We start from the raw sequence: 144179 nt of genomic DNA, 5'->3' as shown, positions 1-144179 counted from the left end.
TCTGCTTTTTATTGTAAGAATTTTAGGTTACAGATTCTCTTTAAATAGAACACTGGGAACAAAGGGAATATTTTTCTTTTTCAAAAAAGACCTTATAGTTTTTGAGATAATCGATTTTAAAGGTTCAATGGAAAATAGTATACATTTAAATGTGGTAAATGACAGTTAATGTACTTACTGCGTTTACATATATAGTTTTTTCCTTTGAAATTTCCTTTGAACCTTTAAAATCAAGTATCTCAAAAACTATAAGGTCTTATTGAAAAGAAAATGTTTCCTTTGTCCCACGCTGTTCTACTTAACATATCCTGCAAATTTGGTGTTTAGTAAGGGGGCTTTGCTACTAACTGCTAAAGTCGGCGGGTTTTGGCTATATTTCATCACCAATACTTTTTCATTGGAAACTTTAAATTCTATTTTCTCAAAAACTACTGTATAAGGTTTTTTTGAAATTTTTGTTTTAAGTTGTAACCACTGATCACCTTTATAATCCATGCAATTTTGATGATTGTAGCATATATGGGAACTTTGCTATTAATATTTAAGGCAAATCCGGATCATGAACCGGTGAGCATGGATTTTACAAGCAATCACAGATAATATCCGAGTCAAATTAGTCACTCAGTTTCACATCTGGATCAGAATCACAGCTTATCCGGATTTTGGGACTGCCGTGGCCGGATTTATTTGAATTCATGATCGGCATATCCGAGCAACAGTAGTTTTTAGTCTGGATGTAAACAGAAAACTGCCCCAGGTCTTTTTTATGCAGATGGTGACACCTCAAGACTAACAGAAAATGTCATCCTACTAACCTACTAATATAATAAATGGGAAAGTTTGGATGTTTGGATGTTTGTTACTCGATCACGCAAAAATGGCTGAACGGATTTGAATGAAATTTGGCGCACACATAGTACATTACCTGGAATAAAGTATAGGATACGTTTTATTCCCATAACCAAAAAGGGGGCCGAGACAAATACAAATTTCACTGAGAAAATGTAAACTGCAGCCATTCTTACACTGTTAATGGTAGGGTTCTCAAACTTTGCACAGTTGGTCACTGGGTGACTGGGATTAATATTCAGAAAAGTGGGTGGAGTCTACAAAAGCCAATCAAAATTCACCTATTGATTTTAAAAGGGAAAATGTAATTGCTGCCGTTCTTACACCATTAATGGCACACGCCTCAAACCTGGTACAGTTGGTCATTGGGTGACTGGGGTTAAAATTCAGAAAAGGGGGTGGAGCCACAAACAGCCAAACAGACTTGTTTCATTTCAATGCAAATTACTGATGCCAAAGACCACAAAGATCACAAACTTGGTCATTGAGTAGTTGTGTGTTAGAGTTAGAAAAAGTAGGTGGAGCCAACACCAGGCAAATACATAATCTGGCAATGCTGGGTCATCAGTGGGTGGAGACAAATACAAATTTCACTGGGAAAATGTAAACAGCAGCCATTCTTACACTGGTATTGGTAGGGTTCTCAAACTTTGCACCGTTGGTCACTGAGTGACTGAGATTAATATTCAGAAAAGTGGGTGGAGCCTACAAATTCCAATCAAAATTCACCTATTCATTTTCAAGGGGACTATTTCACTGATGCCATTCTTGCACTGTTAATGGCACAAAACTCAAGCCTGGTACAGTTGGTCACTGGGTGACTGGGGATCAAATTCAGAAAAGGCGATGGATCCAAAAACAGCCAATCAGATTTGTTTAATCTCAATGCAAATTATTGATGCCAAAGACTGCAAAGCTCACAAACTTGGTCATTGTGTAATTGAGTAATTGTGTGTTAGGGTTAGAAAATATGGGCAGAGCCGACACCAGCCAAATGCATACCTGAGCAATGCCGGGTCATCAACTAGGAATTTTATAAGGCATAAAGCTCTTTCTTTCCTCTCTCATTTTCTCACCTTTTTCTTTCTGGTTTCTTTACTTTCTTTTTATTATTATTATTATTATTATTATTATTATTATTATTATTATTATTATTATTATAACTGTACTGGAAACAATTTGAGACTATTCTTTGCTACTAATGCTCTTTTTCTTAGCTGTACTACACATACAATTCATGATATCATACATTTTATTTTCATTTCCGATTCCCTTTACAGCTTGTCTCACTCATGTATGAATTGTTTTACAATGGGCATTGGCTCTCTGTGGGCGTGTACCAGGCCAGGTCAGGCTGAATGTGGTTCTCAGGAACAATTCTAAATATGATTCTGGGAATTGTCTTGTTAAAGCGGAACTCTGGACTCATGTCAGTCATAACAAGAAGAACCCAGAATGTCTTCATGATTTCTAAGACCAGCATGTGTATATTTTGCAACGCCTGCCACACTACTGCTGCCTGCTGGAGGAATGTAGCTTTTGCCCAAAGGTGCACTTTCTCTAGGCATTAATCGGATAATTATAAATCAGAATTTCTTCTTAATTTAATTTTCTCTTGCTCTCCCTTGGCTTTTCAAAGGATGGATGATCATAACAAAACAGCAGTTACAGAATTTGTAATTACTGGTTTTAAAAATGTTCACAAGTTCAAAATTGCTTTGTTCATTTTTCTGTTCATAATATATGTAGCCATTTGTATTCAGAATATTTTGCTTGTCGGTTTGGTTTTAGCTGTTAGGAGCCTTCAGGTGCCCATGTACATCTTTCTAAGCAATCTCGCTGTCTGTGATGTGTTGATGTCTACTGATATTGTACCCAACATGCTACACATGCTATGGACAGGAAGAGGAGACATATCTATCTCTGGCTGTGTTCTTCAGCAATATATAAATGGTTCTCTGGGGACAGAGGAATGCATGCTGCTGACCGTAATGTCCTATGATCGCTATTTAGCCATTTGCAAACCCTTATCTTACTCATCTTATATGACTTCTAAACTTTGCCGTAATCTCATTGTTTTCGTTTGGACAGCTGGATTTACTCTGTCAATTCCAATTGCCATTTACTTATCCCGGATTCCGTTCTGTCACGTCAACACCATTGATCATGTCTTCTGTGATGTGGTTCCCTTCTTAGAACTGGCCTGCTCTGATGTATCCATTGCCAAACTCTTGTTTTTTAATATTTCAATCCTTTTTATATTCCTCCCATTTCTCTTGGTTATTGCATCTTACACTTGCATTATCCGTGCTATCCTCAGAATAAAGTCCAACAAAGGAAGACAGAAGGCCTTCTCAACATGCAGCTCCCACCTGACTGTGGTGTCCTTGTACTATGGAACTCTGTTCATTCTGTATGGTGTCCCTTCAAATAGACAGTCTCCAAATAGAAACAAATTATTATCTCTGTTATATATTGTTGTAAATCCATTCCTGAACCCCATCATATATTCCCTAAAAAACCAAGAGATAGCAAGAGCTGTGGCCAAACTTATGAAATGATTGGTTTTGAAACATAAATACCGTATGATCTATTGAAAGTAAAAATAAGGTAGATTAACTAGGCAGCTTTATGTACTGTAGAAAGGAATGAAGATCCACTTCACTGACATAATAAAAGTCGGATTTTTATTGAAATATAAATGTGCTGGACGTGCAGATTAACTTACGCATATCGGAGCCTCATAATCGCTCCTTAGTCATAGATATGACTAAGGAGCAATTGTGAGGCTCCAATACGGGTGAGCTCATCTGCATGTCCAGCACATTTATATTTCAATAAAAATCTGACATTCATTATGTCAGTGAAGTGGACCTTCGTTCCTTTCTCCAGTAATTGATGGGGCATGGCTGCTCGTGGTCCTGCTCCCGGCTATCGGTGGGGTGGTGTTCATTTTTTCTACAAACACAGCTTTATGGTTTTCTAAAAGACCTTCCATCACAAATGAATGAGAATACTTAAGTTCATTATATGTTACAGTCAGAACCTAAAGTTTTCATGGAGAAAAAAAAATCAGGAAAATTGCATCCAGCGATGGACTTGAAGAGACTAAATCAATATATATAGTTTCTAAAAGCTTCAAGGTAGAGTCTTTATAAACAATTATACAGACAGTAACACCAGGGTATTGGATGTTGTCTGTGGATTTGGAGCATGCATACTTGCACATTTCCATTCAACACAACATTCAAAAATACCTGAGGTTCGCAGTAGGTGAGATGCATCTGCAATTTGTAGGCCTGCCATTTGGGATATCAACCACGCCAAGGACTTAGAGGTGGTGGTGGCGATGTTTTGGTTACAAGGCCTTTGCCTGTCCCACTATCTGGACGTCTTTCTAGCAGACAATGTTGTCACCATCAAGAGTTTCTGCTCAACAACATAGAGAGGTTTGGTTGGCTAATGAATGCCAGGAAAAGTCAACTGCAGCCCACTCGGCATCTAGTTTTCTTAGGGCCTCAGATCAAGACACACCTGAGCACAGTTTTCATTCCAACTGAGAAAATTCCAATTATCCTGGACAGATATTATCCAGAGAGTTCTCCATCGGATATGCCTTTCCTCCGGTTCCTATGATCCAAGTAGTGTTGGCGAGATTAGACTAAATGGAACAATGAAACAATGACAGTGTATGACACTTCTGGCAGTGATACCAGTATGGCCATGGAGCCCATGGTTTCCTCTCCTGCTACATATTTCAATGGAGGAACCCCTGAGACTTCCAGTCGAGAAAAATATATTCATGCAGGGGCCAATTTCACATCCCAACCAGAATTTCTCAATTTAGTGGTCTCAAGGTTGAAAGGAGGAAATTACAACAGTTACGCCTGGTGCACACCATGCAATTTCCCATCAGAATGAGAGGTCAAAATGATCTTTTCGAGAGAGAGCACTTTTTTGATATTTTGCATCCTCAGCCTCAACAAATTCTTGCCTTTTTGCAAACCGGGGAAGAAAAGGGACAGAGCTACTACAACATAAAGGTCTACTTATGATGTACTTCCATCAAAAGTGGACAGTTTTTACCAGCTGTGTTTTCATCTTATCGCCTTAACCATGAGTGGTCTCTGACAGTTTTCCATGAGGAATATACAGCATTTCACTCCTTATATTTAGCTCTCTTCTTGAGAGCCTACGTCGCAGCAACAAGTCAATGCAGAAAATTGGATAGACTCCCTGTATTTCCAGTTAGCTACAGGAAGGGACAACTGTCATTGTCTTGTACGACAGCTACCTGGTTGATCAAGGAAAAACAAGCAGCATATTGAGCTAACAATATGCAACTTCCAGAGGAGATTCGAGCACACTCCATGAGCAGTACTCCAATGTCCAGAGCAGCTTTGCTAAGGTTCTGGCATTGAAGATATGTCATGCAGCGCATTGGAGCTCAATCCATGCCTTAATTGCTCATTATCTAGTTGATGTGTCTGCGTCCATCTGTTTCTGTTGAGTTTGGGAGAGCAGTTATCGCCTTTTCTCTGGCTAATACTGAATACATATCTGTTTGCACAAACAACCTTGTGAGGGGAGCCACCCCTTTAAATGTCAATAGGTGCAACTTGTGAAACAAGGAGCCCGTGGCCTAATACAATTCCAGCAACAATTTCATATAAAGGACCACCGTCTCAAAGCACATACAAAAACAATTTAATTTCAGCCTTGGCTACATGAAAATCGCACAACATGATTAAAATCACCCACAACTTTAAAAACAATAGTACCTGGCCAGGATATGCGCGCTTAATCTAAGAGGGACAAGATCCGGTTTTATGCAAGGTGAAATCGCCCAGCCGCAGCCTATGCAAAAATCACCCTGCTACCACGATCTATTTGTCCTCAGCCACCACCTGAACACCGCTCACACAGTGTGATGATCCTACTTCCGGCTTCCCATAGCTAATGAGGCTAGTAGCTGCAGTACTGTGTAGCCTTTCCGATTTAACTGATGGTATTTGGCATAAGACTGACAATCCATACGATGGCATATGCTGACAGGGGGTCACAGTAAACAAATGAGCTTCCACAACATGGCGATATCTTGAGGCTATCAGCCTATGATACTTGCGCACAGTAGTTGGTGAGCTCCAGCTCACAGGGCCCTCCGTTTTCCGCAATGCATTGGATATGTCCGACTGTCTCTGACGCTATATCACAGTCCACTTTCATCTGCTGAGGCCTCAGCGCAGCTTGTGTTTCCTTTCAACTCCTAAGCTAGGAGCCAGATCAGCGTGTGTCGGCGTTCACAGGTGGGGACACCGCGCGAGCACTCCTGCGGTAGCCACGCCCACCGACGCGTTTCGCCCCGCCCACGGGGCTTTCTCAAGGTGTTGAGTGGCAGCAGCTCGTTCACTTCCCTTATTATACCATTTCCTCCCAGCTCACGCCCACTCAGCATCAACACTGCAAAGACTTGTTGTATACACAATACACCAGACGGAGGGAGGCTGGACTTCAGTGGGAAACACATCCTTGCTTAAGTATTCACTCCACTATCCAACACATATCAGTAATTTCTGAGTGATCTATTTGTTGTTGTATCGGCCTATGTATATAGGTATTTTTGGACGATTCTTTTGCATTAAGCGTGCAAGGAAGTCACTGCTGGTGACAAGTTAATAGGGCACGCGTGCTTCCTAAGCAGCTGATAGCTTATAAGAAGTACACTAAGTTCAAGTCTGTATTTAAACCTTTTGGGACAAGGGTCCCCAATCGATAGATCCACATCTGCTCAATTTTATACAGTTCTTTTTCTATGTCACCCCCACAGAAGGGGATCTGTTGTTTTATAATTCCTTTGAACCTCAGGCCATCGGGTTTCCCCCCATGATACTCCATGAAATGTTTCCCCAATGGACTGTCAAGGTCCCCATTTCGGATATTTCCAATGTGATCTCCAATTCGTTTACTCAGACGTATTTTTGTCTTCCCTATATACAGAAGATTGCAGGGACATTTTATCGCATACACAACGCGTGTTGAGTTGCAATTGATGTTTGCTCTTATCTCAAACGTTTTTGAACCATCAAAGTTCGTGAATGTCCTGCTTCTGTCCACATACCCACAATTGACGCATGATCCACAGGGGAACATTCCATCTCTCCTGGGATAGCTGCCCAACCATGTTGATGGCCGTGTGGACTGAAATTCTGACCTCACTAGGTGGTCCTTCAAGTTCTTCGCCCTACGGGCCGTCATATATGGTCTTTCACCAATATTTTGTTTAATTTTGTCGTCAAGCATTAAAACATGCCAATGTTTTTGAAGGATTCTCTGTAGATCGTTCCAATGTGGACCATATCCAGTTACAAACCTTATTGGATCTTTCTTCTTACCGCCTGAGCTCTTTTTGCTGTGTTTTACAGACAATAGGGACCCCCTGTCCTTCTCACTCAGCTTCTCTATCGCTCCTTCCAGCACCCGTGAGGGATATCCTCGCATTTTAAATCTTTGTCTCAGCTCACAAACCTCCTGATTATAGTCGTCTTCCCTTGAGCAGTTGCGCTTTATTCGGGTAAACTGGCCTTTTGGAATTGCTTTCATTTGAGTTGGTAAATGGAAGCTAGAGTAGTGAAGCAAAGTGTTCCCTGCAGTGGGCTTACGATAAGTGCTCGTCACAAGCCTCCCATTATCCCTTTTAATCAGTAAATCCAAGAAGGATAACGCCTCTTTATCACATTGATAAGTTAATCTAATGTTCCTTGAGTTGCATTGCAACCCCTCTACAAACAGTGAGAGCTGTTTTTCGGTTCTCCGCCAGACCAGGAGCACGTCGTCAATGAACCTAAGCCAGAGCACCACCCCACTCCGGAAGAGGTCCAGGGGATACACATCCCGCCGCTCCCACAGGCCCAGGTGGAGACACGCATAGGCCGGAGCACAGGATGACCCCATTGACGTGCCCCTGATCTGGCGGTAGAACCGTCCATCAAACGCAAAGCAATTGCACGTGAGGACTAGTTCAAGAGCCTCACATATAAACTGGTTGTGTTCCTGAGCCTCAGGGAAGTGCTCCTTCAGAAAGAAAGCCACGGCTGCTATTCCAACTTCATTTGGGATTGAAGTATAAAGTGATTCCACATCAATACTTGCTATAATGTCATCTTCAGACATCCTAACCGTATCTAATACCTGCAGGGCATCGCCAGTGTCCCTCACATATGATGGTAATTTTTCAACCATGCCCTTGAGCTTTAGGTCCAGATATCTCCCTAGTCTTTCCAGGGGACCCTCATTGCCTGAGACAATGGGGCGGCCGGGGGGCAACGTGGCATGTTTGTGTATTTTAGGTATAGTATAGAACACCGGGATGCGGTATGTATTGACATGACAAAAATCGTGTTCCTGTCTTGACAAAACACCCTTCGCACGCCCTACATCTATCAATTGATTGACTTTCTCCTTAAGTGCAGGAAAGGGATCTGTCCTCAACCTTACATAAGTCTCCTCATCACTCAACAATCTCAGGCATTCCTGCCTATAGTACTCGGTGGACAGTATAACAACATTGCCTCCTTTGTCACTGGGTTTAATCGTAATCTCCGGCAACCCTTTTAAGAGTTCAAGGGCCTGCTCCTCATCTGTGGTTAAATTTTTCTCATGAGTGTAGGGACTCCAGTGTAGTTTGTCAAAATCCCTGCACACTAATTCCTTAAATGTGGACAAACGGTGCATCAATGGTGGCATATATCTGGATTTCACCTTTACATCAACGGGTAATGGGTTGGATGGACCATCCGTCATAGATGCGTCCGATTCAGTCCCCAATTGCTCCCCCGGGCCCCCCTCGTCCACCAAACTTTCCAAATTTCTCAAAGCTTCACGATCACTTAAACTATCTAATCTAGGAATCTCCAAATCTACTGGTTGCTCGGCATACTTATCACCACCATATGTGAGGGAAAGCTGAACTCTTCTTAGAAAAAAACACAGATCTTTATATACTTGAAAGGGGTCACCATTGCTGGCTGGAGCAAAAGTTAGACCACGGGACAGGAGCGAATAGACCCCCGGCCCAAATTCACGTGTGGAGAGGTTCATGACGTTGTTTGACTCTACCGATTCTGTTTCCTTACTGGTTGCACCCTCTTCTCTATTTAATCATGTTGTGCGATTTTCATGTAGCCAAGGCTGAAATTACATATCTGTTTGTTGAAGCACTTCTCTTCCACTGTTTTTCCCTTTAAAAGCTCTTCCCATTAATTCGGAAATAACTGTATCGCTAATTATCACACTAAAATGATCTATATATTGTTTTTTTGCGGAACAAACTAGGCTTTCTTTGGGCAGTACTTTATGCTAAGAATTATATTATTTTATATGCATTTGACAGGGAAGAAGAAGAAAAAAAATTAAAAAAAATCACTATTTCTCAGCTTTCAGCCATTGTAGTTTAAAAATAAAATGTACTATTGTAGATAAAACAGACATTTTATTTGCCCATTTGTCCTGGCTATTACAATGGCTATTACAATGTTTAAATTGTGTACCTAGTAGAATGTATGGCGATAATACAGTGGGTTGTAAAAGTATTCGGCCCCCTTGAAGTTTTCCACATTTTGTCACATTACTGTCACAAACATGAATCAATTTTATTGGAATTCCACGTGAAAGACCAATACAAAGTGGTGTACATGTGAGAAGTGGATCGAAAATCATACATCATTCCAAACATTTTTACAAATCAATAACTGCAAAGTGGGGTGTGCGTAATTATTCGGCCCCCTGACTCAATACTTTGTAGAACCACCTTTTGCTGCAATTACAGCTGCCAGTCTTTTAGGCTATGTCTCTACCAGCTTTGCACATCTAGAGACTGAAATCCTTGCCCATTCTACTTTGCAAAACAGCTCCAGCTCAGTCAGATTAGATGGACAGCGTTTGTGAACAGCAGTTTTCAGATCTTGCCACAGATTCTCGATTGGATTTAGATCTGGACTTTGACTGGGCCATTCTAACACATAGATATGTTTTGTTTTAAACCATTCCATTGTTTTCCTGGCTTTATGTTTAGGGTCGTTGTCCTGCTGGAAGGTGAACCTCCGCCCCAGTCTCAAGTCTTTTGCAGACTCCAAGAGGTTTTCTTCCAAGATTGCCCTGTATTTGGCTCCATCCATCTTCCCATCAACTCTGACCAGCTTCCCTGTCCCTGCTGAAGAGATGCACCCCCCCGAGCATGATGCTGCCACCACCATATTTGACAGTGGGGATGGTGTGTTCAGAGTGATGTGCAGTGTTAGTTTTCTGCCACACACAGCGTTTTGCATTTTGGCCAAAAAGTTCTATTTTGGTCTCATCTGACCAGAGCACCTTCTTCCACATGGTTGCTGTGTCCCCCACATGGCTTGTGGCAAACTGCAAACAGGACTTCTTATGCCTTCTGTTAACAATGTCTTTCTTCTTGCCACTGTTCCATGAAGGCCAACTTTGTACAGTGCATGACTAATAGTTGTCCTATGGACAGAGTCTCCCACCTAAGCTGTAGATCTCTGCAGCTCGTCCAGAGTCACCATGGGCCTCTTGACTGCATTTCTGATCAGTGCTCTCCTTGTTCGGCCTGTGAGTTTAGGTGGATGGCCTTGTCTTGGTAGGTTTAAAGTTGTGCCATAATCCTTCCATTTCTGAATGATCGCTTGAACAGTGCTCCATGGGATGTTCAAGGCTTTGGAAATCTTTTTGTAGCCTAAGCCTGCTTTAAATTTCTCAGTAACTTGATCACTGACCTGTCTTGTGTGTTCTTTGGACTTCACGGTGTTGTTGCTCCCAATATTCTCTTAGGGCTGGAACCCACAAGAGCGTTTTTTTGAGCATTTTGGCAGCGCTGCGATACGCTAGCGTTTTGCCAAAACGCTCAGCTGATGTTAATGGATGGGGCAACTTCCACAGGAGCGTTTGCGTTTCCCAGAAACGCAAACGCAGGACATGCAGCATTTTGGGAGCGTTAGCGCTTCAATGTAAAGTATTGAAACGCTAGCAGAAACGCTCAGCAAAACCTAAACTGAGCGGTTCTGCTAGCGTTTTGCGGTTCAGCACACTGTAACAAAATGAAAAATAATTCACAGGACCAATCAGGATAAAAACGCAAAACGCAAAACGCTAGGCACCCGCTGGGGAAAAAAATACAATGTTGCAAAACACAACCCAAAACGCGCATGAATCCGCTTGCAAACCGCTCAGACAAAACACTAGCGGTTGCGTTTTGCGTTTGCGGTTTTTAGTGGGTTCCAGGCCTTAGACAACCTCTGAAACCCTCACAGAGCAGCTGTATTTGTACTGGCATTAGATTACACACAGGTGCACTCTATTTAGTCATTAGCACTCATTAGGCAATGTCTATAGGCAACTGACGGCACTCAGATCAAAGGGGGCCGAATAATGATGCACACACCACTTTGCAGTTATTTATTTGTAAAAAAAAATGTTTGGAATCATGTATGATTTTCGCTCCACTTCTCATGTGTACAGCACTTTGTATTGGTCTTTCATGTGGAATTCCAATAAAATTGATGCATGTTTGTGGCAGTAATATGACAAAATGTGGAAAACTTCAAGGGGGCCGAATACTTTTGCAACCCACTGTATATTATTTTGGGTTGGGGTGTAGGAGCTACAAAATAATGAAAATGTATTTAATTTTTCTATGGTAAGTGTATAATGCTCGATTTGAAAGTAGTTTTACTTTTTGACCACAAGATGGTGCTATACTAACTCCGTTTTCTAAAAATAGAAAACAGAACCAAGTGTTTACACGTGTTTACAGGTGTTTGTAAATAAGGACGTAGCAAAGCGTGGCAGAAGTTGCTAAGTGGTTAAAGAGTAACTGTCAGGCTGCAGAAGCTAATTTAAACCTCTATTCTCCTGTGTTAAACAGTTTAGACAGAAGCCAAAAAGACATTACTAAAGATAAAGATCTCTCTTACATTTAATGTGTGCTTATCAGCACATCTAAGCTCCTAAGGAGGACGCAAGCCGCATTCCATACTGCAAAGCATTCTGGGGCCCTCCCCTCGGCTGCTAAGGAGAAGACGGGATCAAGTTTCAGCAGCTTCTAACGCAGTCCAGCCACAGCACAGATAAATCTCCGGGAAGATTACTCTGCAGGAGTCCGCTATTGTTCCTAGCCACATGGCTCATTAATATTCACTGCACACTGTGTTATTCTGTACTAGCTCCTCTGTGATCAGAAGCAGGCAGAACATGACGACACATTTGGCTTCACAAACATGGAGCCTGCCATGGGCTGTCAGGAGCATCATTCTCTGCATATACTATATAAAAATTCTGTGAAATCCAAACGTGGACAGTGAAATGCATATGTAATGTAAGTACAGCCAATCTTTAGCTACTGATATATGTGTTTATTTTCTCTGAGACCTTATACCTAACAGCTCCTCTTTAAAACTGCAATCATTTTGACTCCCTTCCTTGATTTCTTCTAATTAGATCCCACTGTGCTGCTGCCATGGAGGCATATGGAAAACAGAAAACTGTATGCTTACCAGTGGGTAATTTTCCTTTCCTTATGCATGGCAGCATAGGGGTCCCACCCATTTATTCGCTGAGTTTAATAGTCACTAAGACACTGGTTGTTATCCTGACTTTTAGAGTTTTTAAATAATTACTTGTCGTATGGGGTAGTTGGGGTGGGATTACTACCCACTGTTCTGCCACGGACACATAAGGGAAAGGAGGTTACCGGTAGGTAAGTATACAATTTTCTGCTATTTTTTCTGCTAACATTTCAAAAGTATTTTAAAGGATACCCGAAGTGACATGTGACATGATGAGATAAACATATGTATGTACAGTTCCTAGCACACAAATAACTATACTGTGTAACTTTTATTCTTTCTCTGCCTGAAAGAGTTACATATCAGGTATGCAAGTGGCTGACTCGGTCCTGACTCAGTGTGACCTTCACTGAAAAGAAATTCCCCTTTTTATCATTTCTTGCTCTCAGAAGCCATTTTCTGCTAGGAAAGTGTTTTATAGTTGGAATTTCTTATCAGTGAGGGTCACACTGTAGTCACTTCCTGTCTGAGGCAGGACTAAGTCAGCCACTTACATACCTGATTTTTAACTCTTTCAGGCAGAGAAAGAAAAAAAGGAACACAGCATAGTTATCTGTGTGCTAGGCACTGTACATACACATGTCTATCTCATCATTTCACATGTCACTTCGCGTATCCTTTAAAAATCTGTTTTATTATGAAGTCATTTCTTTTTAATGTGAACCCTGAAAGTCCTGAATGACGAGAGGAGAGAAACAGCAATACTTGATGGTTATTATAATTCTTCCATGCTCCACTAAAAATGGACTCACTTGTTGTAATCTCTGTGCCTGCTTCACTTCCTGTCCAGAGAGGAAGTGTGAAATATTTTCCCATGTATAGGTGCACACAAACATTAAGACCTAGAAAAGTCCCAGGTTTTTATTTCATTACACTTTTTTACTACAAATAAAAAAATAATGCATCAGAAAGAACATATACTGGTGTTTAAATGTACCTTCCACCTCACACCCATGCAATGAGTAGAAATATGTGTGATATAATATTTACAATATAATAAAATATATACTTTTTATTCAGAGCTTGTTATTTCATTATTTAGAATGGGGAGGGTTTGTATAATGTCATTAGAACAAAAGTCTGAAATGCTGTACATACAGTACATAAATAATTATATGGTTACAGGCATATCAGTTGACAAAATTGATCTATTGGTGCGTTGACACCCCTTATCAAAGGAGGATTCACAGTAAGATCAATAAACATAAGCACAATTACAATATTGTGTTAAAAACCCCAGGTTATTTCTTTTTTTTTAAGATCCTTTGTTTATACAATAGACAATTTTACAGTAATTGTACAGAAAATAGACAGGAATAATACAATTATAAGAGGTTATCCTTATTGAATATGCAATAATAACATATTAGTCAGCTAGCTAACCAGCACTACCTAGTGAAGCAAAATAAATATTCCAATGGGACAAAGGATGATAAGAGAACATGTCCAAGAGGTCTCCCAGCTGGACATCTAACCTGGCACCAACATCAGGAGGCTTTACTTAAATCAGGAATCACCAAGGTGTGTCAAATATCTGATCGATATCTGCTTAAAATGATTACTAACTACCTCAACGGGCCAGCCTTAAGGTTGTCATAACCAAGATTAGTAGTGGGTGCGTATTTCATTATAAACAGAATATTTATAGGTTAACAGGTTTACCTCTAAAAGAAATACGCAACACTCAGCTGTTGAATTTTATAAAATTATCTTGTTATTAAAAAATAGATAAAGCATATATATACAGGAATATACATCTCTCCAGTTGTTGTCCATCATCCAAAAAAACACATTTTCATCCAAAAATACATTTTCAAAGTTCCTTTAGTTAAACCAGTCCATTTCAATATAGCAAATATTCTGCTGTAGCTTTTATCCTTCATCGATAATTGTTGTCTCAAGATTGTACAGTGTATGGTACACACAATATAGCTTTATCCTTAAAGGGGTTCTGTGGGGGTTCCTGAGGAGAAAAACTGCCACTTACCTGGGGCTTCTATCAGCCCCCTGCAGTGGTAATGTCCCACGCCGTCCTGCTCCCATCTGCCGTTCCCCGCAGCCGGCACCGGGCTATTATTCGTCTGTCACACAGACGAAATAATGCGCGTTGCCGTGCCTCCGCTCGCGTCATCTGAGGCTTACTGCGCAGGCGCAGTACAACGGAGCCTTGTACTGCGCTTGCGCAGTAAGCTTCCGATGACGCAGGCGGAAGCGAGCGGGTGCGCGGCCACTGTAGCGCAGCGGCAGTTCGATCCCATGCCGCTTAGACCGGGGCCGGCGGCGGAGAACAGCAGATGGGAGGAGGACGGCGTGGGACATTACAGCTGCACGGGTCTGATAGAAGCCCAAGGTAAGGGTCTGTTTTTCTTCTCAGAAACCCCTAACAGAACCCCTTTAAAAAATGATATATATGAAGTTCTATTCTTGTATAAAGAACTTAAGTAGATATCTCTTAATCAATCAAAGCTTGGTAATTATCTCTAAGCTTGCAATTGCATTTGAATAGTAATGCTTACTGATGTACAGTATATGAAATATAGCATAGAAAAAAAATATCTAAAAAACTCAAAAAACTGCTGAAGTGTGAAAATGACAAGTCTTTAACTTTTATATAGCTATTGTCAATAATTCACCAAGAATAATTGCATATTACCTCTCTGATGTATCTTTCAGAATCACGTCTGTGAGAAAGGTAGGCTTCGGCCTAGGATGTTTCAATCAGCTGGGATATCAGGCAAATGATAAAATATACAGCCTGAAAACTCTCTTTTATAGAGATTTTCTCCCCAGAAATAATATAAGGGAATTTCCAAACTATTTTTAAATGAGCACATATGACTTAATTGTTGTTTATAACATTTCTATGAATACACCTGACTTCACTTTTATTTTTAGATAGGGATATCTAGATGCCCCTTGTGGTTATAAGTGGTAGTAGCAGGCACAAGGCTTTGGGCCTAATTTGTTTTAATTCAATCTGAAATCGAGTGTATATTATTGAGCAGCTTATTTGATAAGTGTGAACACTATGGCTTCAATTCATCAAGCATTACCGCATTCGGTAATGCTGAAAACAGCTGACTTAACGAAGCACTTTAGAAAATGTTAATTCATCAAAGCTGTTACCGAATGAGAAGCTGAAATGACACAGCAATGAGATAAATTACCGACATGTGCTCAACAAATGTTAATTCATCAAGGTTCCCACATTCGCTAACACATTCGGTGTTTATCTCAAGCTCTCCCCTGTCGTTACAGGCTTCGAAAGCCTTCTGTGTGAATGTTTTCATGATTAGCAGGAGCAGGCAGCCAATAGAAACAGCCCCTGTTCTCCTGCAAGTGCCGCTGATAGGTCACACAGGCTTCTCCACACAAGCTTTCAGACCCCCCAAGCAGTGAGCAGAGAGAACGGGTCAAAATATATCCCCAGATTCCCTTCGGTGGTGTAACCCTTTCAGGCCCTGTTTGATAATGCAAAGATGCTGGTGGTGAAATCACCAAGCATGGCATTTGTAATGTCTCCAGGAAGTTCATCTACGTTGTGGCAAATAAATAAAATGTTAAGAAAGACTGATCGACAGATTCAGAGCAGCAGAGGCAGTATAAATAACAGTAACTATAACACCTTTTCATCTAAAGGGATGTCTGGATGCCTTCTATTGTTATCAGCTTGTAACAACACAGGGACATTCCAAGCTGCTCTGCACCTCTCTGCTGTTATCGAACAGCCTTTGATGAATTGAAGCCTAGTAGTTCGGTAACTTAACGAACCTCTACCGCACATGGGAAAATATTGATGAATTAGCACAGTGAAGTGTAAAATACCGAATGCGGTATTTTAAGGACTGGGGTTTTGTTATCGAACACCCTTTGATGAATTGAAGCCTATGTGATTAACATTTTGCGTCTGAAGCAGGCTTTTAGTTTTAGCAGTGTATATATCTTGACCTTAGATGGTTAAACTTACTAACACAAGATACCAAATCTGGGCTCCCAGTTGCTACACACTTTCGGTCCAACGGACACAGCATGGGTGATCTTCGTGTCACTGCCCTGAAGGGTGGCTTCAAAACGTCAAATGATCGATTAATAGCAGAAACAAAATTTATAAATTGGTTCAAAGCTGTGCAGAAGGGTTTGAATAAGGACAACAACTTTCTATATTGGTATGAGACTAATGACATTTGAACTTTTCTCAGCCATTATAGCTGAACTTGTGAACTAAGAATTTACGATACCTCTGTGTCAGCCCAACTCCCAGGTATGTGTGCAGGGAGTAAACAAGGATTCTTATCTTGGCTTACAACCTCTAACCCCAGGTCGATGGTCTGTGTGAATTAAGGCATCTTAATGACATGTATTTATGCTTGAAAAAAATATCTGTTTTCCCTTTTGATGTTGCATGTATATAAGCTGTCTGTACCACCAGTTTGCAAACTAACAGGATATAAGCCAGACGAAGGCTGCAAGGCCGAAAGCTTGCTTATTTTTTTCAATTTTAGTTAGCCAATAAATGGTATCATCCTGATTTAAAACTTCTTGCTTTTACTAACACAACAATACTACATAACATGTGAATATTTCTTCAATACTATCTCATTCTTAACCTTGTAGGAATAAACAGCTCATCTCCAACAATAACACTGAAAATTACACAATCCAATTTTGATTTTGCTCGTACTCACGGATCTTGAAATTCACTCAATTAATCTGCAAACCATTTAACATAGCCACAGTCTGGGCTAGGGGGATGATCATTTCTCTGCATTAATATGAGATTCTGACAGGTGGGGTTGTCAGAGCAAAGTTGACCGCATTGAGGCTGGTTGAGCCAGTACCCAGGAAGGAATATACACCTGGATGCCCAAAATAAGAAGACCTATGACAGACCCCGTGCATCAATTGGGGCCTTGCTTGACCGGTAGAAAACAGACAAAAGAGTGGAAAGAAAGGAATTATTGAGAAGAGAGAGAATAGAATGGGGAGGCAGGTTGGAGAGCTCTTGCGGCGACTGAGTCAGGACCCATCTGAGTATAGCCTTCCACGCCAGGGGATAAACAGTACATAATGCTCCATCTCCCTACTACTCATCGTCAGGCACAACACTCTAAATACAAGTAAGAGCAGTGTATTGAGTGACTTTTTGAAACTCAAACCAGCTAAACCGAGCTTTCCAAAATGCTGGAGAGTAAGGGGGCAAGACGTCCGTCAACACCTGCATCTGGGAGCAAATGTCCACCAGAACTGTGAGAGTTTGCTACAAGACCAGGAAATGTGTACTAATGTACCAGATTCCAGGTCACATCTCCAACATAGTGAGGAAGAGCTTGGGAATGGGAACATCGCATGGAACCTAAAAGGGGGGGGGGGGGGGGTACCACAGTTTAAAGATTTTATAATAACCATCTTCTTGGCTTCTGAAAGATATAAAGGATATGTGGCAAAAATTGTATAATTTTCTGCATTGTCACTCACTGAAGGATAGACCCATATATTAATTTCTAAGGGCAGTGGATAGGACTTCTGTATCATTCAACAGCGAATGAAACACGTTATTTCTAATGTTTCATTTAGCAAAACCCCTTGTTCAGGGGTAAGAAGGGATTCTGCAGTGAATCACATAGATAAAAACAGATAATGACAAATTAATAATTTAAGTTAATCATAAATTATACAAAAACTGAATAAAAAAATATGAAATTCCATAAAGTATCAAAGTAGAAAAGCAGGTAGAGTCACGATGTATACATGGCATTAAAAATTTTAAAAATTAAACAGCATGTTGTGCTTTGCTAATGTGGAATTCATGTTATGGTTACATCTAGTAACAGTCCCGTGGCAAGACCTCTAGGGACATTGGTAGCAGTAGACACAGGGGAGCTAGGAAATTCATCTGCTTTTACAATAGGATAATTAATGATTGGAAGGTATAAAAGAGAGCTTATTATCTACTGGATGTTTTGATTACAAAACTGTATTTTGGTTTTAGGCTGAACAAATATTTAGACAAACGCCTGCTCAAATATCACCACTAATAGTCATAAAGAAAGGTAAGAGGAAACACAAACATGACGAAAAAGCAGATATTCTATTATCAGAAATTGGAAAATATTTGCAAAAATTAAATGAGTGGTGGTTAAAAAGGGATAAAATGTGTCCGGTTACCAAACAATGGATTGTTTTCTGTTGCCTACTTTCTTTTTTCTTCCCTTTAATAATATGTGATCAATATTGATCACCATAAGGAGTAAACAGATATAACAGACTAAAAAAGTAAAAATGTTTTTTTTCCAAAACAGCCTGAAGTAGAGGACTCAAAGTAGAAAATCTCAAACTGTGTGATTAACCACTTAAGGACTGCAGTCATAAAACCCCTTAAGGACCAGAGCCTTTTTTTCCATTCGGACCACTACAGCTTTCACGGTTTATTGCTCAGTCATACAACCTACCACCTAAATGAATTTTACCTCCTTTTCTTGTCACTAATACAGCTTTCTTTCGGTGCTATTTGATTGCTGCTGCGAGTTTTACTTTTTATTATATTCATCAAAAAAGACATGAATTTTGTCAAAAAAATTACTTTTTTAACTTTCTGTGCTGACATTTTTCAAATAAAGTAAAATTTCCTATACATTTGAGCGCGAAAGTTATTCTGCTACATGTCTTTGATAAAAAAAAAAACATTCAGTGTATATTTATTGGATTGGGTAAAAGTTATAGCGTTTACAAACTATGGTGCCAAAAGTGAATTTTCCCATTTTCAAGCATCTCTGACTTTTCTGCGCACCTGTCAGGTTTCATGAGGGGCTAAAATTCCAGGATAGTACAAATCCCCCCCAAATGACCCCATTTTGGAAAGAAGACATCCCAAAGTATTCAGTGAGAGGCATGGTGAGTTCATAGAAGATTTTATTTTTTGTCACAAGTTAGCGGAAAATGACACTTTGTAACAAAAAAAAAAAAAGTTTCCATTTCTTCTAACTTGCGACAAAAAAAAATGAAATCTGCCACGGACTCACTATGCTACTCTCTGAATACCTTGAAGTGTCTACTTTCCAAAATGGGGTCATTTGTGGGGTGTGTTCACTGTCCTGGCATTTTGGGGGGTGCCTAATTGTAAGCACCCCTGTAAAGCCTAAAGATGCTCATTGGACTTTGGGCCCCTTAGCGCAGTTAGGCTGCAAAAAAGTGCCACACATGTGGTATTGCCGTACTCAGGAGAAGTAGTATAATGTGTTTTGGGGTGTATTTTTACACATACCCATGCTGGGTGGGAGAAATATCTCCGTAAATGACAATTGTTTTATTTTTTTTACACACAATTGTCAATTTATAGAGATATTTCTCCCACTCAGCATGGGTATGTGGAAAAATACACCCCAAAGCACATTATACTACTTCTCCTGAGTACGGCGATACCACATGTGTGGCACTTTTTTGCACCCTAACTGCGCTAAGGGGCCCAAAGTCCAATGAGTACCTTTAGGATTTCACAGGTCATTTTGAGAAATTTCGTTTCAAGACTGCTCCTCACGGTTTAGGGCCCCTAAAATGCCAGGACAGTATAGGAATCCCACAAATTACCCCATTTTAGAAAGAAGACACCCCAAGGTATTCCATTAGGAGGATGGTGAGTTCATAGAAGATTTTTTTTTTTTGTCACAAGTTAGCGGAAATTGATTTGAATTGTTTTTTTTCACAAAGTGTCATTTTCTGCTAACTTGTGACAAAAATAAAATCTTCTATGAACTCACCATACTCCTAACGGAATACCTTGGGGTGTCTTCTTTCTAAAATGGGGTCATTTGTGGGGTTCCTATACTGCCCTGGCATTTTAGGGGCCCTAAACCGTGAGGAGTAGTCTTGAAACCAAATGTCGCAAAATGACCTGTGAAATCCTAAAGGTACTCATTGGACTTTGGGCCCCTTAGCGCACTTAGGGTGCAAAAAAGTGCCACATATGTGGTACCGCCGTACTCAGGAGAAGTAGTATAATGTGTTTTGGGGTGTATTTTTACACATACAGATGCTAGGTGGGAGAAATATCTCTGTAAATGACAATTATTTGATTTTTTTTTACACACAATTGTCCATTTACAGAGAGATTTCTCCCTCCCAGCATGGGTATGTATAAAAATACACCTCAAAACACATTATACTACTTCTTCTGAGTACGGCGATACCACATGTGTGACACTTTTTTGCAACCTAGGTGCGCTAAGGGGCCTAACGTCCTATTCACAGGTCATTTTGAGGCATTTGGATTCTAGACTACTCCTCACGGTTTAGGGCCCCTAAAATGCCAGGGCAGTATAGGAACCCCACAAGTGACCCCATTTTAGAAAGAAGACACCCCAAGGTGTTCTGTTAGGGGTATGGTGAGTTCATAGAAGATTTTTTTTTTGTCACAAGTTAGCGAACAATGACACTTTGTGAAAAAAAAAACAATACATATCAATTTCCGCTAACTTGTGACAAAAAATAAAATCTTCTATGAACTCACCATACTCCTAACGGAATACCTTGGGGTGTCTTCTTTCTAGAATGGGGTCATTTGTGGGGTTCCAATACTGCCCTGGCATTTTAGGGGCCCTAAACCGTGAGGAGTAGTCTTGAACCCAAATGTCTCAAAATGACCTGTGAAATCCTAAAGGTACTCATTGGACTTTGGGCCCCTTAGCACAGTTAGGCTGCAAAAAAGTGTCACACATGTGGTATCGCCGTACTCAGAAGAAGTAGTATAATGTGTTTTGTGGTGTATTTTTACATATAACCATGCTGGGTGGGAGAAATATCTCTGTAAATGACACATTTTTGATTTTTTTTACACACAATTGTCCATTTACAGAGAGATTTCTCCCACCCAGCATGGGTATGTGTAAAAATACACCACAAAACACATTATACTACTTCTCCTGAGTATGGCGATACTACATGTGTGACACTTTTTTGCAGCCTAGGTGCGCTAAGGGGCCCAACGTCCTATTCACAGGTCATTTTGAGGCATTTGTTTTCTAGACTACTCCCTACGGTTTAGGGCCCCTAAAATGCCAGGGCAGTATAGGAACCCCACAAGTGACCCCATTTTAGAAAGACGACACCCCAAGGTATTCCGTTAGGGGTATGGTGAGTTCATAGAAGATTTTATTTTTTGTCACAAGTTAGTGAAAAATGACACTTTGTGAAAAAAACAATAAAAATCCAATTTCCGCTAACTTTTGACAAAAAATAAAATCTTCTATGAACTCATCATACACCTAACAGAATACCTTGGGGTGTCTTCTTTCTAAAATGGGGTCACTTGTGGGGTTCCTATACTGCCCTGGCATTTTACGGGCCCAAAACTGTGAGTAGTCTGGAAACCAAATTTCTCAAAATGACTGTTCAGGGGTATAAGCATCTGCAAATTTTGATGACAGGTGGTCTATGAGGGGGCAAATTTTGTAGAAACGGTCATAAGCAGGGTGGCCTCTTAGATGACAGGATGAATTGGGCCTGATCTGATGGATAGGAGTGCTAGGGGGGTGACAGGAGGTGATTGATTGGTGTCTCAGGGGGCGGTTAGAGGGGAAAATAGATGCAATCAATGCACTGGGGAGGTGATCGGAAGGGGGTCTGAGGGGGATCTGAGGGTTTGGCCGAGTGATCAGGAGCCCACACGGGGCAAATTAGGGCCTGATCTGATGGGTAGGTGTGCTAGGGGGTGACAGGAGGTGATTTATGGGTGTCTCAAGGTGTGATTAGAGGGGGGAAATAGATGCAAGCAATGCACTAGCGAGGTGATCAGGGCTGGGGTCTGAGGGCGTTCTGAGGTGTGGGCGGGTGATTGGGTGCCCGCAAGGGGCAGATTAGGGTCTAATCTGATGGGTAACAGTGACAGGTGGTGATAGGGGGTGATTGATGGGTAATTAGTGGGTGTTTAGAGGAGAGAAGAGATGTAAACACTGCACTTGGGAGGTGATCTGATGTCGGATCTGCGGGCGATCTATTGGTGTGGGTGGGTGATCAGATTGCCCGCAAGGGGCAGGTTAGGGGCTGATTGATGGGTGGCAGTGACAGGGGGTGATTGATGGGTGGCAGTGACAGGGGGTGATTGACAGGTGATCAGTGGGTTATTACAGGGAAGAACGGATGTAAATAATGCACTGGCGAATCGATAAGGGGGGGTTTGAGGGCAATCTGAGCGTGTGGGCGGGCGATTGGGTGCCCGCAAGGGTCTAATCTGATGGGTAACAGTGACAGGTGGTGATAGGGGGTGATTGATGGGTGATTGATGGGTAATTAGTGGGTGTTTAGAGGAGAGAATAGATGTAAACGATGGATTTGGGAGGTGATCTGATGTCGGATCTGCGGGCGATCTATTGGTGTGGGTGGGTGATCAGATTGCCCGCAAGGGGCAGGTTAGGGGCTGATTGATGGGTGGCAGTGACAGGGGGTGATTGATGGGTGGCAGTGACAGGGGGTGATTGACAGGTGATCAGTGGGTTATTACAGGGAAGAACGGATGTAAATAATGCACTGGCGAATCGATAAGGGGGGGGGGGGTTGAGGGCAATCTGAGCGTGTGGGCGGGCGATTGGGTGCCCGCAAGGGTCTAATCTGATGGGTAACAGTGACAGGTGGTGATAGGGGGTGATTGATGGGTGATTGATGGGTAATTAGTGGGTGTTTAGAGGAGAGAATAGATGTAAACGATGGATTTGGGAGGTGATCTGATGTCGGATCTGCGGGCGATCTATTGGTGTGGGTGGGTGATCAGATTGCCCGCAAGGGGCAGGTTAGGGGCTGATTGATGGGTGGCAGTGACAGGGGGTGATTGATGGGTGGCAGTGACAGGGGGTGATTGACAGGTGATCAGTGGGTTATTACAGGGAAGAACGGATGTAAATAATGCACTGGCGAATCGATAAGGGGGGGGGTTGAGGGCAATCTGAGCGTGTGGGCGGGCGATTGGGTGCCCGCAAGGGTCTAATCTGATGGGTAACAGTGACAGGTGGTGATAGGGGGTGATTGATGGGTGATTGATGGGTAATTAGTGGGTGTTTAGAGGAGAGAATAGATGTAAACGATGGATTTGGGAGGTGATCTGATGTCGGATCTGCGGGCGATCTATTGGTGTGGGTGGGTGATCAGATTGCCCGCAAGGGGCAGGTTAGGGGCTGATTGATGGGTGGCAGTGACAGGGGGTGATTGACGGGTGATTGACGGGTGATTGACGGGTGATTGACGGGTGATTGACAGGTGATCAAGGGGGATAGATGCATACAGTACACAGGGGGGGGGGGGGGGTCTGGGGAGAATCTGAGGGGTGGGGGGGTGATCAGGAGGGAGCAGGGGGCAGTTTAGGGACTAAAAAAAAAAATAGCGTTGACAGATAGTGACAGGGAGTGATTGATGGGTGATTAGGGGGGTGATTGTGTGCAAATGGTGGTCTGGGGGGTGGGCAGGGGGGGGTCTGAGGGGTACTGTGGGCGATCAGGGGGCAGGGGGGGGCAGATCAGTGTGTTTGGGTGCAGACTAGGGTGGCTGCAGCCTGCCCTGGTAGTCCCTCGGACACTGGGACCACCAGGGCAGGAGGCAGCCTGTATAATACACTTTGTAAACATTACAAAGCGTATTATACGCTTCCTATCCGGGGATCGTCGGGTTAACAACCCGCCGGCGCTTCCGATTGGCCGGCGGGTTGACGTCGTGGGTGGGCGGAGCCTATTGCCGGTGGATGCGCGCGCATCCCAGCGCGCGATCCCCGGCCAGAGAGTGCCCCAGGACCTGACGCCAATCTGCGTTACGTGGTCCTGGGGCTGCCACTTTGCCGCCGCCAATATGAAGTAGGCGGTCGGCAAGTGGTTAAAGGAAAACTTAAGTAAACTATAAAAAATGAGATTTACTCACCTGGGGCTTCCCTCAGCCCCCAGCAGCTGTGCTGCTATTGCGGCCAGCTGGTCGCAATAGCAGCATAGGGGGCGATATAAAGGCTGGGAACGCGAAGAATCACTCGCATTCCCATGCCTGTCGGCCAGTGACGGCCAAACCGGAAGTGTTCGCCGGCGGGTCCTGGAGCGTCAGAGCGGGGCTGTGAGGGCACCGATCGGCTGCTGGGGGCTGAGGGAAGCCCCAGGTGAGTAAATCTAATTTTTTTATAGTTCACTTAAGTTTTCCTTTAAGTTATAATATTTATAATGTGCCATATACATATGCCGTCTGATATGGTTGGAACATTGAAAAAGTTAAACTTTTTTGTGCACTAAGTTGAGTGCAGATGTCAATGTTGTTTGTATTCAACTTACAGAATAATAAAAAAAAAAAAGCTAAATATTGCCAAAAAATGTGACACATTTTTTACCTTTCATCTAAAATAATAATGATAATAATAATAATAGGCTCCAGGTACTAGGTACAGAGCTGCAAGGGCGCAGGGAGGAGGGCCCAACTAGAGCAATGCAGAGGAGACAGAAGGGAGGTGGTCTCTAGTGGCTGTAACCCAGATGAGGTCAGCTGTAATCCCTGTCTGTACCTGCCTGCAGTGCTGCTGTGCAGATGGGAAAGGGGCAAGCACAGTGACGGGGGGCCGAGTAGAGGGAGGAAGGGCTCCCTACCCATGCCACTAGAACCAGGAAAATGTATAGTAGAGGGAGGAGTGACCACTGCCATTAGACGCAAAGAAAATGTATAGTAGAGGGAGGAGTGACCACTGCCATTAGACACAAGGAAAATGTATAGTAGAGGGAGGAGTGACCACTGCCACTGCCACTAGAACCAGAAAAATGTATAGTAGAGGGAGGAGTGACCACTGCCACTGCCACTAGAACCAGAAAAATGTATAGTAGAGGGAGGAGTGACCACTGCCACTGCCATTAGACACAAGGAAAATGTATAGTAGAGGGAGGAGTGACCACTGCCATTAGACACAAGGAAAATGTATGGTAGAGGGAGGAGTGACCACTGCCACTGCCATTAGACACAAGGAAAATGTATAGTAGAGGGAGGAGTGACCACTGCCACTGCCATTAGACACAAGGAAAATGTATAGTAGAGGGAGGAGTGACCACTGCCACTGCCATTAGACACAAGGAAAATGTATAGTAGAGGGAGGCGTGACCACTGCCACTGCCATTAGACACAAGGAAAATGTATAGTAGAGGGAGGAGTGACCACTGCCACTGCCACTAGAACCAGAAAAATGTATAGTAGAGGGAGGAGTGACCACTGCCACTGCCATTAGACCCAAGGAAAATGTATAGTAGAGGGAGGAGTGACCACTGCCATTAGACACAAGGAAAATGTATGGTAGAGGGAGGAGTGACCACTGCACTGCCATTAGACACAAGGAAAATGTATAGTAGAGGGAGGAGTGACCACTGCCACTGCCATTAGACACAAGGAAAATGTATGGTAGAGGGAGGAGTGACCACTGCCACTGCCATTAGACACAAGGAAAATGTATGGTAGAGGGAGGAGTGACCACTGCCATTAGACACAAGGAAAATGTATAGTAGAGGGAGGAGTGACCACTGCCACTGTCATTAGACACAAGGAAAATGTATAGTAGAGGGAGGAGTGACCACTGCCATTAGACGCAAGGAAAATGTATAGTAGAGGGAGGAGTGACCACTGCCACTGCCATTAGACACAAGGAAAATGTATAGGGGAGGGGAGAAGACTAGGGAAGCTGTAAAGGAAAGGGGGGCACCAGGGAATGCTTTATGGGGGGGGGGGTCCAATCTACCCCCCTGACCATACACACAACTTTGGGGGGGGGGTCAATTTGGAGCATCTGTTTCTGTTGCTGGAAAGCCTTTTCCTGGCCCTGCTAATGTGAATGAAGCCTAGTTTTGTAGCATACTATCAAGGTCACTGTAGTTCAAGGTACGTGTTTACTGACCTATGTCCTTTAAACAAAAAACATCATCGATGTAACATAAAGCAGAATTTCACATCACAACTCAGCCACAAGTATTGTTTTAAAAGGAACCAGACCTATTCTAACTGAAATAAAGTGGAATTCCGGTTTTCAGTTTAGCTTTACAAATAACAACTAATGGCCCAAGCCCCCTGCAGTCTATCAGGTCCGTCACTGTAGTTCCAATCCACTCTAGTGTGCCGCTGCCCTTTCGAAAGATCTGCAAATCATGCGTGCATCGCCCCGGCCGCCTGCCTCCTCTACCGCACCCCTGTGGCCGGGAGCATTCTGCACAGATGCAGTTTAAACAAGTCTTTGTGAAGTGCATAATGCTCTCATTTACTGCAGCATAATTAAGGAGGCGAGCAGCCGGAGTCATGCATTTGTGACTTAGCGTGACTTGCAGATGTTTCGGAGAAGGCAGCAGCACACTGGAGTGGATGGTAACGATGGTGAGGGACCTGATTCATTGCAGCAGGCCAGGTTAGTTACACTGCACTCCTGTCCCTCACCTCGGGTATACTTTAACCAGATTCATATGTCCTAGTTTTATGATCCATATTTCATAGTTTCATAACTTTATGTCAGCTGTGTGCGTGGTCAGTATTTTTGTAGTTTTGGATAAGACAGCTACCACTGGCCGCACCTAGAGGTTAATCTTACCATCCCCATCTTTGTGTGGGTTGGGGGGATGGGCAATCTCATTTCAATGCTTATATCAGGCAGAAAAAGCCACTTCTGCGACTCATGTAGGGCATACACTGTACAATGGTTGCAATAGATTAGATCCCAGGCTACCAACACAAGGCACAGGTACCTCAGGGGGTACTTAGAATGGGTTCAGGGGGGTACATGTACCATGAAGATATATATAGATAGCTCAGGGCTGGATTTACCATAAGGCATTGTAGGCATGTGTCTACAGGCTCCTTATTTAGGAGAGGCGGCTCCCCTACCCAACTGTCCCCCTACCCATTGGGGGGCTACTTAATACTGAGGTGGAGGCACATCTGGCTCCCTATACTTGGGGTGGGGGACACATCTACTACATAGATTAATGGGGTTACCAAATGGGGAGGGAGGATGCCTACCTAATATAGGGGTGTGGCCTGAGTTGAGGGGCGGAGTTTAGGGCACCAGAACGCCTGTGCCTACAGGCTCCTGAGCTGTAAATCCGGCTCTGAGATAGATAGATACTCTACATTTTTATTTATTTATTTATTACCCCGAGGCACAAATCCGATTGCTAGCTCCCCTCACATTAGAGTTGAGGAAATTACAGATTTCTTCAATGTTGGTCCTCCTCCTGAACACATGATCACTGCAACAAGCAATCACACGACTTGGAAAGTACTGACTAGTACTGGTGCTCATCCAATATTCGGGTATCCAAACTACCCAGATAACCCGAACTTTTTCCACTATCCGAACTTTGAATAGGAATTCAGATATTTTTTTAAAATCCGAATAGCACTATCCAAACAAACTCGGATTTCCCATCTGAAATCCAAAATCCGGTGCGGATAGTTAGTTCAGATATCCGAGCAGAATCCAAAATCCACTTCAATGGCAAAAATCAGAGAGAGAGAGAGAGAGACAGAGAGAGAGAGAGAGAGAGAGAGAGAGAGAGAGAGAGAGAGAGAGAGAGAGAGGGAGAGGGAGAGGGAGAGAGGGAGAGAGGGAGGGAGAGAGGGAGAGAGGGAGAGAGAGAGAGGGAGAGAGAGAGAGAGAGAGAGAGGGAGAGAGAAAGAGAGAGAGAGAGAGAGAGGGAGAGGGAGAGAGAGAGAGAGAGAGAGAGAGACCCCCGAAAGGGATTTTTGAAATTTGAACAGACTTTTAAAAGCATTTTAAGCCATTTTCAGGTCACTTCCGGCTTTCTATCCGGATATTCGAATCCGACCGGATATCCAGGATATTGGGTTTGGATATCCGAGTTTACTCGGATACCAAAAAGTTCGGATTCAATTATCCGATTCGGATCCGGATATCTGGGTATCCGGATCCGAATTCAATTTGGATTTTGAAAAGGGGTATCCGAGCAGCACTGCTGTGCTGACTAGCTGCCCCCCTGAAAGCTATGAAATAGGCCTACAGTGTGCTTCTGGGTTCCATAGCAATAAAGTGGAGAATAAGTGGTCAACTGCTCTAACCAGAATATGTAATGCAAATCCTAAATGTCTTTAAGCTCACAGTCCATCTTTTAATTGGTTATTCTTCAGAGAATGAACGATCTCAACCATACAGAGGTCACGGAATTCATCATTATCGGTTTTTGAAAACTTTTATAACCTCAGATTTTTTCTGTTTTCTTTTCTTCTCCTAATTTATGTTGCAATTTTCTCCGGGAATATTGTCATTGTCATCCTGGTGGCAGCAGTAAGCCATCTCCATGTACCTGTGTACCTCTTCCTCAGTAATCTCTCGTTATCAGACGTGTTATTGGTTTCAGACATCGTGCCAAACGGGCTACAAATCTTGTGGTCCAGGAGAGGAAACATCGGAATTTACAGCTGCATTCTTCAGTTTTACGTATTTGGCTCAAAAGCGGCGACAGAATGTTTGCTTCTGACTGTTATGTCTTACGATCGTTACATAGCCATTTGTAACCCGTTAGTTTATTCCTCTGTTATGAACTCAGGACTTTGTAGGAACCTCATCCTCTTTGCTTGGATGGTTGGATTCACTCCGACACTCCCAGTGGCCACTTGTTTATCCAAGATGCACTTCTGCCACCACAACACCATTGACCACTTCTTCTGTGACCTGGCTCCATTCCTTAACCTGGCCTGCTCAGATGTATCTATTGCCAAGTTCCTGGCCTTTATTTCTCCATCCTTGTTACGTTCTTCCTATTTCTCTTCATCATTGCATCTTACGCTTCCATAATCCATGCAATCCTCAGAATAAAATCCAACAAAGGAAGACAGAAGGCCTTCTCAACATGCAGCTCCCACCTGGCCGTGGTGTCCTTGTACTATGGAAGCCTGTTTATTCTGTATGGTGTCCCTTCAGATAAACAATCTCTGGATATTAACAAGGTTTTATCTCTGCTGTACACTGTTGTAACCCCGCTCCTGAACCCCATCATATATTCCCTCAAGAATCAAGAGATTACAAAAGCACTTAAAAAAATGATAAGGTGACTCGTAAAAACTCTAAATACTGCATAACTTCTCTGCAGTGAAAGGAAATCTTAAGGGTATGTTTCCAATACAAGCGATTCACATGTCATTTTTCGGATGTGAAATTTGCATGTGAATGTGAATGCTCGTACGCATGTATGCGGCTTTTAATGCGAATTCGAATGTGCGTTCACATATTATTTTATCTCTGTTTTCTTACAAGGAGATTCAGGAAGGATGTCGTATTGACATTATTGAACGGGAAAACACACTAAAAAAATGTGAGTGCAAAAACAGCATGCGGTGTCTGAAAATGAGTCACCCCGCTGTCCGTCTTTTTTTCTGAATGAGAATTTGGCATCTAATAGAAACAGGTATATAGGAATTAATTAATGTGTGCATTTGTGTGCTTAAAAAAATGCACAAATTCGCTCCTAGTAGAAACAGGCACTCAGTGACATAAATAAGCTCAGTTTATCTTACCTGGGGCTTCTTCCAGCCCGCTGTCATGCTTCAGGTCCCTTGCTGTTTTCCCGGGCAGATCTGTTCGGCTCCTATGAAGGCTGGTTGACTGAGCCTTGTCGTGGGATACTGCGCAGCGCATGCCTGGCCCCAACCATTCGTCTCCTTGATTTGCGGACTGCGTAAGCACAGTGCTCTCCCAGCCACAGACGCACAGTTGTAAAGTGCAAAGTGCCACATGCAAAGTGCCACGTGCAAAGTGCCACGTGCCAATTGCCACGTGCCACGGGCCTAGTGTTGGGCGAACAGTGTTCGCCACTGTTCGGGTTCTGCAGAACATCACCCTGTTCGGGTGATGTTCGAGTTCGGCCGAACACCTGACGGTGCTCGGCCAAACCGTTCGGCCATATGGCCGAACTAAGAGCGCATGGCCGAACGTTCCCCGAACGTTCGGCTAGCGCTGTGATTGGCCGAACGGGTCACGTGGTTCGGACCCGAACGCGCTCTGATTGGCCGAACGGTCACGTGGTTCGGGTAAATAAATACCCGAACCACGTCATATCTCCGCCATTTGTCTGTGGGTTTAGCTTTGGGTAGGCAGGCAGGGTAGTTCACGCTCCAGCCACGCTAGCCAGGGTCCCCCCTGTCATTGTGTCACTGCTGGGAACAGTAGTACACCGCTTGCTCAGCCACACTATATAGCATTCTGTTTACTGCCACTCTGTGTACCTCGCTCAGCCACACTATATAGCATTCTGTTTACTGCCACTCTGTGTCTGCTGGGAATAGTAGTACACCGCTTGCTCAGCCACACTATATAGCATTCTGTTTACTGCCACTCTGTGTACCTCGCTCAGCCACACTATATAGCATTCTGTTTACTGCCACTCTGTGTCTGCTGGGAATAGTGGTACACCGCTCGCTCAGCCACACTATATAGCATTCTGTTCACTGTTCTGTGTCTGCTTGGAATAGTGGTACACCGCTCGCTCAGCCACACTATATAGCATTCTGTTTACTGTTCTGTGTCTGCTGGGAATAGTGGTACACCGCTCGCTCAGCCACACTATATAGCATTCTGTTTACTGTTCTGTGTCTGCTGGGAATAGTGGTACACCGCTCGCTCAGCCACACTATATAGCATTCTGTGCACTGTTCTGTGTCTGCTGGGAATAGTGGTACACCGCTCGCTCAGCCACACTATATAGCATTCTGTTCACTGTTCTGTGTCTGCTGGGAATAGTGGTACACCGCTCGCTCAGCCACACTATATAGCATTCTGTTTACTGTTCTGTGTCTGCTGGGAATAGTGGTACACCGCTCGCTCATCCACACTATATAGCATTCTGTTCACTGTTCTGTGTCTGCTGGGAATAGTGGTACACCGCCCGCTCAGCCACACTATATAGCATTCTGTTCACTGTTCTGTGTCTGCTGGGAATAGTGGTACACCGCTCGCTCAGCCACACTATATAGCATTCTGTTCACTGTTCTGTGTCTGCTGGGAACAGTAGTACACCGCTCGCTCAGCCAGAGTATATAGCATTGTGTTTACTGCCACTCTGTGTACACCGCTCAGCCAGACTATATACCATTGTTTACTGACACTCTGTGTACACCGCTCAGCCAGACTATATACCATTGTTTACTGACACTCTGTGTACACCGCTCAGCCAGACTATATACCATTGTTTACTGCCACTCTGATTCTGCTGGGAACAGTAGTACACCGCTCGCTCAGCCAGACTATATAGCATTGTGTTTACTGCCACTCTGTGTACACCGCTCAGCCAGACTATATACCATTGTTTACTGACACTCTGTGTACACCGCTCAGCCAGACTATATACCATTGTTTACTGAAACTCTGTGTACACCGCTCAGCCAGACTATATACCATTGTTTACTGCCACTCTGATTCTGCTGGGAACAGTAGTACACCGCTCGCTCAGCCAGACTATATACCATTGTTTACTGACACTATATAGCAGACTATATAGCATTGTGTGTACACCGCTCAGCCAGACTATATACCATTGTTTACTGACACTCTGTGTACACCGCTCAGCCAGACTATATACCATTGTTTACTGCCACTCTGATTCTGCTGGGAACAGTAGTACACCGCTCGCTCAGCCAGACTATATACCATTGTTTACTGACACTCTGTGTACACCGCTCAGCCAGACTATATACCATTGTTTACTGCCACTCTGATTCTGCTGGGAACAGTAGTACACCGCTCGCTCAGCCAGACTATATACCATTGTTTACTGACACTATATAGCAGACTATATAGCATTGTGTGTACACCGCTCAGCCAGACTATATACCATTGTTTACTGACACTCTGTGTACACCGCTCAGCCAGACTATATACCATTGTTTACTGCCACTCTGATTCTGCTGGGAACAGTAGTACACCGCTCGCTCAGCCAGACTATATACCATTGTTTACTGACACTCTGTGTACACCGCTCAGCCAGACTATATACCATTGTTTACTGCCACTCTGATTCTGCTGGGAACAGTAGTACACCGCTCGCTCAGCCAGACTATATACCATTGTTTACTGACACTCTGTGTACACCGCTCAGCCAGACTATATACCATTGTTTACTGCCACTCTGATTCTGCTGGGAACAGTAGTACACCGCTCGCTCAGCCAGACTATATACCATTGTTTACTGACACTATATAGCAGACTATATAGCATTGTGTGTACACCGCTCAGCCAGACTATATACCATTGTTTACTGCCACTCTGATTCTGCTGGGAACAGTAGTACACCGCTCGCTCAGCCAGACTATATAGCATTGTGTTTACTGCCACTCTGTGTACACCGCTCAGCCAGACTATATACCATTGTTTACTGACACTCTGTGTACACCGCTCAGCCAGACTATATACCATTGTTTACTGAAACTCTGTGTACACCGCTCAGCCAGACTATATACCATTGTTTACTGCCACTCTGATTCTGCTGGGAACAGTAGTACACCGCTCGCTCAGCCAGACTATATACCATTGTTTACTGACACTATATAGCAGACTATATAGCATTGTGTGTACACCGCTCAGCCAGACTATATACCATTGTTTACTGACACTCTGTGTACACCGCTCAGCCAGACTATATACCATTGTTTACTGCCACTCTGATTCTGCTGGGAACAGTAGTACACCGCTCGCTCAGCCAGACTATATACCATTGTTTACTGACACTCTGTGTACACCGCTCAGCCAGACTATATACCATTGTTTACTGCCACTCTGATTCTGCTGGGAACAGTAGTACACCGCTCGCTCAGCCAGACTATATACCATTGTTTACTGACACTCTGTGTACACCGCTCAGCCAGACTATATACCATTGTTTACTGCCACTCTGATTCTGCTGGGAACAGTAGTACACCGCTCGCTCAGCCAGACTATATACCATTGTTTACTGACACTATATAGCAGACTATATAGCATTGTGTGTACACCGCTCAGCCAGACTATATACCATTGTTTACTGACACTCTGTGTACACCGCTCAGCCAGACTATATACCATTGTTTACTGCCACTCTGATTCTGCTGGGAACAGTAGTACACCGCTCGCTCAGCCAGACTATATAGCATTGTGTTTACTGCCACTCTGTGTACACCGCTCAGCCAGACTATATACCATTGTTTACTGACACTCTGTGTACACCGCTCAGCCAGACTATATACCATTGTTTACTGAAACTCTGTGTACACCGCTCAGCCAGACTATATACCATTGTTTACTGCCACTCTGATTCTGCTGGGAACAGTAGTACACCGCTCGCTCAGCCAGACTATATACCATTGTTTACTGACACTATATAGCAGACTATATAGCATTGTGTGTACACCGCTCAGCCAGACTATATACCATTGTTTACTGACACTCTGTGTACACCGCTCAGCCAGACTATATACCATTGTTTACTGCCACTCTGATTCTGCTGGGAACAGTAGTACACCGCTCGCTCAGCCAGACTATATACCATTGTTTACTGACACTCTGTGTACACCGCTCAGCCAGACTATATACCATTGTTTACTGCCACTCTGATTCTGCTGGGAACAGTAGTACACCGCTCGCTCAGCCAGACTATATACCATTGTTTACTGACACTATATAGCAGACTATATAGCATTGTGTGTACACCGCTCAGCCAGACTATATACCATTGTTTACTGACACTCTGTGTACACCGCTCAGCCAGACTATATACCATTGTTTACTGCCACTCTGATTCTGCTGGGAACAGTAGTACACCGCTCGCTCAGCCAGACTATATACCATTGTTTACTGACACTCTGTGTACACCGCTCAGCCAGACTATATACCATTGTTTACTGCCACTCTGATTCTGCTGGGAACAGTAGTACACCGCTCGCTCAGCCAGACTATATACCATTGTTTACTGACACTCTGTGTACACCGCTCAGCCAGACTATATACCATTGTTTACTGCCACTCTGATTCTGCTGGGAACAGTAGTACACCGCTCGCTCAGCCAGACTATATACCATTGTTTACTGACACTATATAGCAGACTATATAGCATTGTGTGTACACCGCTCAGCCAGACTATATACCATTGTTTACTGCCACTCTGATTCTGCTGGGAACAGTAGTACACCGCTCGCTCAGCCAGACTATATAGCATTGTGTTTACTGCCACTCTGTGTACACCGCTCAGCCAGACTATATACCATTGTTTACTGACACTCTGTGTACACCGCTCAGCCAGACTATATACCATTGTTTACTGAAACTCTGTGTACACCGCTCAGCCAGACTATATACCATTGTTTACTGCCACTCTGATTCTGCTGGGAACAGTAGTACACCGCTCGCTCAGCCAGACTATATACCATTGTTTACTGACACTATATAGCAGACTATATAGCATTGTGTGTACACCGCTCAGCCAGACTATATACCATTGTTTACTGACACTCTGTGTACACCGCTCAGCCAGACTATATACCATTGTTTACTGCCACTCTGATTCTGCTGGGAACAGTAGTACACCGCTCGCTCAGCCAGACTATATACCATTGTTTACTGACACTCTGTGTACACCGCTCAGCCAGACTATATACCATTGTTTACTGCCACTCTGATTCTGCTGGGAACAGTAGTACACCGCTCGCTCAGCCAGACTATATACCATTGTTTACTGACACTCTGTGTACACCGCTCAGCCAGACTATATACCATTGTTTACTGCCACTCTGATTCTGCTGGGAACAGTAGTACACCGCTCGCTCAGCCAGACTATATACCATTGTTTACTGACACTATATAGCAGACTATATAGCATTGTGTGTACACCGCTCAGCCAGACTATATACCATTGTTTACTGACACTCTGTGTACACCGCTCAGCCAGACTATATACCATTGTTTACTGCCACTCTGATTCTGCTGGGAACAGTAGTACACCGCTCGCTCAGCCAGACTATATACCATTGTTTACTGACACTCTGTGTACACCGCTCAGCCAGACTATATACCATTGTTTACTGCCACTCTGATTCTGCTGGGAACAGTAGTACACCGCTCGCTCAGCCAGACTATATACCATTGTTTACTGACACTCTGTGTACACCGCTCAGCCAGACTATATACCATTGTTTACTGCCACTCTGATTCTGCTGGGAACAGTAGTACACCGCTCGCTCAGCCAGACTATATAGCATTGTGTTTACTGCCACTCTGTGTACACCGCTCAGCCACACTATATAGCATTGCGTACTCTGCCAGTCAGTGTGTATATTGCTGGGATCAGTAATACTCCACTCACCGTCAACCACTATATGAGCTCAACATGAGTTCCCCAGAGACCTCCGCTGTGAGCAGCACTCCCAACAACAGCAACAGCCAACGCCCCACGCAAGCTATAACATCCACCCCAGCAGCCAGTGGTCAGCAGCAGCCCTCCCCGGAGGAGAACGTTGTGTCCATCAGTCCGTCGCCAGAGCGATTAATGAGGGCTGCCATTGAGGAGATGATGGGGCCTGATGTGGAGGAGGAGGTCTGGCTCAGGCCAGCATCCCAAGTTAATGTTGAGGACGATGAGGGGTCTGTGTCTGGGGATGTTGGGGTGGCAGAGGTGGTGGGTGGGTCAGACTCAGGAGAAGAGTTGTATGATGAGGATGATGATCGGGACCATCTGTATGTGCCTCAGAGTCAGACCCCGGAAAACATGTTGTATCGTGTGTTTAGGTACTAAAATCTGCGTTCCCTCCCAGTAGTGTTCGGGTTCTGCAGAACATCACCCTGTTCGGGGTGACTATATAGCAGACTATATAGCATTGTGTTTAATGCCACTCTGTGTACACGGCTCAGCCACACTATATAGCATTGTGTTTACTTCCACTCTGTGTCTGCTGGGAACAGTAGTACACCGCTCACCCGCCACTGTATAGCATTGTGCTCTGTGTCACTGCTGACAATAGTGGTACACCGCTCACCCACCACTGTATAGCATTTCTGTACTGCCACTGTACTGCTGCCAGTCAGCGTGTACTTTAAGGATAAGTGAAATGAGGAAGAAATCCGGTGAAAGAGGGAGGGGCAAGGGAAGAGGTGTTTCCCCTGACGGTTCACGTACAGGCCACAGGGGAGCACCCAAGAAAACCCACTCAATTCTGCCCATGTTGTCCAGGACAACAACCCTCACAGATCCAAAAGAACAGGACCAGATAATTACTTGGATGACCTCTCAAGCGTCCAGCAGTGGGTTAAGCAGCACCAGCACATCACGCACGAGGTCCGAGTCCTCAGCCAGTTAAAGTCTGGGCTTTCTTTGAAGACTGCACTGAGGATGTTACCATGGCGATTTGCAAGGTGTGCAAGACCCGCCTGAGCAGGGGGAAAAGTATTAACAACCTCTCCACCACCAGCATGAGCCGCCACATTCTATCCAAACATCCCACTCTGTGGGCAAACGCGGCAGGACAGGGTACCACCAGCAACACTGCCTCCCTTGGGTTCACCAGACTCACCACCAGACCCGCCTCAGCAGCAGCAGTAGCCCAGCCATTGCGTGGTTCACAACATTCACAAACATCAGACGATGCTGACACTGTCACTTTCCGGACTAGTGCTCTTGAGGTCTCCCAGTGTTCATCAAACACAACAACCAACAGCCCTTCGGTGTGCAGCGCTACGGTTGAGTTGTCTGTCTCTGAGATGTTTGAGCACAAGAGGAAATTGCCAGCAAATGACCCCCGGGCCGTGGCAGTAACAGCCAGCCAGCATAGCCAAGCTTCTGGCCTGCGAAATGCTGCCATATCGAGTGGTGGAGACAAACAGCTTCAAGGGCATGATGTCAGTGGCCATCCCACGTTACGTTGTTCCCAGCCGCTACCACTTTGCGCGCTCTGCAGTGCCTGAGTTGCATGAGCACGTGGTCAGCTAAATAACCCGAAGCTTGAAGAATGCCGTTGCCTGCAAGGTTCACCTCACCACTGACACCTGGACGAGTGCGTTCGGCCAGGGTCGATACATCTCCCTTACCGCGCACTGGGTGAACCTTGTGGAGCCTGGCAGCGATTCCTCACCTGCTACGGCGCGGGTGTTGCCCACGCCGCAAACAGCTGGATAACAACAGCAGCACCTACCTCTCTGACTCCTTCTCCTCCAACGCATCTCAAAGCTGTACCTCATCCGGAAATGCTAACCCAGCACCAGCAGCAGTAGGATCGTGGAAGCAGTGCAGCACAGCTGTTGGCATGCGTCAGCAAGCGTTGCTGAAGCTGATCTGCCTTGGGGATAAGCAGCACACAGGGGAGGAAATTTGGAGGGGAATAAAGGAACAGACGGATTTGTGGCTGGCACCGCTGGACCTGAAACCGGGCATGAAGCTAGACACCTGGCACGAACTGGCAATGTACGCAATAGAGGTGCTGGCTTGCCCGGCAGCCAGCGTTATGTCGGAACGCTGTTTCAGTGCTGCCGGAGGCATCATCACAGATCGGCGTATCCGCCTCTCCACAGAAAATGCAGACCGTCTGACTCAAATTAAAATGAATCAATCCTGGATTGGAAACGACTACGCAACACTCCTGGACCCCAACCAAGTAACATGACCGATGAACATCTGGGATGGTTTAGCGTTTCCGGTCCCTGTTTATTGAACCTCTCATCTGTATTACATTTATGACTGCATGGCGGCAAAAAGCATTGCTGCTATATCCGCACGCTTTTTGTCCTCATGCAAGGCCTGGGTTGTTGTGTCTCACAAAGCGTGGCCTTCTCCTCCTGCGCCTCCTCCTGTTCCATCACGTGTGCTGCTGCTGCTGCTGCTGCTGCTGGGTTACCGTTGCCGCGTGGTCCCTGTTTATGGAACCTCTTATCTTTATTACATTTATGACTACATGGCGGTACAAAGCATGCTATCCGCACGCTTTTTGTCCTCATGCAAGGCCTGGGTTGTTGTGTCTCACAAAGCGTGGCCTTCTCCTCCTGCGCCTCCTCCTGTTCCATCACGTGTGCTGCTGCTGCTGCTGCTGCTGGGTTAGCGTTGCCGGTCCCTGTTTATGGAACCTCTTATCTTTATTACATTTATGACTACATGGCGGTACAAAGCATGCTATCCGCACGCTTTTTGTCCTCATGCAAGGCCTGGGTTGTTGTGTCTCACAAAGCGTGGCCTTCTCCTCCTGCGCCTCCTCCTGTTCCATCACGTGTGCTGCTGCTGCTGCTGCTGCTGGGTTAGCGTTGCCGCGTGGTCCCTGTTTATTGAACCTCTTATCTTTATTACATTTATGACTACATGGCGGTACAAAGCATGCTCTCCGCACGCTTTTTGTCCTCATGCAAGGCCTGGGTTGTTGTGTCTCACAAAGCGTGGCCTTCTCCTCCTGCGCCTCCTCCTGTTCCATCACGTGTGCTGCTGCTGGGTTAGCGTTGCCGCGTGGTCCCTGTTTATTGAACCACTTATCTTTATTACATTTATGACTGCATGGTGGTACAAAGCATGCTATCCGCACGCTTCTTGTCCTCATGCAAGGCCTGGGTTGTTGTGTCTCAAAGCGTGGCCTTCTCCTCCTGCGCCACCCTCCTCCTGTTCCATCACGTGTGCTGCTGCTGGGTTAGCATTACCGGTCCCTTTTCCTGGAACCTCTTATATGTATTACATTTATGACTGCATGCCGACAAAAAGCATGTTACCTGTGCAAAGAAAACAGACATTTCCCGCATTTAAAAGACAGTTTTCCCTTTGAAACTTTAAAATCGATTTTCTCAAAAACTATAAGCTCTTTTTGCTAAATTTTTTTTTCCTCTTGTACCCACTCCCAAGGTGCACATACCCTGTAAATTTGGGGTATGTAGCATGTAAGGAGGCTTTACAAAGCACAAAAGTTCGGGTCCCCATTGACTTCCATTATGTTCGGAGTTCGGGTCGAACACCCGAACATCGCGGACATGTTCGGCCTGTTCGGCCCGAACCCGAACATCTAGATGTTCGCCCAACACTACACGGGCCACATGACACGTGCCACGTTACATGTGCCAAGTGCCATGTTACATGTGCCAAGTGCCATGTTACATGTGCCAAGTGCCACGTGCCGAGTGACAGTCAGACAGCAGAGGAGAAGACACTAACTGTCATACTGGCACTGCTCAGCAGCACAGCAGTTCTGTAGTAAGCTAACACAGTAGTACTACTACTCTAACAACTACTAGCACTGACTGCAGTACTACAGTACTAACTACACATTAAAGAGAAACTCCAACCTAGAATTGAACTTTATCCCAATCAGTAGCTGATACCCCCTTTTTCATGAGAAATAGAATGCTTTTCATAAACAGACCATCAGGGGGCGCTGTACGACTGATTTTGTGCTGAAACCCCTTCCACAAGAAGCTCTGAGTTCCGCGGTACTCTGGGCAAACTGCCACAATGTAACAATGTTTACAGACAGGAATTAGCTGTTTACAGCTGTCTCTAACAGCCAAAACAGCTAGGAGCAGCTACATAACCCGCCCACAGTAACAATGTCACCATGTAATACATGTCAGAATGTGAATCGGGGAGAGGAAAGATTTTACAATGAGCAAACACTGACTAAATCATTTATCCATAATTATGGTAAAAAATGAAGCACTTTTTTTGCTACATTATTTTCACTGGAGTTCCTCTTTAACACAGTAGTCCTATTCCCTAATCCCTAACCTAACCTATACTGTAGCTAGCTAAGGCTAATAGCGTGCTGGCAGGCAGCAGCAGGCCTGGTCTGTGCACAGCACACACACAGACACATAGCAACTGCAGCAGCCCTGCAGCACACACTCTGACTGTCACAATGAATTCAAGCTAATTAACCATTTAACAATGGTGTAGTGATAGTGAAGGGGTTAATCACTGAACAGCTTTAGGTTTATCACTGTGTACAGCACTTGCTAGGCCAGCAGCACTGGAGCATGTCTCTCAGTGAGCATTCACAAGCAAGGACGATATTTCATCATGACAGTCCTCCTTATTATACAGGGGGGCTGGCCAGGGTTCCTTTCTGTGATTGGGTGCCAGGGCTTAGGCTGGGAGCTCTTTGATTAGCTCAAGGAGGTCAGGTGGGGCTGGCCAGGGTTCCCCTCTGTGATTGGTTGCTAGGGCTTCTGCTGGGAGCCCTCTGATTGGCTCAATTATGTCCTGGACGTCATCTACTTAGTTACAGTATCTCAATTGTAGGATTTCTGTGGATATCAGCGGATATCAGCGGATATCCGCATTGTCAGCCAGCTATCCGCAGATAGCTATCCGGATTTCCACAGAAATCTGGAATCTGTATCCGAATCGGATAGCTGAAAAAAGGTTGGATATCCGGGTTACCCGGATATCCGGAATCCGGATGAGCACCACTGCTCTAGAGGTTATTATTATCAGCACAGGACCAATAAAGAGCTAATACTGTGGTTACGGGTGGGCCCCATGGGGCCCCTCTAGCCCAAGGGCCCCGATGCGGTCGCAACCTCTGCACCCCCTATTGTGCCACTGGGTGAATAGGTGGAAGAGTTACTGTATAAAATGGTCAGGATGGTTTGAATTTATGAATAGTGATGAGTATAAAGAATTTATGCTTTCTGAGGAGGATGGTTGTTGATTTTGTTGTTCTTGTTTTTGTTATTTTGGGTTTTTGGGGGATTAGATATGTATGTTGATTTGTTATATTTTGCTATGTGTGTTTTTTTTTTATATTTTTGCTAATAAAAATCTAATTATATTAAGAAAAAAAAAGAAAATACTCATAACAATACAAGAAATACAATCACCAATCATACAAGTGAATAAAAAACAAGATCTGGCAGATTGCTTCATAAGCCAGCCTCTGGTGATAAAAAGTTCAGCAGTAACAGATTATACATGAAATTGGAAGGATATCTCTCTGGCCAGAGATAAAAAAACTCACTCAACCCATGTGTCCGCGCATACATACACTAAAGTGCACTGTGCTGTGCTGTGTAATGGGTGGGAGGGCCCCTTTATAGATCATTTGTAACAGGGTTGTAGGTAACTAGAAATCACTGGGCCCCCCTACGAAACTTTGAATGGGCCCCTCTCTGCAAATACCCCCCCCCCCCCCCCCCCCTCGGCAGAAATTGGAAAGGCAGGCCCGCTGCGATATTTAAAAAAAAAACATACTTACAGAATTGGTAGCCAGGCATAGGTGCCCCCAGCATAGGTTAGCCAGGTCTGTAGGTGCCACCAGTATAGGTAGCCAGCCTCCTGCCGCTAAAAACGGCTCTGTGCAGGCCCCCAACCAGGCTTCACTCCCCCCCCCCTCAGGCCCCCCTGCACCTGCATCCCTTGCAGGGGCTATTGTTATGCCCCTGATATGTAAAGCATAGCAGCATTGAGTTCAAAAATCCAATATGTCACATATAGCCTCCAGCTTTGTTAGATCTTAGCCAATAACTGAAAAGCAGCCTATGCTGATCAGTATAATTGGGGTAATCTCACCCAGCCTTATGCCGTTCGTCCTGTTCTGCCTCACCGGGGAGTTGCTGTGTCTCTCATCTGCTTAGACACCCACCTGTTGCTATGGCAGCAGCATGGAAGCACCTCCCTCCGTTACAGTCCGGGCAGCGAGGATTAGCAAACCATTGCTAGTGACATGCACATCGCCGAACAAGCAGTTGGCTGAAGCTCTGTCCACCTACGTGCTTCGAACCGTCCACCGGTTCTTCCTCCGGGTGTCTGCCAGCCCGTCCACTGACCGCCCACCGCCCACTGATACAGAATATCGAGAGGCCAAAAAACAAGTTTACTATAACAGAAGTTCTGTTATATGCGGGCTTACTATACCTGGTGTTGCTCCCATATGGTGCCTGGCTGGGACCTGGATATTCAGTTTACTACATCAGAGTTTACTATAACAAGATTATACTGCAGGACACACTGGGGGATTATTGATTGGTTGCTGGCACTGCCAATATTGTAAAAAATAAACAACAAGATAAAGTCGATGTACTTTTTTTTTTTTATTTTGCAGAAAGGTTCACATAACTGGTGATGCCGCTTGAAATGTATTGTGAGAAAGCTTATTCACCAGCAGTGATTTGTAATGCGATTCTGTGTTAAGCTGGCCATTAACGGTCCAATTCCTAGCGAAAAATCGTTAGAGCGATCAGAAATTCTGATCGGATTGGTTGTAAATAATCTCCATTGGTGGACACAATCGACTATGAACGAGTGAAAAAAATGTCGCCCGAATGAACGAATGAATTTTCGTCGAACGAAAATTTGGATTTTCTTAGTGGTCGTGATAGATAGGAAGCAATGATTGGTTAGTTGATGGTGTAGTGAACGATTTTTCGTCCGATCAGAATTTCTGATCGATCAAACGATTTTTCGCTAGAAATTGGACCGTTAGTGGCCAGCTGGCTCTGACTAATGTAAACCATGTGGGGATCCTTCCACTAGTGCAGCGCATTTGTGACATGTTTTTTTTTTCCAGCTGTTTGCGCGACACGAGCTCCTAGACAAAGTATTGTAGTGAAGGAAAATGCATATAATTGTGCTGTTTTGTGATTTTTTTTTTCACAATTCAGCACTTGTATATATTGTCCTGCCTGTTTTTACCGCAATTACGCCATACATTTGATGGATCGGATAAACATCGCAGTGGAATCGTAATGGAAAACGAGAGTAATGCATTCAATCGCAACGCGATAGCGAACACATTCCCAGTGGAGAGCAGCCCTGGCCCTTCTCAAAAGCAATGCCCATGAATAGGATGAGTCCCCTCGGCACTGTGATAACATGATTTGCTCCCACATTACACTGGTATCACCAACTCCAGGCCGCAATGTTATGTCACAAGCAAGGAACACACGGTCTCTTAGTCCCACCTCCAGGAGGTGGAGCTAGCAGGCTTAGAGATCACATGACAATAGTTTTTTCATGACAGACTGGTCAGCAACAAGCAGAGGAGAGATCGGCCTCCGGGAGGAGCATCTGGAGTAGAGTTCATCTCTAAGAGCATTCCATAATGCCGTCATAGTCGTGTCTCAGGCTGCCAATAAGCTGGTGCCATGTCTTCACTCTCCTCAGAGATGACTCTTCTCTTGCTTCTCTTGCTGGAGGGCCGCTGTACGGAGGTCTCTTTTGTGGCTTCTAGAAAAGATTATGTAAAGTTATCATCAGGCATCCCGTGAATTTAGAGAATATCAGCACAGAGAGAAGCATGAGGACTACCATAAAATATGTCACTGTTATTTTCAGAGCAATACTCCAAACTTAAGGGTCAAAGCTTCATGCTGAAGAAAACTACTGTACCTTAAAGAGACTCTGAAGCGAGAATAAATCTCACTTCAGACCTCATAGATAGCAGGGGCACATGTGCCCCTGCTAAACCGCCGATATAGCGCCGCTAAACGGGGGACCCTTCACCCCCAAACCCCCCACTGCGACACTTGGTCGCAGACTTGGTCGCTCCTGGAGGCAGGGCTAACGGCTGCAGCCCTGCCTCCAGTCGCGTCTATCAGCGGTGCATCGCCGCCTCTCCTCCGCCCCTCTCAGTGAAGGAAGACTGAGAGGGGTGGGGGAGAGGCGGAGATACGCGCTGACAGACGCGCGTGGGGCAGGGCTGCGGCGGTTAGCCCTGCCCCAACCAGGAAGAGATCCCCGGCTGCTCGGAGGGGATTTGGGGGTGAAGGGACCCCCGTTTAGCGGCGCTATAGCGGCGGTTTAGCAGGGGCACATGTGCCCCTGCTATCTATGAGGTCTGAAGCGAGATTTATTCTCGCTTCAGAGTCTCTTTAAGGTACAGTAGTATTAAAATAATACCAGTTGCCTGACTCTCCTGCTGATCCTGTGTCTCTAATACTTTCAGTCATAGCCCCTCAACAAGCATGCAGATCAGGTGCTCTGACTGAAGTCAGACTGAATTAGCTGCAAGTTTGTTTCAGGTGTGTGATTCAGACACTACTGCAGCCGAAAAAGATCAGCAGGATGCCAGGCAACTGGTATTGTTTAAAAGGAAACATCCATATCCCTCTCGATTTAGGTTCCCTTTAAAATAGCATACCTTTGATGTTTTTTTTATTAGCTGTGCTATGACATTAATCACAGCGCCTTCCTCCCCCTTTAGCGCCGTTGCGTTACCCTATTTTACCACAAAAGCCATGGACTTTCACACTTATGCCGATGCAAGGGCAACAGCGCATTACCGCAAGCACCACGCTTAAAGGATACCTTGGCCCATATGAAAATTTAAAAAAACAGGGAGCGGGCATGTGTAGGAGGCTCTCCTCATACTCACCGCTCCCCCCGTTGTCCTCCATCCGCCTCCAGTATGGTGTAATGTCCCCCCAAAGCTATTTCCGGGTTAAGATGGTTGGTGAACATTGCACATGCGCTGCCCAGCGATGCAAATCCTTAATCGTGTGCATGTGGCATGGAGTGCTCCGCGCATGCGCACTATGTAGTTGTGTAGTGCATGCGCAGAGCACTCTATGCCGTAGGTGTGTGATGAAGGACGTGCCTCGACATGCAGTGCCTGCGCAGTATTCCCCGGCCCTCCTGACCCACAAGTAGCTTCAGAGGGTCATTACACCATAACGGAGGGGACGGAGGAGAATGGGGGGAGTGGTGGGCATGAGGAGAGCTTCCTACACATGCCTGCTCCCCCATTTTAAAATTTTCATATGGGTTAAGGTATTCTTTATTGCACTTTGCTTGGGGTAAATTAAGTCTATGGGCAATGCACTATGTGTGAATGACTGAATACGATGCGTCGGGGTGCGCATGCATGGACCGATGGGATCCCAGTGATGTACTTCCTGTCCAGCAAGGAGTATGTCACTAAGCAGGGGGGCGGCACTATGCATATGATCCTGCCCAGCAGGGAGTATGTCACTAAGTTGGGGGCAGAGCTATGCATATGATCCTGTCCAGCAAGGAGTATGTCACTAAGTGGGGGGCGGAGCTATGCATATGATCCTGCCCAGCAGGGAGTATGTCACTAAGCTGGGGGTGGCACTATGCATATGATCCTGCCCAGCAAGGAATATGTCACTACAGGATCCCAGTGATGTACTTCCTGTCCAGCAAGGAGTATGTCACTAAGCAGGGGGGCGGCGCTATGCATATGATCCTGCCCAGCAGGGAGTATGTCACTAAGCGGGGGGCTGTGCTATGCAAATGATCCTGCCCAGCAGGGAGTATGTCACTAAGCAGGGGGTAGCGTTATACATATGATCCTGTCCAGCAAGGAGTATGTCACTAAGCGGGGGGCTGTGCTATGCAAATGATCCTGCCCAGCAGGGAGTATGTCACTAAGCAGGGGGTAGCGTTATACATATGATCCTGTCCAGCAAGGAGTATGTCACTAAGCAGGGGGGCGGCGCTATGCATATGATCCTGCCCAGCAGGGAGTATGTCACTAAGCGGGGGGCTGTGCTATGCAAATGATCCTGCCCAGCAGGAAGTATGTCACTAAGCGGGGGGTGGCATTATGCATATGATCCTGCCCAGCAAGGCGTATGTCACTAAGCGGGGGTCAGCACTATGCATATGATCCTGCCCAGCAGGGAGTACGTCACTAAGCGGAGGTCGGTTCTATGCATATGATCCTGCCCAGCAGGGAGTACATCACTAAGCGGGGGGTGGCACTATGCATGTGATCCTGCCCAGCAAGGAGTATGTCACTAAGCGGGGGGCGGAGCTATGCATATGATCCTGCCCAGCAGGGAGTATGTCACTAAGCGGGGGGCAGCACTATGCATATGATCCTGCCCAGCAGGGAGTACGTCACTAAGCGGGGGTCAGCACTATGCATACGATCCTGTCCAGCGAGGAGTATGTCACTAAGCGGTGGGCGGCACCATGCATATGATCCTGTCCAGCAAGGAGTATGTCACTAAGCAGGGGGGCAGCACTATGCATATGATCCTGTCCAGCAAGGAGTATGTCACTAAGCGGCGGGTGGCGCTATGCATATGATCCTGCCCAGCAGGGAGTATGTCACTAAGCGGGGGTCAGCACTATGCATACGATCCTGTCCAGCAAGGAGTATGTCACTAAGCAGGGGTCAGCACTATGCATACGGTCCTGTCCAGCAAGGAGTATGTCACTAAGCGGCGGGTGGCGCTATGCATATGATCCTGCCCAGCAGGGAGTATGTCACTAAGCGGGGGGCAGTGCTATGCATATGATCCTGCCCAGCAGGGAGTACGTCACTAAGCGGAGGTCGGTTCTATGCATATGATCCTGCCCAGCAAGGAGTATGTCACTAAGTGGGGGGCGGTGCTATGCATATGATCCTGTCCAGCAAGAAGTATGTCACTAAGCGGGGGGTGGCGCTATGGCTATGATCCTGCCCAACAAGGAGTATGTCACTAAGCGGGGGGCGGTGCTATGCATATGATCCTGCCCAGCAGGGAGTATGTCACTAAGCAGTGGGCAGTGCAATGCATATGATCCTGCCCAGCAGGTAGTACGTCACTAAGCGGGGGCGGGGCTATACATATAACCCTGTCGGCACACTCTGCTGCAAGGTCACATGTTTGTCATTTTTTGCAGCGGGGTGCAGCAGGAGCATCATATCCCCACTGCAATGCTAAAAAATAACTGTAAAATTGGCCTAAATCTACACTCACCAGACTACGATCTGCGTTGATCTGCTGGATCACTGTCACCCAAGGGATCGGGTACCAATCCCTGCAGGGCGACAAAGCACTAAGGATGTTTAATGCAATTAATGTTTTCGTGCCTGCACTATGCATGTTACAGGGCCAGAGTTAGGACACCTATGAATACCTGGGTACTTCTGCGCAGTGTAGGTGACTACGCAAGGGAATGCATTATTTTGTACTAAGACCCCGGCTTTTAACTTAGCTATAGGGATAGCAGTGGTTCCTGGATGACTGATTTCAATGAATACATTTGTATGAACATGTGCATGTGAGTGCGCAAAGGGTCAACTGTCTTTGCCATTTTGCTGGCCACACCCACTTTAGCACCTCCCTAATAACTTATTTAAATGTCCTAACTTGAGGTTATGTGTCTGGATTTATGTTTTTTATCTTAAAAAATAGAGATAATAGATGTTTTCCTTACCTTTATCAGAGTCAAGATTTCGCCCAAAAACAAAGACTGTACCCGTCATCATGGCAGCCACAGATAGTATGATCAGGAGCACCGCCCACCAGCGTGTCTAGTAAGACAATAGACAGCAGTCAGCTATAAGAATGTTATGCTTATTTTGAGCATTTAGCCAAACACTGGATCAGACACCGCAATCAGCTATACAGGTTTGTGTTAGGCGTAAGTAGTGAGGAATTAGGGTTAGGACTAGGTTGGGGGAGGTTAGTGTTAGGCATAAGTTGGGGAGGATTAGGGTTAGGAGTAGGAGTAGGAAGAGGGAGGGTTAGTGTTAGGTGTAGGTGGAGGGGATTAGGGTTAGGACTAGGAGTAGGTGGGGGTTAGTGTTTGTTAGCAGTAGGTTGAGGGAGGGTTAGTAATAGGCGTGGGTATGGGGGAAGGCTAGTGAAAGGTGTAGGTGGTGCATTACGGTTAGGAGTAGGTAGGGGAGAGAGTTAGTGTTAGTGGTAGGTAGGGGTAGGGTTAACGTTAGGTGTAGGTGGGGGGATTAGGTTAGGGGTAGGGTTAGTATTAGGCAGAGGTAGGGGAGGTTGGTGTTAGGTAGAGGGTTAGGGTAAGGAGTAGGTAGGGAGGGTTAGTATTAGGCATAGGCAGTGGGGAGGTTAGTGTTAGGTGTAGGTGGGGGGTTAGGAATTTAGGATTAGGAGTAAGTAGGGGGAGAGTTAGTGTTAGGCGTAACTTGGGGATTAGGGTTAGTAATAGGTGTTTGTAGGGGTTGGAGTTTAATGTGATGGGTAATGGATACATAGTAGAATATTAGTAGTATTGCATCTTCTTAAGCAGCTGGAGAGTGGAGAGACTCAATTTACAGGCTCTTATTAAATGATGTATGCCAAATCAATTAGTTTGAATCCCCAAGGTCCAGGCATGGTGTACCCCCATATCTTCCTCTCACTTCTTATCCCATTCATGTGATCTCAGTGGGGTCTTCCCATGTGATAACTGCATGACTCCATGTATTCTATTGTGGTGAAACCTACCACTACTCTACAAGGACTATACTTCAGAGCTGCAATATAGTCGTAGTACCATCTGTGTATGGATAAGGGCTGGTGTGGGAGGGTGTTTGATTTTGATGCAACAACATTTGAGCATTGGCTTAACTGTGTCTTCATTGTGGGTTGAGGTTGACCTTGGCAGGACCTTGGCTTCCCAACGGTGGATATTGCTGCTGATAACAGACCTCTGCCATCACATTAATGGTAGGAGTTCCAAGCTCAGGTGTGTAGCAATAGCCATAGCAGCCATAGCAGCTGCTATGGGGCCCTGGAAAAAAGGGGGCCTAGGTGGTACTTGATGGATTTCCTATTAACTTTTTTTGTGTTCCTCCTCCTTCACTTCAGCTCAGTGCCCCATGCACTATAAGCAGTATAGATTACATGCGAATGATAGGGTAGTGGCATGTGACCTTGCCCAAGAGTGCCTACATCTGATGGCCCCATTAAAGTTTTGCTATGGGCCCCATAATTTCTAGCTATGCCATTATCCAAGCTGCAGCAAAGCAGGGGAGCTGGACGCAGCTCTAGCACTCATTCTACAGTGCGCACCCCACGCAAGGGTAATTCCGGGTTCCATCGATCACTGGACCCAGAATAACATCTCCCTCAGACTGGCTATGACTCGGAGGGGGAACAGTACTTAAAGAGACTCTGAAGCGAGAATAAATCTCGCTTCAGAGCTCATAGTTAGCAGAGGCATGTGTGCCCCTGCTAAACCACCGCTATCGTGCCGCTAAACGGGGGTCCCTTCACCCCCAAACCCACCCCCGCAACACTTGGTCGCAGACTTGGTCGCAGACTTGGTTGCTCATGGAGGCAAGGCTAACGGCTGCAGCCCTGCCTCCAGTCGCGTCTATCAGCGGCGCATCGCCGCCTCTCCCCCGCCCCTCTCAGTGAAGGAAGACTGAGAGGGGCGGGGGAGAGGCGGAGATATGCGCTGACAGACGCGCGTGGGGCAGGGCTGCGGCGGTTAGCCCTGCCCCAACCAGGAAGCGCTCCCCCGCTGCTCAGAGGGGATTTGGGGGTGAAGGGACCCCCGTTTAGCGGCGCGATAGAGGCAGTTTAGCAGGGGCACACATGCCCCTGCTATCTATGAGGTCTGAAGCGAGATTTATTCTTGCTTCAGACTCTCTTTAACACTGCAGGGAATTTGAGTGGCAGCAGGGAGAGCCGTCATTCAGCTCGCCCTGCACCCAACTCCCCGGTGACGGAATAATACATACGCAAGTAAGTGCCCATTCAGAGGCACACAAAGCCTTTGATTGGACACTGCATTTATATGAAAAAAAAAGGCAAGGATTGGTCACAGCTGCTGGCCAATCCCAATATGTTACCAGCATTGACCAGCAGCTCTAGCTTTGTTTAGGATGCCGCTAGGGGAGAGCCCATAGAACGCTAGCAGAACAATGAGAGAACAAGGAGAAAAAAATTATAAAAAAAAAACATAAAAGGGTATAACACATTGCAAGGAGGAGACTGACAGGTGAAACCCGAAAAATTAGAATATTGTGATAAAGTCCATTTATTTCAGTAATTTAACTTAAAAGGTCTATGAAATAGGAGCCCTTTGCAGGTGTTTTGGGTGAATTAGCTGATTAGAGTCTGAGACTCTGAGCCGAGAATAATAAACATTCTCACAGTTTTACGATGGTCTGAGATAGTGGCGTAGCAATAGGAGGTGCAGAGGTTGTGACCGCACCGGGGCCCTTGGGTCAGAGGGGCCCCAAGAAGCTCACCCTGAACCGCGCAGTATTGGCTTTTTATTTGGTCCTTTACTGGTAATAATAATTTCTATAGATGCTTTGAATAGTAGTGATCATTAGCAAACTGCCCCCCCCTCCCCCCTTCTCACACCTCTGACACTCCAGCTGTCCTTGGCAGGTTTTGTTGCGCCGTATCTATTGTTATGTATAGAGTTCTTCTGGGGCCCAATGAAAAACGTGCACTGGGGCCCACAGCTCCTTAGCTACACCACTGGGCTGAGATTGTGATTTTGGGGTTGTCATAAGCTGTGAGCCATAATCATCAAAATGATAACAAATAAAGGCTGGAAATATCTTGCTTTGTATGTAAGGAGTCTGTTTCATATATTAGCTTCAACTTTTAAGTTGTATTACTGAAATAAATGGACTTTTGCACTGGTGTAACAATAGGGGATGTGACCCCTGCCGTCGCAGGGGGGGGGGGGAGGGCTAGGGCCCGCTCAGGCACTTTTGGGGGGCAGGAGGGGTCGCAGCATAAGAGGAGAGTGTGGGAGATCGGTGGGGAGGGGGGAAATTCCCCCCCCCCCTCACCTCGGGCTCTCCTCTCAGCGCTCCCCTCCTGCAATCATTGGTGGCAGGCAGCAGCAGCGGCGGCAGGCTGAATACATTACCTCCTCCTCGCCGGAACTCTTCTGTTCTCTAAGAGCTTAATGCAACTTCCTGTGTAAACAGGAAGTTGCTCTTAGAGAACGGAAGAGCTCCGGCGAGAAGGAGGTAATGTGTCATCCTGCCGCCACCGCTGGAGGGGAGCGCTGAGAGGAGAGCCTGAGGTGAGGGGTGGGGGAATTTCCCCCTCTCCTCACCGATCTGTCACACTCTCCTCTTATGCTGTGACCCCTCCTGCCCCCCAAAAGTCCCTGAGCGGCCCCCTGGGGGGGCGAATTTTTTTTTTTTTTTTTTTTGCAGGGGGTTCCGGGGATTTCTAGGTATGCCCCTGGACTTTTGCACAATATTCTAATTTTCTGACTTTCACCTGTACATCCTAATGAATACACCACTACACTTGGCCAGAGGATCCACTTTACTGACACATTATGCAGGGCCAACCTTCCTGCTCATCAGAGATGTCCAATGAGAGGGGGATAATTACAAGTTGGTGCAGATGTCCTGTTAATTCTTTCAAACAGCTTGGACCAATCAAAAGCATTAGCTGATCATTTCGATTGGTCCAATTTTAAGATGCATACATATGCCTAGAGTAAAAATAACATTTGCATTAACTCTGTACCTTAGCATCTGATTGGCCCACACTACTCATGTACACAAAGTGTTTCATTTCCAAGAAAGTGTTGGGTGCTTTTTCAAAGCGATAAAGTAATAAGTGATAAGTCCAGCATGGTGAGTTCAATATTATGGGTTAGAGATAAGTCCATTTGGGGTCCTCACTGGAGAATGAAGAAATACAGTAAGACTGGAAGAGTCAACCCATAAAATATATAATTAACTATAAGTGAAATCAGTGTATATGTAAGGATTACCTTCATCCACGCCGCAGGGTCCCGCTCTATCACCTTCAGGAATGTTTTTCTAAGCCTGGCTATGGGGCCATCAGCATCCACTAGTCGGCAGACGTGAAATTTGTCACAGTAGCCTTGTCTGTGTTCACAGGGTGCACCTGGAGGAAGCAGGATCATCGATGTGCCGAAGAGATGGGAGAGTCCTGCAGACCGGGTGCTGATGCAGGAGGACTCGTCACCTAAGACAAGAGAGGAACAGGGGGCTCAGACCACCAGAGGATAGCAAGAGAAGGCTTGCAGAGAGCTCCTCTACTCCATGGAGGACATTCCCATGTATGTGGGGTCATGGTTATACATTCCTTTACATTCTTGGTGGGGTGAGGGACATGACAATACTTAGGAGACATGGTGATACTTGTTTCTTCAAGACATAGGGAGAGCACATGGATTTAGGCGGACATGGCTATACTTGTGAGGGTGAAACATGACTGTTCTTGTTGGGGAGAGGGGGCTGGCTATACATTAGGGGGGCACAGCAGCAGTTAGGAGGTGTAAGGAATGAGGTCAAGGGCCACCATGATCTCACAAATTCTGTATCATGTACTGTATGTCAGAAATAAGGGCTACCTGGTGCATCTTATGGTCAGGTGCATCTTATGGTCAGGCGCATCTTATGGTCAGGCGCATCTCATGGTCAGGTGCATTTTATGGTCAGGTGTATCTTATGGTCAGGCGCATCTTATGGCCAGGTGCATCTTATGGTCAGGTGTATCTTATGGTCAGGCACATCTTATGGTCAGGCGCATCTTATGGTCAGGGGCATCTTATGGTCAGGGGCATCTTATGGTCAGGGGCATCTTATGGCAAGGTTTGTCTTATGGGCAGGTGCATTTTATGGCAAGGTTTGTCTTATGGCCAGGCGCATCTTATGGTCAGGTGTATCTTATGGTCAGTGGCATCTTATGGCCAGGTTTGTCCTATCGTCAGGTGCATCTTATGGTCAGCTGCGTCTTATGGTGAGGCTTGTCTAATGTTCAGGTGCGTCTTATGGCCAGGTGCATTTTATGGTCAGGTGTATCTTATGGCCAGGCGCATCTTATTGTCATGTGCATCTTATGGTCAGGTGTGTCTTATGATCAGGTATATCTTATGGTCAGATTTGTTTTATGGAGCAAAAAATACGGTACTTATGTTAATTCATTTTCCAACTTAAGGGGGTCACATCATAGGGGATAATCTCCAGGTAGGCCTTATTTCTGACATACAGTATATGACACAGAATGACAGAATGACAGAATTTGTTATCTGCCTTCCTAGACATAGGAATGCTGGCTCACCTGGCTTCCTGCAGCAGAGCTGGCACATCTCATACTTGTTCAGGCTGGCACAATCACATTGTTCCAACCCGTATTTCACACACACCGACTGGCTGCATGCCTACAAGAAAATACAATACAGTCATGTTACACCTGAACTTTTCCCAGAATGAATCTGTGTATTTTATATACGGAGTCTCATCAAAACAGGTGATTTGGGCTCTGGCAGCCTCCTGCTAAAAGTTGGCGGTCTTTATAATGTGGCGGGCTGTATGCGGGCCATAGTTTGTACACGGTGTTGCCTGTCTGGCATTCGGCCAAGCAGGAAGTTCCGAACGCTTGCGGTCACTTCCTGCTTCAGGTATGTGGAAGTGCATGGAAAAGTATTGTAAAAAATATGCTGGTCATAACGTCGTCGCACCGCCGCTGACGCCAACATTTTTAAAGTCCCCACTTCGACATAGACTAACATGACTTCCGGTCTGACGCAGGGCAATGCAGATCCATGCAGTAACGTAGTTATAGACCCGCGTCAGATCGGGCACTTCCGGTGCACTGCACCACTACGCAGGTAATGTGAACTACCCCATAGACTTTCATTCATTACCCAGCATTAGCAGTGTGGTAATTGGTAAATCACCGCAACACAACATCCCAGTGTGAAAAGGTCCTCGCTCTTCTTGCTAATTGTTTTTCTGTGCTTTCTCTCAAGGCCCCCCCTGCTCTCTGCTGACTCCTTGCTCTCTGATATCAGGTCCGTTGTCCTCTCCCCATGTCCCACAGCCATTGTGTCCTGTCACACACCGTCCCCTCAGGAAGTAAACTTACTATGCCACCCAGCAGCTACGGCACACTCTCTTTCCTGGAGCCCAAAAACACGCTCCTCTATATCGCCCAGGCCCGACTGGCTCATGCATCCTATCCTCCCTTGAGCTCCCCCTAGTGGTGCCTCCTGTCTGCCTTGAAAAAAGATGCGAAGGAGGAGTCCACACACAGACTTGCAGGAACAATCAGTGCCACATTTATTGTTCCATCACATACACGTGCAATTAATGTCAGACCTGCAAGGCCGATGATCGTTTCGGGGCCACTTAGGGTCCCCTTTGTCAAGGCAAGAAGCAGAAAGACATAGAATAATATGTCTTTCTGCTTCTTGCCTTGACAAAGGGGACCTTAAGTGGCCCCGAAATGATCGTCGGCCTTGCAGGTCTGACATTAATTGCAAATGTATGTGATGGAACAATAAATGTTGCGCACAAATACACCATGTGCCCCTACGTACACACACCATATACACACACAGTACAACCCCACATACACACTCCATATACACATACACTGCACCCCCACATACACACACCGTATACACATACACTGCACCCCCACATACACACACCATATACACATACACTGCACCCCCACATACACACACCATATACACATACACTGCACCCCCACATACACACACCATATACACATACACTGCACCCCCACATACACACACCATATACACATACACTGCACCCCCACATACACACACCATATACAGACACAGTACAACCCCACATACACACACCGTATACACATACACTGCACCCCCACATACACACTCCATATACAGACACAGTACAACCCCACATACACACTCCGTATACACATACACTGCACCCCCACATACACACACCGTATACACATACACTGCACCCCCACATACACACTCCATATACACATACACTGCACCCCCACATACACACACCATATACAGACACAGTACAACCCCACATACACACACCGTATACACATACACTGCACCCCCACATACACACTCCATATACAGACACAGTACAACCCCACATACACACTCCGTATACACATACACTGCACCCCCACATACACACACCGTATACACATACACTGCACCCCCACATACACACTCCATATACACATACACTGCACCCCCACATACACACACCATATACAGACACAGTACAACCCCACATACACACACCGTATACACATACACTGCACCCCCACATACACACTCCATATACAGACACAGTACAACCCCACATACACACTCCGTATACACATACACTGCACCCCCACATACACACACCGTATACACATACACTGCACCCCCACATACACACTCCATATACACATACACTGCACCCCCACATACACACACCATATACAGACACAGTACAACCCCACATACACACACCGTATACACATACACTGCACCCCCACATACACACTCCATATACAGACACAGTACAACCCCACATACACACTCCGTATACACATACACTGCACCCCCACATACACACACCATATACAGACACAGTACAACCCCACATACACACTCCGTATACACATACACTGCACCCCCACATACACACACCGTATACACATACACTGCACCCCCACATACACACTCCATATACACATACACTGCACCCCCACATACACACACCATATACAGACACAGTACAACCCCACATACACACACCGTATACACATACACTGCACCCCCACATACACACACCGTATACACATACACTGCACCCCCACATACACACACCATATACAGACACAGTACAACCCCACATACACACACCATATACACATACACTGCACCCCCACATACACACACCATATACAGACACAGTACAACCCCACATACACACACCGTATACACATACACTGCACCCCCACATACACACACCATATACAGACACAGTACAACCCCACATACACACTCCATATACACATACACTGCACCCCCACATACACACACCATATACAGACACAGTACAACCCCACATACACACCGTATACACATACACTGCACCCCCACATACACACACCATATACAGACACAGTACAACCCCACATACACACTCCATATACACATACACTGCACCCCCACATACACACACCATATACAGACACAGTACAACCCCACATACACACACCGTATACACATACACTGCACCCCCACATACACACACCGTATACACATACACTGCACCCCCACATACACACTCCATATACACATACACTGCACCCCCACATACACACTCCATATACACATACACTGCACCCCCACATACACACACCATATACAGACACAGTACAACCCCACATACACACACCGTATACACATACACTGCACCCCCACATACACACACCGTATACACATACACTGCACCCCCACATACACACTCCATATACACATACACTGCACCCCCACATACACACACCATATACAGACACAGTACAACCCCACATACACACACCGTATACACATACACTGCACCCCCACATACACACACCGTATACACATACACTGCACCCCCACATACACACTCCATATACACATACACTGCACCCCCACATACACACTCCATATACACATACACTGCACCCCCACATACACACACCATATACACACACAGTACAACCCCACATACACACTCCATATACACATACACTGCACCCCCACATACACACACCATATACAGACACAGTACAACCCCACATACACACACCGTATACACATACACTGCACCCCCACATACACACTCCATATACACATACACTGCACCCCCACATACACACTCCATATTCACATACACTGCACCCCCACATACACACACCGTATACACATACACTGCACCCCCACATTAGTGTTGGGCGAACAGTGTTCGCCACTGTTCGGGTTCTGCAGAACATCACCCTGTTCGGGTGATGTTCGAGTTCGGCCGAACACCTGGTGGTGTTCGGCCAAACTGTTCGGGGTTCGCCCGAACTGCAGAATGCATGGCCGAACATGGCCGAACAGGGCCCCTGTTCGGCCGAACAGGGCCCTGTTCGGCCGAATACTGCCCCCCTATGCCCCCTATGGGGTCGCAGGCATAAGGGGGGAGCATGCCCCGATCGCGGGGGGGGTCGGAAATTCCCCCCACCCCCTCCGCTAGCGCTCCCCCCTCTGCCCGCTTCCCCATACAAAAAGTTTGAAACAAGTTCAATAGTACCTGGGCTGGTGGCACTGGCTGGCAGTGGAGTGAGGAGGAGTCCGAGTAGCAGAGTGACGTTGAGGCCGGGCAGCGGGCGGTTCAGCGCTAGTACCCTTGTGGTACTTCCGCCCTTTCTCTGACCTCACGTCCTCTGCATACGAGGGTACGCATCACGCGTACCCTCGTATGCGTCATCACGCAGAGGACGTGAGGTCAGAGAAAGGGCGGAAGTACCACAAGGGTACTAGCGCTGAACCGCCCGCTGCCCGGCCTCAACGTCACTCTGCTACTCGGACTCCTCCTCCTCCTCACTCCACTGCCAGCCAGTGCCACCAGCCCAGGTACTATTGAACTTGTTTCAAACTTTTTGTATGGAGAAGCGGGCAGAGGGGGGAGCGCTAGCGGAGGGGGTGGGGGGAATTTCCGACCCCCCCCCCGCGACCGGGGCATGCTCCCCCCTTATGCCTGCGACCCCATAGGGCCCCCAAAATGGGCATGTTCGGGGGTCCCATTGACTCCCATTGAGTGCGGTGTTCGGGCCGAACATGCCGAACATCTGGCCCATGTTCGGCCTGTTCGGCCCGAACCCGAACATCCAGGTGTTCGCCCAACACTACCCCACATACACACACCATATACAGACACAGTACAACCCCACATACACACTCCATATACAGACACAGTACAACCCCACATGCACACACCATATACACATACACTGCACCCCCACATACACACTCCATATACACATACACTGCACCCCCACATACACACTCCATATACACATACACTGCACCCCCACATACACACACCATATACACACACAGTACAACCCCACATACACACTCTGTATACACATACACTGCACCCCCACATACACACACCATATACACATACACTGCACCCCCACATACACACACCATATACACATACACTGCACCCCCACATACACACTCCATATACACATACACTGCACCCCCACATACACACACCATATACACATACACTGCACCCCCACATACACACACCATATACACATACACTGCACCCCCACATACACACTCCATATACACATACACTGCACCCCCACATACACACACCGTATACACATACACTGCACCCCCACATACACACTCCATATACACATACACTGCACCCCCACATACACACTCCATATACACATACACTGCACCCCCACATACACACACCATATACACACACAGTACAACCCCACATGCACACTCCGTATACACATACACTGCACCCCCACATACACACACCATATACAGACACAGTACAACCCCACATGCACACTCCATATACACATACAGTACAACCCCACATACACACTCCATATACACATACACTGCACCCCCACATACACACACCATATACACATACACTGCACCCCCACATACACACACCATATACAGAGTACAACCCCACATACACACACCGTATACACATACACTGCACCCCCACATACACACACCATATACAGACACAGTACAACCCCACATACACACACCATATACACATACACTGCACCCCCACATACACACACCATATACACATACACTGCACCCCCACATACACACTCCATATACACATACACTGCACCCCCACATACACACACCGTATACACATACACTGCACCCCCACATACACACTCCATATACACATACACTGCACCCCCACATACACACTCCATATACACATACACTGCACCCCCACATACACACACCATATACACACACAGTACAACCCCACATGCACACTCCGTATACACATACACTGCACCCCCACATACACACACCATATACAGACACAGTACAACCCCACATGCACACTCCATATACACATACAGTACAACCCCACATACACACTCCATATACACATACACTGCACCCCCACATACACACACCATATACACATACACTGCACCCCCACATACACACACCATATACAGACACAGTACAACCCCACATACACACACCGTATACACATACACTGCACCCCCACATACACACTCCATATACACATACACTGCACCCCCACATACACACTCCATATACACATACACTGCACCCCCACATACACACTCCATATACACATACACTGCACCCCCACATACACACACCATATACACATACACTGCACCCCCACATACACACACCATATACACATACACTGCACCCCCACATACACACTCCATATACACATACACTGCACCCCCACATACACACTACATATACACATACACTGCACCCCCACATACACACACCATATACAGACACAGTACAACCCCACATACACACTCCATATACACATACACTGCACCCCCACATACACACACCATATACACATACACTGCACCCCCACATACACACTCCATATACACATACACTGCACCCCCACATACACACACCATATACGCACACAGTACAACCCCACATACACACTCCGTATACACATACACTGCACCTCCACATATACATTCCACCCTCCATATAAGCACACAGGACACCCCCACATGGCATTACGATGGCATTACCCCGCTCAGGCATATTTTGGTCCCATAGTTGCACAAGGTGTGGTTGTCTTTCGGGGGAGGAGCCGGACACTTGGGGGACGCTCCTGTGCAGTGACTCTCATAGGAACATTCTGCTTCATCCCGACATCGTTCCCCTTGTGGCTTGACGGAGCACTGCGGGGTGCAGCACTGGCCTTGGCTGGGGCTGACGGGAATAAGAGAGGTCAGTACATGACACAAATACAGCATATAAAGCCCAGTAGTGACCACATGACTGGGTGATGTGAGCATTTTATGCAACAGGAACTTACTGTCTGTGACCCCACTGGCAGGAGAACTACTGCTGAGGAGTGCTGGGGCAAGGGATGGAATTATGGCTCATGTCTATGGCCTGGACTGTGGCAAACATTACTATGCTATGTCTTCAATGCTTCTGTCATGTATCATGTTTGGCTTACAGTGTAAGAGCCAGATGAGCTGTGTCTAGAGGGAGAATTATGCTGAACTTGCTGTGCAGGGATGAGATGTGAGGGTGAAAATCTCCAGTAGGGACACAGAAAGCAGAAAAACCCATATATAGAACTCTCCCCCACTGTTAACATTGTACATGGTGAAAGAGGCGGACTAAGAGTGGCAGCAGGAGCAGGCTGCTACCGGGGGTCACCAATGGCAGGGGGTGATACCGGAGACATCCTGCCGCTGACTAAATGCAGATTATTGCGAGTGGAAGCAAGCCGTGCCATCAACTCACCATCTCCACCACCGGAGTCCACCAATATGTCCTCCTGTCACAACTCATCTCTCATCCGCAATGTGTAATCACAATGCAGGAAGACATGCCAGGCCCTAGGGGGAGAGCTGGGCGGTGACAGGAGGACACATTGGTGGACTCCGGGAAGGGTAGCAGGTGAGATAGTGGCACGGCTTGCTTACGCTCGCAATACTCTGCAGTAACAGTGTTAGGTGAAGGTGGACTGCGGGCAGAGCCTAAATGGGTATAGGAATGCTAATCTTTTCCAAAAAAGTGAAAGTTAAATAAAAACACAACAAAAAAGTCCTTTAATAGTCTTATTTAAAGGGACTCTGAGCAGTGCAGAAACTATGGAAAGATGCATATCATTTTAAAGCTCTCTTTCTCCTCTTTCTAATGATATATAATCCACCACCCTACGCCTTTTAGTTTTCGCTATTTTCGCTATTAAAATTGCAGCGGCCGCGATTTCGATCGCGAAAATAGAGAAAACTAAAAGGCGTAGGGCGACGATTTAGGTGTCGTCAGAAAGAGGAGAAAGAGAGCTTTAAAATGATATTCCATAGTTACTTTTATTACACAGGACGACACTTTCCCCAGTGTCAGCAGCTCCATTCTGCTGAATGCAGCTGCTGACTTTGAGAAAAAGTCGCCCTGTGTAATACAATGTAACTATGGAATATCATTTTAAAGCTCTCTTTCTCCTCTTTCTGACGACACCTAAATCGTCGCCCTACGCCTTTTAGTTTTCTCTATTTTCGCAATCGAAATTGTGGCCGCGGCAATTTCAATCACAAAAATAGCAAAAACTAAAAGGCGTAGGGCGGCGGTTTATATATCATTAGAAAGAGGAGAAAGAGAGCTTTAAAATGATATGCATCTTTCCATAGTTTCTGCACTGCACGGAGTCCCTTTAAACATAAATACTTACCTTTAATTAATGTTTCAACGCCAATATCCTCGTGTAAGGTCCCACCACGCCACTATCCTCATGCAAAGTCCGACGCATATATCCTCGTGTAAGGTCTCACGCCAATATCCTTGTGTAAGGTCCCCACATATCCTCGTGTAAGGTCTCACGCCAATATCCTTGTGTAAGGTCCCCACATATCCTCATGTAAGGTCCCACGCACATATCCTCGTGTAAGGTCTCACGCCAATATCCTTGTGTAAGGTCCCCACATATCCTCATGTAAGGTCCCACGCACATATCCTTGTGTAAGGTCTCACGCCAATATCCTTGTGTAAGGTCCCCACATATCCTCATGTAAGGTCCCACGCACATATCCTCGTGTAAGGTCTCACGCCAATATCCTTGTGTAAGGTCCCCACATATCCTCGTGTAAGGTCCCACGCACATATCCTCGTGGAAGGTCCCACGCCAATAACCTCTAGCAAGATCCCACCCACATATCCTCATGTAAGATCCCACGCCAATATCCTCATGTAAGATCCCGTGCACATATCCTCATGTAAGGTCCCACCCACATATCCTCATGTAAGGTCCCACACCAATATCCTCTTGTAAGGTCCCCACACCAATATCCTCTTGTAAGGTCCCACACCAATATCCTCTTGTAAGGTCCCCACACCAATATCCTCTTGTAAGGTCCCACACCAATATCCTCTTGTAAGGTCCCCACACCAATATCCTCTTGTAAGGTCCCACACCAATATCCTCTTGTAAGGTCCCCACACCAATATCCTCTTGTAAGGTCCCACACCAATATCCTCTTGTAAGGTCCCACACCAATATCCTCTTGTAAGGTCCCACGCACATATCCTCATGTAAGGTCCCACCCACATATCCTCATGTAAGGTCCAACGCACATATCCTCTTGTAAGGTCTCACACCAATATCCTCTTGTAAGGTCCCACCCACATATCCTCATGTAAGGTCCCACCCACATATCCTCATGTAAGGTCCCACCCACATATCCTTATGTAAGGTCTCACGCCAATACCCTCTTGTAAGATCCCACCCACATATCCTCATGTAAGGTCCCACACCAATATCCTCATGTAAGGTCCCACCCACATATCCTTATGTAAGGACTCACGCCAATATGCTCTTGTAAGATCCCACCCACAGATCATTGTGTAAGATCCCACCCACATATCCTCATGTAAGGTCCCACCCACATATCCTTATGTAAGGTCTCACGCCAATACCCTCTTGTAAGATCCCACCCACATATCCTCAGGTAAGGTCCCATACCAATATCCTCATGTAAGGTCCCACCCACATATCCTTATGTAAGGTCTCACGCCAATATCCTCTTGTAAGATCCAACCCACAGATCCTCGTGTAAGGTCCCACCCACATATCCTCATGTAAGGTCCCACCCACATATCCTCATGTAAGGTCCCACGCACATATCCTCTTCTAAGGTCTCACACCAATATCCTCTTGTAAGGTCCCACCCACATATCCTCATGTAAGGTCCCACCCACATATCCTCATGTAAGGTCCCACCCACATATCCTTATGTAAGGTCTCACGCCAATACCCTCTTGTAAGATCCCACCCACATATCCTCATGTAAGGTCCCACACCAATATCCTCATGTAAGGTCCCACCCACATATCCTTATGTAAGGACTCACGCCAATATGCTCTTGTAAGATCCCACCCACAGATCCTTGTGTAAGATCCCACCCACATATCCTCATGTAAGGTCCCACCCACATATCCTTATGTAAGGTCTCACGCCAATACCCTCTTGTAAGATCCCACCCACATATCCTCAGGTAAGGTCCCACACCAATATCCTCATGTAAGGTCCCACCCACATATCCTTATGTAAGGTCTCACGCCAATATCCTCTTGTAAGATCCCACCCACAGATCCTCGTGTAAGGTCCCACCCACATATCCTCATGTAAGGTCCCACCCACATATCCTCATGTAAGGTCCCACCCACATATCCTCATGTAAGGTCCCACCCACATATCCTCATGTAAGGTCCCACCCACATATCCTCATGTAAGGTCCCACCCACATATCCTCATGTAAGGTCCCACCCACATATCCTCATGTAAGGTCCCACCCACATATCCTCATGTAAGATTCCATGCCAATATCCTCTCTTTGTGTAAGGTCCCACCCACATATCCTTATGTAAGGTCTCACGCCAATACCCTCTTGTAAGATCCCACCCACATATCCTCGTGTAAGGCCCCACAACAATATCCTCTTGTAAGATCCCACCCACATATCCTCATGTGGTGATATATTGGGGTGCTGATGATGTTAGGAATACATAAACATATTCTATCATTTTTACATCTGCTGTGTATCTTTCAGAGGTGGATGTCAGCCAGTATGGCTTGAAGGTATTGGCAACTAGCTTCCTGGAATTCCGTATAAAATGTAAATTACCTATCATTGTCTGCTTCTAATTAGGAAACCCTTAATTAGACAGTTGCTGTGAAGCCTATACAGGTGGTCAGACCATGTTGTCTGAATAATGTCTCAGAGGGGTATTGTGTTTGGGAGCAATTGTCACCTGGACCGGCTGCAGTAGACTTTGAAGCCGATCACACCAGCCTGAGCCCGGACTTCACACAGGACATCCTGCTGCAATGTGAAAGCCTTAATCAATTGTCACCTGTAACCTGGGGAGATTGGAGGTTAACAAAGTCTTTTGTTGTGTGTGTTTTATAGGACACTGTTTACATGTGGATGTCAGATCTCTTGGAAATCAAATTATGTCTGAGGATGTTATTAAATCTAGTTCCCCCCCCCCCCCCCATCCAAACAGGCTTGCAGCCTCAAGGCAAATATTGCATTATAAAAAGCAGAGGACAGATAGCTGAAGTCAGTTCTCTTCTGACGGTAGCTGTGGCTGGTCTCCTGGCCCAAGCTAGTGGACTCCTGGTCTAACCAGAATTGTGTCCGTCCACAAAAGTCCAAGATTCTTCTATCTGGATTCCTGTATTTTGGTAAGCAAAATCGCTTTTGTGTTGTATCTTTGTAACGCTTAATTTTGTAACTTTTTTACTTTTTTTTTGTAATCTTTTGTATATATTCTGTTCTGCATTGTTCCATGTTTTTCTGGAATATTAAATTATTATTTAATAAGCTTGACTTCTGCTGTGCTAAACTAACACTCATAGCCTAGAAGAGATTGAAGTGCAACTGTGTATAGTCCATGCCTATTTGTACGCTTCAGCAACACTACTATATGAAATTGTAATTGCATTGTGTGTGGGGGCGTTTGTCATACGTTGGCCTAAAGCGCGCAGCTGACCCAACGTACGAAACTCCAGTGCGAGTAGCTAACAGTATCGTTCGGAACGACTGTTAGTGGTTTTGCTGCACGACAGTGTAAGATTGCAACTGTGTGTGGGTGCGTGGCGTTCTCGTATTCGGCCTAAGCGCAAAGCTGACCCAAATACGAAAACGCAGATTGCGTGTTTAGCCCTCGACAGCTGAGGGGGCGTGTCTAGCAAACCGCTAGTGGTGGCAGTGAGAAGTGTTCTGGGGGGTCAATAAGGCTGCTCCCCGCTTGATCTGGTCAAACCCGCAGTCGGGAACCACATACGCAGGCGTGCCGCAGGCCGGTTCCTGACATAATTGGCTGGCAGTGGTGGGAACATTTAATCCATTAGTACGCAGTTTAGCTCGCTATTCTGAGTACTAAAGGCTGGAAGCTTGCTAGAAGCAACTAGCCTACAGAAGTCTACTCAGTGCAGAATCTATATACGTTTTTTTTTTGTTCAAAGATACACACTTGGTATTTTGCTTTCCCTTCCCCCCTTTTTTTCTTTTTATTTTTTGCAACACGATGGCTCAGAAAGCATCCAGCTATGCAAGGCAAAACAAAGAGATACTACTCAACCTGTGTGAGCACAAAGGCATCGAGACGGTGAGCGGCCAGACTAAGGAGCAGTTAGTTTGTGCGCTCGAGGAGTATGATGAGGCAGAGCAAGCCCGTGCTTCAACGTCAGCGGATGCAGCTCACGACACGCCAGAGGAGGAATCGCTCCCGCCACAGGATGCGAGTGGAGACAATGTCCTGGACGATCCACCAAGCAGGGAGATGCCATCTCTGGAAGCTGATCTACAGCTACTGAACTCGGCTGATCCTGAACTGCGACTAAAGCTGATCCTACTGCACCGACAGGCAGAGGAGGGAAGAGCTAAACGGCGACGCCAGGCCGAGAGTGAAAGACGCCAGGCCGAGAGTGAAAGACTCCAGGCCGAGAGGGACAGACTCCGGGCAGAGGAGGGAAGAGCTGAACGGCAACACCAGCTGGAGCTGGCTAAACTTCAGCAGCAGAACCGGTCTGCTGGACCCGCAGAACGCGAAGGTGAGAGAGTCCACAGAATCCCCCTGGATAAGTTCCCCGCTATGGACAAGGACTCTGACATAGACACTTTCCTACAGGGGTTTGAAAGGACTTGTCGGCAGTATGGGGTGCCCCGTGAACAGTGGGCAAGATACCTCACACCAGGGCTGAGAGGCAAGGCCCTGGAGGCGTTTGTGAGTCTCCCCCAGGAGGAAGAAACCGACTTTGAGGCGATTAAGAAAGCCATTATTGCGCGATACCACCTCACGCCAGAAGTGTATCGCAAACGTTTCAGGACAGTGCAGCGAGGTCCTAATGACAGCTACCTGGATCATGCTTGCAACCTGCGCACTGCCTTCCAGCAGTGGCTAAAAGGACTGTCAGTTAAAACCTTGGATGCCCTGCAGGAGCTGATGATAAAAGACCAGTTCCTACACACCTGTCCTGTTGAGGTCCGGCTGTTTGTGCTGGATCGAGAACCAAAGACAGTGGATGAGGCTGCGGAAATGGCCAATGCCTACACCGCCCATAGAGCACCCGAGTCCCGGAGGACTACTACACCCAGCTGGAGGGGAGAACAGAGGGCTAAACCTGTGTCACCCAGCACCCAGAGGAGGCACGCACCGCTGTCTCCTGGATTCAGGCAACCAACCACTGACACTCGGAAATGCTTTGTATGTGACAGGGTGGGTCATATCAGCACGACTTGCCCAGAGAGGAAGAGGGAGGCCCCAAAATCCAGTGAGGCCTCCAACCCCAGTGAAGTCCCAACGGCTTTGTGTGCTACCAGGAATGCTACTAGCTATGCAGAGAATCTGCAGCTTGTCACGGTTGGGGGTACAGTTGCCACTGGGCTGAGAGACACTGGAGCAGAAGTGACTCTCATACATCCCCAGCTTGTGAACCCGGAGCAGTACATACCTGGGAAAATGATTGCTGTCAGAGGAATTGGGGGTGTCACCCCCGCCATACCCACCGCCTTGGTCCACCTGAATTGGGGGGCCGGCAGCGGATTGAAAGAAGTTGGGGTAACAGACAAAATCCCCACCAACGTTTTGCTGGGTACTGACCTGGGACTGTTAGTGGCCCGGTATGAGCCTACTCCAAACCCCGTGGAACCTGCATCCCCAGCAGAAGTTCAGGACTCTTACCAGGTACTGTTTGATAATGCTGTGCAAGTGGGGAGTGCTGGTGAGGACCCAGGGGCTATGGACTGTATACTAGGAGCCAGCCCTAGTGATTCTCCAGTGCCTAGGCCTGGAGTGGGAACTGTTGATGCTACTTGTGAAGTGCTGAGTAGCAATGTGTGTAATAATACGGATAATGTGGATGTTTTATGTGATGTTCTAAATGTCAATATATGTAAGGCGGATAATGTTGATATCATATGTGTTGTGTTACATAATGCTGTGTGTCAGGTGGACACTCCGTCGGCTGCAGGAGTAACCAGCGGTGGTCGCTGGGCTGCAGCAGCTGGATTGCCCACTGAAGGGGCAGACGGCACCAGGCCAGGTCTTCCCCCTTCAGATGTTTTTAAGACTAAAGGTGATGTGGGTTATGATATGGGTAATGTGGGCGCTCCCTCAGCTGCCGTGGTAACCCACAGCGCTAGTGGGTCTACAGCAGAGGGACTGTCCGCTGAAGTGGCAAATGTTGCTGGGTCAGCAACATCCACTCCGGAACCTGGCCTTGAGGGCCCAGGAGCCTCTCTGTCTGCAGCCTTCCTAGAATGTGTGACAGGCAGCACTGAGCTCTCCGGGGCTGTTCGATTTGACAGCAGCCTGGAAGAGCTCAGGGGGCTAGCCAGCAGGTCACCAGCTGTGAGGGGCGGGCTGAGAGGGTTCTGGGAAGTTATTCGCTCTGAGCTGTCCGAAGGGGAGGAGGCAGACCGGCCGATCGTTCCCCAAAGGGACCGAGAGATAGCTCCTGCCACTATAGAGAAAGTGCGTGTAGCGACGGTTGGAACCCTCCCCCAGCTGCAGCACTGTCTCTATGGTCGCGAATTCACGGTCGTCACTGACCCACATTCCCCAGGTTGGGTACGTCAGGTTGCCAAGGGCAACGACACATTGCTGCAACCTGACCTAGCTTTCCATTCGTATAGCTTGGAGCTGTCAGGTGGGGAACCCTCCTGAGGATGCTAAAGGGTTACCCCACCCGGCCAGGCCGTCAATGTAGGCTTTGGCACAATGATTCGTTAGAACCACCTGCCAGTGCCTTCGGGAAGGGGAGCAATCATGGGAATGCTGATGGGCTGTCCCGTCAAGCAGAACCAACAGTGTAGGTGCAGGCAGGATGATCTGGGAAGATCATCTGCCTTGCACCAAGTTAATGGCGGAGGTGTGGTGATATATTGGGGTGCTGATGATATTAGGAATACATAAACATATTCTATCATTTTTACGTCTGCTGTGTATCTTTCAGAGGTGGATGTCAGCCAGTATGGCTTGAAGGTATTGGCAACTAGCTTCCTGGAATTCCGTATAAAATGTAAATTACCTATCATTGTCTGCTTCTAATTAGGAAACCCTTAGACAGTTGCTGTGAAGCCTATACAGGTGGTCAGACCATGTTGTCTGAATAATGTCTCAGAGGGGTATTGTGTTTGGGAGCAATTGTCACCTGGACTGGCTGCAGTATGCTTTGAAGCCAATCACACCAGCCTGAGCCCGGACTTCACACAGGACATCCTGCTGCAATGTGAAAGCCTTAATCAATTGTCACCTGTAACCTGGGGAGATTGGAGGTTAACAAAGTCTTTTGTTGTGTGTGTTTTATAGGACACTGTTCACATGTGGATGTCAGATCTCTGGGAAATCAAATTATGTCTGAGGATGTTATTAAATCTAGTCCCCCCCCCCCCCCCCCGTCCAAACAGGCTTGCAGCCTCAAGGCAAATATTGCATTATAAAAAACAGGGGACAGATAGCTGAAGTCAGTTCTCTTCTGACGGTAGCTGCGGCTGGTCTCCTGGCCCAAGCTAGTGGACTCCTGGTCTAACCAGAATTGTGTCCGTCCACAAAAGTCCAAGATTCTTCTATCTGGATTCCTGTATTTTGGTAAGCAAAATCGCTTTTGTGTTGTATCTTTGTAACTCTTAATTTTGTAACTTTTTTACTTTGTTTTTTTTGTAATCTTTTGTATATATTCTGTTCTGCATTGTTCCATGTTTTTCTGGAATATTAAATTATTATTTAATAAGCTTGACTTCTGCTGTGCTAAACTAACACTCATAGCCTAGAAGAGATTGAAGTGCAACTGTGTATAGTCCATGCCTATTTGTATGCTTGAGCAACACTACCATGTGAAATTGTAATTGCATTGTGTGTGGGGGCGTTCGTCATACGTTGGCCTAAAGCGCGCAGCTGACCCAATGTACGAAACGCCAGTGCGAGTAGCTAACAGTATCGTTCGGAACGACTGTTAGTGGTTTTGCTGCACGACAGTGTAAGATTGCAACTGTGTGTGGGTGCGTGGCGTTCTCGTATTCGGCCTAAGCGCAAAGCTGACCCAAATACGAAAACGCAGATTGCGTGTTTAGCCCTCGACAGCTGAGGGGACGTGTCTAGCGAACCGCTAGTGGTGGCAGTAAGAAGTGTTCTGGGGGGTCACAGCCTTGTTTGTAGCTTAAATAAGGCTGCTCCCCACTTGATCTGGTCAAACCCGCAGTCGGGAACCGCATACGCAGGCGTGCCGCGGGTCTGTTCCTGACACCTCAGGTAAGGTCCCACACCAATATCCTCGTGTAAGATCCCACCCACATATCCTCATGTAAGGTCCCACCCACATATCCTCATGTAAGGTCCCACCCACATATCCTCATGTAAGGTCCCACCCACATATCCTCGTGTAAGGTCCCACCCACATATCCTCGTGTAAGGCCCCACCCACATATCCTCGTGTAAGGCCCCACCCACATATCCTCATGTAAGGTCCCACCCAAATATCCTCATGTAAGGTCCCACCCACATATCCTCGTGTAAGGTCCCACCCACATGTCCTCATGTAAGATCCCACCCACATATCCTCGTGTAAGGCCCCACCCACATATCCTCGTGTAAGGCCCCACCCACATATCCTCATGTAAGGTCCCACCCACATATCCTCATGTAAGGTCCCACCCACATATCCTCGTGTAAGGTCCCACCCACATATCCTCGTGTAAGGTCCCACTGACATATCCTCGTGTAAGGTCCCACCCACATATCCTCGTGTAAGGTCCCACCCACATATCCTCGTGTAAGGTCCCACCCACATATCCTCGTGTAAGGTCCCACGCACATATCCTTGTGTAAGATCCCACCCACATATCCTCGTGTATGGTCTCACCCACATATCCTCATGTAAGGTCCCACCCACATATCCTCGTGTAAGGTCCCACCCACATATCCTCGTGTAAGGTCCCACCCACATATCCTCGTGTAAGGTCCCACCCACATATCCTCGTGTATGGTCCCACCCACATATCCTCATGTAAGGTCCCACCCAAATATCCTCATGTAAGGTCCCACCCACATATCCTCGTGTAAGGTCTCACCCACATGTCCTCATGTAAGATCCCACCCACATATCCTCGTGTAAGATCCCACCCACATATTCTCGTGTAAGATCCCACCCACATATCCTCGTGTAAGATCCCACCCACATATCCTCGTGTAAGGTCCCACCCACATATCCTCGTGTAAGATCCCACCCACATATCCTCGTGTAAGGTCCCACCCACATATCCTCGTGTAAGGTCCCACCCACATATCCTCGTGTAAGGTCCCACCCACATATCCTCGTGTAAGGTCCACCCACATATCCTCGTGTAAGGTCCCACCCACATATCCTCGTGTAAGGTCCCACCCACATATCCTCGTGTAAGGTCCCACCCACATATCCTCGTGTAAGGTCCCATGCACATATCCTTGTGTAAGATCCCACCCACATATCCTCGTGTATGGTCTCACCCACATATCCTCATGTAAGGTCCCACCCACATATCCTCGTGTAAGGTCCCACCCACATATCCTCGTGTAAGGTCCCACCCACATATCCTCGTGTAAGGTCCCACCCACATATCCTTGTGTATGGTCCCACCCACATATCCTCTGGATACTTTGATTTAACATCCCTGACAAACAATGCTGCATACATCCCATTAGTACCTCTATACCCTTTTCACCTTGTTAAAGGAGGCCACTCAGATGCTACCATGAACCCACCCCAGGGCCCACACCCACAGGTGTGGGGATAGCTACCCCCAACCTACTCCTGGGCTCCAGAGGTGGGGATGAGCCTCTTGCCTATGGATTGAACAAGCTGAAATCCATTCACAATCTATTTTCAGTAAGGCAGCCATACGATCCCTCTCTGATCAGATTCGATCAGAGAGGGATCTATCTGCTGGTTGATCTGATGGCAAATGCCCAGTGTATGGCCACCCTTACATAGATATACAGCAGGGGACAGGCGGGGACTGCATATAGTATAGCTGTCAGACAGTTACATAGACATACAGCAGGGGGACAGGCAGGGACTGCATATACTATCACTGTCATACAGCTACATAGACATACAGCAGGGGGACAGGCGGGGACTGCATATAGCATGGCTGTCATACAGCTACATAGACATACAGCAGGGGGACAGGCGGGGACTGCATATAGCATGGCTGTCAGACAGTTACATAGCTATACAGAGGGGACAGGCAGGCATATAGTATAGCTGTGACATACCTGCACTGTTTGCCAGGCCTCAGTGTACACTGCAGTCCCTCCTTGGCATGGGCACTGTAACAGCAGGTGTCATTGTCATTGAACCCCACATCACACTGCTCTCCGGCTTCCACTATTTGGTTCCCACATATCGGCTGGTCACTCTCTGAAATGACAAGTGAAATGTCAGCTGTGCACAAGTCACTGTCATTATGGAGGTATAGTATGAAAACACAAAGAAGGAAAGTGTAATCGTGGGAAGACTGGCTCCTGTGAAGTGTAGGGGGGACCCTGGCTACTGGGAAGTGTAGGGGGGACCCTGGCTACTGGGAAGTGTAGGGGGGACCCTGGCTACTGGGAAGTGTAGGGGGAAGACTGGCTCCTGGGAAGTGTAGGGGGAAGACTGGCTCCTGGGAAGTGTAGGGGGGACCCTGGCTCCTGGGAAGTGTAGGGGCAGCCTGGCTACTGGGAAGTGTAGGAGGCAGCCTGGCTCCTGGGAAGTGTAGGGGGAAGACTGGCTCCTGGGAAGTGTAGGGGCAGCCTGGCTCTTGGGAAGTGTAAGGGGCAGCCTGGCTCCTGGGAAGTGTAGGAGGCAACCTGGCTCCTAGGAAGTGTGGGGGGAAGCCTGGCTCCTGGGAAGTGTAGGGGGCAGCCTGGCTCCTGGGAAGTGTAGGGGGGACCCTGGCTCCTGGGAAGTGTAGGAGGAAGACTGGCTCCTGGGAAGTGTATGAGGCAGCCTGGCTCCTGGGAAGTGTAAGGGGCAGCCTGGCTCCTGGGAAGTGTAGGGGGGACCCTGGCTACTGGGAAGTGTAGGGGGAAGACTGGCTCCTGGGAAGTGTAGGGGGAAGACTGGCTCCTGGGAAGTGTATGAGGCACCCTGGCTCCTGGGAAGTGTAAGGGGCAGCCTGGCTCCTGGGAAGTGTAGGGGGGACCCTGGCTCCTGTGAAGTGTGGGGGGAAGCCTGGCTCCTGTGAAGTGTAGGGGGCAGCCTGGCTCCTGGGAAGTGTAGGGGGCAGCCTGGCTCCTGGGAAGTGTAGGGGAACCCTGGCTCCTGTGAAGTGTAGGGGGGACCCTGGCTACTGGGATGTGTAGGGGTAAGACTGGCTCCTGGGAAGTGTAGGGGGAAGACTGGCTCCTGGGAAGTGTAGGGGGGACCCTGGCTCCTGGGAAGTGTAGGGGCAGCCTGGCTCCTGGGAAGTGTAGGAGGCAGCCTGGCTCCTGGGAAGAGTAAGGGGCAGCCTGGCTCCTGGGAAGTGTAGGGAGGCAACCTGGCTCCTAGGAAGTGTGGGGGGAAGCCTGGCTCCTGGGAAGTGTAGGGGGCAGCCTGGCTCCTGGGAAGTGTAGGGGGGACCCTGGCTCCTGGGAAGTGTAGGGGGAAGACTGGCTCCTGGGAAGTGTATGAGGCAGCCTGGCTCCTGGGAAGTGTAAGGGGCAGCCTGGCTCCTGGGAAGTGTAGGTTGGACCCTGGCTACTGGGAAGTGTAGGGGGAAGACTGGCTCCTGGGAAGTGTAGGGGGAAGACTGGCTCCTGGGAAGTGTAGGGGGAAGACTGGCTCCTGGGAAGTGTATGAGGCACCCTGGCTCCTGGGAAGTGTAAGGGGCAGCCTGGCTCCTGGGAAGTGTAGGGGGGACCCTGGCTCCTGTGAAGTGTGGGGGGAAGCCTGGCTCCTGTGAAGTGTAGGGGGCAGCCTGGCTCCTGGGAAGAGTAGGGGGCAGCCTGGCTCCTGGGAAGTGTAGGGGGGACCCTGGCTCCTGTGAAGTGTAGGGGGGACCCTGGCTACTGGGATGTGTAGGGGTAAGACTGGCTCCTGGGAAGTGTAGGAGGCAGCCTGGCTACTGGGAAGTGTAGTGGGAAGCCTGGCTACTGGGAAGTGTAGTGGGAAGCCTGGCTACTGGAAAGTGTAGTGGGAAGCCTGGCTACTGGGAAGTGTAGGGGAGACCCTGGCTTCTGGGAAGTGTAGGGGGCAGCCTGGCTCCTGGGAAGTGTAGGGGGCAGCCTGGCTCCTGGGAAGTATAGGGAGACTGCCTGGCTCCTGGAAAGTGTAGGGAGGGAATTCTGGCTCCTGGGAAGTGTAGGGGGCAGCCTGGCTCCAGTGAAGGTTAGCATTGCTCCTGGGAAGTGTAGGGGCAGCCTGGCTACTGGGAAGTGTAGGGGGCAGACTGGCTCCTGGGAAGTGTAGGGGGCAGACTGGCTCCTGGGAAGTGTAGGAGGCAGCCTGGCTACTAGGAAGTGTAGTGGGAAGCCTGGCTACTGGGAAGTGTAGTGGGAAGCCTGGCTACTGGGAAGTGTAGTGGGAAGCCTGGCTACTGGGAAGTGTAGGGGAGACCCTGGCTTCTGGGAAGTGTAGGGGGCAGCCTGGCTCCTGGGAAGTGTAGGGTGAGCCTGGCTCCTGGGAAGTATAGGGAGACTGCCTGGCTCCTGGAAAGTGTAGGGAGGGAATTCTGGCTCCTGGGAAGTGTAGGGGGCAGCCTGGCTCCAGTGAAGGTTAGCATTGCTCCTGGGAAGTGTAGGGGCAGCCTGGCTACTGGGAAGTGTAGGAGGCAGCCTGGCTCTTGGGAAGTGTGGGGAGGCAGCCTGGCTCCTGGGAAGTGTAGAGGGCAGACTGGCTCCTGTGAAGTACAGGAGGGCAGCTTGGATTATAGGAAGTATGGGGGGTAGCCTGGCTATTGGGAAATGTGTTGGAGATACAACTGCATGTACTTTATATAGTACTGAGTATTAACACCACTAGACCAGTAGATGGCACTGTAGCAAATACTATGGTTAACAGTTATGTGTGTCTGTCTGAAAACTTGTTTTTCTTTATCTCTTCCTCTCTCTTCACAACTAAGATATCTGCTGTTACAGTTTACTGAAATGCTCTGTATGCTTGCAACTTAATCCAGCCAAGTAAACCAAGTTCTGCCTCATCACAAGCTTCTAGTGTCTTCTCTAATACATAACCAACAGGTTATGGGCCCAGCTCCAGACACTAGAAAGAGGAAAACTACAAGCAAGTAAGTGCTGCATCTATAATCATACTGAATCCTGTGTGAGGAAACAAGAGCTGCATCCAGAAAGATGGCAAGCGCTTCAGATATGAAGTTTACAATAGCAAAGCTTAACAATACAAACTACCAGCTGTGGAAGTTTAAGCTTGAAATGCTGTTATCCAAAGATGACTTGTGGCAGGTGCTGGATACAGACAGGCCCAATGACAACCCAGAAGAATGGGACAGAAAAAACAGGCAAGCAAAAGCAGTCATAAGCCTGCTAGTGGAGGATGATCAACTCATTCATATAAGGAAAGAACACACAGCTAAAGGTATGTGGACTGCATTACAAAGGCTGCATGAACGTGCAAACCTAAACAGTAAACTATATCTGCTACGCAAACTGTATAAGATGAGGCTGGAAAAAGGGCAGGAAATGAGTGAACATGTAAATGCTATGCTAGAGATTGTGGACCAGCTGGGTGCAATAGGCGAAGAAATGAAAGACAATCACGTAGTAGCATTACTGCTATGCAGCCTCCCGGAATCATACAGCGCCCTTATAAATGCTCTAGAAACTAGACCAGAAACTGAACTGACTCTAGAATATGTTAAGGGAAAACTAATTGATGAATACAGCAGAAGAAAGGAAAACCTGCATAGTGAAGAGAACGAGAGATCAGAGACAGCTCTAAAGGTGCATGAAGGCACAAGACAAAGCAAAGAAACCAGGGTGTGTTTTCGCTGTAAAAAGGCCGGTCACCTGAAAAAGAACTGCTCAATCTGGAAAGCTGAGCAAAGAAAGCAGGAACCACCCACAAGAGAAAGAGCTAAAGCAGTCATGCAGGAAAATGAAAGTGCATCATGGAGTGGTACTTTTAAAGTGACTCAGAATAGCACCGCAAGCGGATGGTACATCGATTCAGGGGCAACAAGTCACATGACAAGTGACGAGACATTCTTCACAGAAATTGATTACAGTGTTAAAGACAAAGTCTTCCTAGCAAATGGGAAAAGTATTACTGCTGAAGGTAATGGTCAGGGGTTTCTGAACTGCAAAACACCATCAGGGGGCAAGCAGAGTATCCTTGTAAAGAACGTTCTATATGTTCCAAGCCTAGAAGGAAGCCTCCTATCAGTGAAAACCCTTGCAAGCAATGGATTCACCGTCCAGTTCAGAGGTAATGAATGCACAATTCAAAATGGAAAGCAAATCCTAGCAAGAGGAAAGTTAAATGAACACCTGTACAAGCTCATCACTGAAAGTGAGAAGGCTAAAGCAGCAACTCATAACCCACATGACAAGTGCATCCATCTGTGGCACAGAAGATTGGGACATCGAAACCCAGAAGCTATAAAGGACCTTACAAAGAGAGGTCTATCAGAAGACATGAAGATACTGCCTTGCCACACACTCAGCAAGTGCACGTGTTGCATCAAAGCAAAAGCCACCAGAACTCCTCTTCCACAGATCAGTCAGAGAAAAACCACTAAACCTATGGAACTGATACATAGTGATGTGTGCGGACCAATGAAAACTGTCACACCCGGTGGGAACAGATATTTACTGACTTTCATTGACGATTATTCTAGGTACACAATAACTTATCTGATGAAGCACAAAAGTGAAACTTTAGAAAAACTTCAAGAGTTTATAGCTATGACAAGCAACAAGTTTCAAAGAAAACCTGAAATAATACGCACTGACAATGGAGGAGAATATACGAGTAAGGAGATGGAATCATACCTGAAGAAACACGGTATCCTACACCAAACAACTGTACCATATACTCCTGAGCAAAACGGTGTAGCAGAAAGGAAGAATCACACTCTTGTAGAAATGACCAGATGTATGCTTTCAGATGCTGGCTTACCTAACAGATACTGGGGAGAAGCTATAATGACTGTAACATACTTACAAAACAGGCTCCCATCAAAAGCTATCGAGAGTACACCATACGAAATGTGGAATGGATCAAAACCTAATGTAGGCCACATCAGAGTGTTCGGCTGTAAAGCATATGCCCACATTCCAAGTGAGAAACGCTCCAAGTTGGAGAACAAAGCCATAGAAGGCATTCTGGTGGGCTACAGTGAGCAGAGTAAGGGATACAGAATACTTTGTCCAAAGACCAATAAGGTGACAGTCAGCCGCAGTGTCTATTTTGACGAAAGCGAAGCACCAGATAATACAATTCTTGAAAAATGCGGAGAGGATTTGCGGGCTGAATCAGCAAGAGACACGGACTCATGTGAAGCAGAACAAGAGCCAGACCAAGAAGTGGAACTTACAATCAACGAGCCAGTAGAACCCACTGAGCAACAAGAAATCAGAAGATCCACTCGGACTACAAAAGGGATACCACCCCGCAGGTTATCATATGCTGCAAAAACACATCAAACACAGGAGCCAACATCCTGGGAAGACATAGAAACTTTGCCAAGAAGGGAAGCTGATCAATGGAGAAAAGCAGCTGAAGAAGAAATAAAATCACTTCAAGAAAATAAAACTTGGTCACTAACAGAACTCCCTCCCGGTCGCAAGACCATTGGAAGCAAATGGACTTTTAAAGTGAAATATGATGCAGAGGGAAACATCTATAGATACAAAGCACGATTAGTTGCCAAGGGATACTCCCAGAAATTTGGAGAAGATTATGATGAAACATTTGCTCCAGTTGTGAAATATTCCACCATGAGAACACTCCTTAGCGTTGCTGCCGGAAAGGGAATGCAAGTGAAGCACCTAGATGTCAAAACTGCCTTTCTATATGGAGACATCAAGGAGGATCTATACATGGAACAGCCACCAGGATTTGAGGAGAAAAAGAACCTTGTATGCAAACTGCAGAAGAGCATCTATGGGCTCAAGCAAGCGGCAAGAGTGTGGAATGAAAAAGTGAACGAAATACTCACGAAAGAAGGATTCTCAAGAAGTAAAGCGGATCCATGTCTGTACTCGAAGAATCAAGAGAACAGATGGACATATATCCTAATTTACGTTGATGACATCTTGACGTGTTTTGAACAAGAAGGGGACTATGACCAAATAGTTCACAAACTGAAACAAAACTTTGAAATTAAAGAGTTGGGGAACATTACTCACTACCTAGGAATTCAAATAGAGCAGGAAGAGGATGGAAGCTATCTTCTTAACCAAAATCAGAAAATTACAGAAATATTAGAACAGTTTCACATGCAAGATGCAAAGGAAGTGAGAACGCCAATGGAACCAGATTATCTGAAATACAATGGAACAGAAAATTTGTTACCTAACAATGATTACTACCGCAGGGCAATTGGAAAATTGCTATACATTAGCACCGTGACAAGACCAGACATTGCTGTAGCAGTGGGAATACTTTGCAGAAAAGTCGCATCACCGTGTCAACGCGACTGGAACGCAGTAAAAAGGGTAATGCAATACCTAAAGGGAACAAATCAGATGAAGCTGAGACTTCCAGCATCGTCAAACCCAAAACTGATTGGATATGTGGACGCCGACTGGGCTGGAGACACCACTGACCGGAAATCTACAAGTGGTTACATCTTCCAGTATGGACAAGGAACCATAAGCTGGTCAAGTCGGAAACAAGCGACTGTTGCACTCTCTTCAACTGAAGCGGAATACATAGCAGCAGCTTATGCATGTAAAGAAGCCATTTGGATTCGTCAGCTTCTACTAGACATGGGACTAAATATGTCACAACCCACACCCATCTTTGAAGACAATCAGGGATGCATAAAGCTCACACAATCTGAGAAGGTTAACCCAAGAACCAAGCATATTGATGTAAAATATCATCTGCTTAGGGACATGCAAGAACAAGGAGTTATCGACATTCAGTACTGCCCATCAGAGGAGATGACTGCAGATGCACTCACCAAACCTTTGCCAAGGGAACGTCATTGTTTTCTACAAAAGAGACTGAATGTTGTATAATAACGCACATGCCGTTGAGAAGGGGTGTTGGAGATACAACTGCATGTACTTTATATAGTACTGAGTATTAACACCACTAGACCAGTAGATGGCACTGTAGCAAATACTATGGTTAACAGTTATGTGTGTCTGTCTGAAAACTTGTTTTTCTTTATCTCTTCCTCTCTCTTCACAACTAAGATATCTGCTGTTACAGTTTACTGAAATGCTCTGTATGCTTGCAACTTAATCCAGCCAAGTAAACCAAGTTCTGCCTCATCACAAGCTTCTAGTGTCTTCTCTAATACATAACCAACAAAATGCAGGTGGGAGTCCTGGTTTCTGGGAAGTGTACGGAGGGCAGCCTGGCTTATCGGAATCACTGATCCAATAGAGGAAAACAGTAACTTCAGTAATAATTCCATCTCTCACCCACAAAGCAGTCGTCTTTCTTCTGTTTCAGGATGGATCCGATATAATGAATGGAGCACAGTGAGAACTTGTCATTGTTGAGCTGGCTCCCATCCATGGCCTTTGGGTACATCAGATAGTTTCCATGGGGACTGGTGTCAGTGAACTGTGTGCACTCCTTGTCTCCATCGTGCTGGGAGAACAGAACACACATACATAGAATATTATATACTTCATACCAAATCCATGAATAAGGGGGGAGGGGCAGAATCTTTCTGGGGTAAGTATTGCTGGTCTGTACCCCCATCCGTGACACTTCCTTTCCAGACAGGAAGTGTAGAAATATGTCCAGGAGTGGCAGAGATAGCAAGGTACAACACATTTTGGTAGAGAGATGAAGAGTTAGAATCCCCATCTAGCTTGTGTTGTTGCCCCTCTTTTCCTGTCCCAGATTATCATACTGAATCCATGAAGCTCTATGGACATGCCACAACTTTTTTTAAAATTGTCACTGCCACACCTCTGATTCACACCCCTGACTAACCCCTAATCCTATCCCACCACAACCCTAGTCACACCCCATCATAACCTTAGTCACACCCCCACCACACCCCTAGTCACACCCCTGCCACAACCCTAGTCACACCCCATCACAACCTTAGTCACACCCCTGCCACAACCCTAGTCACACCCCATCACAACCTTAGTCACACCCCCACCACACCCCTAGTCATACCTCTGCCAAATTCCTAGTCACACCCCCACTAAAACCCTAGTAAAACTCCTGCCTCAACCCTAATCACACTACATCATAACCTTAGTCACACCCCCACCACACCCCTAGTCATATTTCTGCCAAATCCCTAGTCACACCCCCTCCAGAACCCTAGTTACACCTCCCTCTGACCACTCATTTGCCTCACTATTAGCTCAGAGCTGATCATGCTCAGCTTTTTCCGCCCAAGTGCTGGCTCAATGCTACCGGCCGTAGTGGCTGGATATTGTACTAGTGAAGGCCTCTGCCTGTGACACAGGAGACCAGGTTTCGAATCTCGGCTCTTCCTGTTCAGCAAGCCAGCACCTATTCAGTGAGGAGACCTTGGACAAGACTCCCTAACACTGCCACTGCCTACTGAGTGCGCTCTCTAGTAGCTGCAGCTCTGGTACTTTGAATCTGCCATGAGAAAAGTGTATTATAAATGTTCTGTGTCTTCTGCTGCATAGGCCCCACATCATTCACGTATGGGAACGTGGCTGCCAGAGATGCTCGGATGTGCCTCATCCACGAATTCGGCAATCCGCGTGGTTGCAAAAAAAAATCCGCATTCGGCCCCGCCGCATGCGGATTTTCGTCCGCGTCCACGCAACCACGCGGATTTTCTGCCGTGAATGGCGTAATCACGCGTGGATTCCCGCCCAGAGGCGGATTTTCTTTTAATGTTAATAACAAAGCCCCCATACATGCTACAATCCCCCAAATTGCATGGATTATCGAGGTGATAAGGGGCAACATAACTTCAACATAAAAAATTCCAAAAGGTTTTTTTTTTTTTTTTTAATGGCTTTTAACCACTTCAGCCTACAGCGTTGAAAATCTTAAGCATCCGAGCAATGTTCACCTCCCATTCATTCGCCAATAACTTTATCGTTACTTATCACAATTAATTGATCTATATCTTGTTTTTTCCGCCACTAATTAGGCTTTCTTTGGGTACTACATTTTGCTAAGAGCCACTTTACTGTAAATGCATTTTAACAGGAAGATTAAGATAGAAATGGAAAAAAATCATTATTCCTCAGTTTTTGGCCATTATAGTTTAAAATTAATACATGCTACAGTAATTAAAACCCATGCATTTTATGTGCCCATTTGTCCCGCTTATTACACCATTTAAATTACGTCCCTATCACAATTTATGGCGCCGATATTTTATTTAGAAATAAAGGTGCATTTTTTCAATTTGCGTCCATCACTATTTATAAGCTTATAATTTCAAAAAAATTAATAAGATACTCTCTTGACATGTATATTTTAAAAGTTCAGACCCTTAGGTAACTATTTATGTAATTTTTTTTATTTCTTTTTAAATACAAAAATGTATTTGGGTAATTTTAGTTTGGGAGGTAAATAGCTAATTTTAGATGTAATATAATGTATTTTTTTATTTAATTTAGGTATGTGGGTGCAGTTTACTATTTGGCCACAAGATGGCCACATTCAAAAAATTCCTAGATGCGAACGATCTCGCATCTAGGAACTATAAGAAGAAGGTGATGTTTCCTGGGGGCAGAAATACCGCGCTCTCTGATGAGAAAGCGTCGGCATTTCTGCCGGAGACTTAGATCGGTGAATGGGAATTATATTCCCATTCACTGATCGGGGGGGCAGCGGGAGCGCGCGCGGGCGCGCGCCCGATCGCGTGCACCACGCGGCTGCAGCAGCAGTGCCCATCTGGACGGATATATCCGTCCAGATAGGGCGAAGTGGTTAAAGACAAATCACCACTGTAAATGGGGCTATTAATTGGTAATAAGTGGTTTTAAAAAGGGATATACGCGTTAAGCAATCAAAGAGGTAAAGGCGAGTTCCAATGGCACTTGGCGGCGAAGGTACCGCTGGAGGAGGATGAGTGGCTGAAGCCAAAAAGGCCCCAGAGAGGTTTTTGTAATTTGTTTTTTGTTTTTGTTTTTTTTGCAGCAATTAGCAATGACATCGCAGCAGAGTTGTCAGTGGACACGGGCAGTGTGAACGCAGAGTGCAGTGGTGGTAGCGACTGAGTCAGGAGAAGGACTATGCGGGCGGTCAGTTCAGCAGCACAGAAGGACCACGGCAACATACTGGTAGTAGCAGTAGCAGCACAGCGTCATAGTGCTGGCCAAAAAATTAAATGCACCCGGTGACCCGGGCCGTGATAACGCAGACAGAGTACATTGGTGGTACCGTGGTAGCGACTGAGTCAGGAGGAGGAGGAGGACAAAGCGGGCGTTCAGTTCAGCAGCAGCAGCAGCAGCACAGAAGGACCATGGCAACATACTGGTGGTGGTAGTAGTAGCAGCACAGCGTCATAGTGCTGGCCAAAAAATTAAATGCACCCGGTGACCCGGGTAGTGTGAACGCAGACAGAGTACATTGGTGGAAGCGAGTGAGTCAGGAGGAGGAGGACAATGTGGGCGGTCAATTCAGCAGCACAGAAGGACCATGGCAACATACTGGTGGTAGTAGTAGCAGCACAGCGTGATAACGCAGACAGAGTACATTGGTGGAAGCGACTGAGTCAGGAGGAGGAGGACAATGCGGGCGGTCAGTTCAGCAGCAGCAGCACAGAAGGACCATGGCAACATACTGGTGGTAGTAGTAGTAGCACAGTGTCATAGTGCTGGCCAAAAAATTAAATGCACCCGGTGACCCGGGCAGTGATAACGCAGACAGAGTGCATTGGTGGTACCGTGGTAGCGACTGAGTCAGGAAGAGGAGGAGGACAAAGCGGGCGTTCAGTTCAGCAGCAGCAGCAGCACAGAAGGACCATGGCAACATACTGGTGGTAGTAGTAGCAGCACAGCGTCATAGTGCTGGCCAAAAAATTAAATGCACCCAGTGACCCGGGCAGTGTGAACGCAGAGTGCAGCAGCGGGAAGCGACTGAGTCAGGAGGAGGAGGACAATGCGGGCGGTCAGTTCAGCAGCAGCAGCACAGAAGGACCATGCCAACATACTGGTGGTAGTAGTAGTAGCACAGCGTCATAGTGCTGGCCAAAAAATTAAATGCACCCAGTGACCCGGGCAGTGTGAACGCAGAGTGCAGCAGCGGGAAGCGACTGAGTCAGGAGGAGGAGGACAATGCGGGTGGTCAATTCAGCAGCACAGAAGGACCATGGCAACATACTGGTGGTAGTAGTAGCAGCACAGCTTGATAGTGCTGGCCAAAAAATTAAATGCACCCGGTGACCCGGGCAGTGTGAACGCAGACAGAGTACATTGGTGGAAGCGACTGAGTCAGGAGTAGGAGGACAATGCGGGCGGTCAGTTCAGCAGCACAGAAGGACCATAGCAACATACTGGTGGTAGTAGTAGTAGCACAGCGTCATAGTGCTGGCCAAAAAATTAAATGCACCCAGTGACCCGGGCAGTGTGAACGCAGAGTGTAGTAGCGACTGAGTCAGGAGGACAAATCGGGCGGTCAGTTCAGCAGCTCAGAAGGAGGACCATGGCAACTTACTGGTAGTAGTACCATAACACCAAAAAATTAACCAAGGTAGGCACTAGGCACAGGTAGTAACTGTCTTTATAAAGGCAGGCATAGTTAACAGCACATGCAGCAGCCACTTCATGTCCCCCTGTGTCCGACAATAGGGGCCAGGAACTCACCTTCCACCCAAGCCTAGTTGATTTTCAGGAAGGTGAGTTTGTCCACAGAGGCGTAGGAGAGCCGAGAGCGCTTCTCTGTGACCACGCCACCGGGCGCACTAAAGCATCTTTCTGAGAGGACACTGGAAGGAGGGCAGGATAGGAGTTCCAGGGCGTACTGGGAAAGCTCGCTCCAGATGTCCAGTCTCTTGACCCAGTACTCCAAGGGGTCCACGGGGCTGTCGGTGTCATTGAGCCCGCTGGATGACCCCATATAGTCAGACACCATGGTGGTCAGTCGTTGCTTGTGCTTGTTGGTGGTGGATGCTGTGGCGGGCACCTCTGTTCTGGGCTGCTGCACTGCATACAGGCTCTTGCTTAGGCTCTTCAGGTCTCCGGGGCGCCAGTTGGTGCTGCTGCTGCTGGTGGTTGTTGTTGTGCTGCTAGTGGCAATGGCAGGCACCTCTTGCTGGCTTGGCAGAGCAGTTACAGTGGGGGTGGAAGGCTGGGGGAATGCTTCCAGTAGTCTGCGCACAAGGGCCTCCTTCAACTCCCTTGTGCGTTGCTCGGTGGTGGATGGCGTCATTAAGTCTCCCAGCTTCCCCTTCAGACGGGGATCAAGCATCAAGGTAATCCAGATGTCCTCCCTTGAACGCATCTGGATCACCCGGGGGTCCCTGCGAAGGCAGCACAACATGTGCACAGCCATGGGAAACAAGTGGGCCCTGCCAGCAAGATCTTCCTCGTCCCCGCCATTGTCCCATAACGCATGCCTGTCCTCTTCCTGTGCCATGTCGTTGTCCTCCTCAAACCGCCATCCACGTACAACGCCTGCTGCACTCTGCTCCTCCTCCTCCTCATTCAGGTTAGGGACCTCCAACTCTTCCACTACCTGCTGTGAGCCCTCCTCTGAGCTGGACTGTGCTGCCATCTGCTCCTGTTCTTCCAACTGCCTCAGGGCTTCATCCCCACGCTCAATTAAATTGACCATTGCCTGCTCCAGTAGACAAACCAAGGGCACCCACTGGCACACAGAGGCCCGCTCCTCACTGACCATCTTGGTTGCCTCCAGGAAGGGACTCAGCACCAGGCATACTTGCTGCATCAGTGTCCACTGAGTGGCAGTAATCATGGGGACTTGCTGGTTGCTGGGGACACTTGGGTCTAGCATGTAGGCCCTAAGAGCCAGCCTGTGCTGACACAGTCGCTCCAACATGGCCAGAGTCGAATTACAGCGAACTGGCATGTCGATGATCAGCCGGTGTTGTGGCCTTCCATACTGCTGCTGTAAGGTGGACAAGAGTGCAGAGGCAGTGGCTGACAGGCGGAAAAAGCGTACCACCGCCCGGGCATCCTGCAGCAGCTCGCTCATCCCCTGGTAGGTGCGCAAGAAGCGCTGCACCACAAGATTGAGCACGTGGGCCTAGCAGGGGATGTGCTGGAGGTTTCCCTGCTGCACTGCTGCCACCAGGTTGGCCCCATTATCGGCTGCCACATACCCCACTTCCAGGCCTCTGGGGGTCAGCCACCTCCGCTCCTGCTTCTTGAGGGCGGCCAGGACGTTGGTGGCCATAAGCCTCTCCTTCCCCAGGGTCACCAATTTTAAAAGGGCTTGGCAGTGCCGAGGCTTGGCGCTGCTGCTGCCGAGGCGGGCTTGCTTTCCGGGTGCAGAGGGAGTGTCGTGACAGGACCCTTCTGCATCCCCCCTGATCCCGCGTGGTGGCACCACTAGCTGGGCTGATGCGCTCTTGTCCTCCCTCCCTTCCATCAGTGTCACCCAGTGGGCCGTAAAGGACAGGTAGCGACCTGTCCTAAATCTGCTACTCCATGAGTCCATGGTCACGTGGACCCGCTTGCCCACAGAGTAGTCCAGGGAACAGGCCACGTTTTCCACCGCAAACTTGTGGAGTGCTGGGATCGCGCTCCTGCTGAAATAGTGGCGACTGGGGACTTGCCACTCGGGGATGCCAAATTGGAGCAGCGTCTGCATGTCGCTCCCCTCCTGCACCAGGGAGTAGGGAAGCAGCTGTGATGCCATGGCCCGGGCCAGCAAGCCATTTAGTTTGCGGATCCGCCTGTGGCTTGGAGGCAGAGGCTTGGTCAGACGCTGAAAGGTGTCGCTCAGCAGGGTCTGACGATGCTGGGATGCAGGGGAGACAGAGGAGAGAGACGAACACTGGCTGCCAGCCTCAATGTCTGTGTCCTGAGTAGCCGAGGTGGAAGAGCGCTTGCGTGCTACTACTGCTGCTGCTGCTGCTGTGGGGGATTCACGACCCTGAGGGAGGGATGATGCTGCTGCACTGGTGGGCCTTCTGCTCTCAGGAACCCCTGCCAGCAGTGCCTGCTTCCTCTTAAACTCTGCATACTCGCGGCAGTGGCGGCTTCTCAGGTGGCCCTGGAGGGATGAGGTACCCATCTTGCTCAGACTTTTCCCACGGCTCAATCTTTTGCTGCATAACCTGCACACCGCATACCTTTTGTCATCAGTACATTCGTCAAAGCAATCCCACACTGGTGACTTTAATTTACTGCGGCCCCCACTAGCAGAGGGTGCAGCGGAACAATGTGTGGTAGTAGTTGCCGGGGGTTGCATGGTGGTGGTGCCGGCTGAAGCAGTGTCCTGTCTACTTCCTCCACGCCCACTGCTGCCGATGCCCCTGCCCCTGCCTGACATATGGCGATATCCTTGCCTAGGCCGAGGTGAGTCGTCATCCTGCTCTGACCATTCTTCCACGGACTCAGCAGGCTGCGCATAGTTAGGGTCCACAACGTCGTCATCATCAGCAGCATCATCATAATCCAGCTCTTCCTCTGACTCCCCCGCCTCCTCTTCTGTCCCTACATCCCCAGACACAGACCCCTCTTCTTCATCACCAGAACTCAACAACGCTTGTGATTGTGGCCCGATCTCAATCTCTGCCACATCAGTCCCCAGTAAATCCTGAGCTTCTTGCATCAGCAGGTTCCCAGATGCCGGACTGAGGGACAGAACGCTGTCATCCTGGGAGGGCTGCTGACCAGTGGGTGCTGGGGTGGATGTCACAACAAGCGTGGGATGTTGGCTGCTGCTGCTACTGCTTGGAGTGGTGCTCACAGTAGAGGTCTGGGAGGAAGTCATGATGTCCATGAGTACGTCAGGTTCCATTTGCTCAACCACCACACGGGGACCAGAAACTTTAAAATATTTGGACAATGGCGTCCGCTGACTCGGCCCAGGCTTTGCTGCCCCCTTTTCTGCTGCATCACGACCACGTACAGCTGGGCGTCCTCTCCCTGGATGTGGAGCAGTCCCAGTAGTGGCTGAGGCAATTGAACTCCCTTTCCTCTCACCCCGCGAAACCCTGCCAGACATGTTGCTAGTAATGAATCACTGGATGCAGTGGGCACAGTACAAGGTCACTGAAGGATGCACCAGGCACAGTACAACGGCACTGAAGGATGCAGTGGGCACAGTACAAGGTCACTGAAGGATGCAGTGGGCACAGCAGTGGGCACTGGATATACAACTAGGTCACTGAAGGATGCAGTGGGCACAGTACAAGGTCACTGAAGGATGCAGTGGGCACAGCAGTGGGCACTGGATATACAACTAGGTCACTGAAGGATGCAGTGGGCACAGTACAAGGTCACTGAAAGATGCAGTGGGCACAGCAGTGGGCACTGGATATACAACTAGGTCACTGAAGGATGCAGTGGGCACAGTACAAGGTCACTGAAGGATGCAGTGGGCACAGCAGTGGGCACTGGATATACAACTAGGTCACTGAAGGATGCAGTGGGCACAGTACAAGGTCACTGAAGGATGCAGTGGGCACAGCAGTGGGCACTGGATATACAACTAGGTCACTGAAGGATGCAGTGGGCACACAAGGATGTCACACTGTGTAATGAGATGCTTATATGCCAGCGAGCGAGCAGTGGGCACTGGGCATGGCACAAGGTCACTGACAGAATGAATGAACAGCGCTGGCAGAGAGTGGCGGCGCCGGTGGTGTGACTGGCTGCCTGCAAATAGTACAAGTGTATACAGGGGCGTAGGAATAGGCCCTGCAGCCCCTGCGCCCCCCCCCCCTGGGGCCCGCTTGGGGCCGTTTTGTGGGTGCTGGAGGGGTGGCAGCATGAGGGGAAAGCCTTGCCCACAGTCGGCGGGGAGAGGGGTAGTTCCCCCCTCTCCCTCACCTCGGGGCTCTCCCCTCTGCGCTCCCCTCCAGCTCGTAAGTGTCTGTGGGGCTGTGGTGGGCAGCGAGCGGCGGGCAGATACATACCTGCTTCCGTGCGTTCCATCGGAGACTTCTCCCTCTAGCGGCTGACGTCACTTCCGGAAGTGACGTCAGCCGCTAGAGGGAGAAGTCTCCGATGGAACGCACGGAAGCAGGTATGTATCTGCCCGCCGCTCGCTGCCCACCACAGCCCCACAGACACTTACGAGCTGGAGGGGAGCGCAGAGGGGAGAGCCCCGAGGTGAGGGAGAGGGGGGAACTACCCCTCTCCCCGCCGACTGTGGGCAAGGCTTTCCCCTCATGCTGCCACCCCTCCAGCACCCACAAAACGGCCGCGAGCGGGCCCCGGGGGGGGGGGGCCCGCTCAGAAAATCTGCAGGGGGGCCCGGTGGGGCCTAGTTACGCCCCTGAGTGTATAACTGTCACTGGAATATACAAGTGAACACTGCAGCTGCACTAACCTGCCTGCCTGCACTACACACAGATAATCCCCACTCCCACTACACTGACTACACTGCAGCACTGAACCTGCCTGCACTACACACAGTGAAATAATCACTAGACTCCCACACTCCCACTACACTACACTGACTACAACTAACTACAGCAATCACTCACTGACTAGCTAACTGTGTACAGTATAAGAGCAGTGTTAGCAAAAAAAACGCTTTGTTTTTAACACAATAAATGCACTTGCTCAAACAACAATGGCCTGGAGATAATCCTCTCAGCACCACAGTCTAGCAAGGACAGAGCTTTTCCATCATGGCCGCCGCTTTATATTCAGGAGGGGAGAGCATAGCTCCCCTCCTGTGATTGGTTGCTAGGGCCTGGCTGGGGCCCTCTGATTGGCCTGCAATGTGTCACTTCCGCATAGTTTGACGCATTTCCGCTAACCACGACTTCAGTGCCGGGTTTCACGAGCGTGAATGCGGATTTCTGTCCGCATTCACGCAAAGCCGAAGCAGATTTTCGTGGTTGAAAATCTATTCACGGCTTAGCGTGTCCGAGGCGGAATGCGTCAAAATGGTCGTGAATCCCCGCGTAAGCGTGATCACGACCTGGCGGTGAGCACCACTGGTGGCTGCAACCTTTCAGAGGATCCTGGCAGGGAACAGTAGGGTGTGGGAAGCTTCTGAAGCATCTATTGAGAAAGTATCTGACTTATCTGTTTTTTAAACTTATAGCTTTGCTTTAAGTTTTACAATTTTTTCTACTATAGTGGTTCTTTAAGGGTCTCACAGTACAGTGGGCTTAACGATAGCGCCCACAACCGCTTTGGGGGCCCACTTGTCTTCCCTTTCCCCAGCAGCAAGTGCAGCCAATGAGCAAGAAAATATCTATGTATATCTTTAACACAATCTCTTCCGTTCCCTCTCAAAAACTGTTATCTCCTCCTGCCATGTAGAGCAGTGCAGGGAGTGAGCAGGTGTGACATTTAACTGCTTCCAGGTGCAATGTATGGGTCTCCTCCATGCTTCAAGGTTGAACATTTTCTACTGCTATTTGCCGGTTTTCAGTCACATGAAAGATGGGAGTGGTGGTGCAGGGGAAGGGTGAAGGGGGTGAGGGTGAGTATGGACAAAGTAGGCCCCCATTGTATCTTTTTTAAAGGAGGGGCCAATATTCTAATTATGATCCTGCATCCTACATATTTTATGTTACACACATTGCAGTAAACGGCATATTATGTTTTGTGCTACAATTTATACATTGTTTTATGGGGTGAGGTACCCTTACACATGTATGTAATGTCTTTGCCCTGGATGTGTATCTGCAGCAATTACATGAAGAGAGTCCGGACTTAGGAGCCGGTAAAAGAAAACCAAGATCCTTGATGTTCTGACCAAAATTCACGGAACCCACAATACTAAACCCTTCTATAATTGTTATAAGGAGTTTTCTTTTTTTTTTTCCTAATTGCAACAATAAATGGAGGAAAAGGCTCAATAAGAGTTTGTGGTATTGAAATAAACCAATGAACCCTTTTACCATTCAGGAGGGCCAGTGAAATCTTGCCCCATAGAAAAAAAGACGATGTCAGAGGGCATAAGAGTCCACTTCCACAAGTGACACCGTTCTTTGTGTGTGGCCAAATACTGGCAGCCCCTCCAGTGTGATCCAAAAGCCCTCTGACCACAGGACATTCAGATTGCATGACGTGAGAGACAACTTCTCTAACTTTGGGCTCGATTCACTTAAGCGTGTAAAGGCTTTACATGTGCAACGTATCATTATCACGTGCTAAGTATCATTATCACGTGCTATGTATCATTATCACGTGCTAAGTATCATTATCACGTGCTAAGTATCATTATCACGTCACGTGTTAAGTATCATTATCATGTGCTAAGTATCATAATCACGTGCTTAGTATCATCACGTGCTAAGTATCATTATCACGTGCTTAGTATCATTATCACGTGCTAAATATCATAATCACGTGCTAAATATCATAATCACGTGCTATGTATCATTATCAAGTGCTTAGTATCGTTATCACACTTAGCACGTGATAATGATACTTAGCACGTGATATCACGTGCAAAGTGGCTTATCAGTGTCGTGCTAAGTGTTAGCATGCTTTAGTGAATCAAGCTCTTTATCTCTATTACCCTATTAACATAATAAAAACACATAAAACTAAGGCATGGTCAACAGGTCTCTATGTCTCAAATACAGACATAATGCATGGAGTAGCTATACTCAATTCACATGACAATGACTGAGCTCTAAGGCAAATGTGTGCTGTATAGTTCTGCACAAGGCAACGTACAGAGGAACTTTAACTCAGGACTGAACTTCATCCCAATCAGTAGCTGATACCCCCTTTCCCAGGAGAAATCTTTTCCTTTTCTCTAATAGATCATCAGATGGGTCTGTATGGCTGATATTGTGATGTAACCCCTCCCACAGTGTGATGTCAGCACCTAGGCCCTGACATCACACTGTGGGAGCCTTGTTGCATTGTGGGAATTAACATCTGTTTCCAACTGCCTAGCAACCAGTATTTCCCTCTTTCCATATGTATATCTATAAAAAAAAAAAACCTTTTACCCTATCGCATTGTTAGGGGGTGTGTTTATAGATAAATGGCACTTGGTGCTGTCAGTTTTTTTCATGTCTTCCAGTAGTAAAGATGATGTCCTGCAGGCTGATTATGGATCAATCAATATGAACAAATTACCTGGCGAGTCAGTGTTTCTAGATTGCCTGTATTAAGCTGAAGGACGCAAAATAAATGAAGCAATGACTAACCCCCTAGAGAAACCACATAAGGCGGATTAAGCTACACATGGAGGATGTACCAACTACGGCAGCTGATGAAAATTTGGCCTAGCACAAAAATGAATAGTGCAGTTCTATACTGAGATCATGGAATACATCATGACATCAATTATGACTGTATGGTTCGGCTCCTGCTCGGAACTAGAAAAGGGGAGGCAGCAGCGCATCATCCGATCAGCGGAAAGGATAATTGGATGTAGTTACCTTCCCTGCAGGATCTTTACGCTAGCAGGTGCAGGAAGAGAGTGATCTTCCCAAGACTCCTCCCACCCTGCTCACTCCATCTTCACAAGATTGCCTCTGACCCCTCCCACCCTGCTCACTCCATCTTCCCAAGATTGCCTCTGACCCCTCCCACCCTGCTCACTCCATCTTCCCAAGATTGCCTCTGACCCCTCCCACCCTGCTCACTCCATCTTCCCAAGATTGCCTCTGACCCCTCCCACCCTGCTCACTCCATCTTCCCAAGATTGCCTCTGACCCCTCCCACCCTGCTCACTCCATCTTCAGAAGATTGCCTCTGACCCCTCTAACCCTGCTCACTCCATCTACCCAAGATTGCCTCTGACCCCTCCCACCCTGCTCACTCCATCTTCACAAGATTGCCTCTGACCCCTCCCACCCTGCTCACTCCATCTTCCCAAGATTGCCTCTGACCCCTCCCACCCTGCTCACTCCATCTTCACAAGATTGCCTCTGACCCCTCCCACCCTGCTCACTCCATCTTCCCAAGATTGCCTCTGACCCCTCCCACCCTGCTCACTCCATCTTCACAAGATTGCCTCTGACCCCTCCCACCCTGCTCACTCCATCTTCCCAAGATTGCCTCTGACCCCTCCCACCCTGCTCACTCCATCTTCCCAAGATTGCCTATGACCCCTCCCACCCTGCTCACTCCATCTTCACAAGATTGCCTCTGACCCAGGGATGAGCAGAAACTACGTCAGTGCGAATTTACGCATCGTAGTTCGCATCTACACATCGTAGTTTGTTGGTGGCGTTTCAAAACTACGCTTACGAATTTATGTGTAGTGAAGTACCACTACGCGTTGCTTACGCCCACTATGCGTAGTTAACATGTGTATTGCGTAGTGAACTACGAATGCGTTACTCGCGTCTAATTTTCCGCGTGCGATTGTATGCTTTGGAAAGGGAAATGTACGCATAGAAGAGGTCCTGGTATAAGCATTTAAAGAGGAATAAATGCGTAAAATTTTCTGCATGTGGGCATAAGCATCCGCATACACTACGCTTCGCACTACGCGTAATTGCGTATTTTCACGCGTATTCTACGAAATGTGTACGAAGCGAATATTTCAAAGTCGTAGTTTGGCAAAGCGTAATTGCGCATAACTACGCGAAGTTCCAGCGTAGCGAAGTTGGCTGACTCCGACCATCCCTGCTCTGACCCCTCCCACCCTGCTCACTCCATCTTCCCAAGATTGCCTCTGACCCCTCTCACCCTGCTCACGCTATCTTCCAGCTTATGCCTTCAGGAGTGAGATACCAGTCAGTCGCAACAAAAACATCCAGATTTAGAAACACCCTCTTCCCTGAGGCGGTAGCCATGCTTAATGCAGAACCATACTAAAACTGTGAGGACTGGAAAGCATTACAGATTATTAATTAGATTAGCTCTTTCAGCATACTTTTTATTTTCCGTCGTAGTCTCTTTTAGGCCCCAACTCGTTTTTCTGGGCTACTTCTTTTCGTCACTGTTCTCTAGTTTTAGTCCATCAACTCCATCATCTAAAACATTCTACAGCAGCTTTATCAGCTCAAGTTCCACTTACCGGAGCTCCCAGGCTGTGCGCCAGCTCATGGGCCAGGGAGATGTGCACAAGTGGTACAGGTAAGTATTGGCCGTGGGATTTGATGGTCACCAATCCGGTGTTTTTCGACACCTTCTCAGTGCCGTTTCCAACCTTAATGTACTTGGAGCAGATCCCGCCAGTGTTCCCTGTAGAAAATAGCACAAATCAATGACTTATTCACCTCCACAGATCATCTACCCATATGGCTATGCTGGCAAATAGTGATGAGCAGAAATTACGCCCATGCTGAATTACGCATCGTGATACGCAATAATGCATCGTAATCGTAATGCTAAATTTCAGGGAATAGTGTAAGCAATTAATCGTTCCCATTTGTAATTATGCATGAATTTACGTGTAATTTACGTGTAATTTCACACTGAATTTGGCAGTGAATAGCAAAGTCCTCATACATGCTATTGTCTTGTCACCAAAATTGCTACATATGTTAAGGACAATAGTGGGTACAAGTTAAAAAAAAATAGTTCAAGTTTTTGAGAAAATCGATTTTAAATATGCAAATAAAAAGGGTTTAAACTGTAATTTTTCTAGGTTTAAAAACCATTTTTCTTTGAATTTTTAAAATCCCTTTTCTCTAAAACTACAAGTTTTTTTTTGAAATATTACTTTTTTTTGACTTGTAATATTCTCCTTAACCCATTCGCGTTCCGTCGTTTTCACTTGAGCAATGTTCACCTCCCATTCATTAGCCTATACCTTTATCACTACTTATCACAATGAACTGATCTATATCTTGTTTTTTCCACCACCAATTAGGCTTTCTTTGGGTGGTACATTTTGCTAAGAGACACTTTACTGTAAATGTATTTTAACAGGAAGAATAAGAAAAAAACGGAAAAAAAATCATTATTTCTCAGTTTTCATCCATTATAGTTTTAAAATAATACATGGCTCCATAATTAGAACTCACGTATTGTATTTGCCCATATGTCCCGGTTATTACACCGTTTAAATTATGTCCCTATCACAATGTATGGCGACAATATTTTATTTGGAAATAAAGGTGCATTTTTTCCGTTTTGCATCTATCACTATTTACAAGTTTAAAATAAAAAAAATATAGAAATATTTCATCTTTACATTGATATTTAAAACGTTTACATGGTTTTTTTTGGTTTTTTTTATGGTAATTTTTTTTTTTATATGAAACATTTTATTTGTGTAGTTTTGGGAGGGTGGGATGTAAACAATAGTTTTATAATGTAAATGTGTGTTGAGTTTTATTTTTTTTACTTTTAGTTGTAGTTTTACTTTTTGGCCACAAGATGGAGGCCATGAGTTTGTTTACATGACGTCACTCTAAGCGTAACATATGCTTAGAGAGACGCATGGGGGACGCAACAGCCAGAAAAAGCCGAGAGAGGCTGTCGCTTTTTCAGCGGAGGTGAGGAATCAGTGATCGGGCATCATAGCCCGATTCACTGATTGCCTGGCTAACAAACCGCGGGCCGCGGGCCATGCGATCGGCTGCGGGAGCGCGCATGGTTCCTGGACGTAGCTTTTACGTCCAGGAACCAAAATAGGTTAACATATGATGCAATTCTGGTAGCAAATCAATAGCATGTATGAGGGCTTTTCTATTCACCACCAAAGTCGGCACAAAATTATGTGTAAATTACATGTAAATTCATGCGTAATTACAAATGATTACAAAGTCAATTGAATTAGGAATTTGTAATTACATGTATGCGTAATTGCGAAAATGTGCACGTAATTTTGCGTAATTGTAATTCGCAGATTACGATCATCATTACTGGTAAATTTCCAGCTGAGATGCATAAGGTGGCACCTAACCCCACCATCTCATACATCTAAGGTGCCATCAGAACCCAAGTTAAGCCTCAAAGACATATACACAGACAGAGAAGTAGTGGTTGTTGTAGCACAGAAGTGCTTGTTGGCCAGGGCAGGTTCTAGGCAAAATTCCTATCAGGGCAGGGAGAAAAAAATACCCCCCTTCCCTATTAGGGGAATTGCGGGGTCTACTAGGGCATCCTTGTAAAAGTTCTGCATGGTAATTTGGGCTCCGGGTATTGCCGTTATTCGAATATTATGAATGATACTCAAATAACAGCTCAGCACTGGGTATTTGTTTGCTTTGCCGCTATTACAGTCGCTTTGTAACACTAACCTCCCCCCAACCCCACCCTATACTCTATCACAACCCTCAATACCTGTAGATTTTACCATCAACCGGCCGATATTACCAACAACAAGCTGGTAAATCTAATCCCAGGCAAATAAACCCAATCATGAGCAAATAGTGGTGGGCAGTTTCAGGCAGGGAGGTAGTAAATCGCAGATCTTGGTGAAAGGCAGTTACCAAGAACAAGTACAACAACAGCAAAATATTTGTAAAGCGCTTTTCTATCGTAGAACGCATACGCTTGTCTCAGATCAGTACATAGAGATGTGTACAGGGAAAACGTTATGTGATCATAACTGCCAGACTAAACAGGGGGCTTCTCAGTTTTGGTTTAAAGTTGTCCAGGGTTGGAGCTGTCTTCAGTACATTTTGTAAGGCATTCCAAAGAGTAGGAGCAGCATGACACACAGCTTTGGCTCCAAAGGTTTTTAGTTGGATTCCAATGATAGTCAAGTAATGACAAGAAGGTAGTGGTAAGCAATAAAGACAATAAAAAATGCTAATAATTCTAAAAGTTGTCAAGTTTGGCATAAATATGTATGTGGCTTGAAACTGAATCAAAATAATCTGCAAATACAGTTAACTGGTCAAGTTTCAGCAGCATGGAACCACATATAAGATCACGTGCCAGTGTGTACCCCCAAATAACATTACGAGGAAGCATGTCCTATCAAAAAAGCATAATTAGGACTTGCATGTACCCCAAAAGAACATCTCGGGACAGACATGTACTTACAAGTAACATAATAAGATAGCATGCACTCCTAAATAACATAATGATGCAGCATTTTCAACCACAATAACATAATTAGGCCTACATGTACCCCCAAATAACATTATGGAAAAGCATGCCATTGCAAATAACATGAGGCAACTTGTCCCCCCAAATAACATTATAAGGCAGCGTATCCCCCAAATACCATAATTAAGCTTTGTATACCCAAATAAAATAATGAAGCTACTACAGTATAAGAGAACCAGTTATGTTCTCGCAATAAGGACTACTCTGCTAAAGGAACCATTCTCAGAGAAGACTTGTTATCCAGTCTCCCTTTAGCTATTACTGATAGGGTAATTCTAGATGGAAGTTCAGAGTCCGCAAGTTGTATATGTGTTCAGTCAGGGCCGGGCCGAGGCAGAGGCCAGAGAGGCTCCAGTCTCAGGGCGCAGTGTAGGAGGGGGCGCACAAATCACTCAGCTATTATTCCCCTATTGTGTTTGAAGCAGAGAGAAATACGAAAAGAGGATACATGGCAATGACTGCAAGCCAGATAACTAGAGATTAAGTTGTTGGGGGCCCTGGGGCGCCTCTTAGTCTAATAGCAATCAGTGTGTGACGGCTGGGGTGGCAGGGATGGAGGGGCGCACTTTGGTGTCTCAGCCTTGGGTGCTGGAGGACCTTGTCCTGGCTCTGTGTTCAGTGAACTTTGACCCTCCATGCAGGTGAAGCTGAGATCATGGTCTTTTAGGATGACTCAATTAGTTACATTTAGAAGGAAAAAACACCATAAGGCCTGGAACCCACTTAAATCAGCAAACGCAAAACGCAACCGCTAGCGTTTTGCCTGAGCGGTTTGCAAGCGGATCCATGCAAGTTTTCGGTCGCGTTTTGCAACAGTGTATTTTTCTCCTCAGCGGTTGTGTAGCGTTTCGCGTTTTTATCCTGATTGGTCCTGTGAATTATTTTTAATTTTGTTACAGTGTGCTGAACCGCAAAACGCTAGCAAAACCGCTCAGTTTAGGTTTTGCTGAGCGTTTCTGCTAGCGTTTCAATACTTTACATTGAAGCGCTAACGCTCCCAAAATGCTGCAGGTCCTGCGTTTGCGTTTCTGGGAAACGCAAACGCTCCTGTGGAAGTTGCCCCATCCATTAACATTAGCCCAGCGTTTTGGCAAACTGCTAGCGTATCGCAGCGCTGCCAAAATGCTCAAAAAAACGCTCTTGTGGGTTCCAGCCCTAAGGCCTGGAACCCACTGAAATCAGCAAACGCAAAACGCAACCGCTAGCGATTTGTCTGAGCGGTTTGCAAGCGGATTCATGCACGTTTTTGGTTGTGTTTTGCAACATTGTATTTTTTTGCCCAGCGGGTGCGTAGCGTTTTGCGTTTTGCGTTTTTATCCTGATTGGTCCTGTGAATTATTTTTCATTTTGTTACAGTGTGCGGAACCGCAAAACGCTAGCAAAACCGCTCAGTTTAGGTTTTGCTGAGCGTTTCTGCTAGCGTTTCAATACTTTACATTGAAGCGCTAACGCTCCCAAAATGCTGCAGGTCCTGCGTTTGCGTTTCTGGGAAACGCAAACGCTCCTGTGGAAGTTGCCCCATCCATTAACATTAGCCCGGCGTTTTGGCAAACTGCTAGCGTATCGCAGCGCTGCCAAAACGCTGCCAATAGCGCTCCTGTGGGTTCCAGCCCTGAAAGAATATGCTAATTTCAGTTGCGTCAAATCAATGTGTTAAATGAGTCAAACCAATCAAATGTGTTACCAAATGCAATGTTGTCACCTATAAGTGTTACATGTTCTGTAAATAATTATATAATTGGTTTTATGCCATGGCTGGATAGTCTACTGGTTAAAGGAATACTTAAGTCATGTAAAAAAAATGACTTTTACTCACCTGGGGCTTCCCTCAGCCCCCTGCAGCTGAACGGTGCCCTCGCCGTGTCCCTCCGATGCGCCTGGTCTCGCCGGCGGCCACTTCCGGTTTGGCCGTCACCGGCCAACAGGCTGTGAACGCGGCTGATTATCCACGTCCCCGGACGCAATAGCATTATAGAGGGCGCTATTGCGTCCGGGGACGCGGATAATCAGCCGCGTTCACAGCCTGTCGGCCGGTGACGGCCAAACCGGAAGTGGCCGCCGGCGAGACCAGGCGCATCGGAGGGACACGGCGAGGGCACCGTTCAGCTGCAGGGGGCTGAGGGAAGCCCCAGGTGAGTAAAAGTCATTTTTTTTTACATGACTTAAGTATTCCTTTAAGGTCTCTGCCTCTGACAGGAGACAAGGGTTTGAATCTCAGCTCTGCCTCTTTAGTAAGCCAGCACCTGTTCACCTATTAAGTAAGGAGTCCTTGGGCAAGACTTCCTTAAACTACTACTCCCTATAGAACTCTGCCATGACTTAGGCAAAATCACTGCTTTATATGTCTGGGCAAGAGACCTTACGGTTGTCAAACCATCATCCATCAAATGTCTTTTCACTTTGCTGCTAAGGATTATAATGAAGATTATAAAAATGTCTACTACTTACTTCCAGTCCCATGGCTGCCAGTCACCACATCCTGAGGGACAGGTCCACACTGATTTTCCTGACATATGATAGCTTCTGTAGTTTTTAGCTACATGTCTCCCCAAGATCAATGAGGCCAGATGTTCCCCTAAGTAACATAATTAGACCTCCATGCCCCTCCACACCTCAAATAACTGAATTTAGATCAAATGTAATTACAAACAAAATGTGTATAAATGAGGACTTGAACATACATAATGAGTGTGCTAGACCAACTTTTTTACCCTGGAGGAACCTTGAAAACACTTCTTGGATCTCGAGGAACCCCTGCATTTATTTTGCAGGAGGCATGGTCTTTAAAAGCTGCTGTGGCTGTTTATGTCACTGCCCCTTATTACAGTGCCTCTCATTATAATGTCTCCATGTTCTAGTGCTTTTTATTAATATGCTCATTATTATTCTGAATTTAGTGCTTCTTGTTACAGTGGCCCCTATTATAATGTGCTCTATCATATTTCCCCCACGGTGAGGGGAAAACGCCAGGGAACCCCTTGCAGAGTCCGCAAGGAACCCTGGCTGAGAAAGCCTGAGCTAGACTGTTGACTGGAGAGGATAACCCTTCAGCTTTTTCAATATTTTCTTCTTTGGATACGCCAGTGTCAGTTAATATATTCATATAAAACCCCCAGAATATCCTTATGAGCCCCCTTACCTCCTCTTCCAACCCAAGCCAGGCCATAGACCCCGCTGTAGTCCCGGGCAGTCAGCAGGTAGGAGAGGCACACGTGGTTCCAGTTGGCGCTGGAGTGCAGAGACAGCAGATGCTCCACCCCTATGTACGGCGAACTCATCAGAGCGTCGGACTGCTCCTCCTGCATGATCTGTGGGGTGCAGAGAAATCAGTCATTTCATTCCCTGCTTTGTTTACACAATTAGGCTTATAGGAAAACATTACCAGCCAGTGAGGATTCTGGGAGGAACGCCAAGACCACGAGACACAATGAAGATAGAGAAAAGCCCACAGAGCGGGACAGGGACTGGTAAGATAGAACCCTGCAGTAAAAGGAGGAGCTAAAGACTTAGGGCTCCTCCCTTGCACACACCCCCATGCACGTTCACAAATGTATGTGTTCCACGGGCTTTTTCATGCACACATTAGAACACACAGGTAAGCATTCACACGCTAGGTGTTTTTAGAAATGCGCTGCGGTATACATTTTTCTGCTAACATGCAAATATTTCCATGTTTTAGGTAGAGCATAAAAATGCAAACAAACACACACACACAAAAAAAATCCATGGGGAAAAAATAACATACATACATGACATTGTCCACATAAGCAGAGTCCTATAAGGTAATGGCAATAATTGCTCTGCGCCATCTAGTGTTTGGCCAAACACTTATAGAGTTGACCATAAGATGGCAAATCTGATCTGAGAGGGATCTCTAACTTCCACACACTATCCAAAGACATAGCAACAAAAGTTGTTTAGGTGATACCTTTAATGCAGGGATGGTCGTAGTCAGCCAACTTCGCTATGCCGGAACTACGCGTAAATCTACGCAATTACGCTTCGCTAACTACGTTTTCGAAATCAAAAACTTTGCTACATTTGCCTTTCGTAGACTACGCGTTAAAATACGGAAGCTTCGCATAGTGCGAAGCGTAGTGTATGCGGAAGCTTATGCTCTTATGCGGAAACATTTCCGCAATGATGCACTAAATATGCGCATGGGTGAACTAATATATGTGTACATTCTACCTTCCAATGCGGAATTGTACAGTATACGTATAGAAGGGCAATAATATTTCTGCGCATGCGCAATGATACCTATAGACGATATACGTCAACTACATGTAGCGGGCGAAGCTTTGCATATCGGTACTACGACTACGCGGAAATACGTACGCAATGTCTTTAAACTTAGTCTATGAACTACGATGCGAAGTTGCGGACTACAACGTGTAGATTCGCTCTGGTGTACTTTACGAGCAACCCTGCTTTAATGGCTAATTGTACAAGGTTTCTCTGCAAGCTTTCAAAACTCTAATGCCGGGAATACACGGGACGTTTCCGGGGCTCGATTACACCGCCTGATCGATTCCCGCTCGTCCCGCGGGCGATTCTCTTATCTTCTGCTCGTTTTCCTTATCTTTTTTCATGCTGTATCGAGCGCCAAATCGATCCGGTGGGTGATCGGACACGTCGGAAATTATCAATCGAGCCATCTAATTATCGATCGAGCTGCGGAAATGCACCGTGTATTCCCGGCATAAGTTTATTCTACAGCCAAGATACAGAACTAGGTCAGAACCATACAAAGTAATGTCACATGCGCGTATGACATTGCCTAGTATAGTAAATACACATCCACAGTCCATAGAGAATATGCAGTATTTGATGAGGAATTTAGCATATCGATGATGATGTCTCTTTCAGGGAGAAACCAGTTGTTTTAACTGTAGGCTCGCCATCACTCTTTATAATATATAATCATTGTATATCGACCAGGGCGGGCTGAAGAGCCCCCAGCCTCTGAAAGCCGACCCATGAGGGAGCATTCCTCGTTCCCCCCCCCCCCCTCCCGCCACTGTTACTCGCACCTGTCCAGGTTCCCTTGCCACATCTCCACCTTCTTCCCATGGCTGCAGCCGGAGTCTCTCTGACTTGCCGGTACTTACCGGAGAGTCTAACGATGAGAGACACCAGCTGCAGCCATGAAGACCAGACACTAAGCGGTGCTGAAGAGAAGAAGCTGGAGATGCAGAGGGAATATGGCGATCTATACTGAGTGGGGCGATCCGGCTATCTAAACTGGGAGGGGGTGGAGGAATGTGTCTAACTTTACTCGGGTGAGGGGGTACACTTTGGAATCTCTGCCTCTGGTCCTGGAGGACCTTGTCCCGGCCCTGCATGTGACCTTGTGATTGGGATCAGCCAACCAGCTGTGACAGTTCTGGCTCTCCATGATGGGGGAATGATGTAGGATAAATTAATAATCTCTATGCATTACCAATCCAGCCACCTGGTTTCAATCACAAGCTAGGTGGACCAAACCATTCTTCTATAATGAAGGGGAATAATGTTTTCTGATGATTCCTAAAACAGCCTTATTAGAATTTACACAAACTATTTGAAGCGAGGATTTACTTACATGCAGCACCTTGACTTTAAAATTGATGTGTTTGATGCCATCGAAGTTGACGTGTTCAAAAATGGCGTTCACAGACATCAAGTATCCGGCTATCTGAAACGAAGAAAGAATGTCCTGGAAGTGGAGATGTTATGGCTGCATGTGTCATGGAAGTACATTATAGCGGCATTTGTTCCGAATGGGGTGGTGGAGGGTTGAGGGGGTTGGGATAATGACATGAAAGCAGCACATGTCATGAATGGGGGGACATAATTATAGCGGCACTTGTCCTGAGTGGGGGAACATTATAGCTGCAGTTGTCATAAATCAGGAGTGGGTTGGACAATATTATACTGGAGCTGCACTTGCCATGAATGGGGGAGAAGGGGGCATTGGGGACAACATTATGGCTGCACTTGTCCTGAGTGGAGGGACATTATAGCTGCAGTTGTCATGAATCAGGAGTGGGTGGGGCTATATTATACTGGAGCTGCACTTGCCATGAATGGGGGGAAGGGGGGCAGGGGCGTAGCAATAGGGGTTGCAGAGGTAGCGACCGCATCGGGGCCCTTGGGCCAGAGGGGCCCCGAAGGGCCCTCCCTCAACTACAGTATTAGCTCTCTATTGGTTCTGTGCTCATAATAATCACTTGTATAGATACTTTGAATAGTGGTAATCATTAACAAACTGTTCCCCATCCCCTTCTTGCACCTCTGACACTGTAGTTGCCATTGGCAGATTTTGGTGCGCCGTATCAATTGTTATGTATAGAGTGCTTGGGGGGCCCCATGTAGAACTTGCATCGGGGCCCACGGCTCCTTAGCTACACCACTGGAGGGGGGCATTGGGGACAACATTATAGCTGCACTTGTCATGAATAAGGGGTGGGTGGGACAATATTATAGCTGCACTTGTCTTGTATGGGGGGAGGTGGAACAATGACATTATAGCTGTACCTTGTTCCAGCCTTGTTATGGTGGATAAAATGGTGGCTGCACATGGTATGGGAGAATTTCTTTACTTTATAGGAAGACAATAGGACCAGTTGATATGGTGATATTATGGTTGCTGCACTTGTTATAAGTGGAGACCATGGTTGCAATTGTTAAGGACAGGGCTGTGGAGTCGGAGTCGGAGTCGTGGAGTCGGGCAATTTTGGGTGCCTGGAGTCGGAGTCGGAGTCGGGAAAAAATGCACCGACTCCGACTCCTAATTCATTTGTAACTGTAATTAAAATAGAAAATATGATAAAATGTTCTATTTCTCAGATAATAGTCATTAAAAATAATGTATATATACAGTATATATACAGTAAAAGCTGTGCTTAGTCCACAAAAATGAAATAAACCAATCAAAATTAGTTACTTGTGCTGCTTCAATAAAGCAGTCCCTGTATTTTTAAGGTCAGATATACATATCTGATTGTGACTGTATATATGATGTGTACACAGGAATCTCTTATATAAATAACATCTATGCTGTAAGAATAAAGCCTGATGTGTAGCTGTGTCACTAATACAGATTGTCAATGAGATGGAAATAATTCTGCACTGATGCTGATTTATGCAAATGTATGCACTCCCTTTGCTGATGAAATAAAATAATTTGATATGTTGTTAAAATTTGGTTTGGTGACTACAAATTAAAGGGTACCTGAGACGGATGAAAAGTAAAGTTTTATAAATACCTGGGGCTTCCTCCAGCCCCCTTCAGGCTAATCAGTCCCTCGCTGTCCACCACCCGGATCTTCTGATATGAGTACTGGTAATTCAGCCAGTCAGCGCTGTCCGGCTGCATGCCGCTCCCACAGCCAGTAACATTCTGTACCTGCGCAATAGTGCTGCACAGGTGTAGTATGCTCCTGGCGGCGGAGTGTGTGCATGCGCACTACGCCCGACTGGCTCAAGTACCTGGACTCATAGCAGAAGATCCAGGTGGTGGAGGAGGACAACGAGGGACTGATTATCCTGAAGGCGGCTGGAGGAAGCCCCAGGTATGTATAAAACTTTAATTTCATCTGTCTCAGGTTTACTTTGTTACACAGTAGTACTATACTCTGCATATGCACTCCCCACAGAGCTGCAGGGAATCCACTGAGAATGCTGTGCACATTGAACACAGAGGTGTTGTCTGTCACCCAGAATCTCCTCATTCCCCTGCAGAGTACCTGCACATAATTCTTACATGTACCCACACTTACATTGCCTAGGGCCTGATAGATGTTCTTTGTTCCGGTTTGTACCTTTTACAAGTACTCTTACCAAGGACTAGTTTTAGTCTAAAGGGAATAAATATAGTAGTCTACATATCCTTCGCACTTCAGTTGTCTTGTAAAATTCCTAAGCGTTGGCAGTTAAGAGACAAATTTCATGTTACATACTTTTAATCAACAAAATTGTAATATGCAAATTAGAGGAGTCGGAGTCGTGGAGTCGGAGTCGGTGGAATCCTAAACTGAGGAGTCGGAGTCGGAGTCGGTGGATTTTTGGACCGACTCCACAGCCCTGGTTAAGGAGGGACATTAGTGCTGCCTCTCTTACAAGAGAAGCATTATGACTGCACGTGTTATTGGAAAATATGAGAATGGTATGTCTGTATTTGGGGAAGGGGGTGGTAGTTGGTGGTGCAAATGGTTACTTGATTAGGGCACCAGAATAATCAGAAGATGTCACTGATGGAGGCCCTGGAGCTACCTGTGAGATTGCTGCTTGTAGGTTTCTGAAGCTACTGAAGAAGTAGTAGTCGGCCTTCAGATGGAGGAGGCAGGTGGTGCGGGAGAGGTCCAGGCTCCTCTTACCTCTGAGAACATGCTCGTCCTACAGAGACACAATACCAGGTGTCAGAGAAAATGCTCCATTATTTTCAACATTATTGTAAAAAGTCAACCTTTACAGGAGTCAAACATCAGAGTACTGACTGGTGGAAACAGTCCTTTATATTCTCAGTCATATCTCCAGTAACAATACATGTACACCTGCAGTAAGTGGGCAGAGCCATAACGCTCAGTTAATGGTTCAAGTACCGCTCACAGTGACAACAGTCCCCTGGTTAGAATTGCTCTGCATACACTAGTAAACCACAGTAACGATTGACATTGGTTAGTCGGGAACTGTATATTTTGCAGAACAATGCTTTGTTAACTAATGTACAGCACTGCGTAATATGTTGGCGCTTTATAAATACAATAAATAAATAAAATATGCTAGAATTCTTGTATATCATATTAGAATCTGTATACCTAGTTTTTACAGCTACTTACAGCGTGGAGATGGATGTGGCCACGCCTTGTTTTAAAAAATGTTTTTACCTTTTGTAGCTAGTGTTCAATAAAGTGATATATATTTACTGCATTTACTGTTTGATGTGCTATATCTTGGGACATATTTGGTCTTTTCTGATTAGGTGAACTCTGTCCTTTTTCTTACATGTGTAATTGAGAAGGGTCGTTGACCTATTCCCCTATATTTGCATATCTACTGCATTGTTAAGGCTGCAACTATTAATAAATATGGATATGCTAAATGTTGCCTGTTGCCCTTTTTGAATAAATAAAGTTACAAACACACACTGGGCCCGATCCAAATTCACTTTGTCTCTTAAAGGGCTTGATTCACAAAGCGGTGCAAAGTGTTTGCACGCTGGTGAAAAGGCCCTTATCACGCCTAAACTCACTTTAGGCATGATAAGAAGAAACTCGCGCGAAGTTACCGCGCGTACGCGCGTAAGTGCGCGCGCAGCAACCGACGCTTCGCGCGAAGCTCCCATTAAGCCCTATGGGACTTTGCGCGCGCTCTCACGTACGCGCGGTAACTTCGCGCGAAGAGCAGGAAAAAGCGGTGATAACTCAGTGGTGAAAAGGTCATCACGCCTAAAGTCTTTTAGGCGTGATAACTGGGTTATCACCGCTTTGTGAATCGAGCCCAAAGTGTACTAGAGAGGAAAAAAAAGTGTTATACATACCTGGGGCTTCCTCCAGCCCCATAAACTCAGATCGCTCCCACAACGTCTTCCTCTGCCTTCTCCAGCTCCAGTACCGGGTACCGTTACTACCTCCAGTCACGGCCAGTCTATGCAAGAGAAGTGCACCCTCTACGTATCTCTCTGGCGGCTCCCGGGGAGAGACATGTAAATAGCGCACTTCTCTTACGTCAGACTAGATGCGACTGGAGGAAGTAACGGGACCAGGTACAGAAGAGGGAGAAGACTGAGGACGGCGGTGTGGGAGCGATCTGTGCAGATGGAGCTGGAGGAAGCCCCAGGTATGTATAACACTTTTTTTTTTCATCTCTGGTTTCCTTTACGTTTTCTCCTAGGAGAAAAGTTTTTCATCATTTTTTTTTCATTTTCTTGCTTGCTGGTGGCTTAAAGGTATACTGTAGGGGGGTCGGGGGAAAATGAGTTGAAGTTACCTGGGGCTTCTAATAGCCCCCCCCCCCGCAGACATCCTGTGCCCGCGCAGCCACTCGCCGATGCTCCGGCCCCGCCTCTGGTTCACTTCTGGAATTTCAGACTTTAAAGTCTGAAAACCACTGCGCCTGCGTTCCCGTGTCCTCACTCCCGCTGATGTGACCAGGAGCGTACTGCGCAGGCATAGACCATACTGGGCCTGTGCAGTACACTCCTAATGCCATCAGCGGGAGTGAGGACACAGCAACGAAGGCGCAGTGGTTTTCAGACTTTCAAGTCTGAAATTCCAGAAGTGAACCGGAGGCGGGGCCGGAGCATCGGTGAGCGGCTGCGTGGGCACAGGATGTCTGTGGGGGACCATTAGAAGCCCCGGGTAAGTTCAACTCATTTTCCCCCGACCCCCCTACAGTATCCCTTTAAAAGGTGTTTTATTAGTAAGGTGTGAAGATATCACCTAGGAGAAAACACACGGGGTAGCCGCCGCGGAGGATCACATGGCCCCAGGACTTAAAAAACAAAAAAAACGGTGCAATACGCTTTAGCTAGCGGTTCGCTAGCTAAGCGTATGCACAAAGTTGCTCCGGTCCCCCACGATCGCCCCGCAGTTACTTCCGGGATACGTACCCCCCAGCGTTCCCACGCAGGCGCAGCCGCCCAATCGGCTCCAGGCATCGCGATGGCGGCGATCGGGATTGCGGCTGACGTCATGACGTCGATGACGTCATGACGTCAGCTCCGATCGTCGCCATAGCAACGCCGGAAGACGATCGGGAAACTGCGCTCTTCGTGGCGAGGTACGTATAGCCGGCGGCGATCGGTGGGCATGGGGGGGACCGGAGCAACCTAAAGCATACGCTTAGCTAGCGAAATGCTAGCTAAAGTGGCAAAAAAAAAAATTGGGGGTCAAAAAACCTCCCGGCGGACGCAGAGTCAGAAACTGCGTACCGCCAAGGGGGTTAAGTCCAAGAGAGCTTTGCTGACCTTTTGTCTCCATCTCATGCTCTCCATAAACCGGTACTGCTGTAATGCTGAATCAAAGGATTTCACGTCCTTCATCAGGGAGTAATCTGAGGGGGGAAGAGACACTGCTTCAGTTATTCACTACAAATATCACATTAAAATAGGGCTGCTCATTCAGATTCCACAGAAATTACATTTCAGCTGATTTATAATACGGCTCTCACACTCCAGAGCCCTCCTATTGCTTTTCACGTGATGTAAGCAGCTACTGAGCAGCCTGTTTGTTTATTTACTTTATAGCTACATGTGAGAAGCAATAGCATGGCTCTGGAGTGTATGAGCCACATTATAAATCAGCTGTGGCAGAGACAGAAGGCTGCTAGCAGAGAGCAGGGAAACAGCCCAGCCCATCACATTCTTATCCGGAAGAGCTGATGTCATTTTATTTATTTATTTTATTTATTTATGTAATGACACAGCTCAGCTGTGTAGGAGAGTAGAATGAGTCTTAGGAGTTATTTTTTAACACAAACTCTATGATGAACTTTATGTAGTCCATATTAAATTACTGATGGTGGGGATAATAAAACAGCGTAATTTTCTGCCAGTCCCCCATGCTGCTGAACTCTCTCAGATCCCTCCCCAACTTGTGCTCTCCGGGGTCCCTGCACAGTTTTGAAGACGGTCAGAGTGATGTCTCTGATGCAGGACTCACCTCAGGGGACTTTGGTTAGAGAGATACTTCAGGGTGGACTCACCGATGTCCGATTCGTGGTAAATGTAGGAATCTCCTACACCATTCTGATCTTCTTCATACTCTATGTAGAAGGTTCCATTCCTTGTGTGGATGGATCCATGAAAGTAGCCATTGATGATGGAACCATGGCAGAAGGAGTCTTCATCATCTGAGGAAAACCAGGGGAGGAAAAGTTACTACTGATTAAAAATCCAGATCTTTTCCCTAATCCTTCCTCAGGCCCTGATGTTTCTTAAAGGATACCCCAACTGAAATGTGACATAATGAGATAGACATGTGTATGTACAGTGCCAAGCACACAAATAACTATGCTGTGTTCCTTCTTTTCTTTCTGTGCCTGAAACAGTTAAATATCAGGTATGCAAGTGGCTGACTCAGTCCTGACTCAGACAGGAAGTGACTACAGTGTGCCCCTCACAGATAAGAAATTCCAACTATAAAACACTTTCCTAGCAGAAAATGGCTTCTGAGAGCAAGAAAGAGGTAAAAAAAAATGGGAATTTCTTATCAGGGAGGGTCACACTGTAGTCACTTCCTGTCTGAGTCAGGACTGAGTCAGCCACTTACATACCTGATATTTAATTCTTTCAATAAGAGAAAGAAAAAAAGGAACCCAGCATAGTTATTTGGGTGCTAGGCACTGTACATACACATGTCTATCTCATTATGTCACATTTCAGTTCAGGTATCCTTTAAGGTGGCAATTCATTTAGCAATTTTACTGTACGATCTATTATTCGATTCGATCATTGTAACGAGTGTGCTTCAGTATGCTTAATCAATGAAAAGTGGCTGATTTCATATTCAATCAGCCAGCTTAGTCGATCAAGCAGGATGGAAGATATCAGCTGACTGCACAGGAATCAGCTACTGTTCACGTATCATTCAAACGACTCTTATTGATTTTTGCATTCAAAGGATGGAAACACAACATCGGTCAGATCAGTCAGTGAAGGTGAATCCCATAGGATATCGCTTGTAGTGTGTGGTTCACTAGATGATCGACTTTCCATCAACCATACTGAAGTTGATTCCTCAATACAGTTGATCGCTTTGTTGATTGAACCAGAATCGACAAAGCGATCGACTGTATTCGGGACTCGACTTCACTATGGTTAATGGAAAGTCGATGTATGGCTACCTTTATTCACCAAACCCTCTGATCACTTGTCCCAGAATAACTGAAGTTACTTTTTGCCCATGCTTTACAGTCCCTGCCTCCTATGTCGTTCCTATGATCCTGTAATTATGCCTTCTCTGGACCTCGTGGTCACTTTTCCCTGGGGTCCTGTGGGTCCACACCCAGGTCTCAAATTATTCCTTCTCTGAACTCAGGGGTCACTGTTTCCTAGGCCCTAGCATCTACTTTTCATCCACTGGCCCATTCAGCTACACAGTGACTACATCTATGCAGTTCAGGTAAATACTTTTGCAGTTAATATGCTTCCGGATATTGAAACAACTCCTCCCCAGTTCCTGCAATAACTCCTCCCCAGTTCCTGCAATAACTCCTCCCCAGTTCCTGCAATAACTCCTCCCCAGTTCCTGCAAAAACTACTTCCCAGTTCCTGCAATAACTCCTCCTCAGTTCCAGCAATAACTCTTCCCCAGTTCCTGCAACAACTCTTCCCCAGTTCCTGCAATAACTCCTCCCCATTTCCTGCAACAACTCTTTCCCAGTTCCTGCAATAACTCCTCCTCAGTTCCTGCAATAACTCCTCCCCAGTTTCTGCAATAACTCCTCCTCAGTTCCTGCAATAACTCCTCCCCAGTTCCTGCAATAACTCCTCCTCAGTTCCTGCAATAACTCCTCCCCAGTTCCTGCAACAACTCTTTCCCAGTTCCAGCAATCAATGCTCTATAATACCTCCTGTCCCTTTCCTCAGTCAATCCACCCCATTCCTGCAATCCCCCCCTCCTTGTGCCATTCATGTGATTAGTCCTTTCCTGCAGTCACTGTATCTCCAGGCTCTGCTGCCTGGGCCCTGGGGATCAACAGGTAATTTGGGCGGAGACCTGGGGGGGGGCAAGGCAAACGACTCGGGGCCCTAGGGGGGGGGGATTTTACATCAATAAAAGGGCCCCTAATGCCGCATTAGGGAAGGGGTCCTCAGGTCTGGTGGGGGCTGTCAGGCTGTCTACTGTAGCTAGAACCAGGCCTGCATTTTACACCTAGTCTTGTCTCACCATCAGGGCAGCAGAAATGAGGTATTTTGCACAATACGTCTACTTGTGGTGTTATGCATGTTACAGGGTTAGGGAATGGACTGAAAAGAGCAGAACAACTAAGGCTAATGTTGACATGAATTTTCTTTTCTGGTTATTTCTTACCTGCCAGTCTCCCCTTGTAGATGAATGAGAGGTCTGTGGCCACAGGCTTGTCATCTGATACCACCATAAAGTCCTCTACAAAAGTGCTCCTGTCTCTTTCCAACATCAGCGAGAAATTCCTGGAATGGAGAAGAGAAACAGCTGCAGAGCTCAAATCGTAAGTAAGCATTATTGTAAGTTTGCATCAAACCTCACAATGACGAGGTGACATCGTACAGATTCATAATTCATTTAGCTCATAGCCATAATTATGTTGCGTATTTTTGTGACAACACGGAATTATGCACAAATATTTGATGCTTTTTTTTTTTCTTCAAAAAGACTGTACAGTAGTTTTTGAGAAAATCGATTTTAAAAAGTTCAAAGAATTTTTTTTATTTAAACTCATTAAAATGACATTTTGCTGTGGTACACTTTACTATATACCATTCCGAGCAGAAAAGGGTTCAGATGAAATGGGGCCCTAGCTAAGATAGCAGATTTTTCCCACCGCTGATGGTCACCTGGCTTTTTTAGGAATATTTGGTGGGATTTGCATCCACTAGACACCTAGACTCTCTCCAAGCCCTAGGCAAATCCCTAGGTTTGCCTTGCAAGTGATCGGGCTCTGGTTCCGAGCTCTGCATACACGTTATACATTTTAAAGCAAACCTGTCATCCAGAGCTAGGACCCTTTAGAAACTCACGACTGTGCTCCCATCCGTGAACGAACATGGCCACACTGCGCAGGTGGAGGATGCCTCGCTTCGGCACAGAACCACAGATCGCTTGAGCTTGGCTCCTTCCGCTGAGCCCGACTGGATCCGTGCTGCCGTGCAGTGTGGCTGCGATTGGTTAAAGTGGATCCGAGGTGAACTTTTACTCATTGCATAATTGTGCTCCTTTCCTATTGTTTATAGGACATTCCTCAAGCCAAATACTTTTTTGTTTTTGTTTTAATACTTTAAACAGTGCAGGAGATTTGGGCACAGTCGGCGCCACCATAGGCCGTAATAGGAATTACGGCTATATTCATTGAGTAATTTGTATGCCGTCAGAAGACAGAACACTGTCATTCGGACGCTGGAAGCTGAATTACATCTTTCCCCCAGTATCCATGTTAGCCTGGAGGAGGAATAGTAATTAACGCTGCCGGGACTTGTGCAGGAGCAGGGTCAGCCGTATATCGGCTTTACCGTGTGCCCAAATCTCCTGGCGGCTGAATAAAAGATACGTTTCCACAGAGTCCCAGTGCTGGATCAGTGATCAGGAGTGGGACATAGATAGACTCTAGAGGATCCAGGAACTTTCCTCTACCTCCGTAAGCATGTTACGTCCTGTCTTTTTACAGTCACATGTATCCTATAAACTGCAGAGAATGCTGTTGAGCTCTCATACATGTTTGCACTACCAGCACTCACTGCATCCCAATCACTTGAAGCTTCTATTATGACCACAGACCACAATATTAATGGTGACTACAGAGGTGCCCAGGGAGTAATTTGGGTGCCAACTGCATCTGATAAATTATGATTATGGGCAGCACCGATAGCGGCAATTGGAATGTTTAGCAGCAGAAGCTGGTGCTGATGTTGGCAGATAAATCGGGGGGGGGGGGGGGGGATTAGGAGTAGGTAGAGGGAGGGTTAGTGTTAGGAGTAGGGTAGTGGTGGGATAGTGTTAGGAGTAGGTAGTGGAAGGGCTAGTGTTAGGCATAGGGTAGTGGGAGGTTAGTGTTGGGAGTAGGTAGAGAGAGGGTTAGTGTTAGGAGTAGGGTAGTGGTGGGATAGTGTTAGGAGTAGGTAGTGGAAGGGTTAGTGTTAGGCATAGGGTAGTGGGGGGGTTAGTGTTGGGAGTAGGTAGAGGGAGGGTTAGTGTTAGGCATAGGGTAGTGGTGGGATAGTGTTAGGAGTAGGTAGTGGAAGGGCTAGTGTTAGGCATAGGGTAGTGGGGGGTTAGTGTTGGGAGTAGTGGGAGTAGGTAGAGGCAGTTTTAGTGTTAGGCATAGTGTAGTGGGGGGTCAGTATAAGGAGTAGGGAGAGGGAAGGTTAGTGTAAGAAGAAGGTTAGGTGATAGTATAATATCAGTAAGAATAACCGATAATCTACTATTGGCATTACCCAGTGCCAAATAGCAGAATATTGGTAATTTTCCAGATATTCTATTAGTAGCCATCACCAGGGCACCCAAATGGTTCCCGTTTCCTATGGATGCCATTCACTATCTGTAGTGTTTATATGATAACCGAATACCGATTGTAGGCGATCAGGTCCAGGGTGATTACTCGGTCTTCCTCTGCCTCTCTTCTCCATCTCTGATGACTGAGGAGGAGCTCCGATTTGTTGTAGGAAAGACTCTCATAGTACTTCAGAAACGGCCTCTTCTTCTCACAGCCGCCTCCTGTGACATAAAGACAAGGTTCCATTGTATACAGTGGCCTACATATGTGTACATACATTATACAGAACAGCTGTAAGGTTATTACATACAACGGCCTACAGATGTGTTCACCATACCTCCCAACCATCATGATTTGCCTGGGACTGTCCCAGGTTGAGAGACGTGATGTGGTGTCCCGGGGCGCCCCCCTTCTTCATGTCCCAGAATGCACCTCACCTCACATCCTGTGTTCCCCAGCGCTGTAAACAGAGTAAATGTGCATTCATAGCAGTGCTGCTCTCACCTCCACCGAGCTCGTGAAGTATGGTCCAGTGTTAGTCGAGGAGAAGAAATGCAGACATCAAACCAACAAACCTTCATTCCAGTGGTACCTTTAATGGCTAAATCCTCATAGTCACCACAACAGCCCAGGAATATGGATCCAGCGACGTCTCCCTCACGATGAGCACCCAGCAATTCATCTTCCTGCCAGGGGGTATTCGCGACATCACGACGTTACACCACTGGCATGAATGGGAAGTCAAGCGAACACGGTACTTTGCGCGGTGTTGTCGGGAATCTTAAAGATCCATTCTGCCGTGACGGTCTTTTATCGCCACATGACATTAAGTGACGTTTGTGTGATCGTGCGCTTGTACCCACGTCGCGATGTCGCATAAAGGACCACTCATTGCTCAAAAATTTATCAGGAAAATTGTTGGTAAAATTGTGACGTGTGTACTTAGCTTTACTGTACATAGTTCATCACAAGCGTTCAATACATTAAAGGAATCTTCAGACAAAAAAAGCCTCTCCACTATCTACCTACCCGGGGCTTCCGCCAGCCCCTTGCCGCCAACACCTCCCACCAGGGCCGGCGCTCCCATAGAGGCAAAGGGGGCAATTGCCCCAAGGCCCCCACCTCAGCAGGGGTCCTGCACCGCCCTCCCTGTCAATGCTGCTCCCCGGGTCCCTGCGATTGCTTCCTGTAATTACCTATCTCAGTGGGCGGGCAGGAAGCTGCTGCACATACCGTGCACACTCTGAGGCTGGCACGTTGTCTCCTTCCCACTCTATGACTCGGCGCATGTTTACACATTACGTGGTCATAGAGAAGGAAGACAGCGTGCCAGCCTCAGAGCAGAGTGCACGGAGTGTGCAGCCACTTCCTGCCCACCCACTGAGATAGGCAATTACAGGAAGCATACCTGCAGGGACCCGGGCTGCAATCGGGTAACAGTGGGGGGGGGGGGGGAAGTATGACGTCTCAAGCAGGGGGCCCCACACTTAAGTTTGCCCCAGGGCCTTGGGGCCCCTTAAACCGGCCCTGCTCCCACACCGCAGCTCCGCTCCCAGACCGGTGCACAGTGGCGTAGCTAAGGAGCTGTGGGCCCCAATAAAAGGTTTACAATGGGGCCCCCCAAGCATTCTATACATAACAATTGGTACGGCGCACCAAAATCTGCCAATGGCAACTGCAGTGTCAGAAGTGCAAGAAGGGGATGGTGAACAGTTTGTTAATGATCACTACTATTCAAAGTATCTATAGAAGTGATTATTATGAGCACAGGACCAATAGAGAGCTAATACTGTAGTGGAGGGCGGGCCCTTCGGGGCCCCTCTGGCCCAAGGGCCCCGATGCGGTCGCAACCTCTGCAACCCCTATTGCTACGCCCCTGCCGGTGCAGTAGTGTTGGGCGAACAGTGTTCGCCACTGTTCGGGTTCTGCAGAACATCACCCTGTTCGGGTGATGTTCGAGTTCGGCCGAACACCTGATGGTGTTCGGCCAAACTGTTCGGCCATATGGCTGAACTAAGAGCGCATGGCCGAACGTTACCCGAACGTTCGGCTAGCGCTGTGATTGGCCGAACGGGTCACGTGTAGTGTTGGGCGAACATCTAGATGTTCGGGTTCGGGCTGAACATGGCCGCGATGTTCGGGTGTTCGAGCCGAACTCCGAACATAATGGAAGTCAATGGGGACCCGAACTTTCGTGCTTTGTAAAGCCTCCTTATATGCTACATACCCCAAATTTACAGGGTATATGCACCTTGGGAGTGGGTACAAGAGGAAAAAAATTTTAGCAAAAAGAGCTTAAAGTTTTTGAGAAAATCGATTTTAAAGTTTCAAAGGGAAAACTGTCTTTTAAATGCGGGAAATGTCTGTTTTCTTTGCACAGGTAACATGCTTTTTGTCGGCATGCAGTCATAAATGTAATACATATAAGAGGTTCCAGGAAAAGGGACAGGTAACGCTAACCCAGCAGCAGCACACGTGATGGAACAGGAGGAGGGTGGCGCAGGAGGAGAAGGCCACGCTTTGAGACACAACAACCCAGGCCTTGCATGAGGACAAGAAGCGTGCGGATAGCAATTTGCGTTTTGTCGCCATGCAGTCATAAATTTAATACAGATGAGAGGTTCAATAAACAGGGACCGGAAACGCTAATCCATCACAGATGTTCATTGTTCATGTTACTTGGTTGGGGTCCGGGAGTGTTGCGTAGTCGTTTCCAATCCAGGATTGATTCATTTTAATTTGAGTCAGACGGTCTGCATTTTCTGTGGAGAGGCGGATATGCCGATCTGTGACGATGCCTCCGGCAGCACTAAAACAGCGTTCCGACATAACGCTGGCTGCCGGGCAAGCCAGCACCTCTATTGCGTACATTGCCAGTTTGTGCCAGGTGTCTAGCTTCGATACCCAATAGTTGAAGGGTGCAGATGGATTGTTCAACACAGCTATGCCATCTGACATGTAGTCCTTGACCATCTTCTCCAGGCGAACGGTGTTGGAGGTGGATCTGCACGCTTGCTGTTCTGTGTGCTGCTGCATGGGTGTCAGAACATTTTCCCACTCCAAGGACACTGCCGATACCATTCCCTTTTGGGCACTAGCTGCGGCTTGTGTTGTTTGCTGCCCTCCTGGTCGTCCTGGGTTTGCGGAAGTCAGTCTGTCGGCGAACAACTGGCTAGAGGAGGGGGAGGATGTCAATCTCCTCTTTAAAGTCTCCACAAGGGCCTGCTGGTATTCATCCATTTTGACCTGTCGGACTCTTTCTTCAAGCAGTTTTGGAACATTGTGTTTGTACCGTGGATCCAGAAGGGTATAAACCCAGTAATTGGTGTTGTCCAGAATGCGCACAATGCGTGGGTCACGTTCAATGCAGTCCTAGGCCGAAGAGGTCATAGCCTAGGGTCACAAAAACCTGTTTATTTAGGCTATTTCAATGGTAGTGATGGTGACGTACATAAATCTCAGCCATGGCCGTTAGCAACGTCTGAATTTCACGAAATGTCTCATGCAGGTAGAAGACATATTGTTAGACTTGGATTCCAAAGATGGGGTCCCTACATCTCTGCAAACCAGAGTTACAGGGGTCCAAAATTGGTAAAATCCCCCATAGGATTTCATTGCCTCCCTATTTAACTTTCCAAAATCTCACATCTTTTCAAAGGGCAATGGCTCAGCAGTACCAAATTTTCTAGCATTGTAGGGACCCTTAGGGGGAACATGACTGGTGAGTTTCGGGCCCCTAGGCCAAAGAGGTCATAGCCTAGGGTCACAAAAACCTGTTTATTTGGGCTATTTCAATGGTAGTGATGGTGACGTACATAAATCTCAGCTATGGTCGTTAGCAACGTCTGAATTTCACGAAATGTCTCATGCACGTAGAAGACATATTGTTAGACTTGGATTCCAAAGATGGGGTCCCTACATCTCTGCAAACTAGAGTTACAGGGGTCCAAAATTGGTAAAATCCCCCATAGACTTTCATTGCCTCCCTATTTCACTTTCCAAAATCTCACATCTTTTCAAAGGGCAATGGCTCAGCAGTACCAAATTTTCTAGCATTGTAGGGACCCTTAGGGGGAACATGACTGGTGAGTTTCGGGCCCCTAGGCCAAAGAGGTCATAGCCTAGGGTCACAAAAACCTGTTTATTTGGGCTATTTCAATGGTAGTGATGGTGACGTACATAAATCTCAGCTATGGCCGTTAGCAACGTCTGAATTTCACGAAATGTCTCATGCAGGTAGAAGACATATTGTTAGACTTGGATTCCAAAGATGGGGTCCCTACATCTCTGCAAACCAGAGTTACAGGGGTCCAAAATTGGTAAAATCCCCCATAGGCTTTCATTGGGCCTACTATTTACCGTTCCAAAATCTCACACCATTTCAAAGGGCAATGGCTCAGCAGTGGCAAAACTCACCAGTCATGATCCCCCTAAGGGTCCCTACAATGTTGAAAATTTGGTACTGCTGAGCCATTGCCCTTTGAAAAGATGTGAGATTTTGGAAAGTGAAATAGGGAGGCAATGAAAGTCTATGGGGGATTTTACCAATTTTGGACCCCTGTAACTCTGGTTTGCAGAGATGTAGGGACCCCATCTTTGGAACCCAAGTCTAACAATATGTCTTCTACCTGCATGAGACATTTCGTGAAATTCAGACGTTGCTAACGGCCATAGCTGAGATTTATGTACGTCACAATCACTACCATTGAAATAGCCCAAATAAACAGGTTTTTGTGACCCTAGGCTATGACCTCTTTGGCCTAGGGGCCCGAAACTCACCAGTCATGTTCCCCCTAAGGGTAACAGTAAATTCAGGCGCCTGAGGCTAGTGGACAAATCGGGCTCCGCCATTCACTCCTATAATAAATATCGTTTAATGGGCGCCCGATAGGAAAAAAGGGCGCCGGAGAAAAATAACGTTTTAAAAGCGGCGCCCGGAGACTTAATGTTTTATTACTGCTTCTCATGATTACACATTATTTAATGATTTATACATTTTTAAATATTATTTTTAAACGAAAAACAGTACAATATTTTTTTTCAAACATTATTTTTAAACGAAAAACAGTACTTTTTTTTTTTTACATTATTTTTAAACGAAAAAACCAACAGGGGGGTCTTAGGTTTAGGCACCAACAGGGGGGTCTTAGGTTTAGGCACCAACAGGGGGGTCTTAGGTTTAGGCACCAACAGGGGGTCTTAGGTTTAGGCACCAAAAGGGGGGTCTTAGGTTTAGGCACCAACAGGGGGGTCTTAGGTTTAGGCACCAACAGGGGGTCTTAGGTTTAGGCACCAACAGGGGGGTCTTAGGTTTAGGCACCAACAGGGGGGTCTTAGGTTTAGGCACTAACAGGGGGGTCTTAGGTTTAGGCACCAACAGGGGGGTCTTAGGTTTAGGCACTAACAGGGGGGTCTAGGGGTTAGGGGTAGGTACAGGGAGGGTTACTTAGGCACCAACAGGGGGGTCTTAGGTTTAGGCATCAACAGGGGGGTCTAGGGGTTAGGGGTAGGTACAGGGAGGGTTACTTAGTAATTATTTTTTTTAAACGTTATTATACGTTTCACTATTTAAACGAAAGATTAACGTTTTTACAATTGCCGATTTAATGCACATTATTTAATGATTTATAACTTTATAAAACATTAATTTTAAACGAAATACAGTACAATACATTTTTAAACGTTATCCATGCTTATCGTTAAAAACCCGGCGCCCTTTTTTCCCAGCGCCCCTTTTTAACGTACGCCCCCCTAAGGGTCCCTACAATGCTAGAAAATTTGGTACTGCTGAGCCATTGCCGTTTGAAAAGATGTGAGATTTTGGAAAGTGAAATAGGGAGGCAATGAAAGTCTATGGGGGATTTTACCAATTTTGGACCCCTGTAACTCTGGTTTGCAGAGATGTAGGGACCCCATCTTTGGAATCCAAGTCTAACAATATGTCTTCTACCTGCATGAGACATTTCGTGAAATTCAGACGTTGCTAACGGCCATGGCTGAGATTTATGTACGTCACCATCACTACCATTGAAATAGCCCAAATAAACAGGTTTTTGTGACCCTAGGCTATGACCTCTTCGGCCTAGGACTGCATTGAACGCGACCCACGCATTGTGCGCATTCTGGACAACACCAATTACTGGGTTTATACCCTTCTGGATCCACGGTACAAACACAATGTTCCAAAACTGCTTGAAGAAAGAGTCCGACAGGTCAAAATGGATGAATACCAGCAGGCCCTTGTGGAGACTTTAAAGAGGAGATTGACATCCTCCCCCTCCTCTAGCCAGTTGTTCGCCGACAGACTGACTTCCGCAAACCCAGGACGACCAGGAGGGCAGCAAACAACACAAGCCGCAGCTAGTGCCCAAAAGGGAATGGTATCGGCAGTGTCCTTGGAGTGGGAAAATGTTCTGACACCCATGCAGCAGCACACAGAACAGCAAGCGTGCAGATCCACCTCCAACACCAATCGCCTGGAGAAGATGGTCAAGGACTACATGTCAGATGGCATAGCTGTGTTGAACAATCCATCTGCACCCTTCAACTATTGGGTATCGAAGCTAGACACCTGGCACAAACTGGCAATGTACGCAATAGAGGTGCTGGCTTGCCCGGCAGCCAGCGTTATGTCGGAACGCTGTTTTAGTGCTGCCGGAGGCATCGTCACAGATCGGCGTATCCGCCTCTCCACAGAAAATGCAGACCGTCTGACTCAAATTAAAATGAATCAATCCTGGATTGGAAACGACTACGCAACACTCCCGGACCCCAACCAAGTAACATGAACAATGAACATCTGTGATGGGTTAGCGTTTCCGGTCCCTGTTTATTGAACCTCTCATCTGTATTAAATTTATGACTGCATGGCGACAAAACGCAAATTGCTATCCGCACGCTTCTTGTCCTCATGCAAGGCCTGGGCTGTTGTGTCTCAAAGCGTGGCCTTCTCCTCCTGCGCCACCCTCCTCCTGTTCCATCACGTGTGCTGCTGCTGGGTTAGCGTTACCGGTCCCTTTTCCTGGAACCTCTTATATGTATTACATTTATGACTGCATGCCGACAAAAAGCATGTTACCTGTGCAAAGAAAACAGACATTTCCCGCATTTAAAAGACAGTTTTCCCTTTGAAACTTTAAAATCGATTTTCTCAAAAACTATAAGCTCTTTTTGCTAAAAATTTTTCCTCTTGTACCCACTCCCAAGGTGCACATACCCTGCAAATTTGGGGTATGTAGCATGTAAGGAAGCTTTACAAAGCACGAAAGTTCGGGTCCCCATTGACTTCCATTATGTTCGGAGTTCGGGTAGAACACCCGAACATCGCGGCGATGTTCGGCGAACGTTCGCGAACCCGAACATCTAGGTGTTCGCCCAACACTACGGTGCAGAGGCTGACCTCAAGGTTGTCCTCTACTGCGCCAGCGTGAGGTGCAGTTTTTCTGCGGGTGAGTAGATTGTGGGGAGGATTTTTTTGGCTGATGGTTTCTTGAAGCTTCTTCTTCAGGCATTATACAGAAATGTATCAGAACCCATAAGGTTCTGATCCAGTTCTGTATAATGGTTTAAGAAGAAGCTTAACATTTGGAAAACTCGCAATAACCCATATACAGTAAGTTATTAAAGGTATCACCGGAATCATCGTTTGTTGGTTTGATGTCTGAACTTCTCCTCCAAGCTCCAGCAATAGGTGTCCTCCACTCACCTCACGCTCTCGTGCCTGCTTCTCCTCTGAGCTCCAGCAATAGGTGTCCTCCACGCACCTCATGCTCTCGTGCCAGCTTCTCCTCCAAACTCCAGCAATAGGTGTCCTCCACTCACTTCACGCTCTCGTGCCTGCTTCTCCTCCAAGCTCCAGCAATAGGTGTCCTCCACTCACCTCACGCTCTCGTGCCTGCTTTTCCTCCGAGCTCCAGCAATAGGTGTCCTCCACTGACCTCACGCTCTCGTGCCTGCTTCTCCTCCAAGCTCCAGCAATAGGTGTCCTCCACTCACCTCACGCTCTCGTGCCTGCTTCTCCTCCGAGCTCCAGCAATAGGTGTCCTCCACTCACCTCACGCTCTCGTGCCTGCTTTTCCTCCAAGCTCCAGCACTAGGTGTCCTCCACTTACCTCAGGCTCTCGTGCCTGCTTCTCCTCCGAGCTCCAGCAATAGGTGTCCTCCACTCACCTCATGCTCTCATGCCTGCTTCTCCTCCAAGCTCCAGCAATAGGGTGTCCTCCACTCACCTCATGCTCTCGTGCCTGCTTCTCCTCCGAGCTCCAGCAATAGGTGTCCTCCACTTACCTCATGCTCTCGTGCCTGCTTCTCCTCCGAGCTCCAGCAATAGGTGTCCTCCACTCACCTCACGCTCTCGTGCCTGCTTCTCCTCCAAGCTCCAGCAATAGGTGTCCTCCACTCACCTCACGCTCTCGTGCCTGCTTCTCCTCCAAGCTCCAGCAATAGGTGTCCTCCACGCCATATACAGTAAGTTATTAAAGGTATCACCGGAATCATCGTTTGTTGGTTTGATGTCTGAACTTCTCCTCCAAGCTCCAGCAATAGGTGTCCTCCACGCACCTCACGCTCTTGTGCCTGCTTCTCCTCCAAGCTCCAGCAATAGGTGTCCTCCACGCACCTCACGCTCTCGTGCCTGCTTCACCTCCAAGCTCCAGCAATAGGTGTCCTCCACTCACCTCACGCTCTCGTGCCTGCTTCTCCTCCAAGCTCCAGCAATAGGTGTCCTCCACTCACCTCATGCTCTCATGCCTGCTTCTCCTCCAAGCTCCAGCAATAGGTGTCCTCCACTCACCTCACGCTCTCGTGCCTGCTTCTCCTCCAAGCTCCAGCAATAGGTGTCCTCCACTCCCCTCATGCTCTCGTACCTGCTTCTCCTCCAAGCTCCAGCAATAGGTGTCCTCCACTGACCTCACGCTCTCGTGCCTGCTTCTCCTACGAGCTCCAGCAATAGGGTGTCCTCCACTCACCTCACGCTCTCGTGCCTGCTTCTCCTCCGAGCTCCAGCAATAGGGTGTCCTACACTCACCTCATGCTCTCGTGCCTGCTTCTCCTCCAAGCTCCAGCAATAGGTGTCCTCCACTCACCTCACGCTCTCATGCCTGCTTCTCCTCCAAGCTCCAGCAATAGGTGTCCTCCACTCACCTCATGCTCTCGTGCCTGCTTCTCCTCCGAGCTCCAGCAATAGGTGTCCTCCACTTACCTCATGCTCTCGTGCCTGCTTCTCCTCCGAGCTCCAGCAATAGGTGTCCTCCACTCACCTCACGCTCTCGTGCCTGCTTCTCCTCCAAGCTCCAGCAATAGGTGTCCTCCACTCACCTCACGCTCTCGTGCCTGCTTCTCCTCCAAGCTCCAGCAATAGGTGTCCTCCATGCCATATACAGTAAGTTATTAAAGGTATCACCGGAATCATCGTTTGTTGGTTTGATGTCTGAACTTCTCCTCCAAGCTCCAGCAATAGGTGTCCTCCACGCACCTCACGCTCTTGTGCCTGCTTCTCCTCCAAGCTCCAGCAATAGGTGTCCTCCACTCACCTCATGCTCTCATGCCTGCTTCTCCTCCAAGCTCCAGCAATAGGTGTCCTCCACTCACCTCACGCTCTCGTGCCTGCTTCTCCTCCAAGCTCCAGCAATAGGTGTCCTCCACTTCCCTCATGCTCTCGTGCCTGCTTCTCCTCCAAGCTCCAGCAATAGGTGTCCTCCACTGACCTCACGCTCTCGTGCCTGCTTCTCCTACGAGCTCCAGCAATAGGGTGTCCTCCACTCACCTCACGCTCTCGTGCCTGCTTCTCCTCCGAGCTCCAGCAATAGGGTGTCCTACACTCACCTCATGCTCTCGTGCCTGCTTCTCCTCCAAGCTCCAGCAATAGGTGTCCTCCACTCACCTCACGCTCTCATGCCTGCTTCTCCTCCAAGCTCCAGCAATAGGTGTCCTCCACTCACCTCACGCTCTCGTGCCTGCTTCTCCTCTGAGCTCCAGAAATAGGTGTCCTCCACTCACCTCACACTCTTGTGCCTACTTCTCCTCTGAGCTCCAGCAATAGGTGTCCTCCACTCACCTCACACTCTTGTGCCTACTTCTCCTCTGAGCTCCAGCAATAGGTGTCCTCCACTCACCTCACACTCTTGTGCCTGCTTCTCCTCCAAGCTCCAGTAATAGTCCTCCACTCACCTCACGCTCTCATGCCTGCTTCTCCTCCGAGCTCCAGCAATAGGTGTCCTCCACTCACCTCACACTCTTGTGCCTGCTTCTCCTCCGAGCTCCAGCAATAGTCCTCCACTCACCTCACGCTCTCGTACCTGCTTCTCCTCCAAGCTCCAGCAATAGTCCTCCACTCACCTCACGCTGTCGCGCCTGCTTCTCCTCCGAGCTCCAGCAATAGGCTTCCTCCACTCATCTCACGCTCTCGCGCCTGCTTCTCCTCCAAGCTCCAGCAATAGTCCTCCACTCACCTCACGCTGTCGCGCCTGCTTCTCCTCCGAGCTCCAGCAATAGGCTTCCTCCACTCACCTCACGCTCTCGTGCCTGCTTCTCCTCCGAGCTCCAGCAATAGTCTTCCTCCACTCACCTCACGCTCTCGTGCCTGCTTCTCCTCCGAGCTCCAGCAATAGGCTTCCTCCACTCATCTCACGCTCTCGCGCCTGCTTCTCCTCCGAGCTCCAGCAATAGGCTTCCTCCACTCACCTCACGCTCTCGTGCCTGCTTCTCCTACGACCTCCAGCAATAGGCTTCCTCCTCTCACCTCACGCTCTCGTGCCTGCTTCTCCTCCGAGCTCCAGCAATAGGCTTCCTCCACTCACCTCACGCTCTCGTGCCTGCTTCTCCTCCTGCGTCGTGTGATTACACCTGATGTAAGGAGATTGAGATGCCAGGCAGTGCATGATCTACAGATCTCTACATATACATCATACAGAACAGCTATGACATCATTATTTACAAAGGCCTACCGATGCCTACAGATATTTGTATAGAACAACTGTGAGGTCATTGTATTACCTAATGAATGCACTCTTTACAAGTCCGGACGTGAAGCTCAGATCTGCATGTTATGTGTGATGTCTCTGCTCTGCTCTCTGCAAGAACACTCTCCCCATACAGCCTACAGATCTGTTGGGAACTAGCACCATTCAGTTGGCAGTATATCTCATGTAATGTGTAGAAAGAGCAGCCACCTTTTCAGATGTAAACACAAGGGACAGATGCCACCACAAGTGGCCACTGGCCAGAAAATCTGTGGGAGCAGCTGGCAGGCAGAAATACGGCACCAGCCCACTGCCTCCTTTTTAACTGGATTTTAGTGTATTTTATCCTAAGTGACAGTGCTATTAACCGATGATCTTTCAAATTATATTGTCCACCCTTGCTAGGGGAGTGCTACCCCTTTTTGCTCATTCAACAGAGATAAAGGTTTTTAACCCGAATGGGATTGGGTTTGTTCTTCCCTCCTGCCTATTCAGTGGTTGCCTTTGAGGTATCCCGCTTTAGTGATTATTACTCCTCTAACTTACTACACTATATTGATCTCTCGGTTTCTTTCCTCATTTCCCAACCATGTTACGTACTCAATGTTCGCGTAACGCAATGCTTGTTATACAAGTAACACGTGTGATGTGTACCTACCACAAGATGCACTAATGTGTGTACATACCACAAGATGGACTAATGTGTGTACATACCACAAGATGCACTAATGTGTGTACATACCACAAGATGCACTAATGTGTGTACATACCACAAGATGCACTAATGTGTGTACATACCACAAGATGCACTAATGTGTGTACATACCACAAGATGGACTAATGTGTGTACATACCACAAGATGGACTAATGTGTGTACATACCACAAGATGGACTAATGTGTGTACATACCACAAGATGGACTAATGTGTGTACATATCACAAGATGGACTAATGTGTGTACATACCACAAGATGCACAAATGTGTGTACATATCACAAGATGGACTAATGTGTGTACATACCACAAGATGGACTAATGTGTGTACATACCACAAGATGGACTAATGTGTGTACATATCACAAGATGCACTAATGTGTGTACATACCACAAGATGCACTAATGTGTGTACATACCACAAGATGCACTAATGTGTGTACATACCACAAGATGGACTAATGTGTGCACATACCACAAGATGGACTAATGTGTGTACATACCACAAGATGGACTAATGTGTGTACATACCACAAGATGGACTAATGTGTGTACATACCACAAGATGGACTAATGTGTGTACATACCACAAGATGGACTAATGTGTGTACATACCACAAGATGGACTAATGTGTGTACATACCACAAGATGCACTAATGTGTGTACATACCACAAGATGGACTAATGTGTGTACATACCACAAGATGGACTAATGTGTGTACATACCACAAGATGCACCAATGTGTGTACATACCACAAGATGCACTAATGTGTGTACATACCACAAGATGCACTAATGTGTGCACATACCACAAGATGGACTAATGTGTGTACATACCACAAGATGGACTAATGTGTGTACATACCACAAGATGGACTAATGTGTGTACATACCACAAGATGGACTAATGTGTGTACATACCACAAGATGGACTAATGTGTGCACATACCACAAGATGGACTAATGTGTGTACATACCACAAGATGGACTAATGTGTGTACATATCACAAGATGGACTAATGTGTGTACATACCACAAGATGGACTAATGTGTGTACATACCACAAGATGGACTAATGTGTGTACATACCACAAGATGCACAAATGTGTGTACATACCACAAGATGAACTAATGTGTGTACATACCACAAGATGGACTAATGTGTGTACATACCACAAGATGGACTAATGTGTGTACATACCACAAGATGGACTAATGTGTGTACATACCACAAGATGGACTAATGTGTGTACATACCACAAGATGCACCAATGTGTGTACATACCACAAGATGCACTAATGTGTGTACATACCACAAGATGCACTAATGTGTGTACATACCACAAGATGGACTAATGTGTGTACATACCACAAGATGCACCAATGTGTGTACATACCACAAGATGCACTAATGTGTGTACATACCACAAGATGCACTAATGTGTGCACATACCACAAGATGGACTCATGTGTGTACATACCACAAGATGGACTAATGTGTGTACATACCACAAGATGGACTAATGTGTGTACATACCACAAGATGCACAAATGTGTGTACATATCACAAGATGGACTAATGTGTGTACATACCACAAGATGGACTAATGTGTGTACATACCACAAGATGGACTAATGTGTGTACATATCACAAGATGCACTAATGTGTGTACATACCACAAGATGCACTAATGTGTGTACATACCACAAGATGCACTAATGTGTGTACATACCACAAGATGCACTAATGTGTGTACATATCACAAGATGCACTAATGTGTGTACATACCACAAGATGCACTAATGTGTGTACATACCACAAGATGCACTAATGTGTGCACATACCACAAGATGGACTCATGTGTGTACATACAAATTTACCGCAGTTTAGCAAATCAGGGCCCTAATGATGACAGCCCCTGGCAGGACACTGCTATGGACTGTGCCCAGATCCAGGTCCAGCCTACAATGAGCACTGATGAAGGCCACACCGGCTGTGATATAGTTCTGTGATATTAGTCGCCTAGAGCTATGCTATCAGGGCCATACTCCCCATGACCCCTGCCTTTGGGGGGGGCAGGGATTTGGAGGGGGGTCCACTTCTGGTGAGGAGCAGATTGCAGCAGTCTATAGCCGGGTCTACACGGAGCGATGTGTCTTATCAATCGAGCCGCTGATGCGGCTCGATTCGATAAGATCCGACAGGTCCGATCTCGCCGCGGCCGATTCCCTGCTCGTTCCCCACGAGTGGACCATGGCAGGGAATCGAGCGGAAGATAAGCGGCGCCGGCGGGGACGAGGGGGGATCGACGTACACGCGGGGATGCGGCAGAGTCGATCCGGCGGCTAATCGAGATTAGGCTTTAAGGCCTGATCCAATTCACTTTTCCTTCTGAGTTTTCTCCTAGGAGATAATATTTCAGCTTCTGTTTAAAATATCTTTAGCACTCTGCAACTGAAAAATTCCAAAAAAAGTAGGTGAAAAAGTCCTGTCATGATTATTTTTCTTGCTAGCTGGTGGCTTGAAAGGGCTGTCTCTTTATAATGTGAAAATATAATCTAGGAGAAAACTTGAAATTTGACCGAGCCCAATGTGTCTGCTCCCTGATGGACGTCACATGACATGCATAGGAGGACGTCACATGACATGCATAGGAGGACGTCACATGACATGCATAGGAGGACGTCACATGACATGCATAGCAGGACGTCACATGACATGCATAGGAGGACGTCACATGACATGCATAGGAGGACGTCACATGACATGCATAGCTGGACATCACATGACATGCATAGGAGGACGTCACATGACATGCATAGCAGGACGTCACATGACATGCATAGGAGGACGTCACATGACATGCATAGGAGGACGTCACATGACATGCATAGGAGGACGTCACATGACATGCATAGGAGGACGTCACATGACATGCATAGGAGGACGTCACATGACATGCATAGGAGGACGTCACATGACATGCATAGGAGGACGTCACATGACATGCATAGGAGGACGTGTCGCTCCGCTAGAAGTTGGTAATGTATGGCGCTCTGCTGCCGGGCACTGCTATGTCATCGGGGGAGGGGCTCGGGTCAATAGGCAATATTTAATCTCGGGGAGGGGTGGAGGGCAGGGCCATCACATGAGGCTGGGGTCTCCCAATGTTCATACCCTTTCCCTTGCCTACGCCTTATGTCGTAAAAGCTGTTTTAGAAATGTGACTACCTGCGTCATATACCCAGGTAAATCTACCACTCTCTCCTTTTTACATTGAATTGTAGTGTATTTTGGCTGTTCTACCATGTTTTCCCAAAATTAAGACATCCCCTGAAAGTAAACCCTAGTAGGAATTTTGGTGCATGCTCAAAACATAAGCCCCACCCAAAAGTAAGCCCTAGAAGCAGGAAAGGGAAAAAGTATTGAAACTCGTGTTATTACTGGAGGCAATGGTCTCGTGGGCAGGACCATGACTCCATAATTGGGCCAATCACTGCACTTGCTGCTACTGCAAGTGCAGTGATTGGCCCAATAATGAAGCCATGGTCCCGCCCGCAAGATCATCAGCTCCTATAGAAACATAAGTTGTTGTACTTCTTCCCCATAGACTGAAGCTCGGGGACACCGCAGCATGGAGCTGGGGGGAAGAAAAGGCTGCAGATGGACATCTGAGGACAGGGGGGACACCTCGGCATGGAGCTGGGGGTAAGGGGAGGATGCACCCCTACCCATAGTAACCCCCATAGTCTGGGGGTCCATCTTGCAAGGGTCAGAAAACAAGTGTGGACATTTATCATTATCATGTTATCCCTTTTATGGGAGTGAGTGAAGTAGCAGTTGGGGCCCCCTTGCAGCTCCGGGCCCCCCTGCAGTCGCAAAGGCTGCTCCCCTGTAATTAGTCACCTGGGTGAGGGTCTTGCAGGATCTAAGTCAGCCCAGTTTTGCTGGACAGCCTGCAAAGTTCTAGAAGAGCCTGTATGATCTATCTATCGATCTAGCTATATACAGTATATACTTGCCAGCAGCTCTGACCATACACCTGGCTTACATGGGCATAAAGGAGTACGGTAATCTGAATACACCTTCCCCCGCCTCCCGGAAGTGATGTAATGTGGGTGCTGCTTCTCTCTCATGTGATGGAGGAATTTGTGGCTACTTTTTGGTTTAAAGACACACACGTATACTTTTTTAATTGAAAATAACTGACTCTTTGTTTTTCTATAAAGTGCCATTAAATGTATTGTATTTATTGCAGAAGAAAGTATTGTGTTATTATATTGCAAACAAACCCAATATTTAGAAATATAATGGCAAGCATATTAAATATTACAAATAAGCATTTCCGTGTTAACTGTAAGTCTTTGTCAACCAGCCTCTGACATCACCAGATCAAAGTCCCCAGACTCAGTGACAGATAACCAAGCTTTTGGTTACTTACTGCACTGCTGCAAAACAAGGCATTTCATGTGCTGACAGAGCCAGCCAGCAGGTGGAGCGCTGAACAATCCACATTATTTTTCTTTATATATAACATTTTCCTAACAAAAATACTTTTTATCTATTTATTTCTTTTAAAGGAAACCAGAGGTGAATGTTTCACACAAAATAAACATAGCAGTCGATAGCTTGTAAAGAATAAATGCTCTACCTGATAATTTTGCAGCTCTTGTGCGCCTTTTGAGTGTTTTTTATCCATTATTGCTCCAGGAAAACTCTCATATCCCTTCTGCTTCCGGGTTATGAGTTGTTCTGGATGTGCTGTCTAGGCTCTATGAAACTATAGACAAGCAGGGCTGCTGCTGCTGCAGCCTTTCATCTGCGTGCTTTCAACTTTATTATTCTGGTATGTTGTCTGTGCGGTTGCCTGTAGGAAGTGTCTCTCATAGGAATGAAACTGCATAGATAATAATGATGACTGCACAGTGCACACAGATCACAGAGCAGCCACACTTGTCTGTTGTTTCAGAGCTTCTTTCTCAGCAGAGCAGCCCTCCCATGTCATCAGAGCTCTGAGTATGCAAAGCAGGAAAGCAGAGCCAGGAGGGTGCAGGCTTGGGCTTGAAAAGACTTCACAGAAGACTGACTCAGCTATAATGATTCCAGGTCAAACCTAGACTGAATGCTTAGTCAGGGATTCTTACCAGAGCTGATAACAGGCAGATTGAGCAGTAAAAGGATGAAACTAAAGCAGGGTGTTTACTGTCATGTTCCCACTGATAAATGTAATAAAATACATGAGGGTGCTTCCTCTCTGGTTCTCTTTAAGCATTACATAAATAAAATAGCAAAAAAAAAAATTGCAGCCACTGATGGGAGATTATTTGATGGCTATAAGCTTTGATGTACGGTACCATCCTATGAAATAAAGACAGACGATGCTTTGTAGACACTGACATACACAGAATCATCCATGTTCTTGTATCTATTATTTTGTCTGCAGGGAGAGAAGCTGTTTCCTGAATTGGCTGTGCTTGAGTGGCTGCTATGCCGGGGACTCTGTGTGCAAAGGGTTAATCACTTTTTGATATTTTGCTGCACCCCATTTTACCATACACTTAAAGAGGAACTCCAGTGAAAATAATATAATAGAAAAAGTGCTCCATTTTTACAATATTTATATATATGATTTAGTCAGTGTTTGCCCATTGTAAGATCTTTCCTCTCCCAGATTTACATGCTGACATTTATCACATGGTGACATTTACACTGCTGGCAGGTGATGTCAGTGGAAGGAGATGCTGCTTGCTTTTTTAGCAGTTGGAAACAGCTGTAAACAGCTGTTATTTCCCACAATGCAACAAGGCTCCCACAGTGTGATGTCAGCACCATGGTCCTGACATCACACTGTGGGAGGGGTTTCACCACAATATCAGCCATACAGCGCCCCCTGATGGTCTGTTTGTGAAAAGGAATAGATTTTTCATGTAAAAGGGGGTATCAGCTACTGATTGGGATGAAGTTCAATTCTTGGTTAGAGTTTCTCTTTAAGGTGGCCATACATCAGGCAAATCGATTATTATAATCGGATCGGATGAAAATCGCTGCCGCCAAGTGCATGCCCGACCGACAATGCAACCAATTTCAGGCCGAAATTGGTCGCATTAATTGGTCAGACATGCTGCAAGATGTATGGCTGACTTGCTGGATCAGGTGCACGGCGGTAATGGCGAGCGTTATCGGGACAGGTGACAAATGCGACATAACCCACGGCGCTGTTCCCGCAATGTATAAATGTGCTATAAGTGTGCGTTTATATACTGTATTACCTGTCCTGTGACGCAGTGCTCGCTTTCTATTAGCGGCATATATGGCTGCCGTCACATGGCATACAGCGCTTGTTAGACGTCACACATGTGCCACGGCAGCAGCGTGTATGCAGCTAATAGAAGTGCAGCAGACGACGGACAGGCACCGCGACAGGTAATCTATAAATGCATGTTACAGCACATATACGTTAAAGGAAAAGCTGGCACTGTGCTGCTGCCAGGCACTATAGGAGCTGTCACTGTGGTGGCACTATAGGAGCTGGCACTGTGGTGCTGCCAGGCACTATAGGAGGTGGCACTGTGGTGCTGCCAGGCACTATAGGAGCTGGCACTGTGGTGCTGCCAGGCACTATTGGAGGTGGCACTGTGGTGCAGCCAGGCACTATAGGAGGTGGCACTGTGGTGCTGCCAGGCACTATAGGAGGTGGCACTGTGGTGCTGCCAGGCACTATAGGAGGTGGCACTGTGGTGCTGCCAGGCACTATAGGAGGAGGCACTGTGGTGCTGCCAGGCACTATAGGAGCTGGCACTGTGGTGCTGCCAGGCACTATAGGAGGTGGCACTGTGGTGCTGCCAGGCACTATAGGAGCTGGCACTGTGGTGCTGCCAGGCACTATAGGAGCTGACACTGTGCTGCTGCCAGGCACTATAGGAGCTGGTACTGTGGTGCTGCCAGGCACTATTGGAGGTGGCACTGTGGTGCAGCCAGGCACTATAGGAGGTGGCACTGTGGTGCTGCCAGGCACTATAGGAGGTGGCACTGTGGTGCTGCCAGGCACTATAGGAGGTGGCACTGTGGTGCTGCCAGGCACTATAGGAGCTGGCACTGTGGTGCAGCCACGCACTATAGGAGCTGGCACTGTGCTGCTGCCAGGCACTGTAGGAGCTGGCACTGTGCTGCTGCCAGGCACTGTAGGAGCTGGCACTGTGCTGCTGCCAGGCACTATAGGAGGTGGCACTGTGGTGCTGCCAGGCACTATAGGAGCTGGCACTGTGCTGCTGCCAGGCACTATAGGAGGTGGCACTGTGCTGCTGCCAGGCACTGTAGGAGGTGGCACTGTGGAGCTGCCAGGCACTATAGGAGGTGGCACTGTGCTGCTGCCAGGCACTATAGGAGGTGGCACTGTGGTGCAGCCAGGCACTATCGGAGCTGGCACTGTGCTGCTGCCAGGCACTATAGGAGCTGGCACTGTGCTGCTGCCAGGCACTATAGGAGGTGGCACTGTGCTGCTGCCAGGCACTGTAGGAGGTGGCACTGTGGAGCTGCCAGGCACTATAGGAGCTGACACTGTGCTGCTACCAGGCACTATAGGAGGTGGCACTGTGGTGCTGCCAGGCACTATAGGAGGTGGCACTGTGGTGCTGCCAGGCACTATAGGAGCTGGCACTGTGGAGCTGCCAGGCACTATAGGAGCTGGCACTGTGCTGCTGCCAGGCACTATAGGAGGTGGCACTGTGGTGCTGCCAGGCACTATAGGAGCTGACACTGTGCTGCTACCAGGCACTGTAGGAGCTGGCACTGTGGTGCTGCCAGGCACTATAGGAGCTGGCACTGTGCTGCTGCCAGGCACTATAGGAGGTGGCACTGTGGTGCTGCCAGGCACTATAGGAGCTGGCACTGTGCTGCTGCTAGGCACTATAGGAGGTGGCACTGTGGTGCTACCAGGCACTATAGGAGCTGGCACTGTGGAGCTGCCAGGCACTATAGGAGCTGGCACTGTGCTGCTGCCAGGCACTATAGGAGGTGGCACTGTGGTGCTGCCAGGCACTATAGGAGCTGGCACTGTGCTGCTGCCAGGCACTATAGGAGGTGGCACTGTGGTGCTGCCAGGCACTATAGGAGCTGGCACTGTGGAGCTGCCAGGCACTATAGGAGCTGGCACTGTGCTGCTGCCAGGCACTATAGGAGGTGGCACTGTGGTGCTGCCAGGCACTATAGGAGCTGACACTGTGCTGCTACCAGGCACTGTAGGAGGTGGCACTGTGCTGCTGCCAGGCACTATAGGAGCTGGCACTGTGCTGCTGCCAGGCACTATAGGAGGTGGCACTGTGCTGCTACCAGGCACTGTAGGAGCTGGCACTGTGGTGCTGCCAGGCACTATAGGAGGTGTCACTGTGGTGCTGCCAGGCACTATAGGAGGTGGCACTGTGGTGCTGCCAGGCACTATAGGAGCTGGCACTGTGGAGCTGCCAGGCACTATAGGAGCTGGCACTGTGCTGCTGCCAGGCACTATAGGAGGTGGCACTGTGGTGCTGCCAGGCACTATAGGAGCTGACACTGTGCTGCTACCAGGCACTGTAGGAGGTGGCACTGTGCTGCTGCCAGGCACTATAGGAGCTGGCACTGTGCTGCTGCCAGGCACTATAGGAGGCGGCACTGTGCTGCTACCAGGCACTGTAGGAGCTGGCACTGTGGTGCTGCCAGACACTATAGGAGGTGGCACTGTGGTGCTGCCAGGCACTATAGGAGGTGGCACTGTGGTGCTGCCAGGCACTATAGGAGCTGACACTGTGCTGCTACCAGGCACAGTAGGAGCTGGCACTGTGGTGCTACCAGGCACTGTAGGAGCTGGCACTGTGCTGCTGCCAGGCACTATAGGAGGTGGCACTGTGGTGCTGCCAGGCACTATAGGAGCTGGCACTGTGGAGCTGCCAGGCACTATAGGAGCTGGCACTGTGGTGCTGCCAGGCACTATAGGAGCTGGCACTGTGGTGCAGCCAGGCACTATAGGAGCTGGCACTGTTGAGCTGCCAGGCACTATAGGAGCTGGCACTGTGGTGTTGCCAGGCACTATAGGAGCTGGCACTGTGCTGCTGCCAGGCACTATAGGAGCTGGCACTGTGGTGCAGCCAGGCACTATAGGAGCTGACACTGTGCTGCTACCAGGCACTATAGGAGGTGGCACTGTGGTGCTGCCAGGCACTATTGGAGGTGGCACTGTGGTGCTGCCAGTCACTATAGGAGCTGGCACTGTGGTGCTGCCAGTCACTATAGGAGCTGGCACTGTGGAGCTGCCAGGCACTATAGGAGCTGGCACTGTGCTGCTGCCAGGCACTATAGGAGCTGACACTGTGCTGCTACCAGGCACTGTAGGAGCTGGCACTGTGGTGCTGCCAGGCACTATAGGAGGTGGCACTGTGCTGCTGCCAGGCACTATAGGAGGTGGCACTGTGGTGCTGCCAGGCACTATAGGAGCTGACACTGTGCTGCTACCAGGCACTGTAGGAGCTGGCACGGTGGTGCTGCCAGGCACTGTAGGAGCTGGCACTGTGCCGCTGCCAGGCACTATAGGAGGTGGCACTGTGGTGCTGCCAGGCACTATAGGAGCTGGCACTGTGGAGCTGCCAGGCACTATAGGAGCTGGCACTGTGGTGCTGCCAGGCACTATAGGAGCTGGCACTGTGGTGCAGCCAGGCACTATAGGAGCTGGCACTGTGGAGCTGCCAGGCACTATAGGAGCTGGCACTGTGGTGTTGCCAGGCACTATAGGAGCTGGCACTGTGCTGCTGCCAGGCACTATAGGAGCTGGCACTGTGGTGCAGCCAGGCACTATAGGAGCTGGCACTGTGGAGCTGCCAGGCACTATAGGAGCTGGCACTGTGGTGCTGCCAGGCACTATAGGAGCTGGCACTGTGGTGCAGCCAGGCACTATAGGAGCTGGCACTGTGGAGCTGCCAGGCACTATAGGAGCTGGCACTGTGGTGTTGCCAGGCACTATAGGAGCTGGCACTGTGCTGCTGCCAGGCACTATAGGAGCTGGCACTGTGGTGCAGCCAGGCACTATAGGAGCTGGCACTGTGGAGCTGCCAGGCACTATAGGAGCTGGCACTGTGGTGCTGCCAGGCACTATAGGAGCTGGCACTGTGGTGCAGCCAGGCACTATAGGAGCTGGCACTGTGGAGCTGCCAGGCACTATATGAGCTGGCACTGTGGTGTTGCCAGGCACTATAGGAGCTGGCACTGTGCTGCTGCCAGGCACTATAGGAGCTGGCACTGTGGTGCTGCCAGGCACTATAGGAGCTGACACTGTGCTGCTACCAGGCACTATAGGAGGTGGCACTGTGGTGCTGCCAGGCACTATAGGAGGTGGCACTGTGGTGCTGCCAGGCACTATAGGAGCTGGCACTGTGGAGCTGCAAGGCACTATAGGAGCTGGCACTGTGCTGCTGCCAGGCACTATAGGAGGTGGCACTGTGGTGCTGCCAGGCACTATAGGAGCTGACACTGTGCTGCTACCAGGCACTGTAGGAGCTGGCACTGTGGTGCTGCCAGGCACTATAGGAGCTGGCACTGTGCTGCTGCCAGGCACTATAGGAGGTGGCACTGTGGTGCTGCCAGGCACTATAGGAGCTGGCACTGTGCTGCTGCCAGGCACTATAGGAGGTGGCACTGTGGTGCTGCCAGGTACTATAGGAGATGGCACTGTGGAGCTGCCAGGCACTATAGGAGCTGGCACTGTGCTGCTGCCAGGCACTATAGGAGGTGGCACTGTGGTGCTGCCAGGCACTATAGGAGCTGGCACTGTGCTGCTGCCAGGCACTATAGGAGGTGGCACTGTGGTGCTGCCAGGCACTATAGGAGCTGGCACTGTGGAGCTGCCAGGCACTATAGGAGCTGGCACTGTGCTGCTGCCAGGCACTATAGGAGGTGGCACTGTGGTGCTGCCAGGCACTATAGGAGCTGACACTGTGCTGCTACCAGGCACTGTAGGAGCTGGCACTGTGGTGCTGCCAGGCACTATAGGAGGTGGCACTGTGGTGCTGCCAGGCACTATAGGAGGTGGCACTGTGGTGCTGCCAGGCACTATAGGAGCTGACACTGTGCTGCTACCAGGCACTGTAGGAGCTGGCACTGTGGTGCTGCCAGGCACTATAGGAGGTGGCACTGTGCTGCTGCCAGGCACTATAGGAGGTGGCACTGTGGTGCTGCCAGGCACTATAGGAGCTGGCACTGTGGAGCTGCCAGGCACTATAGGAGCTGGCACTGTGGAGCTGCCAGGCACTATAGGAGCTGGCACTGTGGTGCAGCCAGGCACTATAGGAACTGGCACTGTGGTGCAGCCAGGCACTATAGGAGCTGGCACTGTGGTGCTGCCAGGCACTGTAGGAGCTGGCACTGTGGTGCTGCCAGGCACTATAGGAGCTGACACTGTGCTGCTACCAGGCACTATAGGAGCTGGCACTGTGGTGCTGCCAGGCACTATAAGAGCTGGCACTGTGGTGCTGCCAGGCACTATAGAAGCTGGCACTGTGCTGCTGCCAGGCACTATAGGAGCTGGCACTGTGGTGGCACTATTATGCTGGCACTGTGGTGGCACTGTAGGAGCTGTTACTGTGCTGCTGCCAAGCACTATAGGAGCTGTCACTGTGGTGGCACTGTAGGAGCTGGCACTGTGGTGCAGCCAGGCACTATAGGAACTGGCACTGTGGTGCAGCCAGGCACTATAGAAGCTGGCACTGTGCTGCTGCCAGGCACTATAGGAGGTGGCACTGTGGTGCTGCCAGGCACTATAGGAGCTGACACTGTGCTGCTACCAGGCACTGTAGGAGGTGGCACTGTGCTGCTGCCAGGCACTATAGGAGCTGGCACTGTGCTGCTGCCAGGCACTATAGGAGGTGGCACTGTGCTGCTACCAGGCACTGTAGGAGCTGGCACTGTGCTGCTGCCAGACACTATAGGAGGTGGCACTGTGGTGCTGCCAGGCACTATAGGAGGTGGCACTGTGCTGCTGCCAGGCACTATAGGAGGTGGCACTGTGGTGCTGCCAGGCACTATAGGAGCTGACACTGTGGTGCTGCCAGGCACTGTAGGAGCTGGCACTGTGGTGCTGCCAGACACTATAGGAGGTGGCACTGTGGTGCTGCCAGGCACTATAGGAGGTGGCACTGTGGTGCTGCCAGGCACTATAGGAGCTGGCACTGTGGTGCTGCCAGGCACTGTAGGAGGTGGCACTGTGGAGCTGCCAGGCACTATAGGAGGTGGCACTGTGGTGCTGCCAGGCACTGTAGGAGGTTGCACTGTGGAGCTGCCAGGCACTGTAGGAGGTGGCACTGTGGTGCTGCCAGGCACTGTAGGAGGTGGCACTGTGGTGCTGCCAGGCACTGTAGGAGGTGGCACTGTGGTGCTGCCAGGCACTGTAGGAGGTGGCACTGTGGAGCTGCCAGGCACTATAGGAGGTGGCACTGTGGTGCTGCCAGGCACTGTAGGAGGTGGCACTGTGGTGCTGCCAGGCACTGTAGGAGGTGGCACTGTGGAGCTGCCAGGCACTATAGGAGGTGGCACTGTGGTGCTGCCAGGAACTATAGGAGCTGACACTGTGCTGCTACCAGGCACTGTAGGAGGTGGCACTGTGGAGCTGCCAGGCACTATAGGAGGTGGCACTGTGGTGCTGCCAGGCACTATAGGAGCTGGCACTGTGGTGCTGCCAGGCACTGTAGGAGGTGGCACTGTGGAGCTGCCAGGCACTATAGGAGGTGGCACTGTGGTGCTGCCAGGCACTATAGGAGCTGGCACTGTGGTGCTGCCAGGCACTGTAGGAGCTGGCACTGTGGTGCTGCCAGGCACTATAGGAGCTGGCACTGTGCTGCTGCCAGGCACTATAGGAGGTGGCACTGTGGTGCAGCCAGGCACTATAGGAGCTGGCACTGTGGTGCTGCCAGGCACTATAGGAGCTGGCACTGTGCTGCTGCCAGGCACTATAGGAGCTGGCACTGTGGTGGCACTATAGAAGCTGGCACTGTGCTGCTGCCAGGCACTATAGGAGGTGGCACTGTGGTGCTGCCAGGCACTATAGGAGCTGGCACTGTGGTGGCACTATTATGCTGGCACTGTGGTGGCACTATTATGCTGGCACTGTGGTGGCACTGTAGGAGCTGTCACTGTGGTGGCACTGTAGGAGCTGGCACTGTGCTGCTACCAGGCACTGTAGGAGCTGGCACTGTGGTGCTGCCAGGCACTATAGGAGCTGGCACTGTGGTGCTGCCAGGCACTATAGGAGCTGGCACTGTGCTGCTGCCAGGCACTGTAGGAGCTGGCACTGTGCCGCTGCCAGGCACTATAGGAGGTGGCACTGTGGTGCTGCCAGGCACTATAGGAGCTGGCACTGTGCTGCTGCCAGGCACTATAGGAGGTGGCACTGTGGTGCTGCCAGGCACTATAGGAGCTGGCACTGTGCTGCTGCCAGGCACTATAGGAGCTGACACTGTGGTGGCACTATTATGCTGGCACTGTGGTGCTGCCAGCCTTGCCAGGCACTGTAGGAGCTGCAGGCACAGGTGAATTGGCATAGCCCGGCAGAGATGGTGCCATGGATCCGGTTAATGACTCTCTGCCTTGTGGTTTCCCCAGTGTCAGATAGAGCATTCCAGGATACAGTCAGTATGTGAGGAATTCCGTTCCCAGCTACACTCCTCATCTGACCTAGCGAGGCCCAGCACAGGTGACACCGCAGCAGCCTGGCAGCACAGGGTGTCACACAATCACTTACCAGTCAGCAGGGCAGCTGTGGTGACCATCAGGAGGGCAGGAAGACCCCGGCCTGACAACATGGTGTCCCCGAGAGTGTGAGCAGCTCTAATGTCATTTCCTGATAAGCTATGTACAGCCCCCGCCACACATGTACAGACACGCTGGTAACACAATACCTGTACAACAAGTGTGCTCTATAAAGGGGATCTCCACTCACACAAATCTGCCTGCCTGTCAAGCATGGCTGGGCCTTTCATAATTACAAAAATAAAAGTATTTAAAGGGGATACCCAGAGAGAAGGAAAAAGATAAAATGTGCATTTAAAAGAAGTAAACTTTATCAACATACACCAATTAAAAACAATCCAAACTCCCATTTTCAAGGCTGCCAAACAGTGTACATACCTCCCAACTTTTTGAGATGAGAAAGAGGGACAATTAAGCCACACCCATGCCACACCCCTGATCACGACCCCATTACACCCCTAGTCAGGCATACAAAAAAAATGTCATGAGAAAAGTATGTTGATTTATAATTCAAACCACACTCGTCCTTTCTATCCTGGTTCATTTCCCTTCATGTAAACATTTTACAATTAGTAATATATCAATTTAAAGGATGGGAATAAAGTTTAGAGTCAATCAAACACATTTTTTAGTAGAGAAATTTAAATATTTACATAAAAAAGGGACAAAGTCCTGAAAGAGGGATAAATGAGGAGGAAAGAGGGACAGGGCTCCCAAAGAGGGACTGTCCCTCCGAAAAAGGGACAGTTGGGAGCTATGCAGTGTATGTTAATAAAGTTAACTCGCTTTGAATCTTTGGACCTTTTTCCTTCCGTCTGGGTAAAGAAAGAAAGCGTTTTTGCCTAACAAATGAGTGTAGTGGTCACACCTGGGAAAGACATGCAGCCAGCAGATTCACACCAGGAACAGTGGAGTCACACCTGGAACAAGCATGCAGACAGCAGAGTCACACCTGGAACAAGCATGCAGCCAGTGGAGTCACACCTGGAACAAGCATGCAGCTAGCGGAGTCACACCTGGAACAAGCATGCAGCCAGCAGTCACACCTGGGACAGACATGCAGACAGCAGATTCACACCTGGAACAGACATGCAGCCAGCAGAGTCACACCTGGAACAGGCATGCAGACAGCGGAGTCATACCTGGAACAAGCATGCAGCCAGCAGAGTCACACCTGGAACAAGCATGCAGCCAGGGGAGTCACACCTGGAACAAGCATGCAGACAGCGGAGTCACACCTGGAACAAGCATGCAGCCAGCTGAGTCACACCTGGAACATGCATGCAGACAGCGGAGTCACACCTGGAACAAGCATGCAGCCAGCGGAGTCACACCTGGAACAAGCATGCAGACAGCGGAGTCATACCTGGAACAAGCATGAGCCAGTGGAGTCACACCTGGGACAATCATGCAGCCAGTGGAGTCACACCTGGAACAAGCATGCAGACAGCGGAGTCACACCTGGAACAAGCATGCAGCCAGCGGAGTCACACCTGGAACAAGCATGCAGACAGTGGAGTCACACCTGGAACAAGCATGCAGCCAGTGGAGTCACACCTGGAACAAGCATGCAGCCAGTAGAGTCACACCTGGAACAATCATGCAGCCAGTGGAGTCACACCTGGAACAAGCATGCAGCCAGAGGAGTCACACCTGGAACAAGCATGCAGACAGCGGAGTCACACCTGGAACAAGCATGCAGCCAGCGGAGTCACACCTGGAACAAGCATGCAGCCAGTGGAGTCACACCTGGAACAAGCATGCAGACAGCGAAGTCATACCTGGTACAAGCATGCAGCCAGCGGAGTCACACCTGGAACAAGCATGCAGCCAGTAGAGTCACACCTGGGACAAGCATGCAGACAGCGGAGGCATACCTGGAACATGCATGCAGCCAGCGGAGTCACACCTGGGACAGACATGCAGCCAGCAGATTCACACCTGGGACAGACATGCAGCCAGTGGAGTCACACCTGGAACAAGCATGCAGACAACGGAGTCACACCTGGAACAAGCATGCAGCCAGTGGAGTCACACCTGGAACAAGCATGCAGTCAGTGGAGTCACACCTGGAACAAGCATGCAGTCAGTGGAGTCACACCTGGGGCAGACATGCAGCCAGCAGATTCACACCTGGAACAGACATGCAGCCAGTGGAGTCACATCTGGAACAAGCATGCAGCCACTCAGCTGAGTCACACCTGGAACAAGCATGCAGACAGCAGAGTCACACCTGGAACAAGCATGCAGCCAGCAGAGTCACACCTGGAAAAAGCATGCAGACAGTGGAGTCACACCTGGAACAAGCATGCAGCCAGTGGAGTCACACCTGGAACAATCATGCAGCCAGTGGAGTCACACCTGGAACAAGCATGCAGCCAGTGGAGTCACACCTGGAACAAGCACACAGCCAGAGGAGTCACAACTGGAACAAGCATGCAGCCAGAGGAGTCACACCTGGAACAAGCATGCAGACAGCGGAGTCACACCTGGAACAAGCATGCAGCCAGCGGAGTCACACCTGGAACAAGCATGCAGCCAGCGGAGTCACACCTGGAACAAGCATGCAGACAGTGGAGTCACACCTGGAATAAGCATGCAGCCAGTGGAGCCACACCTGGAACAAGCATGCAGCCAGAGGAGTCACACCTGGAACAAGCATGCAGCCAGTAGAGTCACACCTGGAACAAGCATGCAGCTTGTGGAATCACACCTGGAACAGACATGCAGCCAGGGGAGTCACACCTGGAACAAGCATGCAGCCAGAGAGTCACACCTGGAACAAGCATGCAGCCAGTGGTGTCACACCTGGAACAAGCATGCAGCCAGCGGAGTCACACCTGGGACAGACATGCAGCCAGCGGATTAACACCTGGAACAAGCATGCAACCTGTGGAGTCACACCTGGAACAAGCATGCAGCCAGTAGAGTCACACCTGGAACAATCATGCAGCCAGTGGAGTCACACCTGGAACAAGCATGCAGCCAGCGGAGTCACACCTGGAACAAGCATGTGGCCAGCGGAGTCACACCTGGAACAAGCATGCAGCCAGTGCAGTCACACCTGGAACAAGCATGCAGCCAGCGGAGTCACACCTGGAACAAGCATGCAGCTAGCAGAGCCACACCTGGAACAAGCATGCAGCCAGCAGAGCCACACTTGGAACAAACATGCAGCCAGAGAAGTCACAATTGGAACCAGCATGCAGCCAGCGGAGTCACACCTGGAACAAGCATGCAGTCAGTGGAGTCACACCAGGGACAAGCATGCAGCCAGTGGAGTCACATCTGGAACAAGCATGCAGCCATCGGAGTCACAACTGGAACAAGCATGCAGCCAGAGGAGTCACACCGGAACAAGCATGTATTCATTGGAGTCACAACTGGAACAAGCATGCAGGTGGCAGTGTCACACCTGGAACAAGCGTGCCGCTAGTGGATTCACACCTGGTACAAGCAAGCAGCCAGCGGAGTCACACCTCGAACAAGCATGTATTCATTGGAGTTACACCTGGTACAAGCATGCAGCCAGTGAAGTCACACCTGGAACCAGAATGTAAGTAGTGGAGTCACACCTGGAACAAGCATGCAGCCAGTGGAATCACTCCTGGAACAAGCATGCAGCCAGTGGAGTCAAACCTGGAACAAGCATGCAGCCAGTGAAGTCACACCTGGAACAAGCATGTATTCATTGGAGTCACACCTGGTACAAGCATGCAGCCAGGGGAGTCACACCTGGAACAAGCATGCAGCCAGTGGAGTCACACCTGGAACAAGCATGCAGCCAGTGGGGCCACACCTGGAACAAGCATGCAGCCAGTGGTGCCACACCTGGAACAAGCATGCAGCCAGTGGAGCCAGACCTGGAACAAGCATGCAGCCAGTGGAGCCAGACCTGGAACAAGCATGCAGCCAGAGGAGTCACACCTGGAACAAGCATGCAGCCAGCGAAGTCACACCTGCAACAAGCATGCAGCTAGCAGAGGCACACCTGGAACAAGTAACACCACCAGTGGAGCCACACTTGTAACAAACATGCAGCCAGAGGCAGGGCCGGCCCGCTCATGAGGCGGGGTGAAACTTTTGCCTCAGGCGGCAAATTTCTAGGGGCGGCATCCGCCCATCGGTGGGTGCGGGGAGCCGGCCGCCCAGCTGGAGGGGTAGCGGGCAGGACGGTGGTATTGGGCCTAGCGGCGGGGAGGGGGGTCGGACCCCCCCCCTCCCTCGCCTGGGTCCCCCATCCTCCGCTCCCCTTTAGCCTTAAATAGATAAGAAGCGCAACTCGTAAGAGGCAGTGGGCGGGGAGGACTCACCTCTTTCTCGATCCAGCGTGCGCTCCACTGACGTCACTTCCTGCAACGTCACCCACTGTATTGTAAGTGGACGGCGCTGCAGGAAGGGACGTCAGTGGAGCGCACGCTGGATCGAGCGAGGAAGAGGTGAGTCCTACCCGCCCACTGCCTCTTACGAGTTGCGCTTCTTATCTATTTAAGGCTGGAGGGGAGCGGAGGACGGGGGACCCAGGCGAGGGAGGGGGGGGTCGGACCCCCCTCCCCGCCGCTAGGCCCAATACCCCTGCCCAGCCCGCTACCCCTCCAGCTCGGCGGCGGTCCCCCGTGGGGGGGGGGGGGGTGGGGGGGGGGTGGGGGGGGGGGGTGGGGGGTGTCCGGGTGGGGGGGGGTGGGAGGGCATTGGCAGCAATCATTTTTTCCTCAGGCGGCAAAAAGTCTAGGGCCAGCCCTGGCCAGAGGAGTCACACCTGGAACAAGCATGCAGCCAGTGGGGTCACACCTGGAACAAGCATTCAGCCAGCGGAGTCACACCTGGAAAACTTGAGGCACTGTTGAAAGTCTTATGTTTGGGGCTATGTTTGGTAAAAGTCCACAGTTAGGTAACAAGTCAGGGTTTAGATGGGGTAGAAATGGCACTGGAAGCCATGTGGTGGAGGGCATTTGGAAAGGTGTAGGTCAAGGTTAGGTTCTAAGAACCATATGGAAGTTAGCAGCTAGGGGTAGGGATAGAGTTAGGTATGAAATGGGGCAGCAAAGGGGCAGAGATTGGCAATAGGCTAGGTCGGCAAGTTAGATATAAGTAAGGTTTATCAGTGGATTCATAAATTAAGTGCCTAGGGGAACTGCCCATTTGACATATTTACCCAAGGATCAAGAATCAGAATGACCTATATGTAAGGGACTGTCCACTAGAATATCCTTGGGTATGTCCATACAGGCATGGGTGGTGGACACCTCACAGCAAGTGTCAATGCTTCACTTTATTTGAGCAAGACCAAGTCCACACCTTCTGACCGAGGACTTGACATCCCGATTCTTCAGGCTGTATATCATGGGGTTGAGGAAAGGGATGATGACCGTGTAGAACACAGCGATGACCTTGTCTTGCTCTGGACTGTAGGCGGAGGATGGTCTCAAGTACATGAATATGATCGTCCCGTAAAATAGTATCACCACCGTCAGGTGAGACGCACAGGTTGAAAAGGTCTTCATGCGCCCCTTGGAGGATCGGATGCTTAGAACAGACGCTATGATGTAGAAGTAAGAGACCAAGATAACAAGCAGGGAGAAAAGCTCAATAAACCCTACGAAAGAGAAGAGGACTAGTTCATTTACGGTAGTGTCACCACAAGAAGTCTCAATCAGTGCAATGACATCACAATAAAAGTGTTGAATGTGTTGCTTGGCTTCACAGAAGTTCAGGTGAAAGAAGGAGAATCCAGTTTGGATGAAGCCATTGAGAAAGCCACCAACATAGGAGAACAGAGGAAGAGCCAGGAGCGCCTGGCGGTTAATAATGTGAAGATAGTTCAAGGGGTGGCAGATGGCCACGTATCGGTCATAGGACATGGCTGCCAGTAGAAGACACTCACTGCCCCCGAATCCAGCATACGTGAGCATCTGCAGAGCACAGCCAGCTACTGATATAGACCTTTCCTCCAACACAAAGTCCATCAGCATTCTGACAGTGACGGAGGAAGAATAGCAGATGTCTATGAAGGACAAATGGCGCAAGAAGCCGTACATGGGAGTGTGGAGTTGAGTATCGCAGCTGATGAGGACAAATAACGCAAAGTTTTGGACCAAAGTCAAGGTGTAGACAATGAAGAAAAAGACAAACAAAGTCAACTTCAGATCAGGGATTTCAGTCAGTCCTGCCAGGAGGAACTCTGTGACAGCGGTCCTGTTCTGTAGGCCCATCATTGTCAGGAGGACAGCATACAATTACACACTGATGGCCTAGGGCACTTCTCAACATCCATAGAATTACCTGGAGAAGCAAAGTTTGCAAAAATAAGCCACTCAAAGAGAAATCTTATGTGTGATGAGAAAAATGCTTTGTCTTTGCTTTCACTTTTGCTGTATAGATTGAAAGAATGAATGTTGAACATAAGTTTCACATGATTATTGTATTTTATGTGCATGTAAAGCAGCACATCCCTTATACAGTGTTTCTTATCAAAACTGATGGTGTTGTGTGCAGCTATTCTGTGAATTAGTGCTGGTGCTGAAATGGAGTAACACAGGCTCCTGCTCTGTGCAGATAATTACTTCTGCAGGCAGGTGAGAGTTTTATGACACTATTACTGCAAACTGAGCGCTGTGGCTTATGGCCCATACTCACGGGCTACATTTGTGGCCTGTCGCTAGCACACGTGAGCGTGTGCGCGACAGGCCGGCGACAGCTCCTCGCCAGGTCCCTCCGCGTACACACGCGGAAGAGGGATCAGCAGTGACGGAAGCTGTCGCCGACGTTTCTCCCCCCACCGCCGGAAGCGCCGTGTTCTGTATAGAGGCTGCTGTCGCTAGTCCGCATACACATGCGGACTAGCGACAGTTGCGGCAAAGTTGCGGCGGCAACTGTCGCCGGGCGATTGATCGCGCCAATCACCTGGTGACAGTAGCGACGAGCGACGGTTTGGGGTGCGTGCCCGTGTTGCGCCTCATACTCACGGGCGACCTGTCGCCGCAACACGCGCGCGCCGCATGTTGCGGCGACAATTGTAGCCCGTGAGTATGGGCCATAAGATTGCAAACATAAGTGCAGTTTGAGTTTACTGTCAGTTCTGGAAATGTTTACCTGGCAGCAAAATAAAATGTAAAAACACATTTTACCAAACTCAAATTACAAAAGCATTAATTTCTATTTAAAGAGAGTCTGAAGCGAGAATAAATCTCGC

General features: G+C 47.8%; 2 protein-coding genes across 2 annotated transcripts; both read right to left on the bottom strand.

The window, feature by feature from the left end:
• Positions 1–42524: 42524 nt before the first annotated feature.
• LOC137544947 (disintegrin and metalloproteinase domain-containing protein 10-like) lies at positions 42525–137066 on the bottom strand. The gene is made up of 16 exons (XM_068266044.1): positions 136980–137066; positions 111621–111768; positions 109390–109508; positions 107060–107206; positions 106323–106408; positions 103628–103750; positions 100956–101048; positions 98511–98679; positions 92382–92548; positions 78758–78929; positions 71453–71597; positions 59710–59893; positions 53155–53254; positions 51839–52056; positions 47555–47651; positions 42525–43609 (listed from the first exon to the last, which is right to left on the bottom strand). The coding sequence occupies exons 1-16, from the start codon at positions 137038–137040 to the stop codon at positions 43491–43493; spliced, it is 2148 nt and encodes a 715-aa protein (XP_068122145.1). The 5' UTR covers positions 137041–137066; the 3' UTR covers positions 42525–43490.
• Positions 137067–142254: 5188 nt separating this feature from the next.
• Positions 142255–143199, bottom strand: LOC137555711 (olfactory receptor 5AR1-like). The gene has a single exon (XM_068271616.1). The coding sequence runs from the start codon at positions 143197–143199 to the stop codon at positions 142255–142257; it is 945 nt and encodes a 314-aa protein (XP_068127717.1).
• Between the last annotated feature and the right edge of the window lie 980 nt (positions 143200–144179).

Source organism: Hyperolius riggenbachi, chromosome 1 (assembly GCF_040937935.1).
Source record: "Hyperolius riggenbachi isolate aHypRig1 chromosome 1, aHypRig1.pri, whole genome shotgun sequence".
In the NCBI taxonomy this organism is placed as follows: Eukaryota; Metazoa; Chordata; class Amphibia; order Anura; family Hyperoliidae; genus Hyperolius; species Hyperolius riggenbachi.
Note: the sequence above shows the minus strand (reverse complement) of the source record. Positions and strands in the feature narration are given on the sequence as shown.

Excerpts from the sequence above, each read along its gene's own strand:
- LOC137544947 (XM_068266044.1), bottom strand. The coding sequence starts at position 137,040 with ATGTTGTCAGGCCGGGGTCTTCCTGCCCTCCTGATGGTCACCACAGCT. Across the intron at positions 106,409-107,059 it reads TTACCACGAATCGGACATCG|ATTACTCCCTGATGAAGGAC; the intron begins GTGAGTCCACCC and ends TTCCCCCCTCAG. Across the intron at positions 103,751-106,322 it reads GCATGAGATGGAGACAAAAG|GACGAGCATGTTCTCAGAGG; the intron begins GTCAGCAAAGCT and ends GTGTCTCTGTAG.
- LOC137555711 (XM_068271616.1), bottom strand. The coding sequence starts at position 143,199 with ATGGGCCTACAGAACAGGACCGCTGTCACAGAGTTCCTCCTGGCAGGA.